General features: G+C 43.5%; 2 protein-coding genes across 9 annotated transcripts; one reads left to right on the top strand and one right to left on the bottom strand.

The window, feature by feature from the left end:
* Nucleotides 1-12,581: 12,581 nt before the first annotated feature.
* On the bottom strand, nt 12,582-87,719 carry CFAP58 (cilia and flagella associated protein 58). 4 transcript variants are annotated; one of them, XM_075842852.1, is made up of 19 exons: nt 87,671-87,719; nt 83,462-83,556; nt 74,341-74,622; nt 69,969-70,117; nt 68,917-69,073; nt 66,419-66,613; nt 47,366-47,503; nt 45,791-45,950; nt 43,908-43,990; nt 41,396-41,587; nt 40,145-40,306; nt 39,505-39,651; nt 36,666-36,806; nt 34,485-34,708; nt 27,322-27,433; nt 26,125-26,229; nt 19,086-19,205; nt 18,131-18,264; nt 12,582-12,766 (listed from the first exon to the last, which is right to left on the bottom strand). In XM_075842852.1, exons 3-19 carry the CDS (start codon nt 74,599-74,601, stop codon nt 12,649-12,651), a joined length of 2,598 nt encoding a protein of 865 aa, XP_075698967.1. In that variant the 5' UTR covers nt 74,602-74,622; nt 83,462-83,556; nt 87,671-87,719; the 3' UTR covers nt 12,582-12,648. The 4 variants fall into 4 exon arrangements, with proteins under 4 accessions (XP_075698967.1, XP_075698968.1, XP_075698970.1 ...); XM_075842853.1 differs by lacking the exon at nt 83,462-83,556 and having other exon boundaries at nt 87,671-87,691; XM_075842855.1 differs by lacking the exons at nt 83,462-83,556; nt 87,671-87,719 and adding an exon at nt 80,910-80,998.
* Nucleotides 81,051-121,482, top strand: ITPRIP (inositol 1,4,5-trisphosphate receptor interacting protein). 5 transcript variants are annotated; one of them, XM_075842858.1, is made up of 5 exons: nt 81,051-81,151; nt 85,921-86,066; nt 90,877-90,926; nt 110,752-110,900; nt 119,429-121,482. In XM_075842858.1, the coding sequence occupies exon 5, from the start codon at nt 119,436-119,438 to the stop codon at nt 121,050-121,052; it is 1,617 nt and encodes a 538-aa protein (XP_075698973.1). In that variant the 5' UTR covers nt 81,051-81,151; nt 85,921-86,066; nt 90,877-90,926; nt 110,752-110,900; nt 119,429-119,435; the 3' UTR covers nt 121,053-121,482. The 5 variants fall into 5 exon arrangements, with proteins under 5 accessions (XP_075698973.1, XP_075698971.1, XP_075698974.1 ...); XM_075842856.1 differs by lacking the exon at nt 90,877-90,926; XM_075842859.1 differs by lacking the exons at nt 81,051-81,151; nt 85,921-86,066 and adding an exon at nt 87,755-87,842.
* The last annotated feature ends 414 nt before the right edge of the window (nt 121,483-121,896 follow it).

The raw sequence follows: 121,896 nt of genomic DNA on the forward strand, positions 1-121,896 counted from the left end.
TCCCCCTTGTATATAGTGGCACACAGCGCCCCCCCCTTGTATATAGTGGCACACAGCGCCCCCCCTTGTATATAGTGGCACAAGGTTATGTACACATTTAAAAACTTTATATCATAATTTTATATATATATATATATATATATATATATATATTAGTATGTGTGTGTATCAGTGTGATTGATTGATTTTATTAAAAAATATTTTCACTTTTTGAGATACAGCTGCTTTGTATCCTGTATCCGTCAGGTCAGCAGGACTGACAGGATCAGTGACACGCAGGATCCACCTCAAATCTATCACATCTAAGATTATAATTTAGCGCAGGGCCCGTTTCACTGATCCCGTCAGTCCTGCTGACCTGACGGATACAGGATACAAAGCAGCTGTATCTCAAAAAGTGAAAATATTTTTTAATAAAACGTAATTACAAAGTTGCACCAAACACACATTTTTATAAAAAATAAATTAAAACGACGTGATTTTTGCGACGTTTTTTTCGTAGACAATGCAGGTTTCGTTTTTTATTGTTTTTATACACACCTTTTTTGCTATTTTAGAATTTTTATTCATAAAGTTTGAAAATAATAGTAAAAAAATAAGCTTTTTTACGTTTCAGCTATTTTTTTTGGTAATATAGACCCTAAAATAGACCTTTTATTTGTGATCGTCATTGTCTACTGGAAATTTTTATATATTACATGTCTATATTAGGGTAATTGGGTCAGCGCTAGCGTTACAACAATGATTGGCGGGGGGAACGTTTTTTTTGGGGTGGGTATTTTATGTGTATTTATTATTAAATTTTTTTTTGCACTTTATTATTTTTTTATTACTGTGGTCTGATCCTCAAAGGTCAAAAAAGACCTTTGGGGAACTTTATATATACTTTTTCTTTCTTTTACACCATGTTTTTCCACTGTAACTGGAGCTGCACAGCAGGGAAATCAGCCCTCTCATAGTGACGATTGTCACTAATAGGGCTGTGCTGGGTCTAGTTAGACCGAGCAGCAGCCTACCACTAACGGCACCCGGCGATCATGTGACCAGTCACATGATCACCGGGAGGAATAGAGACAGCGCCGCTGCTGCTGTCTCTATTCCTATACACAGCGTTCATTGAACGCTGTGTAAGACATCGGAGAAGACAGAAGAAGAATAGCTGCTTCTGTCTTCTCCTCAGGGTCCCCGGCAGTCACTGACAGCCGGAGACCCGACATTCAGCTGCCCGATCGCGCGGGCAGCAAGTTAAAACCCGAGCCGTAGAAAGTCTATGGCTCGGGTTTTAAGGACCGGTCCCTGACCGCTGGCCGTAAAAATACAGCCAGCGGTCGGGAACCAGTTGGGCAGGAGGATAAGCCAACTAACCTCAGCGCCGGTGACCGCCCGCCCGGCTCTTCTTGCAGCTTTGGAGTAACAGAACAGCCGTCCGTCGCTGTTCTGTTACTCAATGGTGGCGCCCGCACTTGTCAGGGAGGCGTGTCCTACCCCTGGATCCCGGCCAATTCTCTGCTCCTCCCCTCCTCATCTTCGGCTTGTAGCAGCGCTAGCGCGCTGAATAGGTTTGTAAAATGATGTGCGGTTCGGGCTGCCATGGGCCCCCTGGGAGCCTCGGGCCCCGGGCGGCCGCCCGAATCGCCCATATTATAATCCGCCACTGCCAGGATCTCCTCCTAGAAAGCCCTTCACCAGTGCAGGTTCGCAAGGCGTTCATTTAAAAGAGAAACACATTGCCCTGTTGAGCACCAGCCACTTGATAAAATTGTTGGGAAAATGTTGTCACCCTTAAGCACAAGCAGCTCGCTTGTATAAGTAAGGAGTCCTGGATGGTTGGGAGAAGTTGCTCCTGGATGTTTTGGAGGATGCTTAGATACCATTCTTTATTCATGGTAGTGTTCTTAGGCAAAGTTTTGAGCCCACTCCCTTGGATGAAAAGCAACCCCACACATGAATGGTTTTTAGGATGCTTTACTGTCGGCATGACACAGAACTCATGGTAGCGCCCACCCTTCCTTCTCTGGACAATCATTCTTCCAAATGTCCCAAAGAGTCTGAAGGGGGCTTCATCAGAGAAAATAACTTTACCCCAGTCCTCTGCAGTCCAATTCCTGCAGAGGACTGTCCTCAATGTTTTTCTTGGAGAGAAGTGGCTTCTTTGCTGCCCTCCTTAACACCAGGCCAGCCTCCATATGCACTGACACCTGCCTGCTGCCATTCCTGAGCACGCTCTGAACTGGTGTAGAACCGATACCGTAGTTTAATCCTCTTTAGGAGACGGTCCTGGCACTTGCTGGACTTTCTTGGGCGCCCTGAAGCTTCTTCACAGCAATTGAACCTCTCTTCTTGAAGTTATTGATGATCCGATAAATGGTTAAAGGGGGTTTTCCCAGCAGGGACATTTATGACATCTCCACATTATATGAAGAAAAAGAGATTTTTGAAGCAGCACTAGTCCCGAGTATGGTGCGGTGCACGCTGTCAAGCCAGGCAAACCAACCCCAGCACGATGTATATCCAAAGAAGTAGTAGGACAACAGCACACGTCTTCAAATCATCAAAGTGGTTTTATTGTCAAGACATCCACAAACGACAAGCAACGTTTCGACCCATAGTGAGTGAAGGGTCTTTGTCAAGCCTAATATCATGTCTAAAAACATCGTTATAAATGGGTGAATACAAATGATCACATGGCCCATTCCAACCAGTGAACATCATGAATCTGGTCTCCCAGGTGAAGCATACATTAGTCTTAATGACATACATCAGAAAGTTATATAATCTTCAAAAACGTGCAAAACTACAATGTGTAATACATCTTTAATACATCATCCTCAATAATATATCAATCATTGTTATTACAATAGAAAAGTGAAGGAGGAAAGTTCACCACACTCCAGGTTCCAGCTGCGATCACAGAGCTCTACTGTGCATGCTCAGCAATCAATCATCTCTGCTGTGCAAAAAATAAAGACCAGCGTTCGATCAAAAATAGTGATCAAAGTATGTATAAATATACGACATCCACAGTCATAACAGGAATCCATCATACTGCAGCTCCAAATCTGTATATTTTGAGGCAAAATTAATTCAATAATTAAAAACGCCTTCACTCTGTTTAAGTCACATGTGAACAGGGCAGAGGGAGGGAGAAGGGATCAGGTTCATATTACTTCATGATATCAATCACTAGAAGTTAAATATAAGACATCCTCAGTCATAACAAGAATCCATCATACTGCAGCTCCATATCTGTATATTTTGAGGCAAAAAATAATTCAATAATTAAAAACGCCTTCACTCTGTTTAAGTCGCATGTGAACAGGGCAGACGGAGGAAGAAGGGATCAGGTTCATATTACTGCATGATATCAATCCCTAGGAGTTAAAGTCATCAAATACTATTTAGTGTTAAACCGCCTACATAAATCGGATCACCAAAGTGATTCAAAAACTTTCTAGGGGATGCTTGTAACTACTGTCCGACAAATCATGTTGGACAATTATACCGCACAAAACACGAGATTTATATAATGATGAAAAAAACGCCTTCACTCCGTGATGTTAAGTCACATGTGAACAGGGCAGACGGAGGGAGAAGGGATCAGGTTCATATTACTACATGATATCAATCACTAAAAGTTAGTGTCATCAAATACTCTTTAGTGTTAATTCACCTACATAAATCGAATCACTAGAAGTGATTAAAAGACTTTCTTAGGGAATGCTCGTAATATCTGTCCGACAAATCATGTCGGACACCTATACCGCACAGAACACGAGATTTATATAATAATGATAGAACATCAACCATAGCCCACCCAATCAAAAAACCTCTATACTCATAAACATTGCATAAAAAAATATATATACACAGATGGATGCCAACATGAGAGGAACCGCTATAATCTTCATTCTGATCATTATATGTCACATCTGGGACCCGCACCTATCTCTAGAACGGGGCCCCCTAAACTCCGTTTCTACCGCTCTGTGTTGCGGCTCTCGCTGAGCTACGCTGTTTCTGTAAGTCCCATAGAACGGAATGGTAGTTACGGAAATAGCGTAGCTCGCATGCTACGGTGCTTACGTAACTGCCATTCACTACTATGGGAGTTATGGAAACAGCGTACCTCAGCGAGCTACTCTGTTTTCTTCTTCATGGTCGAAAATCACACGCATTAGCCGCATCACAGATCGGAAGAACGGGGATTAGGTTTAGGGTGCCCCGTTCTAGAGACAGGCGTGGGTCCCAATATGGATGCTAAAATGCAGCCTTCTCTATACTGCAAAATTTACATTGTCACAATTCCTGCAGATACATGAGCAGGACTAGGTCAGGACGGGTTATCAGCCCCTGAATTATGAACTTTTCACATTGCAATAATCAAGTATTTTTTTTATATAACAGCGCCTTTAAAGTGTCAGTATATATAGTGATTAGACCATGCTGGTATAACCTGGGTATCTTCTGTATATAATTATATATGTACAGCTGGTATAAGTTATACATCTTCTTGTATATAGTGATATGGAGCATGCTGGTATAACCTGGGCATCTTCTGTATATAATTATACATGTACAGCTGGTATAAGTTATACATCTTCCTGTATATAGTGATATGGAGCATGCTGGTATAACCTGGGTATCTTCTGTATATAATTATATATGTACAGCTGGTATAAGTTATACATCTTCTTGTATATAGTGATATGGAGCATGCTAGTATAACCTGGGTATCTTCTGTATATAATTATATATGTTCAGTTGGTATAAGTTATACATCTTCTTGTATATAGTGATATGGAGCATGCTGGTATAACCTGGGCATCTTCTGTATATAATTATATATGTACAGCTGGTATAAGTTATACGTCTTATTGTATATAGTGATATGGAGCATGCTGGTATAACCTGGGTATCTTCTGTATATAATTATATATGTACAGCTGGTATGAGTTCTACATCTTCTTGTATATAGTAATATGGAGCATGCTGGTATAACCTGGGTATCTTATGTATATAATTATATATGTACAGCTAGTATAAGTTATACATCTTCTTGTATATAGTGATATGGAGCATGCTGGTATAACCTGGGTATCTTCTGTATATAATTATATGTGTACAGCTGGTATAAGTTATACATCTTCTTGTATACAGTGATATGGAGCATGCTGGTATAACCTGGGGATCTTCTGTATATAATTATATATGTACATCTGGTATAAGTTATACATCTTCTTGTATATAGTGATATGGAGCATGCTGGTATAACCTGGGTATCTCCTGTATATAATTATATATGTACAGCTGGTATAAGTTATACATCTTCTTGTATATAGTGATATGGAGCATGCTGGTATAACCTGGGTATCTTCTGTATATAATTATATATGTACAGCTGGTATAAGTTATACATCTTCTTGTATACAGTGATATGGAGCATGCTGGTATAACCTGGGTATCTTCTGTATATAATTATATATGTACAGCTGGTATAAGTTATACATCTTCTTGTATATAGTAATATGGAGCATGCTGGTATAACCTGGGTATCTTCTGTATATAATTATATATGTACAGCTGGTATAAGTTATACATCTTCTTGTATATAGTAATATGGAGCATGCTGGTATAACCTGGGTATCTCCTGTATATAATTATATATGTACAGTTGGTATAAGTTATATATCTTCTTGTATATAGTGATATGGAGCGTGCTGGTATAACCTGGGTATCTTCTGTATATAATTATATATGTACAGCTGGTATAAGTTATACATCTTCTTGTATATAGTGATATGGAGCATGCTGGTATAACCTGGGTATCTTCTGTATATAATTATATATGTACAGCTGGTATAAGTTATATATCTTCTTGTATATAGTGATATGGAGCATGCTGGTATAACCTGGGTATCTTCTGTATATAATTATATATGTACAGCTGGTATAAGTTATACATCTTCTTGTATATAGTGATATGAAGCATGCTGGTATAACCTGGGTATCTTCTGTATATAATTATATATGTACAGCTGGTATAAGTTATACATCTTCCTGTATGTAGTGATATAGAGAATGCTGGTATAACCTGGGCATCTTCTGTATATAATTATATATGTACAGCTGGTATAAGTTATACATCTTCTTGTATATAGTAATTTGGAGCATGCTGGTATAACCTGGGTATCTTCTATATATAATTATATATGTACAGCTGGTATAAGTTATACATCTTCTTGTATATAGTAATATGGAGCATGCTGGTATAACCTGGGTATCTTCTGTATATAATTATATGTGTACAGCTGGTATAAGTTATACATCTTCCTGTATATAGTGATATGGAGCATGCTGGTATAACCTGGGTATCTTCTGTATATAATTATATATGTACAGCTGGTATAAGTTATATATCTTGTATATAGTGATATGAAGCATGCTGGTATAACCTGGGTATCTTCTGTATATAATTATACATGTACAGTTGGTATGTTATACATCTTCTTGTATATAGTGATATGGAGCATGCTGGTATAACCTGGGTATCTTCTGTATATAATTATATATGTACAGCTGGTATAAGTTATACATCTTCTTGTATATAGTGATATGGAGCATGCTGGTATAACCTGGGTATCTTCTGTATATAATTATATATGTACAGCTGGTATAAGTTATACATCTTCTTGTATATAGTAATATGGAGCATGCTGGTATAACCTGGGTATCTTCTGTATATAATTATATGTGTACAGCTGGTATAAGTTATACATCTTCCTGTATATAGTGATATGGAGCATGCTGGTATAACCTGGGTATCTTCTGTATATAATTATATATTTACAGCTGGTATAAGTTATATATCTTGTATATAGTGATATGAAGCATGCTGGTATAACCTGGGTATCTTCTGTATATAATTATACATGTACAGTTGGTATAAGTTATACATCTTCTTGTATATAGTGATATGGAGCATGCTGGTATAACCTGGGTATCTTCTGTATATAATTATATATGTACATCTGGTATAAGTTATACATCTTCTTGTATATAGTGATATGGAGCATGCTGGTATAACCTGGGTATCTCCTGTATATAATTATATATGTACAGCTGGTATAAGTTATACATCTTCTTGTATATAGTGATATGGAGCATGCTGGTATAACCTGGGCATCTTCTGTATATAATTATATATGTACAGCTGGTATAAGTTATACATCTTCTTGTATATAGTGATATGGAGCATGCTGGTATAACCTGGGTATCTTCTGTATATAATTATATGTGTACAGCTGGTATAAGTTATACATCTTCCTGTATATAGTGATATGGAGCATGCTGGTATAACCTGGGTATCTTCTGTATATAATTATATATGTACAGCTGGTATAAGTTATATATCTTGTATATAGTGATATGAAGCATGCTGGTATAACCTGGGTATCTTCTGTATATAATTATACATGTACAGTTGGCATAAGTTATACATCTTCTTGTATATAGTGATATGGAGCATGCTGGTATAACCTGGGTATCTTCTGTATATAATTATATATGTACAGCTGGTATAAGTTATACATCTTCTTGTATATAGTGATATGGAGCATGCTGGTATAACCTGGGTATCTTCTGTATATAATTATATATGTACAGCTGGTATAAGTTATACATCTTCTTGTATATAGTGATATGGAACATGCTGGAATAACCTGGGCATCCTCTGTATATAATTATATATGTACAGCTGGTATAAGTTATACATCTTCTTGTATATAGTGATATGGAGCATGCGGATATAACCTGGGTATCTTCTGTATATAATTATATATGTACATCTGGTATAAGTTATACATCTTCTTGTATATAGCGATATGGAGCATGCTGGTATAACCTGGGTATCTCCTGTATATAATTATATATGTACAGCTGGTATAAGTTATACATCTTCTTGTATATAGTGATATGGAGCATGCTGGTATAACCTGGGCATCTTCTGTATATAATTATATATGTACAGCTGGTATAAGTTATACATCTTCTTGTATATAGTGATATGGAGCATGCGGATATAACCTGGGTATCGTCTGTATATAATTATATATGTACATCTGGTATAAGTTATACATCTTCTTGTATATAGTGATAGGGAGCATGCTGGTATAACCTGGGTATCTCCTGTATATAATTATATATGTACAGCTGGTATAAGTTACACATCTTCTTGTATATAGTGATATGGAGCATGCTGGTATAACCTGGGTCTCTCCTGTATATAATTATATATGTACAGCTGGTATAAGTTATACATCTTCTTGTATATAGTGATATGGAGCATGCTGGTATAACCTGGGGATCTTCTATATATAATTATATATGTACAGCTGGTATAAGTTATACATCTTCTTGTATATAGTGATATGGAGCATGCTGGTATAACCTGGGTATCTCCTGTATATAATTATATATGTACAGCTGGTATAAGTTATACATCTTCTTGTATATAGTAATATGGAGCATGCTGGTATAACCTGGGTATCTTCTGTATATAATTATATATGTACAGCTGGTATAAGTTATACATCTTGTATATAGTGATATGAAGCATGCTGGTATAACCTGGGTATCTTCTGTATATAATTATACATGTACAGTTGGCATAAGTTATACATCTTCTTGTATATAGTGATATGGAGCATGCTGGTATAACCTGGGTATCTTCTGTATATAATTATATATGTACAGCTGGTATAAGTTATACATCTTCTTGTATATAGTGATATGGAGCATGCTGGTATAACCTGGGTATCTTCTGTATATAATTATATATGTACAGCTGGTATAAGTTATACATCTTCTTGTATATAGTGATATGGAACATGCTGGAATAACCTGGGCATCCTCTGTATATAATTATATATGTACAGCTGGTGTAACCTGGGTATCTTCTGTATATAATTATATATGTACAGCTGGTATAAGTTATACATCTTCTTGTATATAGTGATATGGAGCATGCGGATATAACCTGGGTATCTTCTGTATATAATTATATATGTACATCTGGTATAAGTTATACATCTTCTTGTATATAGCGATATGGAGCATGCTGGTATAACCTGGGTATCTCCTGTATATAATTATATATGTACAGCTGGTATAAGTTATACATCTTCTTGTATATAGTGATATGGAGCATGCTGGTATAACCTGGGCATCTTCTGTATATAATTATATATGTACAGCTGGTATAAGTTATACATCTTCTTGTATATAGTGATATGGAGCATGCGGATATAACCTGGGTATCGTCTGTATATAATTATATATGTACATCTGGTATAAGTTATACATCTTCTTGTATATAGTGATAGGGAGCATGCTGGTATAACCTGGGTATCTCCTGTATATAATTATATATGTACAGCTGGTATAAGTTACACATCTTCTTGTATATAGTGATATGGAGCATGCTGGTATAACCTGGGTCTCTCCTGTATATAATTATATATGTACAGCTGGTATAAGTTATACATCTTCTTGTATATAGTGATATGGAGCATGCTGGTATAACCTGGGGATCTTCTATATATAATTATATATGTACAGCTGGTATAAGTTATACATCTTCTTGTATATAGTGATATGGAGCATGCTGGTATAACCTGGGTATCTCCTGTATATAATTATATATGTACAGCTGGTATAAGTTATACATCTTCTTGTATATAGTAATATGGAGCATGCTGGTATAACCTGGGTATCTTCTGTATATAATTATATATGTACAGCTGGTATAAGTTATACATCTTCCTGTATATAGTAATATGGAGCATGCTGGTATAACCTGGGTATCTTCTGTATATAATTATATATGTACAGCTGGTATAAGTTATACATCTTCTTGTATACAGTGATATGGAGCATGCTGGTATAACCTGGGTATCTTCTGTATATAATTATATATGTACAGCTGGTATAAGTTATACATCTTCTTGTATATAGTGATATGGAGCATGCTGGTATAACCTGGGTATCTTCTCTATATAATTATATATGTACAGCTGGTATAAGTTATACATCTTCTTGTATATAGTGATATGGAGCATGCTGGTATAACCTGGGTATCTTCTGTATATAATTATATGTGTACAGCTGGTATAAGTTAAGCACTTTCCATATCTTTATTTGGGAGTCATTTATTGGTTGCAGGAGCAAAATAAAAGGAATATACATGTGCTGAGAAATCTCACTCGCTTTGAGCCCTTGTCCTCGGGGTCCCGCAGATGGAATCACCCCGCTGTTCATACACCATTTCAGTCAAATTGCAGAGTAGCGCAGCATTTATCTCGGGGAATGGTGTACACTGCTCCTGTAATTTGGAGCTGACACTATGTATCCGCAATTGCTACGAGCACTTTTATGTTTATCTGTCTGGACAGAACATCTCCAGCCTCACAATGAAGCGGTCGCACTTATTTAGATCTCCGCCGAGCAGCGCACATTGCAGATGTCTTGAGGTGACATCACTCTGTATACAGCTGCTAACATGAGGAATCATTCCCAGATCTTAAGATATTTACACAGATAAATCTAAAATAAAAATTTGATATAAAAACATACCGTACATTTGTTTTCTCTTTTATTCTTCCTTAACGCATCCATGAAGATCCCGTAGGCATGGAAATGTTGTAAGTAACGACAGATTTTGGGTCTTTTTTTCTTCCCGCTCTTGGTTTCTGTATATATACATTTTTTCTCTCCGTTTGCTGAGTGGGCGGGCTCTTCATGGTGTGATGTCAGCGCTGTGCTATGTACTCTAAGCCAATCAGGTGTCTTCATCTGCTGCTCCCCCCTCCTCTCTCCCTCTGATGCTGTTTGACTGCAGCTGCATCTCCCTCCTCACTTCTTCTAAACATAAAGGCTGCAGGTTGGGAGAGGGGCACTACAGGCTGCCAGGAGGTGAGAAAGCTGTCATCTGATATGACGCAATATAAGGCCAAAAGTATGTGGACCTCTGACTTCACACCTATATGAGCTTTTTGGACATCCCATTCTATAACCATGGGTGTTAATATGGAGTTGGGCCCCTGTTGAGGGCAAAACAGCCTACGGTGACCTGGGAAGGATCTTCACAAGCTTTTGGTGTTTTTGTGGGAAGTTTTGCCCATTAAGCCAGAAGAGCATTTGTGAGATCAGGCGCTGATGTTGGGGGGGCTGGGGGTCTGGCTAGCTATCGGTGTTTCCATTCATCCCAAAGGTGTTAGACGGGGTTGAGGTCAGGGCCTCTGTGCAGCCAATCGAGTTCCTCCACATCAAACTCCTCACATCGTGTCTTTATGGAGCTCGCTGTGTGCACAGGGGGGCAGTCATGCTGGAACAGGGAAGGTCCGAACCCCAAACTGTTACCACAAGGTTTGTGAATCATGTATTTGTATGGTGTAGCATTAACATTACCACTCACGGGGAATAAGGGACCAAACCCTGAAAAACAACCCCAAACCATTACCCCCTTCTCCACATGTTACAGTGGTCACTATGCATTCCGGTAGGTATCGTTCTCCTGGCATCTTCCAAACCCAGATTCCTCCATCAGACTGGAGTGATGACCAACGTCTCACTATCTGGCAGACTCCAGAGTCCTTTACACTACTCCAGCAGACGCTTGGCATTGTGATCTTACGTTTGTGTGCAGCCACCGCAAAAACCTGTTTCAAAAAGCTCTGGATGCACAGTTCTGGTGCTGATGTCACTTCCAGAGACAGTCTGGATCTCTGTAGTGAGTGATACAACAGACGATAGGCAAATCGAGTTTTACACTCTTATAGGCACTCGGCGGCCTCGCTCTGTGTACCATGGTCTTACACTTTGTGGCTGAGCTGTTAATACTCCTAGATGTGTCCACTTCACAAGAATATCACTTACAGGTGACAGGGCAGTTCTAACAGATAATAATAGCTCTTACAGGTGACCGGGGCTGATCTACCAGATAATAACACTTACAGGTGACCGGGCAGATCTAGCAGATAATAATAACACTTACAGGTTACTGGGGCAGAACTAGCATATAATAATAGCTCTTACAGGTGACCAGGGCAAATCTAGCAGATAATAATAGCACTTACAGGTGACTAGGGCTGATCTAGCAGATAATAATAGATCTTACAGGTGACTGGGGCAGATCTACCAGATAATAACACTTACAGGTGACTGGGGCAGATCTAGCAGATAATAATAACAATTACAGGTGACCGGGGCAGATAATAATAGCACTTAGGTCTGGCTCACAATCAGCATTCCAATTAACCACAAAAGTGACTGGGCCAATCTAGCAGATAATAAGAACACTTACAGGTGACCGGAGAAGATCTAGCAGATAATAATAACACTTACAGGTGACTGGGGCAGAACTAGCAGATAATAATAACACTTACAGGTGACCGGGCAGATAATAATAGCACTTACAGGTGACCGGAACAGATCTAGCAGATAATAATAACACTTACAGGTGACCGGTGCAGATACTAACACTAACATTTCTAGTGGCTTTAAATAACCTGATACAAAATAGCAAATACTCAACAAATTGACATTTATTACAAGGAGGCATCACATACAATTTAAGGACAGGCGGAATATTCATTAAGCTGTAATTTTTGAGGTGTGACTTAGAGGAAACCCGCCTCCTGTAAAGCGGGGTGCGTCTGATCGCTGCTGCATAAAAGGAGCTTCTATGTCCGCCATGCTTCTTTCCTTCTCCCTACACAGAGTAACAAAAGCCAATTAAAATCAACATAATAAACTGTATGAATACATAGAGGTGGGAGCATTTAAAAAAAATAAAAAAAGGCAATATAAAAGGGGTCGTGCCCTAGTTGTCCTTCCTGCAGGCGAAGATGACGTATTACACAGTCTCGACTGCTTGCTGTGGCTAATACAGGGTGGTTCCCAATATCCTAATAGTGTTTTTTAAATGGGGTTATTTGGCAGTGAAGCATCACTCTGGGCTACTGGAGAAGCGACAGCTTGTGAGGTTGCACCTGGTGCCTTTGGAGGGAGTAGGCAGATTTATTCATGGGATAGCATACCGGGACAGTGGTGGAATCTAATGACAGCCTCTCCCTAACAAAGTGCTGTGTTCTCTGGAGTGTCCAGTGGTTTTGTGTCCTTATCCTTCATCACTAGTCATTTTGTGTTCCAGTCTCGGATGTCCATTGGTGTGGTTTAGAACTCCTCTACGTCCATCTGCAGTCCAGAGACCCTAGTTCTTTATATCCAGATGTTAGGAGTCCCATTCTTTAATGTCCTATTACTTTATTTCCACTTCTTTTATTGCCTCGACCTCTGGTGTCCAGAGATTTTGTACACTGGTCCTTTAGGTTCGGACATTTTTGTGTGGAGTCTGGGACTTCATTTCATCTTCTTTGTTCAGTTGTTTGGTTCCCAACCTCTGGTGTAAATTAATGTGGTACTCTGGTCCTTGAGGTCTGGACATTTGGTGGCCTAGCCCATGAGGTCCTGTCATTTATTGTCCCATTCTCCGATGTCCTAGACTTTGATGTCCAGTCCCGGTTTTCCGTATTTTGGTGCCACATTTCTGGGCATTTATTGGTTTGATGCTCATGAAGATGACCCCGGGCAGTGGTTTCTCCTGCCAACCCCTTGCCTCGGCCCTGCACGGGCAGCACAGTCCTTGACTATTATTTCGGGGAGCTCTGACATAGAATTGTATTGTTTTATGGATCCATCCAGCATCTTCATTATCTGTGTTTCCTGTGAATACATTTTGCTCGCTACCCCAGACTGTGATCACATAATTAACAATTTGCCTTCCCGGGATTCATTAATCTCTGCTAATAATCCTATCGTTTTCTTGTAAGCAGATGCTTTACTGCGGCAGCTCAGCAAAAACGCTCTCAATTAAAGTTTATTTTTTTATTTATTTAAAGTGTCTCTGCCATCAAACGGTTTTCTAAGGAACCAGCAGCCGACACGATTTGGAGAATTTTCCTAATATACTTGATGTCACCGATGCTCTGTTGTTTTTTTAGGACAGGTCATTGTTTCTTTGTTTCTCCCCGTAGATACTAAAAGGGTAACAAAACTTTTAAAAAAACTTTTGACACGTCATAGGTCAGAAGATTTGATTGGTAGGGGTCCAAACACGGAGACCTCCACCGATCACTGAAACTAAGTGGCTGAAGCGCTCAGGTGAGCCCTGTGCTGCTTAGGTTTCTGATCGGCTTTTCTCCTGTACGGGATAAATAAAAAGTCTCTGAGTCCGTACACCGCTCGCTCAGCAATCCGAGGAAAGCCAATCAGGAGCAAAGCGGCCCAGCGCTCATCCGAGTGTTTCTGCCTCTTTTTTTTAGCGATCGGTAGAGGTCTCGGTGCTCGGACCCTCACCAATCAAAACTTCTGACATATCACTAGGACATGTCAAAAGTTTTTTAAAAGTTTAGTTAACCTTTAAAAATCTTAGTTGCTTGTAGTTGTTGCTGGTTAATAGAAGGCTATGCACCTGTATACATATCACCCCATATAGGTAGTAACACGCAACGTAGATACAAGAACGTGAGGGGGGGGCAGTGCTCTTAAAATTGGGACGCCTTCATGGGACAATATCCTTTAAGATGGCTAGACTTTTCTTTACTGATCTTAAGCGGGGAGCGGTCTTGTTCACATTGGATTTTAACCTATTGGATGCTTTGTTCCAATGTAATAAATAACTATGTTTTAAGTGTTACCCTTTTTTGCACTATCCTTTAAAAGCGATGTAAACCTTTGAAAGTTTTTTTATTTTTTTTATAAATGTGTATCAGTGTGATTGTGAAACTTTATAATTCGTTTTTATTAAAAATAATTTTTACTTTTTGAGATACAGCTGCTTTGGATCCTGTATACAGAGCAGCTGTGTCTTTAGCTATGACCTGAATCCGCCAGTCCCACGGATCTGACGGTTCGGTGTCAGCTCGATCCTCTGTGTCAGAGACATGCAGGACCCTCTGTTATCCATCACATCTAAGTTATGAACTGTCAGAGACACGCAGGAGCCGCTGTCACTGATCCCGTCACTCCCGCGGACCTGAAGGGAGCAGGATTTAGCAAATGATACAGCTGCTCTGTACAGAGAATGCTATGCAGCTGTATCTCAAAAAGTAAAAATAATTTGTAATAAAAACTATTTATAAAGTTGCACCAATCACACTGACTGACCTTTGTATTAACAACAAAAACATAAAACAAAAAAAAAAAAAATAATAATAATAATAATGCCATTCAAAGGTTTACATAGCCTTTAAGAACTATTCCTCAAATCCCTCTCTTGGGCCTAGGACAGTCTCCTCTGTTCTCCAGATCCTACGATGTCTTCTGCCGATGAGATTTTATGGTTTGAGCCCAGTCTAACTTTTTGGAATACCCTCTACTACTCTACCCAACATGTATAGAACAAGACAGTTCCTTGACATTGTAGTGCAGAACTACAGTGAAGGAAATAAGTATTTGATCCCTTGCTGATTTTGTAAGTTTGCCCACTGTCAAAGACATGAACAGTCTAGAATTTTTAGGCTAGGTTAATTTTACCAGTGAGAGATAGATTATATAAAAAAAAAAAAAAGAAAATCACATTGTCAAAATGATATATATTTATTTGCATTGTGCACAGAGAAATAAGTATTTGATCCCCTACCAACCATTAAGAGTTCAGCCTCCTCCAGACCAGTTACACGCTCCAAATCAACTTGGTGCCTGCATTATAGACAGCTCTTACATGGTCACCTGTATAAAAGACTCCTGTCCACATGCAAAATCTCACCTCGTGGGGTATCCTTGATCCTGAGGAAGGTGAGAGCTCAGCCGAAAACTACACGGGGGAACTTGTTAATGATCTCAAGGCAGCTGGGACCACAGTCACCAAGAAAACCATTGGTAACACATTACGCCGTAATGGATTAAAATCCTGCAGTGCCCGCAAGGTCCCCCTGCTCAAGAAGGCACATGTACAGGCCCGTCTGAAGTTTGCAAATGTACATCTGGATGATTCTGAGAGTGATTGGGAGAAGGTGCTGTGGTCAGATGAGACTAAAATTGAGCTCTTTGGCATTAACTCAACTCGCCGTGTTTGGAGGAAGAGAAATGCTGCCTATGACCCAAAGAACACCGTCCCCACTGTCAAGCATGGAGGTGGAAACATTGTGTTTTGGGGGTGTTTCTCTGCTAAGGGCACAGGACTACTTCACCGCATCAATGGGAGAATGGATGGAGCCATGTACCGTCAAATCCTGAGTGACAACCTCCTTCCCTCCACCAGGACATTAAAAATGGCTCGTGGCTGGGTCTTCCAGCACGACAATGACCCGAAACATACAGCCAAGGCAACAATGGAGTGGCTCAAAAAGAAGCACATTAAGGTCATGGAGTGGCCTAGCCAGTCTCCAGACCTTAATCCCATCGAAAACTTATGGAGGGAGCTGAAGATCCGAGTTGCCAAGCGACAGCCTCGAAATCTTAATGATTTACAGATGATCTGCAAAGAGGAGTGGGCCAAAATTCCATCTAACATGTGTGCAAACCTCATCATCAACTACAAAAAATGTCTGACTGCTGTGCTTGCCAACAAGGGTTTTGCCACCAAGTATTAAGTCTTGTTTGCCAAAGGGATCAAATACTTATTTCTCTGTGCACAATGCAAATAAATATATATCATTTTGACTATGTAATTTTTTTTATATAATCTATCTCTCACTGGTAAAATTGACCTAGCCTAAAAATTCTAGACTGTTCATGACTTTGACAGTGGGCAAACTTACAAAATCAGCAAGGGATCAAATACTTATTTCCTTCACTGTATGTCCATTGATGATAACATCTCCCGTCATCGTGCCTGCGTTTTTATATACGGTTAATGTCCCGTCTATGATACAACAGTCCCAATGTCTCCCAGAGGTTCCAGAACGCTAGGACTTTGGGACATGGCTTAGGTCGCCTGAATGGTGCAGTCCATGACAGGGTTAATTTGCAGAAGTTTGGAGGCGGTTTTGTGAACACGTCTTCTCCTGCACTTATTCTCAGCAGGAACAGAAGTAATCTGCTATTAGTATTGAGAAGAGAAAAACCTCGCAGGAAGTCCAGCAACATCTGCCGTCTTTGTGCAGGAACAGCACTAATGCTTCTGAGTGATGTTCTCTTTCAGGAAGAAACAGAGAACCTCGTATTGTGCCGAGATGTCGGCACTTTCCGGCTGCTCCGTTCTATTCAGACTAAAAAATCGTGGACTTTAGAAATAAATAAAAAAACGTAAATATATATATAAAAAATAAAAATAAAAAATAAAAATAGAAGAACAACAACCAAATGCTAAATTGTGTCCGGCGCCGCTGCCGAGTGGTGAGGTAATGGACCCTTGAGTATTGGAAACGTATGTACCGGCAGCACATTCGTGTAACTTCTTCCTGACCAGGCAGCACCTGATCTCTGTTGACTGACATTTTATTAGGAGTGAACCAGTGACATAAACAATTAGGACACCCCCCGATTAAAGGGGTTCTCTGCTTTAGATAATTCCTGCTGGTTAGAAGGTTCCTTGACAATAAACAGATCACAAAGTGTCCCCCTGCTGAGACCCCCAGCGATCAGCTGTGATCTGTGGGGAGACCTGGCAGTAAGTGTTCAATTTCCCTGCAGCGCCACCACAGGAGAAATGAAGCATTACACAGTCTTCAGTCATACCAATGTGTTGTGTGTGGAATAAAGGACAGGACAGTTCCTCCAGAGAGAGAGAGAGAGACGATCTATGTAACCGCTCTCCACTCTGACCGAAAGATGAGGGTCCTGAACAGAGGACCCCCCCCCCCCCCCAATATCTCAGAATTCCCTAACAGGGGGTATGGAAATAAGATTTCTAAACTGGACAATCCACCCCTTCAGAGAGGTATTCCCATCACCGTTTGTTTTTTTATAGCCATTAAATAATCCAGCATATTTGATAATCTGGCAATTTCTGGTTCCTATATATGCCGGATTAAGGGAATTTTACTGTATATTATGGACAGATTGGGATTTAGTGAGTAATATTTACATTTCCCAGGGATCTAAAGGCAGCTGGTTAATTTGTAGACTATACCTGGCCTGCTGTTCTTTCCGTTTTTGAGTCAGGTATTTTTTCTTGACGTTCTGCAGCTCGTTGGCCAGTCTCTCAATCTCGTACTTGTATTCCTGGCTCTGAGATTCGTACATGTTCAGTTCTGATGCCAGAGCCTGTAGGGAGACGCAGAAGACACCACATCTAGATAGGGTTAAACTAAGGAAGGTGGCAGATGGGCCAAATGCAGCTCATCACCAAATCATAAAATAAGACTCCAGTCACATCCAGAGCTGCATTCAGAATCCTTGTGAATTGTAGGAGTTGTAGCATTTACACCAGGCTTTATACAGTAGACTGAGCTAATTCATGCTTCATGACCTCACCTCACTCCCTTCAACCTTTTAAAGAATGAAAAAAAATTCCAGTGTGCATTGCTTCGGACTACAATATATTGCAGGACGTCCGCTAAACAGCGCTATATCGATCAACACAATATTAAATGGTGCTTAAGAAGAAATGTGAATGCAGCTCTGGATGTGAGTGGAGTAAAAGATGTGATACTAGGATCAGTGCAAGATACATTAAAGGGAGTATTAGCAAAATTACAAATTATTATTATTATGAAGTAGAATTAAAGGGGCTGTTAGTTTGAGCAACCCCTTTTTCTTTTGATGGGTCCCCCCTAATAACTAGTTGGTCTCAGGTGGTCCGGCTATTACTCGTGGGATATTTCAGCGCTGATTTGTGAGTGAAGCTTTAGATGATACTCCAATGAAGTCAATTGGAAGATCAATGATTCCAATGGAGATGCCGATTTACTCTTTGCAGCAAAGCTCTGCTCTAGCGGATATAGAGGGGGTCCAGATGGGGAGACCGTACCTCTATTACCTTCAAATATGCCCCAGTAGGGAATTTGACATATTGAAGAAATCATCCAGAACTTCCATAGGCCAGAAGACACTAATAGGAAGTTCTGGCGGGTATTAGTTCTCACTTTGAGTTGCTTGGACTTTTCCCGCAGAGTCTGTTGATAGATCTGAAGCTGCTCGGCGGCTTCTGGTCCCGGCTGCCGCGCCAGGATGTGTTTTAGCTCCACGTAAAGCTTCTCTTTTTCCTGCGGATCAAATAGATAATAGGGTATATGAGATGAGGCTTTTATTGTAAAGGGGATGTCTTCAGGAGACAAACCCTTTAAGGATGTATTTACAAAACCATAAAATATCCCTTTAATTCCTCCCTCGAATGCTGGGCACCTTCTTTTCCTAGTAAAAAGAAACAAAACAAGCACGGCGCTTCAGTGGTCATTAACTTTTCAACACACTTTGCATACATCAATAGTACAAGCGAATATAATAAACTTTGTAATATATTTTATTAGATTTAAAAAAATGCTTCTTTCTCCACTTATCAGGCTCCTTTCCTCCCTCTGCTAATTTACTCTGAATTTACTGCTAAATCCGGCTCAAAACAAGATGGACTATCAGCTCACTGAAGGATTAGATTACAGTTGCTTGTAGAAGTCCATGGAGAAGGGAGGGGGAGCAGGAGCAGAGTTAGAGAGAGAGGCAGAGAGACACAGCTGCTGCTGCAGCTTCTAGTGAGTGTTATATCTCCCATCCTAGTGCTGGATTCACAGTTACTCTACTCATTACTGCTGTATAATGTCCTCCATGCTGTTGCTGCTTCTAGTAAGGGTTATATCTCACCCAAGTGTTGGATTCACAGCTACATTGCTCTCTACTGATGTAAAATGCCATCTACGCTGCTGCTGCTTCTATGTAAGTGTTTTTTCTCACCGCAGAGGTAGATTCACAGCTACACTGCTTAGTACTTTTGTATGATGTCCTCCATGCTACTGCTGCTTCTAGTGAGTGTTATATCTCACCCAAGTGTTGGATTCACAGCTACACTGGTCTTTACCGCTGTACAACGTCCTCCACACTGCTGCTGCCTCTATGTGTTTTTTCTCAGCCCAGTGCTAGATTCACAGCTACACTGCTTAGTACTGTTGTGTGATGTCCTCCATGCTCCTGCTGCTTCTAGTAAGTGTTATATCTCACCCCAGTGCAGGATTCACAGATATACTGCTCATTACTGCTGTATAATGTTCTCCAAGCTGCTGATGCTGCTTTTGGGGGGTGTGCTACAGCGAGAAACGGGAGCAGGATATTCTCTTCTCTATGTGTGCAATGTATGGCAGACATGATAGCAGTTAGGCTCCACCCACTAGCACATGGAAAACTGAGAATTAGAGAGAGACCACGCGGAGGGGAAAACTGCTAAAAAAAATGAAAGACAAGTCATCTAATGGCCTGAAATCGTGTTATTCGTCATGTACAAACATATGACAGGTTATTGTGAGCAGTCGCCTGAAAGATTACGCACACTTTCTGGAAGAAAACGGTTTGTAGTTAGTGCTACGAGCAGTGCAGACTGGTGGGTGACTACTTCATGCTCCATAGATTAAGGAGCTCCACAGGAGTCACTGGCTGACTTTATGCTGAAGACCATAACATATTTGGGTGAAATCTAGCCAATCGGTCACATGAAAAATACTCGTTAGGGAGTATAAAAGGTCCCTTTAATAAGCAACTACAACTATGTGAAGCTCAATATTTTGGGATGGAGTTTCCCTTTAAGTAAATCTCTTCTGGATATTCTACAATTTGTTACTTTATTTTTACTATCCAGGCACAAAAGAAAAAAACCTTTTAACATTTACAGCTCAGGGCGATGAGATCTGAGCCGACGCTGGGAAAACGGTTATGAAGCGGCTGCTCTTCTAAACAAGATATCGCTGACAAAAACACTTAAGAAAATCGTACATTAATCCTTTTACTTCCTGTACACGACCCAACCATTTATTTGTGGGACTCTTCTGAACAATTCCGCCAAGGTAAAGAACAAAGACTAGAAGCAGAGGGATTAAATGGCATCCGTGTTCTCCTCGCGAGCAACAAAAGGAATGGACAGTTCTGATCTGTGAATTGCCGGCTACTGATTCCTGAATCCACGCCAGCGCTTCCATTACTGCCGAAACAGCGGCTTCTTGCAAATAAAAAAAAAAGCAATTGCTCGATTTCTTGGTAGAAACGCCTATTCATAGGATTTAACTCTTTAGGTGAATGAAAGCCCTAAAAAAAAAAAACTTCTGTATGCCAAAAAATGTTTCCATTCTCTTCCCACTGTCACAGCAATTTAAGCTCCAGAGCAGCTCTTCCTACTGTAACCGGGGACAGGAAGTTGCAAACATAGTCAGCCATTTTTGAGACTATGGAGTGTTGTTTTTGGTCACACGGTCACCCAACCCGTATATAGGTATACAAAGACTCTACCAGCATGCTGTCACCTGTGTGTCAATTATATATAAGTTACTATCATAGTCATTCTCTAAACTAGATACATCCACATGACAGCCCACCTGCTAATATTCATGTTATGATCGGTCCAGATGTATATTTAGGTAAGACGTGCATTTGTAATATATAAAAATACAATCTTTTATTAGTGAACCCTAATAAACACGTGGTGATAAGCTTTAAAGAGTCATTATATATTCATTAATTACTTTCTTACATCCTATAGGGGGTTGTCATCCAGCTTTCTAAGGTTCCTGAAAGCAAATCCGGCTGGGCTATTTATATAGGCAGGAAAAGTAATGCAGGATCGGTAGATTGGCAATCGTAACCTCTAGGACGGCAATCCGCAAGGTGGCTATCATGGTGGAGAAGTCACCCAACTTTCCCAGGAACAGATATTAGTTTACATTTTTAGGAACGGCGCAGGGACGATATTTTATTATAGGCCAAGCTCGGTTTTGTGTCTGTAAATAACGCATTTTGCTTTCAGAACACAATCTATAGGTACGCCTCAATCGTGTCGGCCGCCCGCAGATTTCTATCACAGGGTAATCTGTCAAAATCACCTAAAATGCTGAATATCTGTATGACCGGAGAAGCGCCTTCATCCTGGAGAGTTGGAAAATACAGAACAACGAAGATCACAGTCACAGCAATGCTACATTATTCATTCCTTCTACCACCAACAGGGGGGCTACGCTGCACAATAATCACTTGTAACTGTTCTAGTCATCAAAGGTGTATGCACCATAGAAGAAGCCTCAGCAGCTGCTATGGGGGCCCCACTCAAGCCGAGGGCCACAATGCCCTTGTGGTGTGAACCCTATCATGGCCCACCCCCCTCTTCCACATCTGTAGAGCGGCTATAATTAATATTTCCAAAACATAATTTCTGTGTAATTATCTATAAAATGCAACTAATGATGTGTTTGTAGGATTCCCTGGTTTTGCCCCCTCTGTGGGTCTTGATCCTACAATACCTAGTTAGACAGATTAGTGATGGGCACTTAAAGGGGCCCGCCCTGTGTGAGCGGCTGCTCTCTACATAATAAACACTTTGGGCGACAAGACCAGAGACGTGGATCAGGAGCCCATGTCAGACAGCCATAAAACAAAGTAAACACATATTGAAGAATGTTTTTTTTTTTTTTTTTAAAGAAACAGCGCCACTCTTGTCCACAGCTACACGCAAATGAATGGCACTTGGTGTCAATTACTGCGGTGAAGGGGCCGCAGCTCTCTACCAAGGTCTAGGACGCCTTCTTTCTAATAATTGTAGGGTCCCGAGGTCAGACCCCCCACTAATCATTATCCTGTTATATTGTGGAAAGCTCCTTTAGGGTATGGTCACACTGAGGTTTTCTTTACCTGTCTGCACTTTCCTTGCCACGGGCTGTTTATCTCACAGAGAATTGTCTAGACTGGATAGAATCGTAGCAAAACCGCAGTACAGGTTTTTAGCCTCTGCTTGAAAACAAGGATGTCCTCATTCACTGACAAAAGCAGAGATCTTGACAATGGTGAGAAACTGAAACACAAAGTATATTGAAAGTTGCAGAACTTTTCCCTATACAATGATTTTGCTTTATTTACACCAGGCTCGCTCTTTAACTCCTTTGCGCCCCATGACGTAACTGTATGTCACAGTGACAACTAACCTACTGCACCTCGACGTTCGGTTACGTCACGTTGATGGCGCGGGCCAAGGAGCAGTGCCGGCGCTATCAGTACTGGTGCGGGCTGTACTATAGAGCCGACATCCCGCTGCAATGGTCCGGATCAGAGATCACCGTGGCATCTAAAAAGTTTAACAGAGGGAGGATGGCACCCCGTGACGTGACTGCGGGTGCTGATGGTTGTTATGGCAGCTGAGGGCACAACAAAGAAATACACACGCAGTATATGGTATGGCTGCGATCGTAATGACCCATAGAATAAAGGTAACAGGTTATAGTCAACGCATGTTGAATGGCGTAAAAAAAACCTTTCCAAAAACACAGCGGAGGAGTTGCTTTTTTCCCCCCCATTTCCCCAAAAATATAAACTAATAAAATATATAATCAATAATTTCTACGTAACTCTAAATAGTTGCATTAAACATTTACATTGGACTTGTCCCGCAAAAAATTAAACCCTCGTAGAGTTACAGGAAAAAAAAAAAAGGTTACGGCTCCCGGAATGTGACGACAATAAAAATTAAAAAAAAGATGCTTCGTCCTAAAGACCCAAAAGCGGCGGGTCCTCTGGGGGTGAAGGCTGTGGAGAGGGGCCGCGGTAGGAAGTCTTTGCAGATTTCCTGTATATAAATAAGACATTGATTATCGGCTTGTGCAGGAGAGGACGATATATAATCCGTAGCTAAAGAGGTGAAGAGCGGAGAGAAGCAGCGCCCAGAAGGAAACGGCCTGGCAGAGACGCGGCACTTACAGTCAGACTGCACTTTACACTGCCAACAATCCTGCCGTGAAACAAAGGACGGCGCGGCCTGACAAAGTCCTAATACTAATGGGTAATATGGGAGAATGGGGGACCAGCGCCCCGGGGGACCAGCGCCCGCTGCCACATCCAGTCTGGTCTTGAGAAAGAAGAATAGAGGGAGTTGGCAGGTCTTTCTTTGTAAAGGGCATCCGGCCTGTGCCAAGTTGTTTAACACAAAGCTTGCTGCGCTAAAGTAGGAAGACGGAGTGAGATACAATAGTCGCTGTTTACAGAGCGGCCCCTCGTTCTGCCACCGCGCCAGTCAAACAAACCGGCAGAAGGAATAAAACGTGCAATTGCTCCCATGCCAACTCTTCAGAGCGGCCGTTGTGCTCATTTCCCAGTTAAATGTCTGTGCCCGGTCTGCTGGAACGGCGCACCCGCCGCTGATAACCACTCGATAGGTCGCTGTGGGACGTCCATCACAGCCATCTCTCTCGCTCTTTTTGGGGGGTTTGGCCTCTTCGTGTTATTGTAGGAATAACAATGACGCATCTGGGTCTTGGACACGGACAGGTGAAGCGTCTACAGGCGTCTCGCGCCCCTAATGCCGGAGGTGCCACTTTCTCAGCTCAGATTTATAGATTATCGTCCACGTGCTGCAGATTAACGGTGCGGCCGGCGGAGTCACTATATTCACTTCTCAGCGTTGTCATACATTGCTGTATGTCATATTATATCATATCGTCTGTCCATTCCTCTCCTCCTATCACAACCCGGCTGTCAGAACAGTACAATTGTCTTCTGAAATACTCTGTGCTGCTGGATGGTTACTGCTTCTCCCACTAATAAACACTCTATTATCCCTCTGCTTGTCTTCATTCACATTATTAGACATGGCATTACATGAGTGGACAGTTCCCTGCCTGCCCACAAGACCTGCACACACCTCTCCTGAAATACATTGTGCTGCTGGGGACCTTGCTCCTTGTACCATGTAACTCTTACCTCCCACTTGTCCCTATTCCCCTCCTCACATTATGACACTGCTCTCGTCACCTGCAGTCCTGTCCCCACTAACATCACCACATGGTGGACAGTACATTGCCCCCACTCCTCTCCTAAAACACTCTGTGCTGCTCCGGTAACCTGCTCCTTCCACTATGTATCTCCCAGTCTGTGACCTCTCACAAGATCAGTACACTCCTCTCCTAAAACACTCTGTGCTGCTCCGGTAACCTGCTCCTTCCATATGTATCTCCAAGTCTGTGACCTCTCACAAGATCAGTACACTCCTCACCTGAAATACTCTGTACTGCTCAGGTAACCTGCTCCTTCCCCTACAAGTCTCTGTCTGTAACCTTCCACAAGATCAGCATATTCTACTCCTGAAATACTCTGTGCTGCTGCGAGGACCCTGCTCCTTCCACTACATAACTCTCAGTCTATGACCTCTCACAGGATCAGCACACTCCTCTCCTGAAATGCTCTGTGCTACTTAGAGATGCTGCTCCTTCCACTATATAACAGTGAATTTAACAAAAATGACATAAAAAAAACAAGGAAAATACAATTTGCCGACATCTCCGCTGACTGAGATAATACAATGAAGTCTGCCGGAGTGCCAGGATTTGAAGGATTTTGCATAAGAATTGATGGAGTTCTCTGATATCCCGTCTCCAACCTGCCTGCTCTCCGGAGCCTCCACTGGCTCAGCCTCATCTGTTAAACTCTTGCACCATCTAAAGGCCAGACTGGGAATTACATCCTACAGGAGAAAACCTGAGAACTTCAAAGGGAATCTGTAATTGTGAGAGCGGCAATTACCGGACAAGCAGATGAAACGCTGCTCTAGCACAGTATAGATTTATCTATTCTCGCTTTCTTAAACCTTGGATGTAACCCTTGAAGTTCACGTTTAACCCCTTCTCTGCACATCAAGCCCCTCGCCTTCCCATTATTAGGTCCAATGACTGGCAATAGGATGATTAGTACATAGGAGTTCATGTAGACCCTCAGATGACAGACTCCAGCTATTCAATTATCTTGACAGCTCCCTGTGTGGCGAAGAGACCCCCCTCCCGCTACAGACGGCTGTGATACAGCACAGATATAGCAGAGGCGTAGTGAAAGGATAGATGTGAGGATATCGCAGTGAGACGGCGGAGATACCTACATGCAGAAGATGAGATCAGTCCTAATGATCGTCTAATAATCCAGACAGAAGACAATGGCGCGGCGCAGTCCGGCACTCACCTGCAGTAACAGCTCCTTCTCTACAACCTCCTCGGTTTTGCTGATGAGACGTTTCTGCAGGGTGTGGATCTTCTGGATCAGCTCGTAGGTGCTGGGGTCACTGGCCTGTGTAGGGGGATATATATATATACACACAACAGGTAAGTATTAGTGATGAGCAAATGGTGAAAAATGCATTATTCTTTCCTTAAAAATACAACAAGATCTTCTTTTAGATTATTCTATCTCAAGCTGCTTAATAAAAGGCTAAAAAATATCCCCCATATTATTTTATTTTTTATTAGTTTATCGGGGATGGGGACAGTCTGTTAGACAGGTGACCAGTAATGTTATCCATTCAGTAACCATTAGAGTGATCACACAGCTTTCTACAGAACCTGAAGGGCATATAAATCTGCACTGCTCTGTAGTTACATTCTCACCTGTACCTTCTTTACTCTGCTGAGTGTCAGTCTCTACTGCAGCTCTGATATTCTATTCACAAACCAGTAGGAATAATATGACCCCCTAACCAAACAGGAATGCAGCGCATTAGACTGCAGAAGTAAAAGGGAAAAGGTGAACATAAAATTTCAAGATGAATCATGTGATAATCAATCATCATCATCATCATAGATAAGCAATGCTGCATCTGCAATCTATAGGGGGCGCTGGAATTGTTCCTTAAAAGGGGTTGTCCAGTTTAGAAAACCCATTGTCATACAGTACACCCTATTAGGTCATTCTGAGTTAATATGGGGGGGGCCACGGTTCAGGACCCTCATCTCTTGGGCAGAGTGGAGAGCGGTTACATAGAGCGTCTTTCTCTGGAGGACCCGTCCTGTCCATATTACACAGACAACACATTGATATGAATGGACACTGTGTAATACTTCATTTCTCCTGTGGTGGCGCTGCAGGGAAATTAAACACTTACTGCCAGTTATCCCCAGAGATTACAGATGATCACTTTGCGATCTGCTTATTGTCAAGGGACCTTTCTAACAAGTAGGGATTGTCCAGAGTGGAGAATCCCTTGGACAGTAGAAACGTCAGGTATCGAAGGCAAAGAAGACGGATAGGATGTTCTCACACATTGTCATGAAGTGACAAGATTTTGCAAAAAGCGCACGTTTCGTTTTCTTAGCCGCCGTACCGCCATGTGTGAATACCCATGATTTGCTTGCTACAAAGTAATTGCACAATGAAAACTTTTACCTCTAGTTTCCTCCACCTGTGGACGTTCATGGGATTCTCTAGTTCCTCCTCCAATGCTCTGCAACGTGTCCGCTCTTTCAGGAGCTCCTTCTGCATGTGATACACCTCCCGCCTGGATACAATCACATTATCCCCGATTATTAGCCATAGTATAAGGTGAGAGGATGTCGGGGGAGGGGGCAGTTATTCACTTTAATAATGTACTAAACTTATTCCCTCCCAAAGGTCCCTATTCCTGGAAGAGATGAGGGAGCATCGGTGACCACATAAATGTCCTGTACAAGGACTTCAATCCAGGTCAAGGCGAGATATATACAGAGCGCCACCTAATGGTGACAACAAGAACTCAATAAATATTTTAACAAGTATGTGTGTTGAAATTCAATTCCTTTATGCTACTGGTTAGTAAAATGTAAATCAATGTTAGGTGCACTTGAGTCCGAATGCACACGTTGCGTATTACGCGCAAAATTGACGCGCATATTTTCATGCCGCAAATCCGCAGCGTCATACAGTACCGGCAAAGTAAATGAGATTTCAAGAAGTTTTTTTTCTCCAGGTATATTGACCTGTGGTGCGTATTTTAAAATCCGCAGCGTGTCCATTTATCCTGCGTTTCCGCTTAGATTTAAAGAAAAACGCACCAAAATAGGCAGAATAAAAACGCAGCTATTTCTGCATCAAAATGTAAAAACTGCAACTAAATGCGCATCAAAAGACCCATCATTAAGTGCGGTTTTAGCTGCAGAATTACGTGCATATACCTGCGGTTTTGGTGCGGATTTTTCTCATCAAATTACGCAACGTGTGCATGAAACCTGAGGGTAAAAGGTGAAGCGCATCGCCTGGATGACAGAGTAATAGGATCTCACGCGGTTTGCCGTCAGACTGAAATGTTGCAAAAGGACAAAGGGCAGGAATAAAAATCGATCTTAGTGATGTACGACGCTAGGAGTCCCTCCCTCGCTGCGGGACAACTGTCCTGTACTGTAATCATGTTTTCAGTACGGGACAGTAGTTCCACGGAGAGGCAGGGACTCCTAGCGTCGTACATAACTATGATGCTAGGAACCGGACTCCCTGCGGTGTGTTCGGTCCGGGACTTGCGGCCGAAATACGTTCCGTCTATTACGGACGTAATGTGCTCGTGTGAACCCAGCCTAAGTCAGTAAGTCGGCCAGAACAAGGTCCTGTAGGTGAGGTGCCCAGCGCAGCGCAGCGCCTGCCTGACTTCAGAATTATAATATGGTGGGGGGGAGCCAATTATCCGGCTGCAGAAAGGTTGACTTTGCAAACGTTGCTTTATCCACATGAATTATTTTGGGCAGACAAGTGTTTTCCTCTGAAACTTCTCAAACCTCCCACTGAATGTGAACCTCAGCCACGTATCACATACACCAAATGTAACCGCAGAAGGGGAGGAGCCAGCGCAAAAACGTCCAGCGGCAGAAACATTATATCATATTACACTTTATATATGTAAAGAAAGGAGGAGACCTCCAGCTCACCAGTAGTTTATATATGCTCAAGGTCATATTACAGCAACATATACTCCTCCATTATACGGATCAGAGAAAATAGGGGGCAGTATAATAGCAGTTATATTCTTGTATATAGGGGGAGTATTATAGTAGTTATATTCTTGTATATAGGAGTAGTATTATAGTAGTTATATTCTTGTATATAGGGGCAGTATTATAGTAGTTATATTCTTGTATATAGGAGTAGTATTATAGTAGTTATATTCTTGTATATAGGAGCAGTATTATAGTAGTTATATTCTTGTATATAGGAGCAGTATTATAGTAGTTATATTCTTGTATATAGGGGGCAGTATTATAGTAGTTATATTCTTGTATATAGGAGGCAGTATTATAGTAGTTATATTCTTGTATATTGGGGCAGTATTATAGTAGTTATATTCTTGTATATAGGGGGCAGTATTATAGTAGTTATATTCTTGTATATAGGAGCAGTATTATAGCAGTTATATTCTTGTATATAGGAGGTAGTATTATATTAGTTATATTCTTGTATATAGGAGGCAGTATTATAGTAGTTATATTATTGTATATAGGAGGCAGTATTATAGTAGTTATATTCTTGTATATAGGGGCAGTATTATAGTAGTTATATTCTTGTATATAGGGGCAGTATTATAGTAGTTATATTCTTGTATATAGGGGCAGTATTATAGTAGTTATATTCTTGTATATAGGAGGCAGTATTATAGTAGTTATATTCTTGTATATAGGGGCAGTATTATAGTAGTTATATTCTTGTATATAGGGGCAGTATTATAGTAGTTATATTCTTGTATATAGGGGCAGTATTATAGTAGTTATATTCTTGTATATAGGAGGCAGTATTATAGTAGTTATATTCTTGTATATAGGAGGCAGTATTATAGTAGTTATATTCTTGTATATAGGGGCAGTATTATAGTAGTTATATTCTTGTATATAGGGGCAGTATTATAGTAGTTATATTCTTGTATATAGGAGGCAGTATTATAGTAGTTATATTCTTGTATATAGGAGGCAGTATTATAGTAGTTATATTCTTGTATATAGGGGGCAGTATAATAGCAGTTATATTCTTGTATATAGGGGCAGTATTAGGGCGGGTTCACACATAGCGGAATTTCACTTAAATTCCGCTGCGGACACTCCGCAGCGTTAATCCGCAGCGGAGCCGTTTCTCCATTGACTTTCACTTTAATTTAGCAGTGTTCGTTTACACGATGCGTACAATTCCGCTGCGGAGCATAGGCTGCGGAGCGGAATTTGGTGTCCGCAGCATGCTCTGTCTGTTGCGGAGCAGTGGCGGACTGGTTGCGGACTCATGGCGGAATTTCTCCATTGACTTCAATGGAGAGTCAAAATTCCGCAATGAAGTCCGCAGATCTTATGTGTGCTGCGGAGCGTATTGTTTTTACTACCATGACATTTCTTCATTCTGGCTGGACCTATGTATTTCTAGGTCTAGAGCCAGACTGAGGAAGTCAATGGGGCTCCCGTAATGACGGGAGCGTTGCTAGGAGACGTCTGTAAATAGTCACTGTCCAGGGTGCTGAAAGAGTTACGCGATCGGCAGTAACTGTTTCTGCACCCGGGACAGTGACTACCGATCTCAATATACATGTATCTGTAAAAAAACATATAAGTTCATACTTACCGAGAACTCCCTGCGTCTGTCTCCAGTCCGGCCTCCCAGGATGACGATTCAGTGTAAGTGACGGCTGCAGCCAATCACAGGCCAAGCACAGGCTGCAGCGGTCACATGGACTGGAGCGTCATCCAGGGAGGTCGGGCCGGATGCCGAAAGAGGGACGCGTCCCCAAGACAACGGGCGGTAAGTATGAATTTCTTTGACTTTCACTAGGGAAAGTGCTGTCCCTTCTCTCTATCCTGCACTGAATAGGGAGAAGAGAAGCACTTTTCCTGCAGTCCGCAGCGGCCAGTCCGCATCAATTTTCTGCACATTTTGTGCAGATCCGCTGCAGAATCTGCAACGCAGATTCTGTGCGGCATTGATGCGGACAGTTGCGGAGGAATTCCGCCATGTGTGGTCATGCCCTTATAGTAGTTATATTCTTGTATATAGGAGCAGTATTATAGTAGTTATATTCTTGTATATAGGGGCAGTATTATAGTAGTTATATTCTTGTATATAGGGGCAGTATTATAGTAGTTATATTCTTGTATATAGGGGCAGTATTATAGTAGTTATATTCTTGTATATAGGAGGCAGTATTATAGTAGTTATATTCTTGTATATAGGAGGCAGTATTATAGTAGTTATATTCTTGTATATAGGGGGCAGTATTATAGTAGTTATATTCTTGTATATAGGAGGCAGTATTATAGTAGTTATATTCTTGTATATAGGGGCAGTATTATAGTAGTTATATTCTTGTATATAGGGGCAGTATTATAGTAGTTATATTCTTGTATATAGGGGGCAGTATTATAGTAGTTATATTCTTGTATATAGGAGGCAGTATTATAGTAGTTATATTCTTGTATATAGGAGGCATTATTATAGTAGTTATATTCTTGTATATAGGAGCAGTATTATAGTAGTTATATTCTTGTATATAGGGGCAGTATTATAGTAGTTATATTCTTGTATATAGGTGGCAGTATTATAGTAGTTATATTCTTGTATATAGGGGCAGTATTATAGTAGTTATATTCTTGTATATAGGGGCAGTATTATAGTAGTTATATTCTTGTATATAGGGGGCAGTATTATAGTAGTTATATTCTTGTATATAGGAGGCAGTATTATAGTAGTTATATTATTGTATATAGTGAGCAGTATTATAGTAGTTATATGCTTGTATATAGGGACAGTATTATAGTAGTTATATTCTTGTATATAGGGGCAGTATTATAGTAGTTATATTCTTGTATATAGGAGGCAGTATTATAGTAGTTATATTATTGTATATAGTGAGCAGTATTATAGTAGTTATATTCTTGTATATAGGGTGCAGTATTATAGTAGTTATATTCTTGTATATAGGGGGCAGTATTATAGTAGTTATATTCTAATACATAGGGGGCAGTATTATAGTAGTTATATTCTTGTATATAGGAGCCAGTATTATAGTAGTTATATTCTTGTATATAGGAGCAATATTATAGTAGTTATATTCTTGTATATAGGGGCAGTATTATAGTAGTTATATTCTTGTATATAGGGGCAGTATTATAGTAGTTATATTCTAATACATAGGGGGCAGTATTATAGTAGTTATATTCTTGTATATAGGGGCAGTATTATAGTAGTTATATTCTTGTATATAGGGTCAGTATTATAGTAAATATATTCTTGTATATAGGGGGCAGTATTATAGTAGTTATATTCTTGTATATAGGGGGCAGTATTATAGTAGTTATATTCTTGTATATAGGGGCAGTATTATAGTAGTTATATTCTTGTATATAGGGGCAGTATTATAGTAGTTATATTCTTGTATATAGGGGCAGTATTATAGTAGTTATATTCTTGTATATAGGGGCAGTATTATAGTAGTTATATTCTTGTATATAGGAGCAGTATTATAGTAGTTATATTCTTGTATATAGGGGGCAGTATTATAGTATTTATATTCTTGTATATAGGAGCAGTATTATAGTAGTTATATTCTTGTATATAGGAGCAGTATTATAGTAGTTATATTCTCGTATATAGGAGCAGTATTATAGTAGTTATATTCTTGTATATAGGGGCAGTATTATAGTAGTTATATTCTTGTATATAGGGGCAGTATTATAGTAGTTATATTCTTGTATATAGGAGCAGTATTATAGTAGTTATATTCTTGTATATAGGGGCAGTATTATAGTAGTTATATTCTTGTATATAGGGGCAGTATTATAGTAGTTATATTCTTGTATATAGGGGCAGTATTATAGTAGTTATATTCTTGTATATAGGGTCAGTATTATAGTAGTTATATTCTTGTATATAGGGGCAGTATTATAGTAGTTATAATCTTGTATATAGGGGGCAGTATTATAGTAGTTATATTCTTGTATATAGGGGCAGTATTATAGTAGTTATATTCTTGTATATAGGGGCAGTATTATAGTAGTTATATTCTTGTATATAGGGGCAGTATTATAGTAGTTATATTCTTGTATATAGGAGCAGTATTATAGTAGTTATATTCTTGTATATAGGGGGCAGTATTATAGTAGTTATAATCTTGTATATAGGGGGCAGTATTATAGTAGTTATATTCTTGTATATAGGAGCAGTATTATAGCAGTTATATTCTTGTATATAGGGGGCAGTATTATAGTAGTTATAATCTTGTATATAGGGGGCAGTATTATAGTAGTTATATTCTTGTATATAGGGGCAGTATTATAGTAGTTATATTCTTGTATATAGGGTCAGTATTATAGTAAATATATTCTTGTATATAGGGGCAGTATTATAGTAGTTATATTCTTGTATATAGGAGGCAGTATTATAGTAGTTATATTCTTGTATATAGGAGGCAGTATTATAGTAGTTATATTCTTGTATATAGGGGCAGTATTATAGCAGTTATATTCTTGTATATAGGGGGCAGTATTATAGTAGTTATATTCTTGTATATAGGAGCAGTATTATAGTAGTTATATTCTTGTATATAGTGGGCAGTATTATAGTAGTTATATTCTTGTATATAGGAGCAGTATTATAGTAGTTATATTCTTGTATATAGGGGGTAGTATTATAGTAGTTATATTCTTGTATATAGGGGGCAGTATTATAGTAGTTATATTCTTGTATATAGGAGCAGTATTATAGTAGTTATATTCTTGTATATAGTGGGCAGTATTATAGTAGTTATATTCTTGTATATAGTGGGCAGTATTATAGTAGTTATATTCTTGTATATAGGAGCAGTATTATAGTAGTTATATTCTTGTATATAGGGGTAGTATTATAGTAGTTATATTCCTGTATATAGGGGGCAGTATTATAGTAGTTATATTCTTGTATATAGGGGCAGTATTATAATAGTTATATTCTTGTATATAGGAGCAGAATTATAGTAGTTATATTCTTGTATATAGGGACAGTATTATAGTAGTTATATTCTTGTATATAGGAGCAGTATTATAGTAGTTATATTCTTGTATATAAGGGGACAGTATTATAGTAGTTATATTCTTGTGTATAGGGGCAGTATTATAGTAGTTATATTCTTGTATATAGGGGGCAGTATTATAGTAGTTATATTCTTGTATATAGGAGCAGTATTATAGTAGTTATATTCTTGTATATAGGGGGCAGTATTATAGTAGTTATATTCTTGTATATAGGAACAGTATTATAGTAGTTATATTCTTGTATATAGGGGCAGTATTATAGTAGTTATATTCTTGTATATAGGAGCAGTATTATAGTAGTTGTATTCTTGTATATAGGAGCAGTATTCTAGTAGTTATATTCTTGTATATAGGGGCAGTATTATAGTAGTTATATTCTTGTATATAGGAGGCAGTATTATAGCAGCAGTTATATTGATCTAAGAGACCAGAAAGGTAAAACTAGTTGCACAATATAGAAGCTTCGACCACCTTTACTGAAGATAAGTGACAGGACATAGAAGCTGCCACCACCATTATCACTGACATGCATGGAGGCTTTAATACCTGAGATCTTCCACATTGGCCACCGTTTTGGATAGGATTCCTTTCTCTCGTCTCAGTTTTTTTATCTCCAGTTTGAGGAGTCGAATGTCCTGGACCCTCTGCTTGTACTGGCTTTCCCCTTTGTTCAGGATAGACTGCTGGATTTTGATCTTCTCGTAGAGCAAGGCCAATTCATCATTTCTTCGGACCAGCTGGGTGCCTAACATATCCCTTTCGCTGATTACCTGCGCACATTGACAATGCAGTTATCATAATTATGTCCTACTGAATCGTTTTTCTGCACTGAGAACACTTGTCTATTAATTTTTTAACTAATGAAATGATGTAAAGTGCTCGGTCAGGACGAGACCTCCGGATGTCAGCACAAATCTCTTTACACAGTAAATAAAAAGGAGCGAGATCCGAACGGAGCTCAAAAAGTAACATTTACGCACAAAAAATATCAGAGTAATGTTGGATGGCTGGACGCCATAAGGTCTAATGCATAGACTTGGAGCTTATTCACACAAGTGGTTTGGCCATCACAACAGACATTACAACATTACTTATAATGTGCCAGGCCAAAGATGACCCCTAAACTGGACGCTTTGGAGACTTGGATCCTTAATAGCAGAATGATTAACAATTCTGCAAGCTTCAGAGCTGAAATCTCACAACATTCCCTCCTCGTTCAGTATCTGCATAGAGCTTTCGCTAGTAATTTTCTTTATTTACACTAGGCACTGAACAGTCATCTAAAGCAGAAGAAACAATTTGCCCCATCGTGGATAATGGAGTATATTGCTGGCTGTAACTCAGGATCAGTACAGGATAAGTAATGTAATGTATGTACACAGTGACTCCACCAGCAGAATAGTGAGTTCAGCTCTGGAGTATAATATAGCATGTAACTCTGGATCAGTACAGGATAAGTAATGTCATGTATGTACACAGGTGACTCCACCAGAAGAATAGTGAGTGCAGCTCTGGAGTATAATACAGGATATAACTCCGGATCAGTACAGGATAAGTCATGGAATGTATGTACACAGTGACTCCACCAGCAGAATAGTGAGTGCAGCTCTGGAGTATAATACAGGATATAACTCCGGATCAGTACAGGATAAGTCATGGAATGTATGTACACAGTGACTCCACCAGCAGAATAGTGAGTGCAGCTCTGGAGTATAATACAGGATGTAACTCAGGATCAGTAATGTAATGTATGTACACAGCGACTCCACCAGCAGAATAGTGAGTGCAGCTCTGGAGTATAATACAGGATGTAACTCAGCATCAGTACAGGATAAGTAATGTAATGTATGTACACAGTGACTCCACCAGCAGAATAGTGAGTGCAGCTCTGGAGTATAATACAGGATGTAACTGAGGATCAGTACAGGATAAGTAATGTAATGTATGTACACAGTGACTCCACCAGCAGAATAGTGAGTGCAGCTCTGGAGTGTAATACAGGATGTAACTCAGGATCAGTACAGGATAAGTAATGTAATGTATGTACACAGTGACTCCACCAGCAGAATAGTGAGTGCAGCTCTGGAGTATAATACAGGATGTAACTCAGGATCAGTACAGGATAAGTAATGTAATGTATGTACACAGTGACTCCACCAGCAGAATAGTGAGTGCAAGAATCATGTCACTTAGTGACTTAGCTGATTGTAGGTATCTTGCTTCTTAACCCAAAATCAGTTGTTATTGCCAGGAAACGCTTTTTCTGCTGACCTCTATGAAAACCGATGGGCATGCAATGCCAGTGGTCCTCCAGAGCGAGAACTAATCTTAGCAGCGGTTCTCGGCTCTGACTATTAGGAGGGAGAGGAGGTCCAATTTGAAGTCCTTCCATTTGCCAAAATAAGTCCTAACAATGTGAGTCTATAGACCCAAGAAGTGCAACCCCCTCTTTGGCACTTTAAGGGGCTGCTTAGTGGGTGTAATTGTAATTCTATTAGGGGAATATATTTATTTTAATAGGTTTGTTATGCCGACAGTTTCTCTTTAACGGAATAGTGTGAAGGAGACGTCTAAAAATGTCATTTACTATTATGGGAAGTCTTTCTGCCGTGTCTACATGAAAATGCGCAGCAGATAATAGTGTAGAAGCCTCTGTGGACGACCCCGCTGGTATTTATGGAAAGTGGGATAGAAGAGGCTGCAATGTGTAAGAACTGATAACCGTGCCTGATCCAGCTCCTTCCTCTGCCGGAGTCGCTCGGCGTCGGCTTCGGAGATTATCTTCAAAAGTTTCCGCTCTTCAGCCTCCAGGTTTTCAATGAACTGTTTGGCCTCGACGCTCTGCTGTTTCATCTTCTGCAGCTCGGCCTGTAATATAGAAGACATATAATGTTTCGTAACACAATGAAAAGCTGCCCGTGTATCATCCCATTACATGGCCTGAGAGAACATTCGGGGGGACGGGAACACGTAGGGGGAGATAACAAGAGATCCCTGAAGTTAGACGTGCTGAATATGTCGCAAGAGTTCCTGACACTTTGGAGGTCTCCATGAGATGGACATAAATCCTTCTAGAGGGGTCTCAGGGTGGGAACCCTTCACCCCTGATCCCAGGAGTGTTCCGATATTATTTGTGATGGGGAGATTGGTCTTGAAAGAGGCAAAAATGTTAAAAAGTCTCCCCTGGTGGTAAATATTGGGGGGGAGATTTACAAGGCAAAATGCGCCCAAAAATTCTTGCACAATTTTCACGCAAAGAGTTGCGTGCGCCAAATTTATCATGTGTTTTAGACACTTTTTGCACCTTCCTCCACAGTTTAGTAAAGCGCCTAGAAAAAAAGGGGTGCAGCAAAGAGGAATCTAGATTTATTAACGACATGCGTTTTTGGCCCAAAATATTGGTGTAATATAATAATATCGTAATAAAAAAAGAGAAACGTGTCTAACATGTCTACCAGGATGCGCCAAATTTATCATACAGCGTTATAAATTTGCCGCAGTTCTGCCCGTCTGGTCTAAGTTTGGACAGTAATAATAAATGTATCTTTACATTGCCCAGAAGTGGCACAACGTGGTGGAAAAGCGCAGGACACCTGTCTTACCTGAGTGCAGCTGTGAAGCCCCACCCACTTAATAAAAGAAAATGTGCACGTTGGAAAAAGTGGCGCAGGACAGAAAATGCTACACTACACAATCTGCACCGACTTACAGCACTGGTCATGGGAGTGAGAAATCAGACATGTTCTGCAGCAATTCACAAGCCACAAGTCAGAGATATGGGAGCAGAGGATACATCAGTAGGAATATTTGCCATTCAGAAGCCTGGGAAAGCAGGGTGAGCCCAAATAAAAAATGGCCAAAGAGAATAATATTAAAAGTCTTCGCACAAGAGGACGACTCGGGGGCTGATATTCACGGAGGATATTATTTGCGATCGTTTTTTTTGGGGTGGGGGCGTGAATGATTTTATGTGCTGGATCGGTTATTTCCTTCTGTAATAACAGCAATAAATAAGAAGAGGCAGCGTAATAGATCTGGGAGAACGAGCCACGCTCGAGTATTCAGCTTTCCCGGATGATGAGGACTCTGCAGCTCGCAGGTGGTGTGTCTCCGGCATAAGGAATAATCCGGGTGAGAGACAGGACTGCCCGGGGCAGAGACTAATGTGCTGCTGAGATTTGGACACATTCCCTGCTAAATAATTGAGCTGCACAAGTGTCGGTGTCAGGCTGATAGCGGCGGATCCCTGGGCAGGCGGAGACGTGTGCGCTGCAGCGCCTTGTACGCCGGGGAGCGGCCGCTGAAGAGTCTCCGTGAATATGACAGGCCTGACAAATGAATGGGAGATCGGCATAAACTCATCAATCGTCCCTTGACTCCGCCGATCGATCGCTAATCTATCACTAATGCAATAAATCTCTGACAAGGGCCAAAGTCACGGCTGGGGGGGGGGGGGGTGATGTTAAAGGGGTATTCTAGAGAATGAAAGTTATAGCATATCCAGGGACGTAGCGGTAGGAGGTCTTACACGGGCCCTGTTGGGTCCCAAATACACCAGCATTATAAAGGTCACATGGTGGGTGGGGGGTCCTGTTACGGAGCTTCTGGATATACCATAAATGTCTGATGGGTAGGGCATCCCACCTCCCTCTTATCCGTCACATCCGCTTGTACCCGCCGTCGTCCCCTTGACTTCAAAGCTTTCTGCAACCTTTTTGTGCTCATCCCACACGACATCTGGCATCACAGTGAATGCATTCAAGACAATTTAGTGCAATACTTAAAGTGGTATTCCAACTGTAGCCATTTATGACATATCCGTAGGTGGAGCACTGGTCCGGGTGTTCCGGTCATTCCCAGAGACCATAATAGAGAGAGAAGCGGTGCATGCTCAACCTGCTCCTCCTGCTCAGATGCCAGCCGCTATGGATTGCAAAACAAGGATCACAGGTTCTCCCAGGGTCCAAGAGGTCAGACCCCCTCCTATTAGATTTTATGACATATGCTAAAGATACGTCATGAATGGCTATGGCCGGAATACCCCTTTAAACTCATTGTATTAGATGGTAGAATATCTCTGACTCTTTCTTCCCGCAGGAGAGTGGTCACTGCCTGAAGAGTCTGGGGGAGACAGAGGAGTCTGGCAGCGGCTTATTCCCGCCTCTCCATCACACTCGGTCGAGTCGAGCTTGCATGGGTATGCGGGAGTCGGGGGCAATAGCTCTAGGACAAACCAGCGTTATGTGTATGAGCAGCTTCAGGTGTGAGCAGAGGCGGAGGGCTATGAGGAAGAATGCACTGCCGGAGTCATGCCGCGCGTCCTGGGCCGACTCTGCCTCAGATTAATGCCAGTTCAACAGTCAGGTTGCTGGGAAATGCTACATGATCAACTCTAGTTGTTAGGCAGAGTATCCCTAGCAACCAGTCTGTCCTAAACAACTCCACTGTTCAGCTTAGCTTATATGTGGCGTGTCCCTGTGCTCCCAGCAGAGAAGTAGAAGAGCTGTGGACATACAATGGAACCCGCGTATGAAATGTAAGAAGTGACTTATAGACGGGTACGAACCTTCAGAGCCTCCTTCTCCTTCTCTATACGTTGGTGGTCCAGATGGACCTTGACCAGAGAGGATTCCTTGGAGGTGATCTCTTCCTTCAACTGGTCCACCTGGTGGTTCATGATCTTCAGCTTTCTCTTCATCTCCGTTATTTCATCCTGTGAAGAAGACGACTTTATTACTGGAGTAACACGAATGCCACGCTCGTACAGGGCCCGGCGCTGAAGTGGATCCAACCACTGGGGTAACGTCAGCGACATGCCATAACGGGGGCGCATTTACTAAATGAAATGTGGCTTTTGAGTGGCGTTGTTATTGGACGATTTGTCAGATTTAGAAAAAAATTGCCTCAAAGGGTCGGAGCTAAACAATGTGCTCCATATTTATTATTGACTTGTGACTTTTTTTTATATTGGTGTGCAGGATGAGGTGACCTTAGTGTCTAGTATGTTGCAGTAAATATATGTGGCCCCAGGCCAGAACTTCATCACCGTGACCTAACATGAGACGCCGGGTCCTGCCTGACCATTCAGGTCTCCAGTTTTGCCTAATTTACTCAATCCTGGAGAATCCCTTTAAATCCCCACCCCCACAGGTTAATGCATCACTCCCTTCCTCTTCTCCAGGTAATTTTGAGAAGTGACGATGCACCTGAGCTTCAATGAGGTTCTTGCTGTACAGGTTCCGGTCGGATCTCACGGCTTCATATAAATTCTGCTGCTGCTTCAGCTTTGTTTCAGCTTCAGCGATCTTTTTCTTATAATCGAAGATCTGCATCTCCCGGACTTTGATATCCTCCATGTGCTGAAGAACCTGAAAGACAAGAGTACAATAGAGGGGGGGGGGGGGGGGTCACATTTGTAAATATTACTCTTCAGGTAAAACCCCGCGGGTCAGCAGTGGCGAGGTCGTGATGAGGACAGAAACTGCGCCGGCATGATGTTCAGGCGGGTTTTGAAATTGCGCGGTGTTGCCGTTTACCTGCAAAATCATGTGACCATTAAAAAAGAAACTCTTACACTTGGGCTACAAAGGTCGTAGCGCCACAGATGGCTGGGTCGGGCTCCCCGCCTCGCGGGTAATGAAAGTGAATATGGTCAATTTTGGACACTCAAGTTTCTGCGACCGCGACACGACGGTTGCAAACAATCCAAACTCGCTGGACTTCTTGCAACTGGTGTCGCAGCAACTTGCAGGTCGGAAAGGGACTACGTTCACTTTCATTACTTGCAGTGCAGGCAGCGCTACACAGCGATTTTTGGCGAGCGGCCATTACCAAACAATTTGAAAACCAAGCTGAAACGCATTCCGGTGCAGTTATCGGCCAGATCACAGCCACATCAATGGCGGCCAGTGGGGCCTTACACTACCCCTATATGGCTAAGAGCACCGTAGACCCCAGCCTTGTGGTCCATGAATAGAATGACAGAACCACAGTGAATACTGACACTCAGGCAGAGTCTTAGGAGAGGGGAAAAAAATGTATCTCTGCAGATTACTATGGCATTCAGTATCTGTGGAAAGCTGGGTGACCACCCCTATGGGCACTGTAATGGTTTTTATTACTGATGGTCACCCAGCACTTGTGAGTAAGAGACCAAGGTAACTTAGAAATGGCTAAATAAATATCAAACGAGTGGGTGGCTGAGAAGTTTTCTAGCGTTCAGATATCAAATGCTACAGCAGTCAATAGAATGAACTTTCCTGTCCCATTGATTTCCACAGGATCCACGCTCAATGTTTATTGGGCCTGGCAGGCTGTCCCTCAACGTTTGATAAGAGGAAAAAGTAGGATCGGACAGAATTGATTTAAACAAATCCATAGCTTCACGTGGAGATAAGCGGCATTGTGCATGTCTGGCAGCCTCTTATCTCCAGGAGAAGATGGAGAAGGGAGCCCACCTTCTGGGTCAGCTCGCTGGCCTCATTGATGTATCGGTCCCTCTCCTTCTCTAGCTGATAGATGATCTTCCTTTGTTTCTGGGCCTCCTCCTTGTAGTTGATAATTTCCTCTTCCAGGTTCTTCTTGGACTGCTCGTGGAGCTTCACCAGGTTCAGCTGCTTCTGGGTGGCATTTCCTGCTTTCAGGAGATTCTAGAAGGAAGGGAGAAGTGTGAGAAAGCATAAAAGATTGTTATCCCACATCCATGTGTTATACCCAGGTCACATCTGGAGCTGCATTCACAATTCTGCTTGATCCCGGTTTGCTCTTGGGCTGCTGCTCCTCGCTGGTTCAGTATTTGTAAGGTCAGAGCCTTTAGTATTTACTGTCGTAGGCAGCACAACGATGAAGAACAAGTTACAGCTCCCAAAATGAAAGCCTCCGAGAGGAAGTTAGTGGAATATTAAATGCAGCTCTAGATGTGATTGGAGCAGAAGTCATGTTGTAATTTAAAGGGATAGTCCAAATTATCCACAGGATATGCAATAATTTTCTGATAGATCAGAGTCCTACTCTGGAACCTACACCTATATTAGGAACGGCCACACCACCTGGCAAGACGGCTGCCGGCGCATGGAAAGAGCAGCGCACATTTGCGACCACCTCTCCATACATTCTCAATGCAGCAAATGGCGGCCATCCCACCCAGCTGGACAGGGATCTGGCAACCCCCGTTATAGAGATAGGCATGGGTCCCGGAGCTGGGACCCACATCTATTAGACATTTATGGCATATCCCGTGGATATGCCATAAATATTTAAGTTGGGAACACCCCCTTATACTAGATTCAAAGTAAAGGAAAATACTGGCGGCTCCTTAAAAGGGGTTTTCCTGATATTACATTAATGGTTTATTTTTAGGGTACCCCATCAACATATGGTCGGTGGGGGATCCCTACAGAACAGCAGAACGATGGGGCATGGGTGCTCGCTGGAACGCTGCCGTTCCTTCACTGCAGAACCTGGCACAGTACTGTGTGGCTGTACCTGGTACTGCTTACCCTCTGGGTGGTGCCAGGCACTGCAGTGAAGGGCAGTCTGCTGATCTGCGAGGACTGGGGGTGGGAACCCCACCAATTATACATTGATAAGCCATCAACATTATATCCTGGAAAACTCACACACTCTGGCTACTGGGAACCCCACTGATCCTGAGAATGAGGGGATCCCCTATTAAAATGTATGGGAGTGGGAGCATTTGGAGTTGTCTGTAACTCCCATTAATTTCCACAGAGAGTAACTCTGCACTGAGAATAGGCAATGGGACTCCATCAGGATCTGTGGGGGTCTCAGATCCCGACTGATAACACTTTTAAAGGGATTTCCAGTTGTATGTATAAAGCTTAATCCTTGTATAGTGAAAAGTTTCAAGTTCATTTTTTACATTCAGAGGCTGAAAATCCCTGTAACCCAGCCCTGCTCACACAGCTGCTGGGTGTGTTACAGTGTCTCAGTAAAAGTAAAGTGCAGGACAGGAGCGTTTTATGCTCTATGTCTTGTGCTTTCACTGATACACTGTAACAAATTGCAGCTGCGCAGCCACTGACAGCAAGCAGAAATCTTTAAAAAAAAAGCAAGAACCTGAAACACAAAGTTATTACAAATTTTGCAGTACTTTTTATTAAACAAAGACTAAGCTTTACTTTCATAAGAGTGGACAAGCCTTTTAAGATGTGTTAGATTAGCAAGCACCACGTTGTCTCAGAGAAAACCCCCGTTTAGTCCCGGTTCTGATTTTGCTAGCCACATATGCACGTCCCGTATACAGTAGTTTACATTGATTGTTCAGCCCTGGGAAAGGTTGATCACTTCCTTAGTGCACCAGTTAAAAAGGTTATCCTGTGAATCCGTTTCACACCAAAAGTCAATAAATGCTAATAATTGCTGATTTAAAGTAATTTGCAGTGTTTCTAGCAACAAGAAAAAAAATACATTCTTTTTTTTTTTTTTTTTTAACGTTCCTGTGTCCCCATGGTGCTGCTGGGGTAGGGGCTCCGAGCAGAATCAGTTTCCTTCCCACTCTGGCAGCTGACAATATAGTCATTTCTTACTTTCCCTACAGAAGGAGTCCCCTCAGCTATTCTGCCATACTGCTGCTCCTTCCCTGACAAGCAGGGTAGAAAGCCATTTCTATTGGCTGCTCTACAGTAAATAGAGGATCACTATGCAGAGACTTGGCTGTGGGGAGAGTGACTGAGCATGCGTATGTACCAGAACTCAGCTCATTAGGTGCACCTGCACATTGCTATACACTTGGAACACCAGGTGGCGCCATATTATGTAGTAAGTAAATGTCATAACTCTTTACTGGATCATTTTTTAACAGTATGTAAATGTGTTTTTTTTTATGATCTTTACAATAAATATGATATTTTAAGGATGGGAAAACCCCTTTAACCTCTCCTCTACTTTAATGTATTATCTACGGCTGTTACATGCGTTCTTGGCGTTGTCACGTTACTGAGCGCTCACCTTGTTCAGCTCGTCCCTCTCTCTCATCAGCTCGTCCACGGCTTTCTTATCCAGCTCTGCTTGTTTCTTTGCAGACTCCAGCTCTGGGGGAATATAGACGGATTTTTAGGGCAGGCTGAAAGCTCAACACTGTCAAAATGAGCTTACACTTCAAAATTAACCCCCAGATTTCCCCCTCTGTCAGCAGAACAACCGCTCTGTATACATCACTGGGTCGGGTGCCTGGAGCGGAGTTACTGCTTTTTATTGGTCGGTGGTGGTGTATGGCTATGCTAAATAAAGAGATTCTCTGGTTTTATGTACATTGTGTTTTAATTCATCATCATCTGCTTGCAGTCTGTGGATGGAAACCTGCTATGATCATTTCTCGGTCACACAGGTGCAGAGCTTGTTAAAAGAGAGATCCCCTAAAAGCAACGCTTCCTTATACCTCCATATATACAGAGTACGATGGAACATGCCACCACTTTTTTCTTGCCGGCATCGTATAGAATCCAACAGAAAAACTTCTGTACGCCTCTGTATGAAAATGGAGTCCTGCATCTCTGACAGTAGAGGTTTCGTGTACCGCCATGGTAGCCCTATAACAGCTCCATGCAAAACAGAGACATAATACAGCCGTGTGCATGAGCCCTAGGCTACAATCAGACGAGCGTAGCGAACCGCCGCCTAACCTCGGACACGAAAAACTGCAGTTTTTCACGTCCGAGGTGCACCCGTGTGGGACGTGTTGTCGTGCATCCCCCATTGACTAGAGTCTATGGTGGGTTGCAGACACGCTGTAAAATAGGACATGTCCTATTTTTTCACGGACCCTTCACACGCTCCATTGAAACAAGTCGTGTGAATGGCCCCATTGAAGTACATGAACCCATGTTTTAACGGCCGTTACACGGACTACATATACGCTCTTCTGAATGAGCCCTAAGGGCAGATTTTCAGCCTGTGTATGTGCCATAAATGTCTATGGTGAGAATACCTCTGAGCGCTACGCTTTATTTACAGTATATAGGATTGGACTAGCCTTTTGATGGAGTTTTCCGGGTCTACAATATTGATGCGCTATTCTTAGGATAGGCCATCAAAACCTGATCGGTGGGGGTCCAACTCCCGGCATCCTCATGGATCAGATGACTGAAGGGGCCACCCCGTTCTAGCGATTGCTGTGACCCTTTCATGGTTTACTAGGCACAGCGCCGTACATTTAGTAGTGGCTTTGCCTGGTATTGCAGCTCAGTCCCATTCATTTAAAGTGTAACTACACATACGACAAACTTCTGACATGTCATAGTGACATGTCAGAAGTTTGGATTGGTGGGGGTCCGAGCACTGAGACCCACACCAATCTCTAAAAGGAAGCGGCAGAAGGTCTCGTGTGAGCGCCCAGCCGCTCCGTGTCTGTTTGGCTTTTTCCGGAAATAAATGTATCGGTGTACGGGCTCAATAGAAAGTCTATGAGTCTGTACTCCGATACATTGGCTTTCCGGAAAAAGCCGAACAGAAACGAAGCGGCGGAGCGCTCACACGAGACCTTCTGCCGCTTAGTTTTAGCGATTGGTGGGGGTCTCAGTACTCGGACCCCACCAATCAAGACTTCTGACATGTCACTATGACATGTCAGAAGTTTGTTGAACGTTTAGTTACCTTTTAAAGCCTGAGCTGCAATACCAGGCATAGCCACAATCAAATGTATGGCGCTGTGCTGGTTAACAATGACGGGGACGCGGCACTCGCTGGAACGCAGCGCTCCTTCCGTCAGCGGATAGGCAGGGGTGTCGTAAGCCAGATAGCCTATCAGTATTATAAATGGATTTCCCAGAAGACCCTATTAACAATTATCTTTATGCATATGGTTCGGTTTAGTGATGTTCTGCCGGCTTCACCTCTCTCCAGTCCCGTCATTTGGTTTTTCAGAGTTCCTCGCTGTTGCTCCACCTCAATCTTCTGCTCCTCCATCTGCCGATATTTCCTCTGAATTGATTCTCTGACCTTGGAAAGTTTGGAGATTTCCTGCCGCATCTGACTGATCTCATCTTCTCTAGACTGTGAATGAAAAACAGGAGGGGATGTAAATATCCTATGGAATTGAGCAGTTGCTACCAGGTTACCCTATAGATTAGAGCTGATCGCTGGGGTCCCAGCAGGACATCCTGTGATCATCTGATCGTCGGGATATCCCCTTAATAAAAAAGAAGGTTTAAGGGAAGCAAAAAGTAAAAGAGGAAGAGGGTGACCATCAGATCACCAGAGCTCTTTAGAGATACTTAAGAAGCAGGGAATGCTGGGAGATGTGATCCCAAGAGATTAAAGAATTGTGAGACCATCACAGAAATAATGAATACGGGATTAATAGGCCCTTAAAGTGACAGTAGCTGCATCTTCCGTCAAAATGTGCAAATTTGGGGAGGCAGCGAGTGGCAGGGAGGTCCGTTTGCGGGAACGGTTTGACGTGTTGCGCTGTGTTCTCGCCAACCAGACTGCCCTGTCTGGCACTGCATCTACTGCCGCCATTGCAAAATTTCAGTAGGCGATGCAGCTCATAGACCGTGACAGTCTCACTTAGGCTTTGTTCACACAGGGCGGATACGCTGTGTAAAAGCACGCAGCGTATCTGCCCTGGTGGCCACTGGGAATTCCGGACGGAAAAAAACGCATTACATTTTGGTGCAGTTTTTCGATTGGAAAACTGCAAAAAAATGCACGTTTAAAAAAACAAAAACCACATACTTACCCTCCGCCGCCTGGGATGACGTTTAATCCCATGTGATCGCTGCAGCCTTTGATTGGCCTTGGATTGGCCTTTGATTGGCTGCTGCGGTCACATGGGATGAAGAGTCATCCCAGGAGGCCGGCCTGGATGAAGCACAGAATTCTGGGTAAGTATAAGATTTATTTTTTTCTGAGTTGCATTTTTTGCGGCTGAATCACAGCTTTTCCGCCGCAAAATAACGCAACATCTGCTATTCTTACCTCCCCATTGAATTCAATACAACAAAAAAAGCAGCGATTCCGCAAATACAATTGACGTGCTGCGGAATAAATAAAAACGCACCGCAGGTCAATTTCGGAGCGTTTTTTTTCGCTTATAATTTACGCAGCGTGGGGAGGAGATTTGTTCCGCAGTATTTACGCTGAGTGTGAACTTACCCTTAGAGTAAAAAAAATCCCCAGTAGATAAAAGTCATCACTCAACTTTTCCAGGGCTGAATGGAAATTCGTCTAGCAATGCGAACATACATAATCCACGTGTGTCATTACACAACACAGATTTGCCATTCAGGACTCTAGAAAAGCTGAATACGATCTCCTGTCAGAGCTTTAATGGTATATTAGCTGTCACCCATCTTTCCTAGAAACAGATAGAACTACGCCACGGCTCAAGCACGTTAACAACTGAATGGACGAACGGCTCATTTTTAGTCGGGGGTCTCTATATGGCCGATCAGCGGAGGGGTTACCCTTAATTCCAGTTGCTTCTGCTGGTTTTCCTGGATGACTTGTTCGTTGGCGACGCTGTGCTGCTCGTTCTCCTGCTGCAGTTTGGCGTTTCGGATCTGGAACTGTTCTAGTTCTTTGGTTACTCTCTCGTTTAGGATCTGTAGGAGATGCAGGAAATGTGGAAAGGTCTTTTAACCACCTTAGGGTCTATTCACACTACGTTTAGGACATCCATCAGACGTACAGGTCGAGAAATACCCCTACATACCCATGTCATACAGTTAAAAGAAGAACGTATACCGCGCTCTCCTATCCAGCGAAAACAAAAGGTAGACCGTCCCAGCAGGTGGCAAAGGAAAACTCTTTTGGCATCCGTCGGGCCATTGGGGGGGGGGGGGGGGGGGGTCGACGGACATGCAGAATAGACCCTTATATGTAAAGTCTCTGCTGCCTAGTCACCACTTATATAACCCCCTTCACTACCATAACTTTCTCCAGGATACAACCCATCCCCCAACGTCCTAGACAATGACATAATATAATACAATATAATAATAATAATAATGTTATGTATGTACAGACTCTTCTTAGGCTATGTTCACACGGAGTATTTTGCAGGAGGAATATCTGCCTCAAAATTCCGTTTGGAACTTTGAGGCAGATTTTCCTCTCCCTGCACGCTGATTTTTGCGGAGTTTTTCGCCCGCAGCCATTGAGCGCCGCGGACATAAAACACCGCGAAATACGCTTTCTCTGCCTCCCATTGAAGTCAATGGGAGGTCAGAGGTGGAAACGCCCGAAGATAGGGCATGTAAAACTGCCTCGCGGGAAAAAAGACGCCGACGCCTCCCATTGAAATCAATGGGAGGCATTTTCGGGCCATTTTTGCCGAGTTTTGCGACGCGGTTTCTGCGTCAAAAAACTCGGCAAAATACTCCGTGTGAACCCAGCCTTAGAGAACATACACATCCCAAATTGCATTGCCTCACTGCAATAACATTAATATGCAATTTTCAGCATATGTAAATATAACGAGTCACATTACATCAATTATTAGAGTTACAGCCTGTGTTATACTCTAGAGCTGTGATCACAATTCTGCTGATTGTTATTGGAAACAGTCAGCAAGCTTGTGGAGAGACACACCCCTAACAGCTTAGCTGAGCCCCTATAATACAGAACAATTAGGTTCTCTGAGTGCAAATCACTAGAATAAGGCCCCCTGTCCACGACAGGATTTTTCATCCGTAATTCCGGACCCATTCATTTCCATGGGCTACGGACACCTTTCCGTATTTTTACTGATGGGTGTCCGTACCGTAGAAATTATAGAACATGTCCTTTTTTTTGTCCATAATTATGGCACGGACTCCCCATGTGCATTCGTAGCCTTCCGTAATTACGGAAGCGTTGCTATGCGACGCTAGGGGATTACCTAAGATTCCTCGCAGATTTTTTTGTGGATCCGTAAATACGCATGCATTACGGATGCAATACGGACCGTATTTACGGACACCGTTCAATATATGCGGATGATTTACGGATGACTATAAATGACTACGGATTCGTATTTACGGATGGATGAAATCTACGTTCGTGCGCATGGGGCCTGAGCTCTGTGCAGATACTGGACAAGCAAGGAATGCTGGGAGGTCTCAGTCTGCAGAATGTAGAGCGTAGCTCTGCAGATTCTGTATAGAAACTGGTCTTCAAAAGGTAAAAATGTGCTGTAACCCCTCCGACACCACGCCGTACAGCGCAGGTGTCAGCTGTAATGTAAAGCCGACACCCTGCTGCTACGGCCGAGATTCCTCTTTAAGCCCATTGGCGCAATTCTGGGGGCCCGATGTGCCGCCATGGACATGAGCCTAATAGGTCCTGCCAGAGACAGGGCTTGATAGGCATACAACACTGCAATACATGGGCAAGCAAAGGATCGGATGTTCAAGTGACATATGAAGGGGGGGGGGAAGTAAAAAAAATTAGGCTGGGTTCACACGACCATGTTACGTCCGTAATGTACGGAACGTATTTCGGACGGAAGACCCGGACCGAACACAGTGCAGGGAGCCGGGCTCCTAGCATCTTAGTGATGTACGATGCTAGGAGTCCCTCCCTCGCTGCAGGACAGCTGTCCCGTACTGTAATCATGTTTTCAGTACAGGACAGTAGTTCCACGCAGAGGCAGGGACTCCTAGCGTCGTACATCACTATGATGCTAGGAGCCCGGCCCCCTGCAGTGTGTTCGGTCCGGGTCTTCCGGCCGAAATACGTTCCGTACATTACGGACGTAACATGGTCGTGTGAACCCAGCCTTATTGTAAAAAAAAAAAAAAAAGTTCAATAAAGTTTACAAACAAAAACTAGAAAAAAAAAACACTTTTATATTGTGCAATAGTAATAAAACACACACAAAAAAAACTATACGGTAAATTTATAAATTTGGTATTGTCGGAATCGTATTAACCCGCAGAATAAAGTTATCTTGTCATTAGTGCCGCACAGCGAGCGACAAAAAAACAAATCTTAAAAAAAGGAATGTTTTTTTCTTCCATTCCTCCTGCCCACACATATTATAATGCCCCCATAGCTGCCCCCACACAGTATAATGCCCCCCATAGCTGCCCTAATAAGTAATAAAATGCAATACATTATATACACAAGGTCTCATATGGATGTGTAACCGGAAAAATAAAGAAATGTATGACTTTCGGAATGAGGAGATGAAAAACTAAAAAAAATGAAAGTCACTGAAGGGCCAATCTAGGGCCCCGTCCTACAGATTAGGGCGTCCCCGATGCAGGGGAGTAGGGAACACTCTACGAATAACCTGTGTCCTGAGACAGATTCAATTATTTAAGAGAATTTTACAAAATAGCCAACTATTCCTTTTCCCGAATTGCGCACTTTGATAATAATATCCTACCATTGTATGTATACAGCTCCTATGCCGTCCAATGTGTCTCCATGCAGGATCTGACTACACACAAGGTTATTTGTAGTCTGTAACCATAAAGACGAATAGGTCTGCATGGGAGCTGTATACCCAAAGTGGGAGCAGATTCTTAATCAAAACTATATTTTTTATATTGGGGCATTTGGAGAAAAAATAAACTGCAGAAGTGTAAACACCAGGGCTGGGCAAATAAATCGGGAAAAAAATCAAAAACAAAATTCAGAGCAATTATCCAACTTCATCTTGTGCACTTGTATACTGTGTGGAGGGCAGTTATGGGGGCATTATATACTGTGTGGAGGGCAGTTATGGGGGCATTATATACTGTGTGGAGGGCAGTTATGGGGGCATTATATACTGTGTGGAGGGCAGTTATGGAGGCATTATATACTGTGTGGAGGGCAGTTATGGGGGCTTTATATACTGTGTGGAGGGCAGTTATGGAGGCATTATATACTGTGTGGAGGGCAGTTATGGGGGCATTATATACTGTGTGGAGGGCAGTTATGGGAGCATTATATACTGTGTGGAGGGCAGTTATGGGGGCATTATATACTGTGTGGAGGGCAGTTATGGGGGCATTATATACTGTGTGGAGGGCAGTTATGGGGGCTTTATATACTGTGTGGAGGGCAGTTATGGGGGCATTATATACTGTGTGGAGGGCAGTTATGGGGGCATTATATACTGTGTGGAGGGCAGTTATGGGGGCATTATATACTGTGTGGAGGGCAGTTATGGGGGCATTATATACTGTGTGGAGGGCAGTTATGGGGGCATTATATACTGTGTGGAGGGCAGTTATGGGGGCTTTATATACTGTGTGGAGGGCAGTTATGGGGGCATTATATACTGTGTGGAGGGCAGTTATGGGGGCATTATATACTGTGTGGAGGGCAGTTATGGGGGCATTATATACTGTCTGGAGGGCAGTTATGGGGGCATTATATACTGTGTGGAGGGCAGTTATGGGGGCATTATATACTGTGTGGAGGGCAGTTATGGAGGCATTATATACTGTGTGGAGGGCAGTTATGGAGGCATTATATACTGTGTGGAGGGCAGTTATGGGGGCATTATATACTGTGTGGAGGGCAGTTATGGGGGCTTTATATACTGTGTGGAGGGCAGTTATGGGGGCATTATATACTGTGTGGAGGGCAGTTATGGGGGCATTATATACTGTGTGGAGGGCAGTTATGGGGGCATTATATACTGTGTGGAGGGCAGTTATGGGGGCATTATATACTGTGTGGAGGGCAGTTATGGGGGCTTTATATACTGTGTGGAGGGCAGTTATGGGGGCATTATATACTGTGTGGAGGGCAGTTATGGGGGCATTATATACTGTGTGGAGGGCAGTTATGGGGGCATTATATACTGTGTGGAGGGCAGTTATGGGGGCATTATATACTGTGTGGAGGGCAGTTATGGGGGCATTATATACTGTGTGGAGGGCAGTTATGGGGGCATTATATACTGTGTGGAGGGCAGTTATGGGGGCATTATGTACTGTGTGGAGGGCAGATATGGGGGATTATATACTGTGTGGAGGGCAGTTATGGAGCCATTATATACTGTGTGGAGGGCAGTTATGGAGGCATTATATACTGTGTGGAGGGCAGTTATGGAGGCATTATATACTGTGTGGAGGGCAGTTACGGAGGCATTATATACTGTGTGGAGGGCAGTTACGGAGGCATTATATACTGTGTGGAGGGCAGTTATGGGGGCATTATATACTGTGTGGAGGGCAGTTATGGGACATTATATACTGTGTGGAGGGCAGTTATGGGACATTATATACTGTGTGGAGGGCAGTTATGGGGGCATTATATACTGTGTGGAGGGCAGTTATGGGGGCATTATATACTGTGTGGAGGGCAGTTATGGGGGCATTATATACTGTGTGGAGGGCAGTTATGGAGGCATTATATACTGTGTGGAGGGCAGTTATGGAGGCATTATATACTGTGTGGAGGGCAGTTATGGGGGCATTATATACTGTGTGGAGGGCAGTTATGGGGGGCATTATATACTGTGTGGAGGGCAGTTATGGAGGCATTATATACTGTGTGGAGGGCAGTAATGGGGGCATTATATACTGTGTGGAGGGCAGTTATGGTGCCATTATATACTGTGTGGAGGGCAGTTATGGAGGCATTATATACTGTGTGGAGGGCAGTAATGGGGGAATAATATACTGTGTGGAGGGCAGTTATGGAGGCATTATATACTGTGTGGAGGGCAGTAATGGGGGCATTATATACTGTGTGGAGGGCAGTAATGGGGGCATTATATACTGTGTGGAGGGCAGTAATGGGGGCATTATATACTGTGTGGAGGGCAGTAATGGGGGCATTATATACTGTGTGGAGGGCAGTTATGGAGGCTTTATATACTGTGTGGAGGGCAGTTATGGGGGCTTTATATACTGTGTGGAGGGCAGTAATGGGGGCATTATATACTGTGTGGAGGGCAGTTATGGAGGCATCATATACTGTGTGGAGGGCAGTAATGGGGGAATAATATACTGTGTGGAGGGCAGTAATGGGGGCATTATATACTGTGTGGAGGGCAGTTATGGGGGCATTATATACTGTGTGGAGGGCAGTTATGGAGGCATTATATACTGTGTGGAGGGCAGTAATGGGGGCATTATATACTGTGTGGAGGGCAGTAATGGGGGCATTATATACTGTGTGGAGGGCAGTTATGGGGGCATCATATACTGTGTGGAGGGCAGTTATGGTGGCATTATATACTGTGTGGAGGGCAGTTATGGAGGCATTATATACTGTGTGGAGGGCAGTAATGGGGGCATTATATACTGTGTGGAGGGCAGTTATGGGGCATTATATACTGTGTGGAGGGCAGTTATGGGGCATTATATACTGTGTGGAGGGCAGTTATGGTGGCATTATATACTGTGTGGAGGCAGTTATGGGGGCATTATATACTGTGTGGAGGGCAGTTATGGGGGCATTATATACTGTGTGGAGGGCAGTTATGGGGGGCATTATATACTGTGTGGAGGGCAGAAATTGGGGCATTATATATACTGTGTGGAGGGCAGTTATGGGGGCTTTATATACTGTGTGGAGGGCAGTTATGGGGGCATTATATACTGTGTGGAGGGCAGTTATGGGGGCATTATATACTGTGTGGAGGGCAGTTATGGGGGATTATATACTGTGTGGAGGGCAGTTATGGGGGCATTATATACTGTGTGGAGGGCAGTTATGGGGGATTATATACTGTGTGGAGGGCAGTTATGGGGGCATTATATACTGTGTGGAGGGCAGTTATGGAGGCATTATATACTGTGTGGAGGGCAGTTATGGGGGATTATATACTGTGTGGAGGCAGTTATGGGGGCATTATATACTGTGTGGAGGGCAGTTATGGGGGGCATTATATACTGTGTGGAGGGCAGAAATTGGGGCATTATATACTGTGTGGAGGGCAGTTATGGGGGCTTTATATACTGTGTGGAGGGCAGATATGGGGGCTTTATATACTGTGTGGAGGGCAGATATGGGGGCATTATATACTGTGTGGAGGGCAGTTATGGGGGCATTATATACTGTGTGGAGGGCAGTTATGGGGGATTATATACTGTGTGGAGGGCAGTTATGGGGGATTATATACTGTGTGGAGGGCAGTTATGGGGGATTATATACTGTGTGGAGGGCAGTTATGGGGGATTATATACTGTGTGGAGGGCAGTTATGGGGGATTATATACTGTGTGGAGGGCAGTTATGGGGGATTATATACTGTGTGGAGGGCAGTTATGGGGGCATTATATACTGTGTGGAGGGCAGTTATGGGGGCATTATATACTGTGTGGAGGGCAGTTATGGGGGCATTATATACTGTGTGGAGGGCAGTTATGGGGGATTATATACTGTGTGGAGGGCAGTTATGGGGGATTATATACTGTGTGGAGGGCAGTTATGGAGGCATTATATACTGTGTGGAGGGCAGTTATGGGGGCATTATATACTGTGTGGAGGGCAGTTATGGGGGCATTATATACTGTGTGGAGGGCAGTTATGGGGGATTATATACTGTGTGGAGGGCAGTTATGGGGGATTATATACTGTGTGGAGGGCAGTTATGGGGGCATTATATACTGTGTGGAGGGCAGTTATGGGGGCATTATATACTGTGTGGAGGGCAGTTATGGGGGGCTTTATATACTGTGTGGAGGGCAGTTATGGGGGCATTATATACTGTGTTGAGGGCAGTTATGGGGGCATTATATACTGTGTGGAGGGCAGTTATGGAGGCATTATATACTGTGTGGAGGGCAGTTATGGTGGCATTATATACTGTGTGGAGGGCAGTTATGGAGGCATCATATACTGTGTGGAGGGCAGTTATGGGGCATTATATACTGTGTGGAGGGCAGTTATGGGGGCATTATATACTGTGTGGAGGGCAGTTATGGGGGATTATATACTATGTGGAGGGCAGTTATGGGGGCATTATATACTGTGTGGAGGGCAGTTATGGGGGCATTATATACTGTGTGGAGGGCAGTTATGGGGGCATTATATACTGTGTGGAGGGCAGTTATGGGGGCATTATATACTGTGTGGAGGGCAATTATGGGGGCATTATATACTGTGTGGAGGGCAGTTTTGGGGGCATTATATACTGTGTGGAGGGCAATTATGGGGGCATTATATACTGTGTGGAGGGCAGTAATGGGGGCATTATATACTGTGTGGAGGGCAGTTATGGGGGCATTATATACTGTGTGGAGGGCAGTTATGGGGCATTATATACTGTGTGGAGGGCAGTTATGGGGGCATTATATACTGTGTGGAGGGCAGTTATGGGGGGCTTTATATACTGTGTGGAGGGCAGTTATGGGGGGCTTTATATACTGTGTGGAGGGCAGTTATGGTGGCATTATATACTGTGTGGAGGGCAGTTATGGAGGCATTATATACTGTGTGGAGGGCAGTTATAGAGGCATTATATACTGTGTGGAGGGCAGTTATGGGGGCATTATATACTGTGTGGAGGGCAGTTATGGGACATTATATACTGTGTGGAGGGCAGTTATGGGGACATTATATACTGTGTGGAGGGCAGTTATGGGGGCATTATATACTGTGTGGAGGGCAGTTATGGGGGATTATATACTGTGTGGAGGGCAGTTATGGGGGATTATATACTGTGTGGAGGGCAGTTATGGGGGATTATATACTGTGTGGAGGGCAGTTATGGGGGATTATATACTGTGTGGAGGGCAGTTATGGGGGCATTATATACTGTGTGGAGGGCAGTTATGGGGGCATTATATACTGTGTGGAGGGCAGTTATGGGGGCATTATATACTGTGTGGAGGGCAGTTATGGGGGATTATATACTGTGTGGAGGGCAGTTATGGGGGATTATATACTGTGTGGAGGGCAGTTATGGGGGATTATATACTGTGTGGAGGGCAGTTATGGAGGCATTATATACTGTGTGGAGGGCAGTTATGGGGGCATTATATACTGTGTGGAGGGCAGTTATGGGGGATTATATACTGTGTGGAGGGCAGTTATGGGGGATTATATACTGTGTGGAGGGCAGTTATGGGGGATTATATACTGTGTGGAGGGCAGTTATGGGGGCATTATATACTGTGTGGAGGGCAGTTATGGGGGCATTATATACTGTGTGGAGGGCAGTTATGGGGGGCTTTATATACTGTGTGGAGGGCAGTTATGGGGGCATTATATACTGTGTTGAGGGCAGTTATGGGGGCATTATATACTATGTGGAGGGCAGTTATGGAGGCATTATATACTGTGTGGAGGGCAGTTATGGTGGCATTATATACTGTGTGGAGGGCAGTTATGGAGGCATCATATACTGTGTGGAGGGCAGTTATGGGGCATTATATACTGTGTGGAGGGCAGTTATGGGGGCATTATATACTGTGTGGAGGGCAGTTATGGGGGATTATATACTGTGTGGAGGGCAGTTATGGGGGCATTATATACTGTGTGGAGGGCAGTTATGGGGGCATTATATACTGTGTGGAGGGCAGTTATGGGGGCATTATATACTGTGTGGAGGGCAGTTATGGGGGCATTATATACTGTGTGGAGGGCAATTATGGGGGCATTATATACTGTGTGGAGGGCAGTTATGGGGGCATTATATACTGTGTGGAGGGCAATTATGGGGGCATTATATACTGTGTGGAGGGCAGTTATGGGGGCATTATATACTGTGTGGAGGGCAGTTATGGGGGCATTATATACTGTGTGGAGGGCAGTTATGGGGCATTATATACAGTGTGGAGGGCAGTTATGGGGGGCATTATATACTGTGTGGAGGGCAGTTATGGGGGCATTATATACTGTGTGGAGGGCAGTTATGGGGGCATTATATACTGTGTGGAGGGCAGTTATGGGGCATTATATACAGTGTGGAGGGCAGTTATGGGGGCATTATATACTGTGTGGAGGGCAGTTATGGGGGCATTATATACTGTGTGGAGGGCAGTTATGGGGGGCTTTATATACTGTGTGGAGGGCAGTTATGGGGGGCTTTATATACTGTGTGGAGGGCAGTTATGGTGGCATTATATACTGTGTGGAGGGCAGTTATGGAGGCATTATATACTGTGTGGAGGGCAGTTATAGAGGCATTATATACTGTGTGGAGGGCAGTTATGGGGGCATTATATACTGTGTGGAGGGCAGTTATGGGACATTATATACTGTGTGGAGGGCAGTTATGGGGACATTATATACTGTGTGGAGGGCAGTTATGGGGGCATTATATACTGTGTGGAGGGCAGTTATGGGGGGCTTTATATACTGTGTGGAGGGCAGTTATGGAGGCATTATATACTGTGTGGAGGGCAGTTATGGGGGCATTATATACTGTGCGGAGGGCAGTTATGGGGGGCTTTATATACTGTGTGGAGGGCAGTTATGGTGGCATTATATACTGTGTGGAGGGCAGTTATGGAGGCATTATATACTGTGTGGAGGGCAGTTATGGGGGCATTATATACTGTGTGGAGGGCAGTTATAGAGGCATTATATACTGTGTGGAGGGCAGTTATGGGGGCATTATATACTGTGTGGAGGGCAATTATGGGGGCATTATATACTGTGTGGAGGGCAGTAATGGGGGCATTATATACTGTGTGGAGGGCAGTTATGGGGGCATTATATACTGTGTGGAGGGCAGTTATGGGGCATTATATACAGTGTGGAGGGCAGTTATGGGGGGCATTATATACTGTGTGGAGGGCAGTTATGGGGGCATTATATACTGTGTGGAGGGCAGTAATGGGGGCATTATATACTGTGTGGAGGGCAGTTATGGGGGCATTATATACTGTGTGGAGGGCAATTATGGGGGCATTATATACTGTGTGGAGGGCAGTAATGGGGGCATTATATACTGTGTGGAGGGCAGTTATGGGGGCATTATATACTGTGTGGAGGGCAGTTATGGGGCATTATATACAGTGTGGAGGGCAGTTATGGGGGGCATTATATACTGTGTGGAGGGCAGTTATGGGGGCATTATATACTGTGTGGAGGGCAGTTATGGGGGCATTATATACTGTGTGGAGGGCAGTTATGGGGCATTATATACAGTGTGGAGGGCAGTTATGGGGGCATTATATACTGTGTGGAGGGCAGTTATGGGGGCATTATATACTGTGTGGAGGGCAGTTATGGGGGCATTATATACTGTGTGGAGGGCAGTTATGGGGGCATTATATACTGTGTGGAGGGCAATTATGGGGGCATTATATACTGTGTGGAGGGCAGTTATGGGGGCATTATATACTGTGTGGAGGGCAATTATGGGGGCATTATATACTGTGTGGAGGGCAGTTATGGGGGCATTATATACTGTGTGGAGGGCAGTTATGGGGGCATTATATACTGTGTGGAGGGCAGTTATGGGGCATTATATACAGTGTGGAGGGCAGTTATGGGGGGCATTATATACTGTGTGGAGGGCAGTTATGGGGGCATTATATACTGTGTGGAGGGCAGTTATGGGGGCATTATATACTGTGTGGAGGGCAGTTATGGGGCATTATATACAGTGTGGAGGGCAGTTATGGGGGCATTATATACTGTGTGGAGGGCAGTTATGGGGGCATTATATACTGTGTGGAGGGCAGTTATGGGGGGCTTTATATACTGTGTGGAGGGCAGTTATGGGGGGCTTTATATACTGTGTGGAGGGCAGTTATGGTGGCATTATATACTGTGTGGAGGGCAGTTATGGAGGCATTATATACTGTGTGGAGGGCAGTTATAGAGGCATTATATACTGTGTGGAGGGCAGTTATGGGGGCATTATATACTGTGTGGAGGGCAGTTATGGGACATTATATACTGTGTGGAGGGCAGTTATGGGGACATTATATACTGTGTGGAGGGCAGTTATGGGGGCATTATATACTGTGTGGAGGGCAGTTATGGGGGGCTTTATATACTGTGTGGAGGGCAGTTATGGAGGCATTATATACTGTGTGGAGGGCAGTTATGGGGGCATTATATACTGTGCGGAGGGCAGTTATGGGGGGCTTTATATACTGTGTGGAGGGCAGTTATGGTGGCATTATATACTGTGTGGAGGGCAGTTATGGAGGCATTATATACTGTGTGGAGGGCAGTTATGGGGGCATTATATACTGTGTGGAGGGCAGTTATAGAGGCATTATATACTGTGTGGAGGGCAGTTATGGGGGCATTATATACTGTGTGGAGGGCAATTATGGGGGCATTATATACTGTGTGGAGGGCAGTAATGGGGGCATTATATACTGTGTGGAGGGCAGTTATGGGGGCATTATATACTGTGTGGAGGGCAGTTATGGGGCATTATATACAGTGTGGAGGGCAGTTATGGGGGGCATTATATACTGTGTGGAGGGCAGTTATGGGGGCATTATATACTGTGTGGAGGGCAGTAATGGGGGCATTATATACTGTGTGGAGGGCAGTTATGGGGGCATTATATACTGTGTGGAGGGCAATTATGGGGGCATTATATACTGTGTGGAGGGCAGTAATGGGGGCATTATATACTGTGTGGAGGGCAGTTATGGGGGCATTATATACTGTGTGGAGGGCAGTTATGGGGCATTATATACAGTGTGGAGGGCAGTTATGGGGGGCATTATATACTGTGTGGAGGGCAGTTATGGGGGCATTATATACTGTGTGGAGGGCAGTTATGGGGGCATTATATACTGTGTGGAGGGCAGTTATGGGGCATTATATACAGTGTGGAGGGCAGTTATGGGGGCATTATATACTGTGTGGAGGGCAGTTATGGGGGCATTATATACTGTGTGGAGGGCAGTTATGGGGGCATTATATACTGTGTGGAGGGCAGTTATGGGGGCATTATATACTGTGTGGAGGGCAATTATGGGGGCATTATATACTGTGTGGAGGGCAGTTATGGGGGCATTATATACTGTGTGGAGGGCAATTATGGGGGCATTATATACTGTGTGGAGGGCAGTTATGGGGGCATTATATACTGTGTGGAGGGCAGTTATGGGGGCATTATATACTGTGTGGAGGGCAGTTATGGGGCATTATATACAGTGTGGAGGGCAGTTATGGGGGGCATTATATACTGTGTGGAGGGCAGTTATGGGGGCATTATATACTGTGTGGAGGGCAGTTATGGGGGCATTATATACTGTGTGGAGGGCAGTTATGGGGCATTATATACAGTGTGGAGGGCAGTTATGGGGGCATTATATACTGTGTGGAGGGCAGTTATGGGGGCATTATATACTGTGTGGAGGGCAGTTATGGGGGGCTTTATATACTGTGTGGAGGGCAGTTATGGGGGGCTTTATATACTGTGTGGAGGGCAGTTATGGTGGCATTATATACTGTGTGGAGGGCAGTTATGGAGGCATTATATACTGTGTGGAGGGCAGTTATAGAGGCATTATATACTGTGTGGAGGGCAGTTATGGGGGCATTATATACTGTGTGGAGGGCAGTTATGGGACATTATATACTGTGTGGAGGGCAGTTATGGGGACATTATATACTGTGTGGAGGGCAGTTATGGGGGCATTATATACTGTGTGGAGGGCAGTTATGGGGGCTTTATATACTGTGTGGAGGGCAGTTATGGAGGCATTATATACTGTGTGGAGGGCAGTTATGGGGGCATTATATACTGTGCGGAGGGCAGTTATGGGGGGCTTTATATACTGTGTGGAGGGCAGTTATGGTGGCATTATATACTGTGTGGAGGGCAGTTATGGAGGCATTATATACTGTGTGGAGGGCAGTTATGGGGGCATTATATACTGTGTGGAGGGCAGTTATAGAGGCATTATATACTGTGTGGAGGGCAGTTATGGGGGCATTATATACTGTGTGGAGGGCAATTATGGGGGCATTATATACTGTGTGGAGGGCAGTAATGGGGGCATTATATACTGTGTGGAGGGCAGTTATGGGGGCATTATATACTGTGTGGAGGGCAGTTATGGGGCATTATATACAGTGTGGAGGGCAGTTATGGGGGGCATTATATACTGTGTGGAGGGCAGTTATGGGGGCATTATATACTGTGTGGAGGGCAGTAATGGGGGCATTATATACTGTGTGGAGGGCAGTTATGGGGGCATTATATACTGTGTGGAGGGCAATTATGGGGGCATTATATACTGTGTGGAGGGCAGTAATGGGGGCATTATATACTGTGTGGAGGGCAGTTATGGGGGCATTATATACTGTGTGGAGGGCAGTTATGGGGCATTATATACAGTGTGGAGGGCAGTTATGGGGGGCATTATATACTGTGTGGAGGGCAGTTATGGGGGCATTATATACTGTGTGGAGGGCAGTTATGGGGGCATTATATACTGTGTGGAGGGCAGTTATGGGGCATTATATACAGTGTGGAGGGCAGTTATGGGGGCATTATATACTGTGTGGAGGGCAGTTATGGGGGCATTATATACTGTGTGGAGGGCAGTTATGGGGGGCTTTATATACTGTGTGGAGGGCAGTTATGGGGGGCTTTATATACTGTGTGGAGGGCAGTTATGGTGGCATTATATACTGTGTGGAGGGCAGTTATGGAGGCATTATATACTGTGTGGAGGGCAGTTATAGAGGCATTATATACTGTGTGGAGGGCAGTTATGGGGGCATTATATACTGTGTGGAGGGCAGTTATGGGACATTATATACTGTGTGGAGGGCAGTTATGGGGACATTATATACTGTGTGGAGGGCAGTTATGGGGGCATTATATACTGTGTGGAGGGCAGTTATGGGGGGCTTTATATACTGTGTGGAGGGCAGTTATGGAGGCATTATATACTGTGTGGAGGGCAGTTATGGGGGCATTATATACTGTGCGGAGGGCAGTTATGGGGGGCTTTATATACTGTGTGGAGGGCAGTTATGGTGGCATTATATACTGTGTGGAGGGCAGTTATGGAGGCATTATATACTGTGTGGAGGGCAGTTATGGGGGCATTATATACTGTGTGGAGGGCAGTTATGGGGGCATTATATACTGTGTGGAGGGCAGTTATGGGGGCATTATATACTGTGTGGAGGGCAGTTATGGGGGCATTATATACTGTGTGGAGGGCAGTTATGGGCTGCATTATACTGTGTTGGGGCAGCTATGGGGGCATTATAATATGTGGGGGCATTAGTGGGGCATTATGATGTGTGGGGAGCTCTATATACTGTGCGGTGGCAGCTATGGGGGCATTATGATGTGTGGGGCAGCTATGGGGGCATTATGATGTGAGGGAGCAAGCTATGGGGCATTATAATGTATGGGGGCAGTAGTGGGGCATTATGATGTGTGGGGAGCATTATGGGGCCATTATACTGTGTGGAGAAGAGCTATGGGGGCATTATGATGTATGGGGGCAGTAGTGGGGCATTATAATGTATGGGGGCAGTAGTGGGGCATTATAATGTATGGGGGCAGTAGTGGGGCATTATAATGTATGGGGGCAGTAGTGGGGCATTATAATGTATGGGGGCAGTAGTGGGCATTATAATATGTGGGGAGCACTATGGGGCAATATACTGTATTGGGCAGTGTCAACGGGTAGATTATATACAGTAGTATACAGCAGGCTCAGGGGATAAATATTAACTAAATGGCGTGGCATGCAGAAGAGTGTGGCCTAAATAATCATTTGTTAATCGCAATCGAGGTCACATGTACAATTAATCGTGATCATAGTCGCCTTAGTACACACCCTTTAAACATAGTATAGGAAGCCATCTCACATGTATGAGTAGCTGTTACTCGCCCTCATTGTCCAACTCATTAAACATTTAGGGGTTTCCCAAGTCATAGCCGAAGGGCGAAACAATTCGCCAATTATACAGGTGCAGCAGAACTTTCCGCGACACTATGAAAGTCAACGCGCTCGCATCTTATATAAAGGAGACAACAGAATATACAGAGAGAACTAAACAACATGAAGCAGCGAGTCGAGCGCCCGTCATCCGCGCCGCGGCTTCCCGGTGTCCTCTGCCAGATTAAAGATCATTTATTCTGTGTGTCTCCAAAATACAACCCAGTTTTGGAGCAGCTGGCGGATAAATATTTAATGCCTGTCATTCTGATCATTGTAAATGAGTGTGAAGCCGTGATGGGCGCTGCCAGCTGTAGGGCAAGCAGGAAAGTGTGAGCGGGCCCTCGCTGTAATCTTCCAGTCGCACTCGTCTGTAATTACTGACGCGCTTGTAATAATTAGTGCGCTAATTGCGAACATTTGTTTTGCAAAGCTTATCAACAGGAACCGCCACTACTTTTACCGTCTTAAAGGGACCCTAACCCCATATTTCTCTTCCTCTGTTGTATCTACCTGGCATTAATTTGAAATAAAATATAATAAAGTTATTATTATTATATTCATTACTATAGTCTATAAAGATTTTTAACCCCTTAAAGGGGTTTTCCCACAAAACACATGTATCCCCTACCCACAGGATAAGGGATAGATGTGTGATCCCTGGGGGTACAACCGCTGGGACCCCCAGCAATGCAATGAGAACAGGGGGCCAAATGTTCCCTGACAATGAAGCGCTGGTACGCATGCTCGACCAGCGCTCCATTCATTTCTATGGCGCTGCAGGAGACAGCAGGCCCGGAAGTCCCATAGAAATGAATGTTCGCGCACGCGCACCAGCGCTTGATGGAGCACTGCGGGGGAGGGGCAATGGTCAGACCCCCTGGGTGTACTACTACATCCGAACGGCAGTCTATTGACCGGATTGGGGTGTAATGGTACGCTTAGTGGATTGCATGGGCACAGAAGCTGTGCTGGCGCCAGTCGCAGCGGGCGCCATCTATAGCATACAGCCGACATTTTCCTGCAACGTCAGGCTCGGCATTACCTCTGATCCCGGCCATTTAAACCCTTAGATGCCGCGGTCCATGGTCACTGCAGATATAAGTGGATACAGAAGGAGGGGGCTCCCTCAGTCACTCCATCAGTGCCCGGCCGATGGGCTGCCATGGCAACCGGGGACCTAACCAAGGCCCCCAGGCTTGCAATAGCTATATGCCTATTAGACCAGGCTAAAGACACGACACAATAGATTGCCTGGCAGTTTTACTAAAAAGTGATTTTATTTAGCAACAGTGTCAAAAAAAAATAAATGATACAGATATATTGTATCACTGCGATTGTAACGACCCGTATAATAAAGTTATTGAAATCACATGAAAATATCGTAAAAAAAATAAAAAACACGCAAAAAACAAGGGTGGAATTAATTTTTTTCCTCTCCCCCTCCTAAAAAAATTCAAACAAGTTAATCAATAAATTATATGTACCCCAAAATGGTTCTATCTGGCCGGTCCTGCAAATAACATGCCCGCATACAACTACATTGGCGGGGAAAAAAAAAGTTATGGCTCTTAGAAAGCGGCAACGTAAAAATGATTTTATTTCCATGAAACGTCCAATTATTGTGCAAAATTATTAAAACGTAAAAAAACGATACATATTTGGTATGGCCGCAATCGCACCAACTTATAGAACTAAAGGTGTCAATTTAGAACGAACGCAAATCACTATGGCGGAACGGCTGTTTGTTTGTTTTTTTTCAATCCCCCCACAAAAAAAGTGAACCAATAAATTAGATGTACCTCAAAAGGGTTCCATTTAAATATACAACTCGCAAAAAACAAAGATCATTTTTACCACACGGTAAACACCATAAAAAATTAAATCCCCCCCAAAAAATAATTTTTGGTTTTTCTTTCCATTTCCCCCCCAAAAAATACAATTTTTGAATACATTACATTCACTCCACGATGGTACCATTAAACACCACAACTCAACCCGCAAGAAACAAGCCCTCATACGGCTACAACGACAGAAAAATGGATAAGTTATGGCCTTCGGAATGCAGTGATGAAAAAGCAAAAAAAACTTGCCGAGTCCTCTAGGCCCAAAATAGCTGCGTCCCGAAGGGGTTAATACATTTACCCCATTGGGTTTTAAAGGGGTTGCCCAGGAAACAAAAATAGGGTCTTTTTTTTTTTTTTTTTTTTAAGAAACAGCGCCACTCCTGTCCATTGACTGTATCTGGTATTGCAGCTAACCCTTATTCAGGGGAATAGGGCGGAGATGCAACGCCAGACACATCCCGTGGACATTAATGACACCATCTCCTAATACTGGACAACCCATTTTTAATAACTCCCTATCTTCAAGATCTCAACTTGCTGTCAGTGTATAGGCAAAAATAGCAGCAAAAAAAAAAAAACACCATATGACTGCACCATGTGAGCATGCCCTTAAATTCAGAAACGTGAAGCCCTTCCTGACCTACTCCTGCTCACACAGCTGATTGGTTTGCACAATGTATCGGTACGCCTCCCTCTGTCGTCCTGCAGCCCGGCCTCCTGAGACGACGTTTCATCCCATGTTACCGCTGCAGCCTGTGATTGGCTGCAGTAGTCACATGGGACGAAACGTCAACCCTGTAGGCCAGGCTGGACACAGAAGCAAAGAGTTCTGGGTAAGTATAGACTTTTTTTTTCCTGAGTTGCGATTCTTTCGCCACAAAAATCGCAACATCTGATATTTATTGCTGGTTTTACCTCCCCATTGAATTTAATGGGGAAAGCGATTCCGCAAATACAATTGACATGCTGCGGAACAGAAAAACGTTGGGTGTTTTTTCCGCTCAGCATTTACGCTACGTGTGAACTTTCCCTAAAGAGCGATCAGCCTGTAGTCCTGGACTAGAGATTTGCGCTGCTGCTGTGTTTAGCTCTCCGAGGATTGTCTACATTGTTACAAACCCTCAGGTGTCAGAAGTATTAGGCCCCATGCACACGACCGTATTTTTCATCAGTAATTACTGACCCATTAATTTCTATTGGCCAAGGACACCTTTCAGTATTTTTACGGATCGGTGTCCGTGCTGAAAAAAATTATAGAACCGGTCCTATTCTTGTCCGTAATTACGGCAAGTCTATGGGAGCTTCCGTAAATACGGACGGCTACGCATGTGCACCCGTATACCGTCCGTATTTAAGTAAGCGTTGCTATACAATATTCTGATGACATATATTTGCATCCTCCCTTTTTTTTTTTTTACTAATCCGTATATACAGATGGAATACGGATGCAATACGGACCGTATTTATGGACAGTATTTCGGGATAGATGAAAATACGGTCGTGTTCATGGGATCTTAGGTCTGTACAGGATTTAAGTAGCTCGTTAGAAGCAAAAACGTTGTCATTCACTGACAGCAAGAAGAGATTTTGAAAAGAGTCAGGAATTGATACACAAAGTACATTTACACAGGCACAGCGCCATTTATATGGTTGTGGCTGTGGCTGGTACTGCGGCTCAGTCCCATTTACTTCACTCGCCACAGCCCCTTCATTCTGCTGATTGGTGGGGGTCCCTAAAGTTGTACCACCACCAATCAAATACTGATGGCCTATCCTAAGGAGGCCCCTTCATGGATCAAACCAATTTATTTTCATTTTTACCCCTCTCCATTGCTATTTTTTGGTGTCCGTCTTTTTTATGGTAGGGGGCGCTGTCATTTTTTCCCCAGTATTGTGTGGTTTTCTACCTTATGTTCTTTGAGCTGCTGCTCCAGTTTCTGCAGCTCGTCCTTGCTCTTCTGCAGCGTCTGCTGGACGCTCCTGATCTCGCTCTGCTTGCTGTCCAGCTCGGTTTGGACGTTCCTTAGATCTTTCTCCAGCTTCTCCTTCTTACGAGCCTCCCGAGAAGCTTCGTTCTGACGCACTTGGATTTCTTGTTGGAACTAGAACAAGTGAAGATACAGATTTTATTTCAATTTATTAACATTATATTCCACAAATTATTGATTGATTCTGTTACGGTTTGTTTTTTTAGGCCCCCTGCGCGCGTAGCGCAGTTGCTGCAGATTTTAGGTCCGGATTTGCAGATCTGCATCGTATTACAGTAACAGCGAAGTGGATGAGATTTAACAAAATTGACCTGCGGTGCAGATTTTTTCAGATTTGTTCTTTTATGCTGCGGAACGGTCGCGCATTTGTTGCAGATTTTACCGATTAAGTTCAACGGGGAAGTGAAAATCCGCAAAGAATTGCAAATGTGGATTTTTTTATTTTTTAAGCAGATTTGCTGCATTTCCGCAGCAAAAATTGCAACTAGAATTTTTTTCCCCCTCAATTCATAATAAAATCCTATGCTCCCCTCCCCTGGCGCTCCCGTAGCAACGCGTCACGACTCCCCCAGCTGGTCTCTATTGAGCCGGCCTCCTGGGATGACGTTTTGTCGCATGTGACTGCTGTAGCCAATCACAGGCTGCCGTGTTACATGGGACAAGACTTCATCCCAGGAGGCCGCTCAGTAGAGACCAGCCAATAGGAGCAGGGACGTGTCGCTATGGGAGGGGAGCATGGGTTATTTTTTTTTTTTTTTATCCTATCTACTTCTCCGAATCAGCAAATCCAGCAGAAAATCTGCACCAAATGAAACATGATTTGGTAAAGACTTTGGGCTGGAACTCCGTACGCAATCTGGGTTGGATTTGTTGCCGCGTTTTCAATCCGATAGAACTGTGTTATATCAAGTCCGGAGTCAGCGCAGCGTCTAGCGGGACATTTCCCAGCACTTCATGCTTCCCTCTGCTGACAAGCTTTATGGAGACGCAGATTTCATTTTCCAGCAGAATTTGGCACCTGCCCACACTGCCAAGAGTACCAATACCTGGTGTAATAACCACAGTATCACTGCGCCTGATTGGCCAGCAAACTCACCTGACCTAAACCCCATAGAGAATCTATAGGGTATTGTCAAGAGGAAGATGAGACCCCAGACCCAACAATGCAGACGAGCTGAAGACCGATATCAAAGCAACCTGGGCTTCCATAACACCTCACCAGTGCCACAGGCTGATCACCTCCATGCCACGCCGCATTGATAACACCTCAGCAGTGCCACATGCTGATCGCCTCCATGCCACGCCGCATTGATAACACCTCAGCAGTGTTACAGGCTGATCACCCCCATGCCACGCTGCATTGATAACACCTCAGCAGTGCCACAGGCTGATCGCCTCCATGCCACGCCGCATTGATAACACCTCAGCAGTGCCACATGCTGATCGCCTCCATGCCACGCCGCATTGATAACACCTCAGCAGTGTTACAGGCTGATCGCCTCCATGCCACGCCGCATTGATAACACCTCAGCAGTGTTACAGGCTGATCACCCCCATGCCACACCGCATTGATAACACCTCAGCAGTGCCACAGTCTGATCACCTCCATGCCATGCCACATTAATAACACCTCAGCAGTGCCACAGGCTGATCACCTCCATGCCACACCGCATTGATAACACCTCAGCAGTGCCACAGGCTGATCACCTCCATGCCACGCCGCATTGATAACACCTCAGCAGTGCCACAGGCTGATCACCTCCATGCCACGCCACATTGATAACACCTCAGGAGTGCCACAGGCTGATCGCCTCCATGCCACGCCGCATTGATAACACCTCAGCAGTGCCACAGACTGATCACCTCCATGCCACGCTGCATTGATAACACCTCAGGAGCGCCACAGGCTGATCGCCTCCATGCCACGCCGCATTGATAACACCTCAGCAGTGCCACAGGCTGATCGGCTCCATGCTACGCTGCATTGATGCAGTAATTCCTGCAGAGTCGGAGCCACCACCAAGTATTGAGAGCAGATACTGGACAGACTTCTCAGTAGGCCAACGTTTGGGTATTAAAAATAATTTTTAAATTGGGCTTATATAATATTCTCATTTTCTGAGACACTAAATTTTGGGTTTTCATTAACTCTTCCCATAATCATCAACATTACAAGAAAAAGTGCTGGAAATAGATCCCTCTGTGTGTAATGAATCTATAGAATATGTAAGAGACACTTTCTGAAATGAATTACTGAAATAAATGAACTTTTTGATGATATTCTAATTCATTGAGAAGGACTAGTGTGTGTATATATATATATATATATATATATATATACACACACACACACACACACACACACACACACGCCCATATATATATATATATATATCTCCCGGTGTCACGGGCCTCACCTGTGCGATGTTCTGTTCGGTCTCCTCTTTCAGCTTCTCGGTCTCCTGCTGCTGATTGGTTGCTTGCATGAGGCTCTCGCGCAGCTTCACCACCTCGGCGAGCAGCTGGTCTCGCTCTCTGGTCAGGTCCTCCTTGATCTCTAGCAGATCATTTAGACTGTAGACAGGTAGTGGTGAAGAGTTACAGGAGACCTACCTGTTACCTGAAGATTGGCACAGATCTTATCTAAAGGGCATCCGCTAAACAGGTGGGGGCAGAACACAAGTCCAAAAGCGCTAAATGCCAGTACAGGAAGAGGACGTTACATGTGAGCAGCCACAGACACTGTATGACCCTCTCTGGTTCACACAAAAACAGGGACTGGGGCTAGCACTGTTATGGGGCACACTGGGGGTGTTAATGTTATGGAGGGCAATGGGGCCGGCACTGTAATGATACACTGGGGAGGTTACAAGTATAGGGGCACTATGGCGAACACTGTTAAAAGAGCACTGTGGCTGGCACTCTTATGGGGGCACTATGACTGGCACTCCTATGGGGGCACTTGAATTGCCACTCTTATGGGGGGCACTTTGACTAGCACCCTTATGGGGGGCACTGCGGCTGTGCCCCTATAGTTGCTGCAGAACTTCCTTTTGGAGATTAAGAGGGCAATTCAAGTCAATCAGTAATTTAGATGACGCTCAAACTCTCTTTTCAAAAAGGGGTTCTGCAGCAGCTGAGGTACATGTTATAATTGTATTTCTATAGATGTAAGGAGCGAAGCAGCTACCAGACACATCTGATGAAATTTAACCCAAGGGAATCCAAGGATAGGATGGGTAAAAATCTGAGCGGTACGACCCTTGTTTCCCTTACAGATCATCCGGCTGAGTCTATAGATGGGGGGATCCACCGATATCCCATATTATGGCCGGCATTACGGGTAGCGTGGCCTCCTACTATAGGACCTCCGAGTACTTGGCTCGGACAGGACTATTCTCAGGCGTTGCATGTGTGTTCCGCTTGCAGCGAGACGTATTATATACATTGACATTGACGGGGGTCTTGCCTGTACTCTTGGCCCATAGATAACCCGGACCCCTGCTCCACCAATTTGCTCAGATTGTTGATTTCCTCCTTCAGGGACTGAATGGTTTCCTTTGCTCTTTGCTCCTTCTCGTAGGCCGTGTCCACCATCTTCCAAGCTTTTTCTATCTCCTGGGACACAAGACAAAGCCAGAAGCATGTGGTGAATTGTGAGGAAATGCACAGGGTACGTGTTGTCTGCCGAAAATCAAGTCTGAACAATGGTCAACTGCTCCGACTGTGACAAAATTATGAAAAGTAACTACTCCCAAAACGCAAGTCCCCCATCTGTGCAACTAGTCTTTGTTGACCAGGAGATCGTCATATCCACTGACGGTATATACTATATCTGGAGTGTTCAATTTTCTTTTCATGATAACAGACACCTTGCCTCATGAAAATGAATGAGGTAGTCACAGCCCCTCCCCTTCTGAATAGAACGATGATCCCTCTTAGAGGATCTCCCCCAGTCCTCCTCATGAAGAAGCTCCAGCAACAATCCTATATGTCACTGCTCCAGTTTTTCCATAGTTCAGAAAACCCAACAAGGCCTTGTATGTGCACACGATAACCAATCTGCCTCACCTACATACAGCACCCCCACCAATCAGCTGACAGAAGGGGCCATGGAGCTCCAGCGAGAGCGCCGCACACTTTTTATTATTTACCAGACACAGCGCCGTACATTTAGTAGCGGCTACGACGGGTATTGTAGCTTAGTCCCATTCACTTGTCAGCTGCAGTACTAGGCACAGCCACTACCAAGTGAACGGCGCTGTGCCTGGTAAATAATGAAGAGTGATCGCTGGAGTCCCTTCGTCAGCTGATCAGTGGGGGTAATGGCTGTCTGACCACCACCGTAATTACAGACCCATTCATTTCTATTGGCCGTGGACACCTTTACGTATCGATACGGGTGCCGTAGAACTGTGCCGGGAATTATGGGGCATGTCCTATTTTTCGTATTTTACGGGCCATGCTCCCATACTTTGTATGGGAGAACGGCCCAAAAATGTGGGCTTCGGCCCGCGCCCGCAATCGTGGGCCGTGATTACGGGCACGGCCGTGTGTATGAGGCCTTACTCTTAAAGTGGCAGTATAGGTTTGTAAATTTTTAAAGATTTGTTTTTTTTGTGATGGAAGGAGAAAAAAAAAAAAAGAAGGGATTTTAAAAGGGGGCTTTTAAAGTGAAGTGCGTTGGTGCCCACAACGAAGAGGGCAAAATTCCTCCGATTGTACAGACGTTGCCAACTTTCTACGTACATTACACCATACAGTCCTAGTGATAGTATTCCTGTAAAACTCCTGATCGTATAGAGTGATAAGGTGGTGAATACCCAATACCTCTGCTGGTCTATGGTGATAAAAGGGTTAATACTGATATAGATTATACATGGTGGTCTAGGGTTATTATCTAATACCCCTGGAGGTCAAGGATCACTATAATAAAGTTTGTGGTTGTTCTTATATAGGATGGTGAAGGGTTAATGGTGGTGGTTGTAGGGCAGGAAAGTAATATCCCGAAACAAGACTGGTGTCTGCTGAAGGACCAAGGAGCCGAATGACGGTGCTCGGAATTTGGACAGGCGATGCCAACACAGTGGACGTGATTTTCTGTGGAAAAAAAAAAAAAGTGGAATATTTTTCCACATCTCTGCTTGCAGACAGTGAATGGAAACATTCTTGTTTACATCCAGAGGCTGAAAACCTCTCCTGACCTGATACCTCTGACAGCTCAGCTGAGGGTCTTCTACAATTGTATCCAGTCTAGACAATCACTCTCTCCTGATAGTTTGTTACAATGTATCAGCGCAGGTAATATGAATCAGTCTGGCGTCCAGGCAGATTGGCTCACAGAGGATTGTCCAGACTGGATACAAGTGTAACAAACTCTCAGCTGTGAGAAGAATTAGGTCTGTACTGGTTTTTAGCCTCTAGATGTAAACAAGAATGTTCCCATTCACTGACAGCTACCGGAGATTTAAAAAATGGTCTACTGGAAAGAAGCAGACCTTTTCAGGGATATTACTTTCCAGCTGCTCAATGAATAGGATTCGCGAGTATCTGACCCCCTTCCCGATGATCTTTTCTGATTGTAATCTCTCCTGATCGCTCCTGTATCACCGCATCCGATTATTCCCTCAATTACTACACTGGCGATATTCAGGAGAGCGGATTATGAAGTAGGACAATGAGAGCCGCCATTAGACTGGTGATTTCATCCTATTAGTATTCTGTAACATCTGAAAATCATCAAAATTAGGAATCAGGTGTCATTAGACGCGGGGGCGGGAGGCGGCGAGCTCGATCCGTGAGATAGATCTGAGCAGCGCCTTTCTTTTCATGTCCTGTAGGTTTCATTAGTGTCCCTGTAATATGGACGGGGAGGGGGACATTAACATTCAGATCGCCGGCGTCCTGCGCTGATCCGACGGGTTCTGCATTTTACATAGAATTATAGAGAGGCGGAAAAAAGGCAATTTCATTTCCAAAGCAACAAGTTAATGGTTTTGTGCACAATAAAAAAAAAAAAAAAGTTGTCTCCCGCTGCCGGTGCGGGATGGTTATATAATGGAAGAACCTGCAGAGTAATTAAATGTGAGACCCAAAGTGAAAAGTCACGGAGGATAAAAATAAAACCGTTTCTGGTTTACCAGCCAACAATCTGAGCGCTCACCGACTCCCAATGTAAAAGATGGAGGACGAGAGTCATGCGGCGTTTGCTGTGTTTCTAGGGACAGGGCTGCTGTATCTAAGCCTATAATGTGTGATAGTGTATCTAAGCCTATAATGTATCTAAGCCTATAATGTGTGATAGTGTATCTAAGCCTATAATGTATCTAAGCCTATAATGTGTGATAGTGTATCTAAGTCTATAATGTGTGATAGTGTATCTAAGCCTATAATGTGTGATAGTGTATCTAAGCCTATAATGTGTGATAGTGTATCTAAGTCTATAATGTGTGATAGTGTATCTAAGCCTATAATGTATCTAAGGCTATAATGTGTGATAGGGTATCTAAGCCTATAATGTGTGATAGTGTATCTAAGCCTATAATGTGTGATAGTGTGTCTAAGTCTATAATGTGTGATAGTGTATCTAAGTCTATAATGTGTGATAGTGTATCTAAGCCTATAATGTATCTAAGTTTATAATGTGTGATAGTGTATCTAAGCCTATAATGTGTGATAGTGTATCTAAGTCTATAATGTGTGATAGTGTATCTAAGTCTATAATGTGTGATAGTGTATCTAAGTCTATAATGTGTGATAGTGTATCTAAGCCTATAATGTATCTAAGGCTATAATGTGTGATAGGGTATCTAAGCCTATAATGTATCTAAGTCTATAATGTGTGATAGTGTATCTAAGTCTATAATGTGTGATAGTGTATCTAAGCCTATAATGTATCTAAGGCTATAATGTGTGATAGGGTATCTAAGCCTATAATGTGTGATAGTGTATCTAAGCCTATAATGTGTGATAGTGTGTCTAAGCCTATAATGTGTGATAGTGTATCTAAGCCTATAATGTGTGATAGTGTATCTAAGCCTATAATGTGTGATAGCATCTGCTGAGTAGGTGTAGCTAATCCTATCATGTGTTAAAGTATGTGCCGAGATCTTGTATCTAAGCCTATGTCTGCTGAGCTGGTATATCTAACCCTATTATGTGGTAGGCCCTGTTCACACTGAGGTTTTTGTTGCAGGCGGAAAAACCTGCCGCAAAATTCCATCAGGAATTTTGACACTGATTTTGACCTGCTTGCGCTCTCTTTGCCGCGTTTTTTCGGCCGCAGCCATTGAGTGGCGTGGGCAAAAAACACCCCTGCCTTCCATTGAAATCAATGAGAGGCGTCATTGAACGTTTTTCGGCACGGTTCCCGATGCGGTCTCCGCGTCAAAAACAGCGCCAAAAAATTCAATGTAAACAGGGCCTTATAGTAACTGCTGAGATGGTGTATCTAATCCTATCATGTGTGATACTGTCTGCTGAACTATTGTATCTAACCTTACCATGTGTGATACGATCATGTTTGATACTCTCTGCTGAGTCACTGTATCTAATCCTATTATCTGTGATATGATCTGCTGAGCTGCTGTATCTAATCCTATCATGTGTGATACAGTCTGCTAGGCTACTGTATCTAATCCTATCAAGTGTGGTACTGTCTTCTGAGCTGCTGTTTCAAATCCTATTATGTCAGATATGTCTGCCAAGCCAGTGTATCTAAGCCTATCACGTATGATACTTTCTGCTGACAGTGTATCTGAGCTGATTATGTGTGATACAGTCCAGTGTATCTAAGCCTACCACACAGGCTGATTCTAGAAGAACCCCTCGGGATATGTTACCTTCTTGAGTGATGCGATGGTGGTCTGGTCCTCCTGAGACAGTTTGAGGGCGGTGGACACTTTGGCGGAGTTGGCCACGATCTCGGCGTTCAGCTCTCGGCATTTGCCCATCAGGCGCTTCTCATTCTCGTAGGATTTCTTCAGGACCCCGTGGAGTTTCTCGTATTCGATCCTGAACTTCTCCAGACTTCTGTCTCCGGTGAGTTCGTTCAGCACCTCCTGGAAGTCTTTCTCCAGGGCCTCAAATGTGTTTTCATCCATCAGGGTCTTCTCCGGCTTTTCCTTCAAGAACAAAAAGAAGACAAATAATCGGACGTTATTCCTGCAAATCAAACAAAACATGAGGGGACTTTTCCCATAACGGCATCTCCTGACCGGTCACTCAGACAAATCATCATCGGGACCTCCAGCGATATTCTGAATGAGGGTCCCTGACCAGGAGCGACCACCTCTCCCCGGCAATCAGTGGGGGCTTCTCACACCTATGAGGGATCTAAATAAGACATTTCTGTGAATCCTATTGATCTAAATGGAGGGAAGGCGACATCTACAAGACCATCTCTTCACTGAGAGCCAGTACCAGGGCCCACGTATCTGTGGGGTCCTCAATCCTGGACCTCCGCCGATCATGTGACCTTCCCACATATCTGATTAACATAATACTATACCACACGTCACATTAATAGCAAGGGGTAAAAGCTAGATCCCAGGAGGTTTACCGATGGCTCTTAAAGGGAATGAATCATCAGAAAATGAGATTTTACCTCCAGCAGGTTTTTATGATAAACATTTTTTATTTTATTTTTTTAATCTTTTGGGGTTTTTTATGTGACAATCCGCATATTAAAAAAAAAATCTAGATATCTTGCAGTTCTCACAATTGCCACTGGAGCGGTCACACTTCCTATTTTCTGCAGGTCACTTGTCAGCTTGGCTGTGTAGACTGGGACAGAATGAGCAGAGTCATCTCATTATCATTAGAGGGTGGGTGAGTTAATGACATCTTTGTTATACTGATGGAGGCCTAGATAGGGAAGGATAGTGACACTATACACTAGATACACGCACACAGCTCCCCCACCAGTCTATGGGGGAGGGGCTGTACTCTATCACTTCCTGGAGAATGTAATAATCTATAATATTTCTCTGTCAACTGACTCCAATTCATAGCAGCCGTCATAAAGCACACATATACTGCAGCACTTTCTGGCAGCTGCTTTTCTCCGCCTGGGGAAGGGTCAGCTTGTTTTTCTGTCTGTATCTAACCCTGTACAAGTTGTAATGTGACATGAACAGGATCACGTAATTTACAGACTGTCACTCTGCTCCTCTTTGGTACCTCTAATACAGTGGTCTCCCACCTGTGGCTCTCCAGCTGTTTGGAAAATACCCCTCCCAGCCTGAAGATGTCAAGCCACGATGGGAGTTGTAGTTTACCAGCAGCTTGAAAGCCACAGGTTGGAGACCAACACTTCAAAGAGAGAATGCTCTGCCCAAGATTCAGTTCTGTGACAGGCACTTCATGCATGCTGCGTTATGATTGGCTAATACAACGTGAGTGGCAAGGTAACAGTGCGGAGATTGTACTCCCCCTCTACAGCTCCCATCCGGCAAGGTTAAACCCCTGGCCCCAACCCATGTATTGAGGATCAGGGGCCAACATCTTCTAAACTACTGCCACTTCCATGTGCTACCACTCCTGTAGTATAGAAGGTGACCGTGCGCATCTGCACACCATTGCTGGTTGCCGGGTGGCCTCCGGGACGGATTTGGGAACGGACTAGAAACTCAGCATTGGCATACGTTACTCACTATGAAGGAATTATTACACCGCCCTACAGCAGGGCCCATCCCATGATTGTAGGGCGATCAGCCACGCTGGACGAGATACTGATTGAGTCCAATGAAAGATTTATTTACTTGTGGAAAGGTTCTCAGTACGACGATACCCCCCCCCCCCCACCGTCCATAGATAAGAGTCATACTCCCCATATGCCACTGTCCTAGGGTAAGCGTACGTCTCACCAGCTGTTGGCCGGACATCTACCCATCTACAGCCATGAGTATCGAGCGCAGTTGGAAATTACGTAACAGCTGGATATTGTCCTTTTAGGTTTGTCGTTTTGATTGTGAAATGTCGTGAACATTTGTTTTTTCTGCGATTTTTTAAGTCTTATAGAAATGCCCATAAAAAAAAAATGCTGCGTTTAGAAAAATGCCACTGAAACCAAAAATAACAGCAAAACGCCACAAACCAAAACGTTGTGTATTCACTAACATAACATCTAAACAGTAGAGGAGAAAACAACACAAAGCGCGCATCGTGCATCACATGATAAAGTAAAAAAGGCCACAGATGGGTGATCAGTTCTGCTGACGTGGTTGGCTGTGCTCGGAGCACAACATCCTTGAAAGCGTGTTTTAAAATATTGCTGCAGCCCGTGTTCCGATCCGGATCCAAAGGGTCCAGTGGTAAATGGTCATTTGAGAAGTTTGAGGAAAAAACGGATTTTCCCTGGCGCTGCTAACTGGTAAAACCCTTCTTGAGTAATGAGGATTTAAAACAAGCAAATGTAATATCAGATATTGTTTTAATTACTACGCGTTTCGAGTATATAGATACTACACTGCATGATGTCATCATCCTGTACAGAGCGATCTCACAGTATCATTGTATATATAGAGACTTTATACATTGTATATAGATACTACACTGTGTGATGTCATCATCCTGTATAGAGCGATCTCACTGTATTATTGTATATATAGAGACTTTATACATTGTATATAGATACTACACTGCATGATGTCATCATCCTGTACAGAGCGATCTCACAGTATCATTGTATATATAGAGACTTTATACATTGTATATAGATACTACACTGTGTGATGTCATCATCCTGTATAGAGCGATCTCACTGTATTATTGTATATATAGAGACTTTATACATTGTATATAGATACTACACTGTGTGATGTCATCATCCTGTACAGAGCGACCTCACTGTATCATTGTATATATAGAGACTTTATACATTGTATATAGATACTACACCGCGTGATGTCATCATCATGTACAGAGTGATCTCACTGTATCATTGTATATATAGAGACTTTATACATTGTATATAGATACTACTCTGCGTGATGTCATCACCTTGTACAAAGTGATCTCACTGTATCATTGTATATATAGAGGCTTTATACATTGTATATAGATACTACACCATGTGATGTCATCATCCTGTATAGAGCGATCTCACTGTATCATTGTATATATAGATATTTTATACATTGTATATAGATGCTACACCGTGTGATGATGTCATCATCCAGTACAGAGTGATCTCACTGTATCACTGTATATATATATACTTTATACATTGTATATAGATACTACACTGTGTGATGTCATCATCCTGTACAGAGTGATCTCACTGTATCATTGTATATATAGATACTTTATACATTGTATATAGATACTACACTGTGTGATGTCATCACCTTGTACAAAGTGATCTCACTGTATCATTGTATATATAGAGGCTTTATACTTGTATATAGATACTACACCATGTGATGTCATGATCCTGTACAGAGCGATCTCACTGTATCACTGTATATATAAAGGCTTTATATACTGTATATAGATACTACACTGCGTGATGTCATCATCCTGTATAGAGTGATCTCACTGTATCATTGTATCTATAGAGACTTTATACATTGTATATAGATACTACACTGTGTGATGTCATCCCCCTGTACAGAGCGATCTCACTGTATCATTGTATATATGGAGGCTTTATACATTGTATATAGATACTACACTGCGTGATGTCATCATCCTGTACAGAGCGATCTCACTGTATCATTGTATATATAGAGGCTTTATACATTGTATATAGATACTACACAGTGTGATGTCATGATCCTGTACAGAGCGATCTCACTGTATCACTGTATATATAAAGGCTTTATATACTGTATATAGATACTACACTGCGTGATGTCATCATCCTGTATAGAGTGATCTCACTGTATCATTGTATCTATAGAGACTTTATACATTGTATATAGATACTTCACCGCGTGATGTCATCATCCTGTACAAAGTGATGTCACTGTATCATTGTATATATAGAGGCTTTATACATTGTATATAGATACTACACCACGTGATGTCATCACATTATACAGAGTGATCTCACTGTATCACTGTATAAATAGAGGCTTTATACATTGGATATAAATACTACAGTGTGATGTAATCATCCTGTACACGGTATCACTGTGTATGTGTGTGTATATATATATATATATATATACATACACACACTTTATACATTGTATGTAGATACTACACTGCGTGGTGTCATCATCCTGTACAGAGCGATCTCACTGTATCAATAGAGGCTTTATACATTGTATATAGATACTACACCGTGTGATGTCATGATCCTGTACATAGTGATCTCACTGTATTATTGTATATATAGAGGCTTTATACATTGTATATAGATACTACACTGTGTGATGTCATCATCCTGTATAGAGCGATCTCACTGTATTATTGTATATATAGAGGCTTTATACATTGTATATAGATAGATACTACACTGCGTGATGTCATCATCCTGTACAGAGCGATCTCACTGTATCATTGTATATATAGAGACTTTATACATTGTATATAGATACTACACCGCGTGATGTCATCATCCTGTACAGAGCGATCTCACTGTATCATTGTATATATAGAGACTTTATACATTGTATATAGATACTACTCTGCGTGATGTCATCATCCTGTACAGAGCGATCTCACTGTATCATTGTATATATAGATACTACACTGCGTGAGGTCATCCCCCTGTACAGAATGATCTCACTGTATCAATAGAGGCTTTATATACTGTATATAGATACTACACCGCGTGATGTCATCATCCTGTACAGAGCGATTTCACTGTATCACTGTATATATAGATACTACACTGTGTGATGTCATCCCCCTGTACAGAGCGATCTCACAGTATCACTGTATATATAGAGGCTTTATACATTGTATATAGATACTACTCTGCGTGATGTCATCATCCTGTACAGAGTGATGTCACTGTATCAATAGAGGCTTTATACATTGTATATAGATACTACACTGTGTGATGTCATCATCCTGTACGGAGTGATCTCACTGTATCATTGTATATATAGAGGCTTTATACATTGTATATAGATACTACACTGCATGATGTCATCATCCTGTACAGAGCGATCTCACTGTATCATTGTATATATAGATACTACACTGCGTGAGGTCATCCCCCTGTACAGAACGATCTCACTGTATCATTGTATATATAGATACTACACTGCGTGATGTCATCCCCCTGTACAGAACGATCTCACTGTATCAATAGAGGCTTTATATACTGTATATAGATACTACTATAGATACTACACCGCGTGATGTCATCATCCTGTACAGAGCGATCTCACTGTATTATTGTATATATAGAGGCTTTATACATTGTATATAGATACTACACTGTGTGATGTCATCACCTTGTACAAAGTGATCTCACTGTATCATTGTATATATAGAGACTTTATACATTGTATATAGATACTACACCGCGTGATGTCATCCCCCTGTACAGAGCGATCTCACTGTATCATTGTATATATAGAGGCTTTATACATTGTATATAGATACTACACTGTGTGATGTCATCATCCTGTACAGAGCGATCTCACTGTATATATTAGATACTTTATACATTGTATATAGATACTACTCTGTGTGATGTCATCATCCTGTACAGAGCGATCTCACTGTATCATTGTATCTATAGAGACTTTATACATTGTATATAGATACTACACTGCGTGATGTCATCATCCTGTATAGAGCGATCTCACTGTATCATTATATATATAGAGGCTTTATACATTGTATATAGATACTACACTGTGTGATGTCATCATCCTGTACAGAGCGATCTCACTGTATATATTAGATACTTTATACATTGTATATAGATACTACTCTGTGTGATGTCATCATCCTGTACAGAGCGATCTCACTGTATCATTGTATCTATAGAGACTTTATACATTGTATATAGATACTACACTGCATGATGTCATCATCCTGTATAGAGCGATCTCACTGTATCATTGTATATATAGAGGCTTTATACATTGTATATAGATACTACTCTGCGTGATGTCATCACGTATGGAAGAACATGACGCTGTTTTCTGGGGGGGACATATTTAGCTGTTTTCTAAAAAAAAATCGGTCAAGTCGCATCGTGTGACTTAAATCAGATAAAAGTCGCATCATGTGTCTCGGAACTTATAAAAGTCGCATCATGACTAGTATTATTTTCCCAGTAGTTTCGTGCCTTAGTCCATTACATGCTGGGAGTTGTACTTCCACGCCAGTAAAGCAACCACAAATCCTCCCATCTATAATAATAAGTATAAGTAAGCTATACTCGGTAAATAACGCAGACCCTTCCCCCGTGCTCCCCGATATCAAGTCGCCCCTCTCTCACCTCGGTCATGATGCCGCCCGGCTGTATTTTACTGCGAGTCTTGTGCGCGTCCTTCTGTAGCCTGGCAACCGGTTCTGCGCATGCGTACCTAGAGATAGCGCCTGTACGGCATCACATGACGAAGCGGGTACCACGTGGTCAGCAGCACAAGCCGTAGAGAGCGGTCACTGCGTCCTTACCCCAGCAGGTGGCGCTGCATCCTACACAGAGGAGCGCGTTATAAAGAGGCTTATGATTTTCAGGTGGGGGCGGGGTGTATAATATATAGATGTATAATATGTAGGGGCCCAGTGTACAGGGTTTATTTCAATAATGCAGTTAGGGCCCGGCATAGTTGGTAACATTTTTTAACCCCTTCCCGTCGTAAACAACTTTCAGATTTTAATTTTCGTTTTTTCCTCCCCACCTTCCAAGAGCCATATTGTGCCGTATAATTTACTAGGAAACGGGAAAAAAATTATTTGTGGGGTAGAAAATGAAAAAAAACAGCGATTCCTCCAATTTTATTTGCGCTTCGTTTTTACGGATTTCACTGTGCAATTAAAACAACTTGTTAACTTTATTCTGCGGATCAATACGATTACGGCGATACCAAATATATATCGTTTTTTCTATATTTTACTATTTTTACAAGTAAAAACCTAAGTGTAAAAAAGAAAATTTATTTTGTGTCGCCAAATTCCGAGAGCCGTAACTTTTTTTATTTTTCCGTTGATTAAGTGGTCTGAGGCTTATTTTTGCGGGATAAGCTGTAGTTTTTATTGATACCATTTTGATGAACATGCGATGTTTTGATCACTTTTTATTTCATTTTTTGTGGGAGATCAGGTGACCAAAAAATAGAGATTCTGGCGTTTACAATGTTTTTTTTACGGCGTTCACCGTACGGGTTAAATAATGATATATTGTAATAGTTCAGACTTTTACGGACGCGGCAATACCAATTATGTTTATGTTTTATTTTTTCTACTATGCTCTAATGGGAAAAGGTTGTTTTTTTTTAACTTTTCATGTTTAATTTCTTTTTTACATTAAAAAAAACACTTTATTTTACTAATTTTTACTTTTTTTCATTAGTCCCCCTAGGGGACTTCAACCAGGGTTCGTTGGATCGCTTGCACGATATACTGTAATACTAATGTATTGCAGTATATCGTCTTTCTGACAGGCCGGAGGCAGCGCTTAGTAGGAGCACAAAGATGGCGGACCTGGGGGCCTTCATTAGGCCCCCAGGCAGCCATAGCAACCATAGCCACCCCGCGATTTCATTGCGGGGGGCGCGATGAGCTGCTAGAGGGGGTCGGTCCCCTCTTTCTAACGATTTAAATGCCGCGGTCGATATTGACCGTGGCATTTAACGGGTTAAACGAGCGGGATCGCGCTAGTTACTGTGTAGGGTCATAACATACAGCCGACCCCCGCATCGTATGGAGAGGGTACACTCCGTGGGCCCGTTCCATACTTCCCCTACCCGACAAATGTCGGGAAGGGGTTAAAAAAAATACCAGGAAAAATTAGGGTGTGGCTTATCTAATGGGTGTTCTGTAAGGGGCGTGGTTTATCTTGTGGTTGTGGCTAATGGGGCGTGGCTTTCCAGAATTTCTGCATACAAATAAACAAACAAAAATTTCTGCACTAGTTTGGGTGACAACTAATATGGTGGCCGGTGTCCCTCTCTGGTTATCCGGTTGATTACAGGCTGGTGATGTCTCACTTTATCACTAGGGTCAGGCGATATGTGCTGATGACTACTGGTAGTGTAAAAACCAGCGTAGATAGTGCCGCACTCAGTGCCCCTTGTAGATGGTGCTCCACACTGCCCCAGTAGATAATGCCACAGCCCCCATATAGTGCCACACAGCCCCCCTGTATATTGCGCCACACACAGCCCCCCTGTAAATCGTGCCACACACAGTCCCCCTGTAAATCGTGCCACACACAGCCCCCCTGTAAATCGTGCCACACACAGCCCCCCTGTAAATCGTGCCACACACAGTCCCCCTGTATATCGTGCCACACACAGCCCCCCTGTAAATAGTGCCCTGGTGTCCCCCAAATAGATTTAAAAAACGTATACTCACCCAGCCTTGTTCCCACGAAGAACGGAGCTCCACAGTCTCCTCAGTCCTGCAGCTTATAAGGCGCCAAGGCAGGATCCTTGCGTAGGCCGGCGCGTCCATTGAAGTCATCGCGCCGGCATGTGTAGGGATCCTGTCCCAGTGTTTTATAGGCCGCGGGCCTAACCGTGGCCTGTAGCCTAGTGAATGGCAGAGCAGGGAGCAGGCTCTGCAATAGTGTTCAATTGTATCTGCGTCCTGAGGACGCAGATACAATTGAATACGGCAGTCGCCAGTTCAAGTTGCCGGGACACGGTCTGGGACAGTAATTTGCTGGGATTGTCTTTGTAAAGTCAGGACAGTCCCGGCAAATTCAGGACTCTTGGCAACTGTGGGCCAGGGTAGTGTTGGTGGTGGCCCCAATAATTGTGTGTGTTTTTCAAGCCATCCATTTGCAAATGTAATATAGTGTAACATAGACGTGCAGCGACTTACCTGGAGTGGGACTTCTGGTGCTTACAGCAGACGCTGCAGGACACAAGAACGAAGATCACGTGACCCGGCGCCGGCCTGGAACGAAGCGGCTACCGCTGAAATATGGGAAAGTCACTACACATGTCCGCATTATACTACATTACATTTAGAAATAAGGGGGAGAAAAAAAAACTGTAAATGCAAACTAATTCACACAAACGTGTTATACGTCCGTGTTACGCTCGTCATTTTCACGCGCGTCGCACGGACCTATGTTAGTCTATGGGGCCGTTCAGACTGTCAGTGATTTTCACGCATCACGCAGCGTGTGTCTGCTGCGTAAAACTCGCGACATGTCCTATTCTTGCCCGTGTTTCGCGCAGCACGCACCCATTGAATTCAATGGGTGCGTGCAAATCGCGCTTGGCACACGGAAGCACTTCCAGGTGTTGCGCGCGACAGTAGTAAAAAGAATGAATGAAAACAGAAAAGCACCTCCTGCTTTTATGTTTGTAAACATAAAAACAGAGTGTCATCATGATGCCGGCTGCGCGAAAATCACGCAGCCGCGCACCACGTGCTGGTGACACACGGACCTTTTGCGCGCGCAAAATGCAGCGTTTTTTGCGCGCGCAAAATGGACACTGCCGTGTGAATAAGGCCTAAGGGTTCATACACACATTGCGGTTGGGGTGCGGTTAGAACGGCATCTAAAAAATGCATTTTAAAACTGCTGCATGTTTTGTTGCGATTTTTGTTTTAGCATTTTTTACTGCATCTGATACCAAAAATGTGTCATGTAATGTGGCACCCAAATAGTATTAGTGGTAGACATGTGCAGGGTGTGAATACTTTTTCAATACACTACATACTTGCTGAACTGCCTGTCTAATGACTTCTATGGTTTTTGACTTTCACATCTCTGACGTATTCAGACGGGCGATGTTCATGTCCCGCTGCTGTGCGAGTAACTGGCTGAACACCGCCAAACTAAAGTCAATGGGCCGAGTCACGTGTCCAAGTTTCTGTACTGAGCAGCGATCCGTGCAGAGAAAATCACAGCATGCCCTGGTATGGTCCAATTCTCGCACTAGACTCGCCCATTCAGGACAACGGTCCAGCCAAAAAAAACTGACAGCACACGAATGCCATCCGAGGGCAGCCAGTTTTTCACTGATGGGTTACGAGCTGATGCTGAAAAGAAAGGGTATGTTCACACGAGGGTGTCCGTAACGGCTGAAATTACGGGGATGTTTTCAGGAGAAAACATCCCCGTAATTTCAGCCGTAACGGCATGTGCAGGCGCTTGAACGCCGCGTCCATTACGGACGTAATTGGCGCTGCTTTTCATTGGAGTCAATGAATAACGGCTCAAATTACGCCCCAAGAAGTGACATGACACTTCTTTGACGCGGGCGTCTATTTACGCGGCGTCATTTGACAGCGGCGCGTAAATATACTCCTCGTGTGAACAGACAAACGTCAGCCCATTGCTTTCAATGGGCAGATGTTTGTCAACGCTTTCAAGCCGCATTTTTCGGACGTAATTCGGGGCAAAAACGCCCGAATTACGTCCGTAATTAGTGCGTGTGAACATAGCCTAAGTAGAAAGTACTGACGGAGCAAAACTGACGATCACTGACGCTGCACGGACAGGAAAAATTGCACAAACTAAACGCACTCTCCTGACATAAAACTGATTCAACTGATGTAAAATCCTGTCCCTTTCCCTCCTCCACTAAGGGTATGTTCACACACACTAATTACGGACGTAATTCGGGCGTTTTAACCCCCGAATTACGTCCGAAAAATGCGGCTTGAAAGCGTTGACAAACATCTGCCCATTGAAAGCAATGGGCTGACGTTTGTCTGTTCACACGAGGCGTATATTTACGCGCCGCTGTCAAATGACGGCGCGTAAATAGACGCCCGCGTCAAAGAAGTGTCATGTCACTTCTTTGGCTGTAATTGGAGCCGTTATTCATTGACTCCAATGAATAGCAGCGCCAATTACATCGGTAATGGACGCGGCATTCAAGCGCCTGCACATGCCGGTACGGCTGAAATTACGGGGATGTTTCCTCCTGAAAACAGCCCCGTAATTTCAGCCATTACGGACGCTGCTGTGTGAACATACCCTGATCATAACTTGAGTGCTGCAAAGTCTCATGATGCAAAATGTTTCTGCCATGAGATTGAGGAAGTATTGATTATTAATTATCATCATTATTATTTATGCCTCATTTATTATTATTATTATTATTTATTCCTTATTCATTGTTATTATTTTTTCATTTATTATTTATTATTGATTCCTCATGAATTATTATTCATTGTTATTATTATTATTATTATTATTATTACTGTTATTATTTTTTCATTATTATTCTTTTTTTTGGTCATTATTATTATTATTATTATTATTTATTTTTTATTATTATTATTATTTATTGTATTCTTTGTTGCTTTTCTTGTATTAGGACGCTCATGATCAGTTTCCTCTCTGTTCACCTACACAAACATGTCCACCTGTGGTCTGGGGTCTGGTCACATGATCCCCATTATCCCGGCTCAGGAGAGGATCATGTGTCCTTGTGATTATCTCCGCCGTCTATGAGCGACTCAGGTAACGTCCCCGAACACTGATCCCTTATATTACTTCATAGCAACAAGCAGCTATTCGATGCTGGACCAGACTGGGGTGGGGGAGGGGTGCAAGAACCGGCACAGGAAATAGTTAATATTTTTACAGTATAGTCACTGTTTGCATCCGCTGAAACATCAGCAAGTAATAGAGTTAAAAAGCGAACTTCTCCTTTAAATCTCATTGATTTAAAGGGGAAGTCTTTACACTCAGTGGGCTCGTGACCCCTTCCATCTCAGGCTCCTCCTGTTAGGTTGCAGTTTGCGCCTTTTCTGGCAGTTTTGGAGTTAATCTTTTGTTAAGTTAATAAATGTCCCGTTCCGCCATAACGCACGTGTGAGCCCCCGGCTAATGATCGGGTGGGTGAGTCTATGTCTATGGCCCGTGCACTTGCCTTTGACCCGGCCTCATTGTTGCCTTTGTGCTATGAGCCCTGGAAAGTCTGTGCGGTCAGTTCTTTATAAGAGGACAAAGGCAAAAAAGCGTGACTTAAAGCGGTATTACGTGCAAAAACTGTTTACGTGTTTGCATAAGTTTCCTTCCACACCCCGAAAATATACAGATAGAGTTATTAGATTGTGAGCCCAAAGGGGGACAAGTTCTGTACAGCGCTGCCGAATATGTTGGTGCCATATAAATAACAGAAATAAATAATAGTAATAATAATAAATAAATAATAATAATAAATAATAATAATAAATAATAATAATAAATAATAATAATAAATAATAATAAATAAATAATAATAATAAATAATAATAATAATAACTACCTGCTATGTTATGGAGATACTGAGGATGTCACTGTTATGGCTGCATTGTAAGTGTCTCTGATATGGGGGCCTGTAGCTGCCACTATTATGGGGGTTCTGTGGCTGGTTATGTTAAGAGGACACTTAGGGCACGTTCAGACGTGGCAGAATTTTCCCGCTGCAGATTTGGGGCAATTATGCAATGAATCTGCAGCAACATTTGCATATGTGACAGGTAATTCAGACGTTGCGGATGTCACAGCGGACTTGCCACAGATTTCAGTTTTTGCATTGCAAAGGCTGAAATCCGCAGTGAAATTCTTCTTCTTCTCCACAACGTCATGAGCTGCTGCGGAGGGAAAAATCTGCACCGCAGCCTGATTACCGCACAGCTATTTTCTGCAAAGTCTGAACTAAGTTTTCTAAAAATGTATAGAAACAAATGTAAAAAACGGCAGAATTCCACTGCGGACTGTCCAGAGCGCAACTCAACAGCAATTCCGCCGCGTGTGAACCTGCCCTTAGCGTCAGTTCACATGTAGCGTAAATACTGCGGATTTTCCACAACCGATTTAGTTGCGGAAAATCGGCAGAATAATACAGTAGCAGCAGAAATCTCCCCACGCTGCGTAAGTAAGCGAAAAAAACACTCAGAAATTAACCGTTTTTTTAATCCGCAGCGCGTCACTTGTGTTTACGTTATCACTGCTTATCTTTTGTGGGTTTTCCCCACTGAATTCAATGGGAGGTAAAACGTGCAACAAATAGCGCTTTTTTGTGGCAGAAAAGCAACGATTCTGCCGCAAAAACGCAACTCAGAGAAAAAAAATCTTACCCAGAATTCTGTGTTTCTTCCCCCAGGCCGGCCTCCTGGGAGGACGTTTCATCCCATGTGACCGCTGCAGCCAATCACAGGACAAGCACAAACTGCAGCAGTCACATGGGATGAAGTGTCCTCCCAGGAGGCCGGGCTGCAGGACGTCAGAGGGACGCGTTGCCATGGCTACGTAAATATCAAACCTTTTTATGTGCAGTTTTCCGCAGAGGTCAATCCGGCCGAACAACTGCACCACAATTTGGTGCGTTTTTTCGTCCGGAACGACCTGCGGCGCCCGGGGCAGATACTCTGTGTGCTTTTACGCAGCATATCCACCCTCTGTGAACATAGCCTACGTGTTTGTGTGGCAGGCACTGTTATGGGGGCACTGGGGTCCTCACATGTTATAGAGACCTGAGACTGTCTTTATTATGGGGGTTCTGTAGCTGGTTATATTAAGTGGACACTGTTATTGTTGGTGTTACAGGGCACTGTGGCTGCCACTGTTATAGGGGAACCAAGGATGTCACTGTTATGGAGAAACCGCTGCTATCAATGTTAGAGAAGCTGAGGCAGTCATTGTTATGATGGCATTGCAGGTTCACTGTTGACTTTGCCTGACACTGTTATGGAGACACCAAGGGTCATCTGACATGGGGGGGAAAATAACACACCTGCCATAGAAGCCGGTCATGACACTGCTATGAGCGCTCAGAGGGGGGACCTCCAGAATTACTGGACCAAAAGGACCCCCAGAATTTTAGCAGGTGCCATGATCCTTCCGCTTGTAGCTTAGCGCTATTTCTGAGTTTTGTTCTCTTTACTAGAAAGGGTTTGTCAACTTTTGCAGCCATTTTGCTCGAATTAATCTAGAATAATAAATGAAGCGGGATTTCAAATAGTCTTTATAAAAGGGGTTGTCACTCAAAGATCGGCTTCTCTCATCCCCAGCGATCAGTTGTTATCACCTTCTCTAGGCATTCATTTCGCCTACAGCGGCCCCTGCAGGTGACATATGGCATTGCATCACTACATCATTATAAGAACGTGTTTAACGTCCGTGATACGGACCTATGTTAGTCAATGGGGCCGTTCAGGCATTCTGTGATTTTAACGCAGCGTTTGTTCGCTGCGTAAAACTCACGACTTGTCCTATACTTGGGCGTTTTTCGCGCATCACGCACCCATTGAAGTCAATGGGTGTGTGAAAATCCCACGCAGCACACGGAAGCACTTCCTTCATTTATTTTTCTAAACAGCAAAACCGCGTGTCATAAAGATGGCATATGCGCGAAAATCACACAGCCACGCAGCAAACACTGATGACACACGGACCCACATCGTGCGCAAAACACAAACGTTCGTGTGAATAAGGCCTAAGGCATATGAACCCCTTTAAGAATTGCTTTCCCTTTCGTGTACACAGCTCCAACACCGCCCTAGTTGTCTCCATGGTTACAGACCACAGGGAAATTCTGTGTTGTCTGATCCTGCAGTCATGTGTTACTCCTGTGCAGCTTTACTTGAGACCCTTAGAGTATGTTCACACGCAAACGCAAAATACGTCTGAAATTACGGCACTGTTTTCAGGCGAATACAGCTCCTGAATTTCAGACGTAATTGCATGTACTCACGTTTTTCGCGGCGTCCATTACGGACGTAATTGGAGCTGTTTTTCAATGGAGTCAATGAAAAAACGGCTCCAAAAACTTCCCAAAAAGTGTCCTGCACTTCTTTGACGCAGGCGGATTTTTACGCGCCGTCTTTTGACAGCGACGCGCAAAATGACACTTCATCTGAACAGAACATCGTAAAACCCATGGCAAGCAATGGGCAGATGTTTGCCGACGTATTGGAGCCGTCTTTTCAGGCGTAATTCGGGGCGTAAAGTGCCCGAATTACGTCTGAAAATAGGTCGTGTGCACATACCCTAACTGTTCCACTGTCTGTGGGTTATGTACACACGGCTTATTTTCAGCCGTTTTTCGGGCCATAAACCCCCCCCCCCCCCCGAATATCAGCTGAACGCCTCCAAACATGTGTCTATTGACTTCAATAGGAAATACGGCGTTCCGTTCCCACGGGGCATTTTTTACGAGGCTGTTTTTAAAAACGGCACGTAAAAAATAGCACGTAAAAAAGTCCATGTCTCTTCTTGAGCCGTTTTTTGAGCCGTTTGTCTCAGTACAAAAACAGCTCCAAAACCGGCCGTAAAAAAACGCTTGATGCTTAAAAAACGGCTGAAAAACGACTGTATTTTACAGTCGTTTTTTGTTAAGCGTGTGAACATGGCCTAAAACATGACTGGAGGGTCAGACAACACAGGTTTTATTTGTGGTCTGTAACCATGGAGACACATTGGTCTGCATAGGAGCTGTTTACACAAAACGCTAGATCTTTACATCAAGACTATTTGCAAAGTTGATTCATTTTTTTATTCTAGACGCGTTGAAAGAATAAACAAAATTGATTGCAAAAGTATACATACCCTTAAAGTGACTGTGTTGCAGGCCACTTTCTCTATTGATTGGGAGGTCCCACCACACAGACCCCCTACAATTCCGATCTTCTTACACTTCAAAATGAGAATAACGCTGTTTGAAGGGCGCGAGAGTCTAAACTTACTTGATGACACTTAAAGGGGAAGTCCCATCTGCGCATTTGTCCTTCTCCAGGTCAGGATCTGTGTGCACCTCTGGTCCCTGCTGCCAGGGGGAAGAAGTTGGCGGCTAGGTCCCAGTGAATTAACAGCTATCCATGTACATTTGATAATCTGCTGATATACTGTAGTCCCTAATCCTAATAAAGTTATCATTTTTATTACAGTAAAATTCCTTTAATCCGGCATCAACCGAAAAAGGAGGTGTTGGATTATCAGATAATCTTTAATCAGACAAGTGCCAGATTTTGAGATTTTTTTGGATTATTTAAATTCCTCAAAAAAAAAGTGTCTCCGTTGCAATTCGACATTGTGACACTAGATGGCAGTGCATTACCGCTCACGTTTCTATACCCCCTCACACTATATATATACGTTCCCTCATTACTGATCTGCCACATTTTTGTCTTTTGAGTCATTTCTGTGCGGAGTAAACAGATGGCCGCGCTTTTATTTTCAAGATTTTTCCATTTGTTGTTTGTTTTGTTCTCACAGATACATTTTTCATGTGTAATTGCGAAAACAAACAGTAACTTCTATTGATAAATCCTCCATTATTTTCCAGGTGGTCTTCCTCCGGGCGTGGCAGAATGTCCCCTCTTCTCCACAATTCCAGTGATTAATATTTGCCAGCGTGTGGAGCTTCCCCTGTCCAGAAAGCAGAGGACAAAAATAGCAGAGAAAGGGCAAATATGATTATTTTCTGTGAACACCAGGAAGACGAGGAGGAAACGGGGGCGGCGGGCGGCAGCCATGTAACATAGAGTGATGAGAGGGGCCACGCCAGTGTTCATGGAGGGCGGGGGCGGGGGTGGTCCTGGTCTTTCCATAGTTCACCTATTTAACGGCTGCACCAAGCGATCAGAACTCATCAAAACTCATCAATAATGTGACGTAGGGCAGATGCCCAGAGTCGCCTCTATTTTAGGGCCTCCACCGCCCCTGTCCCCGCCACTCTCTGAACTTACTCCCTGGTGGGTCGCGTCAAATGTACATTATATCTCTGCTAGTGGTAATACAGTATTTATGCGCAGTCCCTTCTCTGTTTTTATTGCATGGCGCTATTATGAAGGCAGTGTATAGTTCTATTTTGTAGGCATTGTATGGTGGTATTATTTGGACACAATATAGTTTTATTATGTGTTTAGTAAATGACACTACTGTGCAGTAGACCGTGCCCGTACTATATGGCACTATTGTGTAGGCACTGTATGGCACTATTGTGTAGGCACTGTGGGGCACTATTGTGTAGGCACTGTATGGCACTACTGTGTAGGCACTGTGGGCACTAGTGTGTAGGCACTGTGGGGCACTATTGTGTAGGCACTGTGGGGCACTATTGTGTAGGCTCTGTATGGCACTATTGTGTAGGCACTGTATGGCACTATTGTGTAGGCACTGTATGGCACTATTGTGTAGACACTGTATGGCACTATTGTGTAGGCACTGTATGGCACTATTGTGTAGACACTGTATGGCACTATTGTGTAGGCACTGTATGGCACTATTGTGTAGGCACTGTATGGCACTATTGTGTAGGCACTGTATGGCACTATTGTGTAGGCACTGTATGGCACTATTGTGTAGGCACTGTATGGCACTATTGTGTAGGCACTGTATGGCACTATTGTGTAGGCACTGTATGGCACTATTGTGTAGGCACTGTATGGCACTATTGTGTAGGCACTGTATGGCACTATTGTGTAGGCACTGTATGGCACTATTGTGTAGGCACTGTATGGCACTATTGTGTAGGCACTGTGGGCACTATTGTGTAGGCACTGTATGGCACTATTGTGTAGGCACTGTATGGCACTATTGTGTAGGCACTGTATGGCACTATTGTGTAGGCACTGTATGGCACTATTGTGTAGGCACTGTATGGCACTATTGTGTAGGCACTGTATGGCACTATTGTGTAGGCACTGTATGGCACTACTGTGTAGGCACTGTATGGCACTATTGTGTAGGCTCTGTATGGCACTATTGTGTAGGCACTGTATGGCACTATTGTGTAGGCACTGTATGGCACTACTGTGTAGGCACTGTATGGCACTATTGTGTAGGCTCTGTATGGCACTATTGTGTAGGCTCTGTATGGCACTATTGTGTAGGCACTGTGGGCACTATTGTGTAGGCACTGTATGGCACTATTGTGTAGGCACTGTATGGCACTATTGTGTAGGCACTGTATGGCACTATTGTGTAGGCACTGTATGGCACTATTGTGTAGGCACTGTATGGCACTATTGTGTAGGTACTGTATGGCACTATTGTGTAGGCACTGTATGGAACTATTGTGTAGGCACTGTATGGCACTATGGTGTAGGCACTGTATGGCACTATGGTGTAGGCACTGTATGGCACTATTGTGTAGGCACTGTATGGCACTATTGTCTGGGCACTGTATGGCACTATTGTGTAGGCACTGTATGGCACTATTGTGTAGGCACTGTATGGCACTATTGTGTAGGCACTGTATGGCACTATTGTGTAGACACTGTATGGCACTATTGTGTAGGCACTGTATGGCACTATTGTGTAGGCACTGTATGGCACTATTGTGTAGGCACTGTATGGCACTATTGTGTAGGCACTGTATGGCACTATTGTGTAGGCACTGTATGGCACTATTGTGTAGGCACTGTATGGCACTATTGTGTAGGCACTGTATGGCACTATTGTGTAGGCACTGTATGGCACTATTGTGTAGGCACTGTATGGCACTATTGTGTAGGCACTGTATGGCACTATTGTGTAGGCACTGTGGGCACTATTGTGTAGGCACTGTATGGCACTATTGTGTAGGCACTGTATGTGTGATGGCAGGAAGGAGGTGAAGGGAAAGTGAGCCCTAATCTACCCACCGCCCTGTCCCTGCCTACTTGCAACGACCCGCCCTAGGCGACGAGGTACAACTGGGCGGCGGTCCCTACGCTGTCTAAGTGCACAGGAAAACAAACAGGGAACACGCAAGGGAAGGGGCAGTAGCCACGGAACGCCACGAGGAAACGGAGCGGCGAACGAACAGTCAGGACCAGGACGAAGTGAGTAACCCGAGCGGGCACGGAGACAGAAGCAAGCCAGGGGCAAAGCAAAGCAAAGCAAGTCAAGTCAAGGAGAACTGCAGCAAGGCAGAAGCACGGCAGAAGCAGGCTGGAGCAAGCAGCAGTGGGGCCAGGAATCCAAAAGAATAACAAGCAATGAGGAAGAGAAAACTGCAGGTATAAATGGACAGGGGGCGGAGCTAACTCTGACTGACCAGGCCGCGATAGGCTCTCCCACTCCTGAGCCTGCCACCCTGATTGGTGGGAGCCGGTGTCAGTCTAAGAGGTCTGGCCTCAGGTGTCGACTGATTAACCCTGGGAGTCTCCACAGACGTAGTGCCTGGCAGATCCTTTACAGTACTCCCCCTTTTATGAGGGGCCACCGGACCCTTACTAAGAGGACCCGGTTTAGTGGGGAAGAGAAGGTGGAACCTCCTGACCAATACCCCAGCGTGAACATCTCGAGCAGGTACCCAAGTCCTCTCCTCCGGCCCGTATCCTCTCCAATGGACCAGGTACTGGAGGGAGCCCTGGATCATCCTACTGTCCACAATCTTGGCCACCTCGAATTCCACCCCCTCAGGGGTGAGAACGGGAACAGGAGGTTTCCTAGAGGGGGACCAGGACGGGGAGCAGCGTTTAAGGAGGGAAGCATGAAAGACGTCGTGTATGCGGAAGGATGGGGGCAGCTCCAGACGGAAGGATACAGGGTTGAGGACTTCAATGACCTTATAAGGCCCAATAAATCGGGGAGCAAACTTCCTGGACGGGACCTTAAGGCGCAAGTTCCTGGACGACAACCAGACCAAATCCCCGACGACAAACCGGGGGTTAGCAGAACGTCTACTATCCGCCTGAATCTTTTGTGCGCTCTGGGACGCCTCTAGGTTCTTCTGAACCTGGGCCCAGACAGTGCACAGTTCCCGATGAACCTCCTCTGCCTCAGGATTATTGGAACAACCAGGGGAGACGGAGGAGAACCTTGGGTTAAACCCGAAATTACAGAAAAACGGGGAGACCCCTGACGAGTTACTGACCCGGTTATTCAGGGAAAATTCAGCAAGGGGAAGGAATGAGACCCAATCGAATTGACAGTCAGAGATGAAACACCTTAAATATTGTTCCAGGGATTGGTTGGTCCTTTCCGTTTGGCCGTTAGTTTCGGGATGGAAGGCGGAGGAGAAGGACAGATCAATCTCCAACTTTTTACAAAAGGCTCTCCAAAATAAGGAAACAAATTGTACCCCTCTGTCCGAAACGATATTGACTGGGGCCCCATGGAGACGCAGGATGTGTTTCACAAACAAAGAAGCTAACGTCTTGGCGTTAGGTAGCTTCTTAAGGGGCACAAAGTGGCACATCTTGCTGAAGCGGTCGACTACCACCCACACCACCGACTTGCCCTGAGATGGAGGCAAATCGGTGATAAAATCCATGGAGATATGGGTCCAAGGTCTCTGGGGAATGGGCAAGGGACGTAGTAGGCCCGCAGGTCGGGACCTAGGGGTTTTGGACCTAGCGCAAACCTCACAAGCGGCGACGTAAGCCCTAACATCTTTAGGCAACCCAGGCCACCAATAGTTTCTGGTAATGAGGTGTTTGGTGCCCAAGATGCCAGGATGACCAGATAGAGCGGAGTCATGGTTTTCCCTGAGTACCCTCAGCCGGTATTGCAGGGGAACAAACAGTTTGTCCCCAGGGACGTTCCCGGGAGCTGCACCCTGATCAGCCGCGATATCAGAAGCTAAATCAGAATCCGTGGCAGAGACGATTATACCAGGGGGTAAAATACAAGCGGGATCCTTCTCGGAAGGAGGATTGGCCATGAAACTACGTGACAGAGCATCAGCCTTAATATTCTTGGACCCAGCCCTATAGGTAACCAAGAAATTAAATCTGGTAAAGAATAGTGCCCACCGAGCTTGTCTAGGATTAAGCCTCCGGGCCGATTCTAGGAAAACCAGATTCTTGTGATCCGTAAGGACCGTTACCTGGTGTCTGGCCCCCTCCAGGAAGTGCCGCCACTCCTCAAAAGCCCATTTAATGGCTAGAAGTTCGCGGTTGCCAATATCATAGTTACTCTCCGTGGGCGAAAACTTCCTAGAGAAGTAAGCACAGGGGCGGAGATGGGTGAGGGAGCTGGTACCCTGGGACAAGACGGCCCCCACTCCCACCTCGGAAGCGTCAACCTCCACAATAAATGGCTCCTCTTGGTTGGGCTGAATCAGCACGGGGGCCGAGATAAAGCACTTCTTGAGAGTCTCAAAGGCCTGGACGGCCTCAGGGGGCCAATGGAGGACATCAGCACCCTTGCGGGTAAGGTCCGTAAGAGGCTTAGCGACGACCGAGAAGTTGGCAATAAATCTCCTGTAATAGTTGGCGAACCCTAAAAAACACTGTAACGCCTTAAGGGAGGCAGGTTGGACCCATTCCGCCACAGCTTGAACCTTGGCAGGGTCCATGCGGAATTCATGAGGAGTGAGGATTTGCCCTAAAAATGGTATCTCCTGTACCCCAAAGACACATTTTTCAGTCTTAGCAAACAGATTATTCTCCCGAAGGACCTGGAGCACCTTCCTGACATGCTCCACGTGAGAGGACCAGTCCTTGGAAAACACCAGTATGTCATCAAGGTACACAACAAGAAAATTACCCAGGTACTCTCTCAGGATTTCATTAATAAAATTCTGGAAGACAGCAGGGGCGTTACACAACCCAAAGGGCATGACCAGGTATTCGAAATGACCCTCGGGTGTGTTGAACGCAGTTTTCCACTCATCCCCCTCTTTGATGCGGATAAGGTTATATGCCCCCCGTAGATCGAACTTAGAAAACCATTGGGCTCCCTGAACCTGATTAAAAAGATCCGGAATCAAAGGAAGTGGGTACTGGTTCCTTACAGTGACCTTATTCAGGTTACGATAATCAATGCACGGCCTAAGACCACCATCCTTCTTCCCCACGAAGAAGAAGCCAGCACCTACAGGAGAAGTCGAGGGGCGAATGAAACCCTTGGCCAGGCATTCCTGGATATACACCCTCATGGCTTCACGTTCAGGACATGAAAGATTAAATATCCTACCTTTAGGAAGCTTGGCACCAGGCACCAAATCGATAGCGCAATCGTAATCTCTATGGGGGGGCAACACCTCGGAGGCCTCCTTAGAAAACACATCGGCGAAGTCCTGAACGAACTCAGGAAGCGTGTTTACCTCCTCCCGGGGAGAAATAGAGTTAACAGAAAGACATGACATAAGACATTCATTACCCCATTTGGTGAGATCCCCAGTATTCCAATCAAACGTGGGATTATGCAACTGCAACCAGGGAAGGCCTAAAACCAGATCAGACGATAATCCCTGCATTACCAGTACAGAGCACTGCTCCAAATGCATGGAGCCAACCAGGAGTTCAAAAACAGGAGTATGCTGAGTAAAATAACCATTAGCAAGGGGAGTAGAGTCGATTCCTACTACAGGGATAGGATAAGGTAAATCAATACAAGGCATCTTTAGAGACATAGCAAATTCCACAGACATGATATTAGCAGATGAGCCAGAATCCACGAAAGCACTGCCCGTGGCAGACCGGCCAGCAAACGAGACCTGAAAGGGAAGCAAAATTTTATTGCGTTTCACATTAACGGGAAATACCTGTGCGCCCAAGTGACCTCCCCGATGATCACTTAGGCGCGGAAGTTTTCCGGCTTCTTATTCTTGCGCCTGGGACAGGTGTTCAGTAGATGCTTGTCGTCCCCACAGTAGAAGCAGAGACCGTTCATTCTGCGAAACTCCCTACGTTGTCGAGGGGACATGGAGGCCCCGAGTTGCATAGGTACCTCCGAGTCCTCCGTGGAGGGGCGAGGAGGCGGGACCTCGGGGGGGATCGCAGAAAAGTCAGAGGGGAGCACACTGAAGCGTTCTAGCTGACGTTCCCTGAGACGTCGGTCAAGTCGTACTGCTAGGGCCATAACCTGGTCAAGAGAGTCAGACGAGGGGTAGCTAACCAGCAGATCCTTCAGGGCGTCAGATAATCCTAACCTAAACTGGCACCTTAGGGCCGGATCGTTCCACTGAGAGGCTACGCACCACTTCCTAAAATCAGAACAGTATTCCTCAACCGGTCTCCTACCCTGACGTAAGGTCACCAACTGACTCTCGGCTAAAGCAGTCCTGTCAGTCTCGTCGTAAATGAGTCCGAGGGCAGAGAAAAAACGATCAACAGAGGAAAGTTCAGGGGCGTCAGGAGCCAAGGAGAAGGCCCACTCTTGGGGCCCTTCCTGGAGTCGGGATATGATGATACCCACCCGCTGGTTCTCGGAACCTGAGGAGTGGGGCTTAAGGCGGAAATATAGTCTGCAACTCTCCCGGAAGGAGAGAAACGTCTTACGGTCCCCTGAAAACCGGTCAGGTAACTTGAGGTCGGGTTCTAGAGGTGAGGTGGTGCGCCCAACCCTTTGGGCCAGGGCCTGGACCTGTAGGGAGAGGCCCTGCATCTGCTGGGTCAGGGTCTCAAGGGGGTCCATGATAGCGACAGCGTAGGAGAAATGGTAGACTAGGTAAGGGCTTGTTATTCTGTGATGGCAGGAAGGAGGTGAAGGGAAAGTGAGCCCTAATCTACCCACCGCCCTGTCCCTGCCTACTTGCAACGACCCGCCCTAGGCGACGAGGTACAACTGGGCGGCGGTCCCTACGCTGTCTAAGTGCACAGGAAAACAAACAGGGAACACGCAAGGGAAGGGGCAGTAGCCACGGAACGCCACGAGGAAACGGAGCGGCGAACGAACAGTCAGGACCAGGACGAAGTGAGTAACCCGAGCGGGCACGGAGACAGAAGCAAGCCAGGGGCAAAGCAAAGCAAAGCAAGTCAAGTCAAGGAGAACTGCAGCAAGGCAGAAGCACGGCAGAAGCAGGCTGGAGCAAGCAGCAGTGGGGCCAGGAATCCAAAAGAATAACAAGCAATGAGGAAGAGAAAACTGCAGGTATAAATGGACAGGGGGCGGAGCTAACTCTGACTGACCAGGCCGCGATAGGCTCTCCCACTCCTGAGCCTGCCACCCTGATTGGTGGGAGCCGGTGTCAGTCTAAGAGGTCTGGCCTCAGGTGTCGACTGATTAACCCTGGGAGTCTCCACAGACGTAGTGCCTGGCAGATCCTTTACAGTATGGCACTATTGTGTAGGCACTGTATGGCACTATTGTGTAGGCACTGTATGGCACTATTGTGTAGGCACTGTATGGCACTATTGTGTAGGCACTGTATGGCACTATTGTGTAGGCACTGTATGGCACTACTGTGTAGGCACTGTATGGCACTATTGTGTAGGCTCTGTATGGCACTATTGTGTAGGCTCTGTATGGCACTATTGTGTAGGCACTGTGGGCACTATTGTGTAGGCACTGTATGGCACTATTGTGTAGGCACTGTATGGCACTATTGTGTAGGCACTGTATGGCACTATTGTGTAGGCACTGTATGGCACTATTGTGTAGGCACTGTATGGCACTATTGTGTAGGTACTGTATGGCACTATTGTGTAGGCACTGTATGGAACTATGGTGTAGGCACTGTATGGCACTATGGTGTAGGCACTGTATGGCACTATGGTGTAGGCACTGTATGGCACTATTGTGTAGGCACTGTATGGCACTATTGTCTGGGCACTGTATGGCACTATTGTGTAGGCACTGTATGGCACTATTGTGTAGGCACTGTATGGCACTATTGTGTAGGCACTGTGTGGCACTATTGTGTAGGCACTGTATTGCACTATTGTGTAGGCACTGTGGGCACTATTGTGTAGGCACTGTATGGCACTATTGTGTAGGCACTGTATGGCACTATTGTGTAGGCACTGTATGGCACTATTGTGTAGGCACTGTGTGGCACTATTGTGTAGGCACTGTATGACACTATTGTGTAGGCACTGTGGGCACTATTGTGTAGGCACTGTATGGCACTATTGTGTAGGCACTGTATGGCACTATTGTGTAGGCACTGTGGGCACTATTGTGTAGGCACTGTGGGCACTATTGTGTAGGCACTGTATGGCACTATTGTGTAGGCACTGTATGGCACTATTGTGTAGGCACTGTAGGGCACTATTGTGTAGGCACTGTATGGCACTATTGTGTAGGCACTGTATGGCACTATTGTGTAGGCACTGTATGGCACTATTGTGTGTAGGCACTGTGTGGCACTATTGTGAAGGCACTGTATGACACTATTGTGTAGGCACTGTGGGCACTATTGTGTAGGCACTGTATGGCACTATTGTGTAGGCACTGTATGGCACTATTGTGTAGGCACTGTGGGCACTATTGTGTAGGCACTGTGGACACTATTGTGTAGGCACTGTATGGCACTATTGTGTAGGCACTGTATGGCACTATTGTGTAGGCACTGTATGGCACTATTGTGTAGGCACTGTAGGGCACTATTGTGTAGGCACTATTGTGTAGGCACTGTATGGCACTATTGTGTAGGCACTGTATGGCACTATTGTGTAGGCACTGTATGGCACTATTGTGTAGGCACTGTAGGACACTATTGTGTAGGCACTGTAGGACACTATTGTGTAGGCACTGTAGGGCACTATTGTGTAGGCACTGTAGGGCACTATTGTGTAGGCACTGTATGGCACTATTGTGTAGGCACTGTATGGCACTATTGTGTAGGCACTGTATGGCACTATTGTGTAGGCACTGTATGGCACTATTGTGTAGGCACTGTATGGCACTATTGTGTAGGCACTGTATGGCACTATTGTGTAGGCACTGTATGGCACTATTGTGTAGGCACTGTATGGCACTATTGTGTAGGTACTGTATGGCACTATTGTGTAGGCACTGTATGGCACTATTGTGTAGGCACTGTATGGCACTATTGTGTAGGCACTGTATGGCACTATTGTGTAGGCACTGTATGGCACTATTGTGTAGGTACTGTATGGCACTATTGTGTAGGCACTGTATGGAACTATGGTGTAGGCACTGTATGGCACTATGGTGTAGGCACTGTATGGCACTATGGTGTAGGCACTGTATGGCACTATTGTGTAGGCACTGTATTGCACTATTGTGTAGGCACTGTGGGCACTATTGTGTAGGCACTGTATGGCACTATTGTGTAGGCACTGTATGGCACTATTGTGTAGGCACTGTATGGCACTATTGTGTAGGCACTGTGTGGCACTATTGTGTAGGCACTGTATGACACTATTGTGTAGGCACTGTGGGCACTATTGTGTAGGCACTGTATGGCACTATTGTGTAGGCACTGTATGGCACTATTGTGTAGGCACTGTGGGCACTATTGTGTAGGCACTGTGGGCACTATTGTGTAGGCACTGTATGGCACTATTGTGTAGGCACTGTATGGCACTATTGTGTAGGCACTGTAGGGCACTATTGTGTAGGCACTGTATGGCACTATTGTGTAGGCACTGTATGGCACTATTGTGTAGGCACTGTATGGCACTATTGTGTGTAGGCACTGTGTGGCACTATTGTGTAGGCACTGTGGGCACTATTGTGTAGGCACTGTATGGCACTATTGTGTAGGCACTGTATGGCACTATTGTGTAGGCACTGTGGGCACTATTGTGTAGGCACTGTGGACACTATTGTGTAGGCACTGTATGGCACTATTGTGTAGGCACTGTATGGCACTATTGTGTAGGCACTGTATGGCACTATTGTGTAGGCACTGTAGGGCACTATTGTGTAGGCACTATTGTGTAGGCACTGTATGGCACTATTGTGTAGGCACTGTATGGCACTATTGTGTAGGCACTGTATGGCACTATTGTGTAGGCACTGTAGGACACTATTGTGTAGGCACTGTAGGGCACTATTGTGTAGGCACTGTAGGGCACTATTGTGTAGGCACTGTATGGCACTATTGTGTAGGCACTGTATGGCACTATTGTGTAGGCACTGTATGGCACTATTGTGTAGGCACTGTATGGCACTATTGTGTAGGCACTGTATGGCACTATTGTGTAGGCACTGTATGGCACTATTGTGTAGGCACTGTATGGCACTATTGTGTAGGCACTATTGTGTAGGCACTGTATGGCACTATTGTGTAGGCACTGTATGGCTCTATTGTGTAGGCACTGTATGGCACTATTGTGTAGGCACTGTATGGCACTATTGTGTAGGCACTGTAGGGCACTATTGTGTAGGCACTGTAGGGCACTATTGTGTAGGCACTATAGAAACAAGGAGAAACCTCCAGCTCACCGGTCTGCGTCTTCAGATAGCGTCAGTCGGATCCCCGCGACGGCCCGCGGTGTGTGGTAGTAGAGAAGAGGAGAGATTGATCCAGCGCTGGAATTGGTTTAAAAGGGAAGAACATGTCCCATGTTTATTGTAGAAAAAAAATTTAAAATTGGAAAGGAGACGCAGTCCCAAGGCAAAGGTAGGAGATATGAGGGTAGATACCCAAAGCCTACGCGTTTCGAACGCGATCTGCGTTCTTAGTCATGGCAGGAAGGTGTTGAACGTGTGTCTGGGACTCCACTATATGCACAGGATATCAGCTGTTGAAATTTAGTATGCAAATGCCAGTAATTAGCTCCGAGTGAAAAAGAGAAAAAAAAAAGTCAATTAGTAAATAACAAATAACACATTGGCAATGCAGGGAATAGGTGAAATAATTTATCTGAATTTGTATATTTTGAGCGATGTAGTTAATTTAACAAAATAAGTAAATAAATAAATATATGTGCAATATTATAAACAAATTCAAATTAAGTATTGAGTTTTGGCATATAGTGGAGGAAACCGGGACACACGATCAAAGAAATAAATTGTATTTTATTTACACGAAAATATACAAAGTACAACAAAATATGAAGTCAAAAATTAAAAACATTAAACAAAAAGTTAAATGTTGTTAAAAGAGAAGCAATTGAAAAAGATATAACCATACATCATAATGTCAAATATTTGAAAAATTTGAAAACTGCAAATGACAAAATCACGATATATGCCTAAGGAATAAACAATTAATGTATACACCGGAAAAGGTGTTTGAGACACTATACATGAATAATTATAACATATATTAGCATGTCCTTTGGACTATTTGGTGTAAAGCATTGGTGTATAGATGAATTAATTTTTCAGAGGTATCTTTTACACACAATTATGCTTGAAGAATGTAAATTTAAATTGGTTGTGAAACATATAGGATGTAGATTACAAACGGAAAGCTATAATATGAGTATGTGCCGCATAATGGAACACGAAATCAATGAAATACAGCAAGCAGGTGCACTTATAAACTATATGGAGATGGGGGAACTTTTATTTAAATATATAAGAAAGAATTTGTATATTGTTCTTGAGGTGTAATTTATCGCAAAATGCATATATAATATAGAGCATAGCAACGTATAGTAAGTCAAGAACATAAAGCATGGATCTGTTAATATATCATGATGTTAAGTATTTGTCTAGCATGAGATGCATGTAAAATGAAGATCATAAAAAAAATTATAATATATCGGGTATGAGAATTCAGGTTCAAACGCAGCAATACTGCTGTAAATCGCATAGTGTGAAAAGGGTTCTTAATATTCCTACGGGAATAATAGTTGTTATGAGCCACACATAATGCATATACAATATAGAGCACAGCAAAATTGTGGCTGCGTGTCATTATAATTTAATTGATTTATTTAAAGCTTACATAAATTATGTGAGAATGCTACAAAGCTGCTGTAAAACGCATAGTGTAAAGAGAATTCTCGATATTCCTAAGAGAATAATAGAAGTTATTGACCACACATAATGCAGATACAATATAGAGCACAGCAGTGTATAATAAGTCAAGAACATAGGGCATGGATCTGCTGATATATCATGATATTAGGTATTTGTCTAGCATAAGATACATGTAAAATGTAGAACATTGAAAAGAGAATATATCGGATATGAAAACTCAAGGTCAAACGCAGCGATGCTGCTATAAATCGCATAGTGTGAAGAGGGTTCTCGATATTCCTGTGAGAATAATAGTAGTTATTAGCCACACGAAATTGTGGCTGCGTGTCACTATAATTTGAATGATTTATTTAGAGCTTACAAATATTATTAGAGAATGATATAAATTTAGGTTACCACAGGGGTGAGTGAAAGCTAATTAATTATCAGAAAATTGTGTAATGAGTTATATTATGGCTATAGAGACAGAAGTCACTGACATTGAGAATGTCAATGTAAATTATGATGAGAGCAATAGAAGACAAATATAGATATTCACAATATTTAATAGTGAAACATAAGTTCTTTTTTGAGGTTAAGTCCTTGGGGAGAGCGAGTTTCCAGATTATAAATCCAGAAAGCCTCTCGTGTAAGGAGTCGATGTTTAAGGTTTCCTCCCCTAATTGTCCCTCTTACTTTTTCAATGGCATAGGTGCTGAAAGTATTAATATTTCTATTATGGCATGTAATGAAATGCCTTGCTGCATTTGAGATGTTAACAATAGAGGGATTCCTGATGTAACTTAAATGTTCTAAAATGCGAATCTTAAATTTTCTTGTGGTGCACCCTACATATTTGAGTTTGCACATTGTACATTCGATGATATATACAACATAATCACTATTACAGTTGATATAGGATTTAATTGTGAAAGTATTAGTTTCTGTAGAATTAGAGTATTGTTTGTTTATTTTGACAAAAGTGCAAACCTTGCAAGGGTTAACACCACATTTAAAAAATCCCTTATGTGTCAACCAGGATGGTTTGGGAGAATCCATTGTGAGAAGTGATGGGGACAATATATTGCCTAACGTTTGTGCTCGTCTGGAAACTATTCTACAACCGTTTTTCAAAAGTATATCTAATTTGGGATCCTCACATAGCAATGGAATATATTTCAAAACCATGTTTTTGATAATATTAAATTGTTTATTGAATTGGAGTACGAGAGTTGGAGTATTGTTATTCATAGTATAATTAGTTGCAACTACTTTGGTTTTGTCTGCAAATAATAGGGATTCTCTATTTTTAGTTCCAACTATATTTTTGGCCCTAGTTAATGTCCAATCTTTGTACCCTCTAGCACTAAGTCTCTGGCATATAGCAGATTCTTCTTTAATATAACCTATGTGTGAACTACAATTGCGTTTGCCACGCGTTAGCTCACATATGGGAATTGCAGAGATGGTATGAGTAGGATGGCAACTAGAGGCGTGCAATATAGTATTGCCTGACACGGGTTTGCGATAAATAACGGATTGGATAGTGTCTCCAGCTTTGCAGGACAATTTAAGATCAAGGAAATTTATGGTTGTTGCATTCTGATTTTCAGTAAATCTAAGATTCGATGTGTTATTATTAAGAAATGATAGGAATTGCGGTATGGTAGACACATCTCCCTCCCAGATAAACAGGAGATCATCAATGTATCTACCATACCAGTGAATAGATTGGGAGTATGGATTGGTATGGGAGAAGATGTGAAACTCTTCCCACCAAGCCATGGTAAGGTTGGCAATAGATGGAGAAAATTTTGCCCCCATAGATACGCCCCTTTTTTGTAGGTAAAATTTACCTGCGAAATTGAAATAATTATGTAACATGAGAAATTGGGCTGTCTCTACCAAAAATGCCTGCAAAGCTGGATCATAGCCACTGTATTTATGCAGATGATAAGTGAGAGCTTCAATGGCAATTGCGTGTGGAATACTAGTGTAGAGGGAAACAACATCGCATGATAACCAGGTGAAATTTTGGTACCAAATTTTGTTATGAAAAGCCTGTAGGACATCTTTAGTATCTCTAAGGTGTCCTGGTACTCTAGTAACTAGGGGTTGAAGAAAGGTATCCAGCCATTCAGAAGTTCTTTCTGTCAGGGATCCTATGCCAGAGACAATTGGACGCATGGGAGGGGGATTAATTCCCTTATGAGTTTTGGGTAGAGCATGTAGTATGGGAACGATGGGGTGTTCTACCAACAGATATTTGTGTTCTTTGTCAGAGATAAAACCCTGAACTGAACCTTTATCTATTATTTTTTTAAGAGAAATACTGAATTTTGTAGTTGGATCTTGATGTAGTATAGTATATGTGTCTAAATCATTCAATAATGACATAATTTGACTAATATAAACATCTTTGTCCATAACTGTAATGCTCCCCCCTTTGTCTGCCATGCGAACGACAATGTCTGGATTGTGTAGGCACTGTAGGGCACTATTGTGTAGGCACTGTAGGGCACTATTGTGTAGGCACTGTATGGCACTATTGTGTAGGCACTGTATGGCACTATTGTGTAGGCACTGTATGGCACTATTGTGTAGGCACTGTATGGCACTATTGTGTAGGCACTGTATGGCACTATTGTGTAGGCATTGTATGGCACTATTGTGTAGGCACTGTATGGCACTATTGTGTAGGCTCTGTATGGCACTATTGCGTAGGCACTGTATGGCACTATTGTGTAGGCACTGTATGGCACTATTGTGTAGACACTGTATGGCACTATTGTGAAGGCACTGTATGGCACTATTGCGTAGGCACTGTATGGCACTATTGTGAAGGCACTGTATGGCACTATTGTGTAGGCACTGTATGGCACTATTGTGTAGGCACTGTATGGCACTATTGTGTAGGCACTGTATGGCACTATTGTGTAGGCACTGTATGGCACTATTGTGAAGGCACTGTGTGTTGATGTTGTTTAGCACTGGATGGGAGTATTATTATTAACTCTCTCTATGACCCTCTTAGTAATATTATTTTTCATTTTCCTCCTTTCAAGGAAAAACATCTCCCCTAAAATGAAGCAAAATATCCTGGACTGTTCTCAGACTCATTGTGAAGACTTTTAAACTTTTGAAAAACATTTGATATCACAGTGAGCGCTGAGAAACCCACCGATGGCTAAAACTAAATGTCAAAAGCTCGGCTCGGCTCGGCTCGGCTCGGCTCTGTGCTGCTTCGTTTCTGCTCGACTTTCCCCGGAAAGCCTAGAAAATGGCGACTCAATAGAAAGTCTATGAGTCCGTACAGCGCGCGGAAAGCCGAGCAGAAACGAAGCAGCACAGCGCTCATCCGTACACGCTTCTGCCGCTTCTTTTTACTGATCGGTGGGGTCTCAGTGCTCGGACCCCCAATGATCAAAACTTCTGACATGTCAAAAGTTTTTAAAAAGTTTAGTTACCCTTTAACATTTTATTGGGTAGTTTCTAAGTTATCTGCGTTTCCTACAGGAGAAACACATGCCGGGTGGCAACCACTAATTGCAGCCGTTAGGGTATGTGCACACACACTAATTACGTCCGTAATGGACGGACGTATTTCGGCCGGAAGTCCCGGACCGAACTCAGTGCAGGGAGCCGGGCTCCTAGCATCGTAGTTATGTACGATGCTAGGAGTCCCTGCCTCGCTGCAGGACCACTGTCACGTACTGAAAACATGATTACAGTACGGGACAGTTGTCCTGCAGCGAGGCAGGGACTCCTAGCATCGTACATAAGTATGATGCTAGGTGCCCGGCTCCCTGCACTGTGTTCGGTCCGGTACTTGCGGCCGAAATACGTCCGTCAATTACGGACGTAATTAGTGTGTGTGCACATACCCTTATAGTGACCATAAGGGTATGTTCACACGGCTTATTTTCAGCCGTTTTTCGGACCATAAACACCTCGAAAAACGGCAAAAAATATGTAGGCTGCACGCCTCCAAACATCTGCCCATTGATTTCAATGGAAAAATAGGAAATTTAGTTCCGACAGGGCATTTTTTTTACGCCACCGTTTGTAAAAACAGTGCATAAAATATGCCCCATAAAAAGAAGTGCAGGTCACTTCTTGAGCCGTTTTTGGAGCGTTTTTTATTGTCTTAATACAAAAACAGCTCCAAAAACGTCCGTAAAAAAACGCATCAAAAAAGGCCTGAAGCATAAAAACCGGCTGAAAATCGGGGGCTGTTTTCAGCCGTTTTTTATGCATCAGGCCTTGAAAACAGCTCCGTATTTTACGGCCATTTTTAGTTTGCCGTGTGAACATACCCTAAGTGTTTCCCCCTTTCCCAGACTTTCCACAAACCCTGAATTACAATGAAAGGGAACCTGTCACTAGATTTTAGGGCACTAAACCCCCGGCATGTCGATATATTGCTGGGTTTAGCGTCCTGAACATGCCACCCTCCATACTGCCCGGTTTAGCATTTTGTCTAAAAAGAAATCATAATACGGCGCTAAAATGACCGGAGGAGAGTCCTGACATGAGTCCGGGTGTACCGGCCTCGGCTTCATCTGAGCACTGAGCATGTGCAGGATGACGGACTCATGTCAGGACTCCTCCCATGTCATTTACATATAGCGCACGTCGTATTAGGATTTCTTTTTAGATAGAATGCTAAACCGGACAGTATAGGGGGCAATATAACCAGCGCCACCTAAAGGAGGGAGTGGATACTGCAATCTTAAAAAAAATAAAAAATGAATGTGAAGTCAAGATCATCGGTGTTCTTCTTACAGATTATCAAATGAGCTACACACAATAAACAAAAATGGGGGGCCCCGCACTCTAAGGGTGAGTTCACACAGGGCGGATACGCTGCGTAAAGGTACCCAGCGTATCAGCCCTGACAGCCGCAGGGAATTCCGGACCAAAACGGCTGCAGCGATCACATGGAATGAAACGTCATCCCAGGAGGCCGGCCTGGACGAAGAAGCACAGAATTCTGGGTAAGTATAAGATTTTTGCTGCGGAATCACGCAAATACACACGGAGCTATATATGGGGACGGGGCGATCATTACTCCGATCGCTCGTACCCGTACATTTCCATCATGTCAGCAGAGCGTCTCCCTGTTTACACCCCAAGATGCGCGGGTGACAACGATATTATTTCCTGCTGCGTAATTGATACGATCAGACGATGAACGAGCGTTTTCTCGATGATCGGCTGATCGTTGCCCTGTTTACATGTGATCTCTCGTTTGCCGGTAATTGGCCTGTGTATAAGGGCCCCCGATATATACCACAACCAGGGGTGCATTGGCCGGGCCCCGCTCTTCTGTACATATATGGATGTTTATACCCGTCTGTATTCGCCCATGCTCCCTGGCACAGCATTGCCCTGTCTATGAGCCACATTCCAGACGTGCCTATGTGATAACGCCACATTCCGCAGCGCACGCGTGTCCTCCGCATCTAAAGAAAGTCACATGACTCCAGAAACACGACCTCTGCCCTGACCGGTCTGTGGTGGGGTTCACATATTTATCTGCCTTCCTGTATAGAGATATCGGCCTCGCTAGGAGTATACAGACCGTTCCTGTGTGGACTAATTATAGATGCAGGAACCGGTCACAGATGATTTAACCATTTCAGTGCTCAACTGTGCAGATGCAGCTGAGCCGGTCACCACTACCACCAAAACTACCGTTTATAACTTGCTTTTATACTCGCAGTCTTATCGCCGTCAACCTTGGGAAATGTTTCTATGGAAAACCAAATTGCGTTATCCACCGCGCTGCATTGATCCCGCGCTGAAGTCAAATGCGGAAAAACATTATGTATAATTCAGCATTATTAAATATTGTAAATAAAATGTCTTGCCATTTTTTATTTCTCTGCTTGCTGTCAGTGAACAGGAACATGCTTGGATACGTTTATGGGCTGAAAACCTTTACATACCTAAGGGACTATTCCCATGTAGTGGTTGAGAGGCGGTTAAAAAAAACGCATTAAAAACGTATCTGAAAAACCTTGTATATTTTTACTGCAAATTGGTGCGTTTTTCCATTGCGGTTAAAAAACACAACCGCACCGAAAAACGCACCAAATTGCGGTCAAAATGCACGCGCTTTTTCAGATAAGTTTTTGACGCGGTTCTTAACTGCACCTTTACTGCTATGTGTGAATATACCCTTAAACTTATTATAGTTGATAGTTTGCTACAATTGCATCAAGACTAGACAATTCTCTGTAAACTAATCCATCAGAGGCAAAAATATCGCACCTGTCCTGATAGTTTGTTACAATGTATCAGTGCAGGTATAATGTGTCAGTTTGGAGTCCAGACTGTTAGGCTGGATTCACACGAGCATGTTCGGTCCATAATGGACGGAACGTATTTTGGCCGCATGTCCCGGACCGAACACAGTGCAGGGAGCCGGGCTCCTAGCATCATAGTTATGTACGACGCTAGGAGTCCCTGACTCGCTGCCGGACAACTGTCCCGTACTGTAATCATGTTTTCAGTACATGACCGTAGTTCCACGGAGAGGCAGGGACTCCTAGCGTCGTACATAACTATGATGCTAGAAGCCCGGCTCCCTGCACTGTGTTCGGTCCGGGACTTGCGGCCGAAATACGTTCTGTCCATTATGGACCGAACATGCTTGTGTGAATCCAGCCTTAAGCTTACAGAGGATTGTCTAGACTGGATACAATTGTAACAAATCCCCAGCTGTGAGAAGTATTAAATGTGTAGAGGTTTTCAGCCTCTGGATGCAAATAAGAATTTTCCCATTAACTGACAACAAGCAGAGATCTTAAAAATGGTGAAACATTGAAACACAACGTGTATCAGAAAGTTGCAAAACTTTCCATTATACAATAATTAAGCTTTATTTACATCTATAAAAGTCACAGTGAGCCGCGGCGCTACCACATATGACGAAAAAATACCACGTTAATCCGCATGAATTTTCCACAATTTGCAGTGATACTTTTTCTTAAAGAAGAAGCTGCGTGAAATGTTCCACATACTGGTTCTTATGAGAATCCCACTGGAATCTAGAAATAAGTCTAAACTAGTACTGACGCCACAGAGCATGTGAAAAAATAGAACTAAAAGGGGTACTGTGTCTTTAAATCCGAGACGCAATGTTGGCTTGTTAACCCTCACTCTACCAGCAGGTCTGAATTCCCACCATTGAGAGCCGCATATAAAGGCCTGGTCTGTCTAGACACAGCAGAGCTTGTTCTCTGCACAGTAACACAGATGTGGTGATTGCAGCTCTACATTTAAGGAGGCGCCGGGGTGATGGGCACTTAGCTGTGCCCGGATGCCCCCCCATAGATGGACCTCATAGCCTCTATCACAGTACTTGATGGGTCGTAAACATTCACACTTATTATTATTAGTTATAAACAGTTACATTCGCATTCTGGACAATGACATGTAACTATGTTGCAACTAATGATTGTTTTCTAGTTACTTTAAAAAAAACGGTTATCATTAGGCAACCTGTAGAAAAGTCTCCAGTCATGAAAGGGTTATCTGTTAAGGTTGTAGTCCTCAGATTCCAGGTTTTAAGGCTATTTGGGTAATGAACTTGGTCGGTCCACCTTAAGAAGTACCATGTAAAAAGTTGAGCAAGTTTTTTTTTTTTTTTGTGTGTGTCATTGATGACATTCAGGAAATTGTGAGACAGAAACAAGGAGGAGAAGCGAAGAACAAGAAGGGAACCTGGACGTTGTAGGGCCACAGCCTCCCGGACGGCCCAGACCCCATTATAGGAGATGGATTAATCTACGGTCACAGAGAGCGCTCCGCTCCCCGGGAAACGTAAGTTTATAAACGTCCATCTTCATCTTATTAACTTTCCAAAAATAACTGTTGAAGCGGGGGATGCGAGATGGGAAACTAAAAAAATCTTACTTAAAGGGGAAGTAACAAAAATTTAATTAAAGGGGAAATGCACCAATAATGTTGACGTCAGTTTGCGAGCTCGGCCATGCACCGCTTATCTAAACAAAAGTGCCTCTTTGAGCATTCAAAACCCCTTGCACCACTTTGAAATGTCTGTCAAGTGACTTTGATCTCTGTGACAATGACAAACTGTGACAATGAATTGTGCCAAATGACAAACTCAGCACTGCTACATCTGTACAATTCAGAGAATGAGTGGTGCATAGACAGAAGTAATCTATCACGGTTATTAAACCTGAAGTAGAATTAATGTGCTGCTTATGTTTATCGTAAAGGAAAAAAGAAGAAACGTAAGATCTAATCCAGGGGTCCCCGTAGGTCGCGACCACAGATATATCATGGATTCATCATACCGTTTACATTTTCTTCAAATATATGGACAGCAGCAGTCCCCTATATAAACAAAAATATAGGTTCCTCTGTTTCATGAATATAATGCTAGAGTTACAGTGAAGACTGACACTTGCACAGACGTAACAGTAGGGGGAGGGCAGGGTAGGAAAACGTCTGTGTCTAAAATCAATAGACCTCAGAAGTGCCTTATGTTGGGGGAAATGCTCTTTGAAGGGGTTTTACAGTGGTGATAACCCCCTACCCATCGCCGATTAGTGGATCCTGCAATGGGCCACCCTACAACTGGTTCCCCCTGCGGCCGAGTCCGGAGTTTCTGAGTCATAAAGGGAAGGCTGAGAGTCTGCAGATGGGACGGGCACCTGCGGCCACTATACAGATGCCAGCTGCTATAAAGGGCATGGTATGAATAATTAATGTGGAGGTAGAACGTGGCATCCGGTGCACTGGGTAGTGGTGTGCGATGCCTATGCTGGGGCCTTGGGTTCCGATTTAACCGCGGCTCCACCTGCCGGGATGTTCGTCCTGTTTCTGCGTGGCGGGTCCCTCAGCCCAGAAATGTCAGTAAACCTGCAGTCTGTCTGCTCTCCATTGACCGTGCAGCTGAATTGAATGTAACATTTTGATAAATGAGGAAAGAAACATTTGCATCACCGTGTATTGTTCTCTGTTATCAACCAGAGGCTCACTGTAATTTTCTTCAATGGGATAACTGCCCCAGGGGTCCACAACAAAACAAAGGGCCCGGTGCAAGAACAGAGCTTATCTGACTAGTTGTGATGTCACAGCAGCTTACCTGACCGAAACCCATCTGTGATGTCACAGCCGTTACCCAACAGAAACACACTTGTGATGTCACAGCATCTCATCTGAGAAAAACACATTTGTGATGTCACAGCAGTTACCTGACGGAAACACATTTGTGATGTCACAGCAGTTACCCAACAGAAACACACTTGTGATGTCACAGCATCTCATCTGAGAAAAACACATTTGTGATGTCACAGCAGTTACCTGACGGAAACACATTTGTGATGTCACAATACCTTATACTGAGTCAGACACCAGCAACAGAGGGCCCCTGTGGATGATCAGTATACGGGCTCCATGATTTCTAGATGCTAATTTGCTGACACCGGGTTCTAGCCCAAGACCACTCCAGAAATTCCCTCACCACTGTACCAGACCACCAGTAATTGTCAGACACAGCTAGCGCGGAGTGTAACCCCTTATATGTGATCTAATAAATAGCAGGAGCTATTTTTTTTAGCAGTGGCCCCCTTCCTGCAGGGCCCTCTTGCACATATGTCCACCCCCCCCCCCCCCCCCCCGTTATCACTACTTTATGTCCCCGTTCTAAGGACCACCAGAGACATTTACAGCAATATGTGTGACCGATATCAGACCGTTCTCCAGACTGGACCTGATCCTTTTAAAGGGCTTGTCCAGTCTGAGGGTATGTTCACACGCAGTGTTTTCAGCCGTTTTTGGGGCCGTAAACGTCCAGAAAAACCGCTGAAAAGTCGGAAGCAGAACGCCACCAAACATCTGCCCATTGATTTTAATGGGAAAAACAGCGTTCTGTACCGACGGGGCGTTTTTTACGCGGCTGTTTTTCAAAACGGACGGGTAAAAAAAACAGCCGTGAAAAAGAAGTGCATGTCACTTCTTCAGCTATTTTTGGAGCCGTTTTTCATAGACTCTATAGAAAAAAACATGTCCAAAAACGGCCGTTAAGAACGCGACTTTGATTAACAGCTCCGTATTTCCAGACGTTTTTTATTTTGTGTGCACATACCCTTATTCTGCAGCTTTCTAATACACTTTGTGATTCAATCCCTCGCTGCGTTCAAGATTTCTGCTTGCTGTCAGTGAATGAAAGCATTCCTATTTACATATAAAGATTAAAAAAAACTAATAATTTGTTACAATGTATCCGTGTAGGAAATTATCTGCCAACTAAACGCAACAGCAGCACCAGTTTCTCTCCTGTCCCGGACTCCCAGCTGATTGTTTTTACCTACACTGATACATTGTGACAAATTGCATAAGACTGGACAACCCCTTTAAGGTCACTGGCCCTTTAAGAGTGACGGGTGTTGTGCGAGCACCACATATCTGCACTATATCCATCATACCAATGAGATTGGGGAGATTTCATGCTGACTTCCCATGTCCTGCTCAGTCATAGAGATATATGTCAGGAAGGAAGGAAAGTGAGGAGTGTAAGTAATGACACCGCGCCAAAAATTCCATTGTGCGACTACGAATACTGGATATAGACATGAGATAAATGGCAGCCAGACGTTGGCAGCGATCATCACCATGTGATAAAATGTCTAGTACCAACCACTGTGTGTAGAAGGATCAGGAACACGAACCAGCTATCCGAAGAGTACATAGTGCCACATACAGAGCCAGTATGGGGGCGCCACCCTGTACAGAATCCCCCCTGTAGTGCCCCTGCCAGCCACATAGAAATGCCCACGCCATAGTGCCAACAATGGAAATGCTCATACAGGTCACCTCCTGGTGAATGTCCGGTGCACGAGCTACAGACATACAGAATCATGACGGATGGCGGCTAAACCCCCGTACCGCCGCAGCCAGTTTTAGTTTTTCCGTTTTTATTTTTTCCTCGCCGCCTTCCAAGAGCCATAACTTTTTTAATTCTGCCGGACAAGTTATATTTTTTATTGTGCCAAATAATCTACTGAGGAATTTAGAAAAAAAATTGTGGGGAATGGAAAAAAAAACCAGCAATGCCGCCATTATTTTTGGGGTTTTGATTTTACGGCATTCACCGTGCGGTAAAGATGAGATGTGGACTTTATTCTGTGGGTCAGTGCGATGACGGCGATACAAAATTGATATATTTTTTTTTATGTTTTACTACTTTTACGAAATAAAAATTCTTTGTGTATTCGTTTTGCGTCGCCATATTTTGAGAGCCAGAACTTTTTTTGTTTTCCGTTGAGGTCTGCGAGGGCTTGTGTTTCGCAGGGCGAGCTGTCGTTTTTTTTTTTTTGGTACCATTTTTGGGTACATGGCACTTTTTTGATCCCTTTTGATAAAAAAAATTTTTAGGAGGCAAAGTGACCAAAAAAAAATAAATTTGGTCTTTTTTGGTTTTTTTTTTTTACGCTGTTCACCGTGCGGTATATAAATAACGTTATATTGAAATAGTTTAGATTATTACGGACGCAGCGATACTTATGATGTTTCTTTTTTATTGTTTACATTTTTATTTTCTGTAAAATATGGAAAACTTTTTTTTTTAACTTTTTAATGTTTTGTTTTTTTTTTATATTTTGTTTAAAACTTTATTGAACTTTAATATATTTATTTATTTTTAGTCCCACCAGGGGAATTAAACACGCGATCTCTTGGATCATACCCTGCAGTATTTCTGTATTAGGCTATGTTCACACGCTTAACAAAAATCGGAACAGAGCCCTGACGCAGATGTGAACGAAGCCTTATTCTTACACGCTCTTTCTTTGTAGAACTGTGAGCAATGATGCGCCGCTTTCGATGGACTGTGGGTCTGATTGGCTCATAAATGCCCCCTGCAGCCTGGCTCTTTCTATGCCTTGGTCACACATCAGCAGTTGTGGTGCAGTTTACCCCCATATTTAAAAAATTTTTTATTTTTGGCACCCAATGCAGGTATTAAATATCCGTATGTTAATCATATTTTCTGGATGTCCTGAGAATTTGCACAAGAATGACTAAAGCCCAAATAAGATCCATAAACAGCAGAAGACAGCAAACAGGGTAATAAAGATGTAATACAGAGATAATAGACTGAGGTGGAGCGCAATTTACATGGTGATTAGTGAAGCCGTTTGTCCTGCAGAACAGGGAGGGGACGATATTTCATCATCGGAGATATTTCTTCGAGCTTACAGAAGTGATGAAGAACATTGACTGGGATGTCAGAGCTGCAGTGTAAAGCATGAAGAAGATACATAGCAGCAGTCTGGGCCTCAGCCTCCAATAGACATTGCAGCTAAGCTGAAATCATCGATCATAGCTGATCCTAATGGAGCAGAGCTGCAGTGTAAAGTCTGAGCCCCTGATGAGACCAGAGGGGGATTGCAGACTTTAGGCTCTAAGGCCATGTTCACACGCTTAACAAAAAATGGCTGAAAATACGGAGCGGTTTTCAAGGGAAAACAGCCTCTGATTTTCAGCCGATTTTTATGCATCAAGCGTTTTTTGATGCGTTGTTTATGGACGTTTTTGTAGCTGTGTTCTATTGACCCAATGAAAAAATGGCTCCAAAAACCGCTCAAAAAGTGACATGCACGTCTTTTTTATGCAGTGTTTTTTACGCGCCGTCTTTAAAAACAGCCGCGTAATAAACGGCCCGTGGGAACGGAAACGGTTGAAAATAGGCCGTGTGAACATACCCTGATAGATAAAGCAGCTAAGCTGGAGTCACAGATCATAGCTATGACCTAATGGAGCAGCGCTGCAGTGTAAAGCATGGGGATAGAAAAAGCGACAGCCTGAGCCTCTGATGAGACGGGATTGCAGCTAAGCTGGAATCACTGATCTCGGCTATGACCTAATGGGGGCAGAGCTGCAGTATAAAGCATGGTGAGAGAAAAAGCGTCAGCATGAGGCTTTGATGAGACAGGAAGTTGATTTCAGAGTGCCTCAGTCTCCAATAGGCATTGCAGCTAAGCTGGAATCATTGAGCATAGCTGCACCTAATGGAGCAGAGCTGCAGTATAAAGCATTAATAGAGAGACATAGGTCTAAGGTGATTTGGCTATCAGTCACATGATCAATACAGAAAGTCGCACTACCTATATTATATTTATACGCAAGTGAGAAGGCAAAACCAGTGGTTGTCCAGTCCAAATAAATGTCCAATGCCGTGTGGTGGTTACTACGGGGTTAATGAGCATTTACCTGTCTTATGCTGCTGTAAAGATGGCGGAGCGTTGTGTATGTGTCTGGGTGGAGGTGACGGGGCCCCACCCTGATAATTACACTGTGTGCTGGCAGAACGACTGGAATATTTAATGTGTCTTTCTGTAGAGAGTAAAGACGAGCGGACGTGTGATCAGACACCGCGCCGATCAGGTAACGTCTCTTCTCTTCCCGTATCAGCGAGGTTATCACTGCGGCGTGAACGTGATCGAAAACATCGAACCCCTCGTGATCCGCAGCGTCGGGATAAACCATTGAAATATATGACCGACGCGGACGCCTTGTGTGAAATCTTTTATGTCTTGCGTAGAACTTACTTTTTGGCCAGAGATTTTCAATATTTCTGATTGCTGTCAGTGAATGGGAATATTCTTGTTTATATGTAAAAGCTTAAAACTCCATTCTGACCTTGTCCTGCTCACACAGCTGTAGCCCATCCTCTGTGAACTAAACGCAATACGGGCACATTTTTTCTCATGTCCTGGCCCTAGACTGGGAGCGATTACCTACACTGAACCATTCTAACTAGCTGCAGCTGTATGAGCAGGACTAGGAATGGATGGACTTGCAAACTAGAATATACCGGTTTCCATTTAGTGAAAGCAAGCAGAAATCTGCACTTTACCAACAGTCAGTATACTTCGAGAGTAAGTAGCCAGCAGGGGGCGGACAAGGGTTTGCTTGTGGGTCCAAGAGCATGCAATCTACACGTCAGACACAGTGTATAGATGAAGATGTTCTGGAAATGTTATTGGAGTTTCTAGATTATTTTGAATTCCTTCGTAGGAAACCAATCATGGATTATCCGAATTTCCGATCTATCAGACAGGTTAAAGGAATTTATATAAAAGGAGGTTTTCAAGTGTGTTGAAATTCCCCTCTCCAACCAGACTTCTTGTAGGGGGTCAGAACTCACTTTTTTTGATACAGGGCTCCAGATCCGCTTCTTCCTTCCTCACAACCATCCAATTAAATGAAAAAAATTCTGTCTGTCTGCAGCCGCCACTAGAGGGAGCTCACTGCATGGAAACGTATACGCAAGTGTTTTTGCAAAGCACTTTTCAAAGTACAGGCGTTTTTGACGCATTTGTTGCCGCGTTTTTTTGCCGCTTTTTCGGTACAGTTTTTTTGGCAGCGTAATTGGGACTGCCGTTGACTATGGGAATTAAGCGTGTTTTCCAAGATCAAAGCATGCGTTTTTTTACGCATTTTTCGGCGCCTAAAACGCGTCGAATACACCGTGTGAACAAGGCCTAAAAGTTTATTTGTTCCTACAAGTTATGACAGTCCGGTCAGAAGAATCGATTCATCGCTAGTGCCGGTCATCAAGGGGCACAGGAAGGGCTGACCCTATAACGTTCAGAATAATCCCTTATTGTGTCACGTGATGCATCGCACGCTGCTGTGTAATAAGCGCTGGTGCAGCCGGGAGGCACAATGTATATATTCCATACGTGTCCCCTCCGTTCTCATGTAGATCCTTTTCAGGTGCAGAGGAGACTAGTGAAAGTGCAGCAGAAACCTGACATTGTCTGTAGCCTCACCCTTCCTGGAGCCAGACCAAGAAGCTGTTATCTCATGTACAAGTAGCACTTAGGAAGCGCAGGGTGCAGTGCGGCTTCCTGCAGCTGTGCCGGCACCAGACAAAATGCTCCAATTCTGTACAAAGCTCAAAAAAGGCTTTATTCCTCTCAATAACATCTATAGACGCGGGGGGCAGAGAATATAAACTTAACTATGATATTCTCAGTAATGAGCTGGAGTAGGATACTTGGGGTACAGAATAATGACACTGATACTTGGGGTACAGAATAATGACACACTGACACTTGGGGTACAGAATAATGACACACTGACACTTGGGGTACAGGATAATGACACACTGACACTTGGGGTACAGAATAATGACACTGATACTTGGGGTACAGAATAATGACACACTGACACTTGGGGTACAGGATAATGACACACTGACACTTGGGGTACAGGATAATGACACACTGACACTTGGGGTACAGGATAATGACACACTGACACTTGGGGTACAGGATAATGACACACTGACACTTGGGGTACAGGATAATGATACACTGACACTTGGGGTACAGGATAATGACACTGACACTTGGGGTACAGGACAATGATACACTGACACTTGGGGTACAGGATAATGATACACTGACACTTGGGGTACAGGATAATGATACACTGACACTTGGGGGTACAGGTTAATGATACACTGACACTTGGGGTACAGGATAATGATACACTGACACTTGGGGTACAGGATAATGATACACTGACACTTGGGGTACAGGATAATGACACTGAGACTTGGGGTACAGGATAATGACACTGACACTTGGGGTACAGGATAATGATACACTGACCCTTGGGGTACAGGATAATGATACTGACCCTTGGGGTACAGGATAATGATACACTGACACTTGGGGTACAGGATAATGACACACTGACACTTGGGGTACATGATAATGATACACTGACACTTGGGGTACAGGATAATGATACACTGACACTTGGGGTACAGGATAATGATACACTGACACTTGGGGTACAGGATCATGATACACTGACACTTGGGGTACAGGATAATGACACACTGACACTTGGGGTACAAGATAATGCTACACTGACACTTGGGGTACAGGATAATGACACACTGACACTTGGGGTACAGGATAATGATACACTGACACTTGGGGTACAGGATCATGACACACTGACACTTGGGGTACAGGATAATGACACACTGACACTTGGGGTACAGGATAATGCTACACTGACACTTGAGGTACAGGATAATGACACACTGACACTTGGGGTACAGGATAATGACACGCTGACACTTGGGGTACAGGATAATGCTACACTGACACTTGGGGTACAGGATAATGCTACACTGACACTTGGGGTACAGGACAATGACACACTGACACTTGGGGTACAGGATACTGACACTTGGGGTACAGGATAAAGACACATTGTGATTTAGAAGTTTTGAATGATGAAGTTTGACCAGCTTTTGTGTATTTATATATATATAATGTCCTTCTTTTTCTGTTTAGGAGCAGAATGCATGGTGGGATATTTAAGGTTTGCCTGGTGGTGGTGACCGCGATCGTCAATCATCCGCTCCTCTTCCCAAATAATAGCACAGCCGTTCCTGCGGATGATGACTTTATTCACCAGAAGTTACGAGAGAGAGAAGAAAACTTGAAAAAACATCTGCTGGAACTTGAGCAACTTTTATCCCGTCAGGAGGAGCCAGCAGAAGATGACGCCAAGACCGAGAGCAAGGAGTTAGAAGGTGAATCCGGGTGGGATCTGTGGAGCACGGTGTCCATGGTCATATTTCTGATGATTGAAGTATGGAGACAAGATTTTAAAGACAACAATTCCCCTGAGCAAAGCAAAGAGGAGGATGACCTGGTGTTCATAGGAAATAATTGTCATGGTGTGGTTCTTCCCGACAAGCCCATACTGACCATCTTTTACGACCAATACATCCACGCAACAACCCATGATGCAGTGAGAAGCAGAGAGTTTGTGGAGGGTTTTGCAGATGATCTTCTGGAGGCATTAAGAAGTTTGTGCAACCGCGATGCCGACATGGAGGTTGAAGACAGCATCTGCATTGGGAGTATGTACGAAAACTGGAGGGTGAACAGGCCATTGATATGTGACCTACTGGTACCATTTGCTCCTCCAGAACCGTATCGCTTCAGGTGCCAACCATGGGTCTCTGATCCATCCCTTGGTCCAGACAAACAAAGTTATGGAACAATTCTTGTCTGCGGCCCAGACGATGAGCCTTCAGGGTGTGTATGTGACAAGAAAAGACTTGGAGAAGATATGTTGTGTCTTCTCCACCACCCAACCAACAATAGGAAAGTGAACAAGGATATCAATTTGCTGTGTTCTACAAATACCAACTACTTAGACATTGGCCAGGTCATGAAATGGTTCCAAACAGCCGTGACTAAAGCATGGAGTAAAATTTCCCACAAGTATGAGTTTGAGCTCACCTTCAGCCACTTAGACTCTCCTGGAGCTTTGAGAGTCAAATTCAAGTCTGGAAAAGTCATCAGCTTCAACATAACCCCTGTGGTTCAATATGAGGACACAGACCTATATTTTATCTCTCATTTTCCAAGCATGCCACGTGAAGTCTCCTCCGGCATCTATTGGATGTTGTCCTTCGCGGTCTACGAGAGAAGGTTCCTCAAGGACTTTGCCAAAAAGCTTCCAGACAATTCATGTCACCTTAGCTGCCTACAAATAATGACTTTTCTCCATTCCAAGCAGTGTCACATAACTGGGTCAAGCGGTCTTACCACATACCATCTAAAGACGGTGCTGATGTATCTTCTTCTTAGTCGACCCTCCACAGATTGGGGCAATGTCCTGCTAGAGGAGCGACTACGAGACATGTTCAAAAGCTTGGAGAAGAGTCTACTGGAGAAGAAGCTCAACCACTTCATGGTTGGAAATAGCAAACTTCCAAACACCGTGAACCTCCCTGAACACTTTCGTGTAGCGGAACCTCTTAACCTTTTTCGGTCCTTTGTCCTAAACAGAGACCTTTATCAGAAGACTCTATCCATGTTCTACGAGATGTTGAAAAATGCAACTGTTGTCATCAATGAATACAGCTTACACCTGCCCAATGGAACCACCAAACCTTCTTAATAAGAGCGTATTACCGCCTCGAATCTTGACCCGACCATGGGTCTTATGACCCCCAACTAGCAGCACCATAGAGGCCTATACCCTCCATTTATGGGTTCACATCATCAGAACTCAATGACTGTTTTATAAAAAAAAAAAATACATTTTGTACAACTAACCCAAGCCCACCAGATATGTGGCCAATGGCTACTATTATTTTTTTTCATAAAATGTTATTACGGAGACCCGATACAGCATATCATATAGTAATTCCTCCTGTATACGTCCAATTTTGACCTGTTTTATGTATCCATGTGTCGTCCACAGCTGTTTTTAAAATGGTTAATGATGGAGCCGCCATTTTGGATTTACATCTGCTTCAGCAAATGTTTTTAGATGTCTACAATGTTATTTATTTATTGTTATTTAGTCTCATTTGCATAAATGCTCAATGATAAAACGTGTGCGGTGTTTGCTTTTATTATTCTAATGGTTTAGCCAACAATAATCATCTACAGCTACTGTACATAGGAGACTTTACCGTAGCAATGATGTGCCAGTGGGCAGAATGACCCAAAATATTGTGGGTCATCCTATAAATCTGGGGTCCAATTATAATGTTTTGGGTCATAACCCCCATGAGTAAAAAGTTGCTATGACACATTCCTGGATAACTGAATTGGTTTCTGGGCAAAGAAATCTAAACCCCAAATAAAGAATGTGAAAACGTAACTGCCCCTAACGTATGAGCACGGGTTGTACCAATTTACCCTTCGTGCAACCCGTCATTTCCTATAATTTGATATCAGTATTTTAAATCTCACGGCATATCCAACCTTAATATGGGAGTGAAGTTGTCACCCCA

Source organism: Rhinoderma darwinii, chromosome 11 (assembly GCF_050947455.1).
Source record: "Rhinoderma darwinii isolate aRhiDar2 chromosome 11, aRhiDar2.hap1, whole genome shotgun sequence".
Lineage (NCBI taxonomy): Eukaryota > Metazoa > Chordata > Amphibia > Anura > Rhinodermatidae > Rhinoderma > Rhinoderma darwinii.

Excerpts from the sequence above, each read along its gene's own strand:
- ITPRIP (XM_075842858.1), top strand. The coding sequence starts at position 119,436 with ATGCATGGTGGGATATTTAAGGTTTGCCTGGTGGTGGTGACCGCGATC.
- CFAP58 (XM_075842855.1), bottom strand. Across the intron at positions 34,709-36,665 it reads AGAGGAAGGAGCTGGATCAG|GTAATCAGCGAAAGGGATAT; the intron begins GCACGGTTATCA and ends CAATGTGCGCAG. Across the intron at positions 26,230-27,321 it reads ACAGGTGGAGGAAACTAGAG|GCCAGTGACCCCAGCACCTA; the intron begins GTAAAAGTTTTC and ends CCCCCTACACAG.